At 36.7% G+C, this 121,896-nt stretch overlaps 1 protein-coding gene and 1 long non-coding RNA gene across 3 annotated transcripts; both read left to right on the top strand.

The window, feature by feature from the left end:
- The first annotated feature begins 457 nt into the window (after positions 1 to 457).
- Positions 458 to 60,752, top strand: CAAP1 (caspase activity and apoptosis inhibitor 1). Of its 2 annotated transcripts, none has more exons than XM_076008779.1 (6): positions 458 to 830; positions 5,974 to 6,075; positions 7,339 to 7,423; positions 8,665 to 8,740; positions 36,383 to 36,456; positions 60,349 to 60,752. In XM_076008779.1, the coding sequence occupies exons 1-6, from the start codon at positions 555 to 557 to the stop codon at positions 60,693 to 60,695; spliced, it is 960 nt and encodes a 319-aa protein (XP_075864894.1). In that variant the 5' UTR covers positions 458 to 554; the 3' UTR covers positions 60,696 to 60,752. The 2 variants fall into 2 exon arrangements, with proteins under 2 accessions (XP_075864894.1, XP_012619832.1); XM_012764378.2 differs by having other exon boundaries at positions 5,974 to 6,174.
- Positions 60,753 to 67,457: 6,705 nt separating this feature from the next.
- LOC105871166 (uncharacterized) lies at positions 67,458 to 76,118 on the top strand. The gene is made up of 3 exons (XR_012922105.1): positions 67,458 to 68,124; positions 73,758 to 73,984; positions 75,233 to 76,118. It is a non-coding gene; the product is annotated as an uncharacterized LOC105871166 (long non-coding RNA).
- The last annotated feature ends 45,778 nt before the right edge of the window (positions 76,119 to 121,896 follow it).

Raw genomic sequence — 121,896 nt, 5'->3', positions numbered from 1 at the left:
TCATAACGGTATGACCCATAGTCAATTTTCAAACACTGAAGTCCTTTTCTTGTCCATCTTGGACTTTATGCAGGAAATACATAACTTCCCCAGGTGGTGACGATAATGAGATGAAACTACTTTCCCCTAAGTCTTCTTTATTGTTACAACGTTGTTAATATCATAAATAAAATTTGGAGGCAAAAGAAAATGGAGAAATCAGAAACCACACTTTTACCTTATTCAGTATTTTTTAAACTGACAAACACGCAAAAGCAGCATCAGTAAGTCAAAGAGCTGTGGTCCAGCTCCACCTTCCCCCATCTGCAGAGGTATAAAAACAGAACCAACATCCGCCTAGAACTGATGCCCAAACTCAAGTCTACCTCCGCGACTGGAGAGGCAGCGCGATTGGCGCTGGCACATTCTCTAGAAACGCCTCACCACGTTCTGCGACGAGGCCGGAAGTGACGCAAAATCTGCGACGCCAGTGCTTGCCTTGGCTGCAGCCTGAGCCCGGCTTCAGTCGCTCCAGGCACAGCGGACTTTCCTCGGATGGTTGCAGCAGAGGGATCATGACGGGGAAGAAATCTTCCCGGGAGAAACGTCGCAAACGTAGCAGTCAGGAGGCAGCCGCGGCGCTCGCGGCCTCAGACCTCGTGCCCGCCCTTGCCAGCGGCGGCAGTGGAAGCACCAGCGGCTGCGGGAGCGTCAGCTGCTGTGGGAACGCCAGCTTCAGTGGAAGTGTCACCGGTGGTGGGAGCGGGGGCAGCTGCTGGGGCGGGAGCAGTGAGCGTCGGAAGCGGAGGAGCACCGACTCATCCTCCAGCGTCTCGGGCTCTCTGCAGCAGGTGCGTGCGCGGCACCCCCTCTGGCCGCTTGTCCCCGAGCTGCTATTTCGGAAGAAGGCTGGGTACTGGCGGGATAGAGTGCCGGCTGGAGCCAACTAATAACTGCGGCAGTCCCGAGTGTTCACTGGTGCTTGAGGTTGATAGTCCTAAATTCTGGCGAACCTTTCACTCTCATGTCTTGAACTTCTAGTTTCTGGATTTACTGATCAGCTAACTTTTTTTTTTTTTTTAATCTTTTGGCCCCTTCCAATTCTGTGATCTCAGTCTCCTTGAAAAGTATAGGTTGGAAGCTAGTTTTCATTGCCCTGGGGAACCAGACACTTTACTTCTGTCTTGGCCTTCACCTTTTGGTAGATTATGGTTAACTCCACATTGCAGATGAGAAAATTGAGGCCCAAAGAGGTTAAGGAACTTTACCCAAGGTCACAGTTTGTTAATAGCTCCTAGACTTGAATTCGATATCTGGCTCTACAAAAGCCATGCCATTATGCGCCATCAAACTGCCAAGATACCGCTCTCCTAAAGAATAGTTTATAATTTATTATAAAACAAATGAATGAATTATATACTTTAAATTCATTAAATACAGAAATCAAGGGAAAAGCGTGAAGTCCCCCTTCGTGTTTCTGCATTAATGGTTTGTTATGCAGTCTCTTTTTGTTAGCCTTTGATCTGTATATTTAAGTTCCTACACCTAAACTTAAGTGTCATATTCCCCCTATCGAATACCACTGCATTGTTATGATAGGTTTCTTTTTATATGTGGTATATTTTTTAGTGACTGCCTGGTATTCCATTATGTCTTTATTAGTGAATATTTAGGTTTCCAGTTTTTGTTATTACCGTATGAAAACAAACACTTTTGTACATATATCTTGTGTAAGAGTTATGTTAGGATAGAGTTTTAGAAGTGAAATTGCTGGGTCAAAGTTTATGCGCTTAAAAAAAAACTTGGTAGGTGTCACCAGATACTTTCCAAAATTCAAATACTTTTCTGATTTGTAGTCCAAACAGTATCTATATAAGAGAATGCCCATTTTTGCAAATCTTCACTAACATTTGATAATACATTTTTTTAAAAGGTTGCCAGACTAATAGGTCAAATTAATATTGTTTTAATTTATATTTGTATGATTAATAGTGAGATTGATCATTGTTATATTTTTATATGCCATTTAATTTCTTCTTATATAATTTTCTGTACATATCCTCTGCCCATTTTTCTCTTTGGTGATTTTCAGCTTTTCATTGATAGGGTTCTAATATCTTTTCATAAAATCTTGATTCTAATTCTTTGTGTGGAGTATATTGCAAATGTTATGACTTGTTCAGCATATACTGAATTGAAGCCTTTGATTTCTTTCTAGTCAAAGTTAATATTTTTCTTTGCCATCTAGATTTTGTGTGTTGTTTAGAAAGGTCTTTCGTATTCCAGGATCATACAGGATTATAAAAGTATTTTGTGTCTTCTAATGCTTTTTTTTTTTTTTTTTTTGAGACAGGGTCTTGCTTTATTGCTGGGGCTAGAGTCATGTGGCAGCATCATAGCTCACTGCAACTTCAACCTCCTGGGCTTAAGCAGTCTTCCCAACTCACCCTCCCTAGTAGCTGAGACCACAGGCACCACGATGCCCAGCTAATTTTTAAATTTTTTGTAAAGACAGGGTCTCACTATGTAGCTCAGGCTGTTCCTAAACTCCTGATATCAAGCAATCCTCCTGCCCCAACCTCCCAAAGTGCTGGGATTACAGATGTGAGCCACTATGTCTGGCCTCTTTTAATGCTTTTTAACATTGCATTTTAAAATTAGTAGTTGTGGAAGCTTAGACGTCCATTTATTTTTATATATTTTCTTGTTCCTAGCTATACTATTTATTATTAGTTTGAAATTGATTTTCAAAAAAATTTTTGTTAATAATGAGTTCTGTCTCGTTTTTTGGAACTACTATTTTTTTTGTTTGTTTTTTGCATTACCCAGGACTTCTAGTGTAGTATTGAACAGTAGCAGTGATAATAGGCATTCTTTTCAATCTTTTTTAGTGGGAACGTTTCTAATGTTCCAGCAATAAGTATATTTGTCATAGGTTTTGAAAAATGCTTTTGATCAGGTAGGGAAATTTTCTTCAATTTCTAGTTTACTGGAGGTCGTAAAGTTTTATCAGATGGTTTTCTGGCAGTCTGTTGAGATGATCACATAGTTTTTGTCCTTTAATTAGATAATGTAGTTTTATTGATAAATGACTGATAAATTAGTTGATGTTGAATTGTCCTTGCAGTCTTGGGATAAATTCTATTTGGTTTGTTGGGTTGGTTTGTTGTACTTGGCTGGAATTTAATATTCTTACTTTGGTGTAAATGTTTCTAAGTTAGATCATCTTACGGTTGTTTGTTTGTTTGTTTGTTTGAGACAGAGTCTCACTCTGTTGCCTGAGCTACTGTACTGTGGCGTCAGCCTAGCTCACAGCAACCTCAAACTCCTGGGCTCAAGCAATCCTTCTGCCTCAGCCTCCCAAGTAGCTGGGACTACAGACAATGTGCCACCATGCCCGGCTAACATCTTACAGTTTTTATTTTTGTTATGGATTGAGTTGGGAGGCTTTGTATTTTTTGGTGTGTTCCAGAAGATTATATATCTTCTTTTCAAATATTTGTCAGAACTTGGCCATTGGGTCATTCAGCTGTCTGGATGTGGTGGGTTTTTTTTTTTTTTTTTTTTTTTTTTTTTTTTTTTTAGACAGAGTCTCACTTTGTTGCCCAGGCTAGAGTGAGTGCCGTGGCGTCAGCCTGGCTCACAGCAACCTCAATCTCCTGGGCTCAGCGATCCTACTGCCTCAGCCTCCCAAGTAGCTGGGACCACAGGCATGCGCCACCATGCCCGGCTAATTTTTTGTATATATATTTTTAGTTGATCAATTAATTTCTTTCTATTTTTGGTAGAGACGGGGTCTCGCTCAGGCTGGTTTCGAACTCCTGACCTTGAGCGATCCGCCCGCCTCGGCCTCCCAAAGTGCTAGGATTACAGGCGTGAGCCACCGCGCCCGGCCTATGTGGTGGGGGTTTTTTAGGGGTGTTTTTTTTTTTTTTCTTTTTTGTTAAACTCTGTTTAAAAAAAAATCCTGTAATAGTTGTAGATCTATTCGCTTATTCCACTCGTTCTAGATTCAGTTTTGGATATCACTATTCTTATCTTAAATGGTTTCTGTATATCTCTATCATCTATCATGATGGGGACACAAATGACATTAAGTATTGAAAACATTTGCTTACAGAACTAAACCTAACTTCTTCTAATGAAAAATAAGTGTATTTATGAGGAAGAAAAAGTTGTTGCATATTAGGGATGTCAGTAAACATCTCAAACTTTTGAGAGTGCCATGATTCACCCATTTCACCTTTACAGTTAGGTGGTTTGGGGTTGTACAGCCATCTCTACAGTCAATTTTAAAATATTTTCATCACTCCAAAAAGAAACCTTAGGTGTACCTTTTAGCTATCATCCTTAACACTCACTCCCACCCCCAGGTAATCACTGATTTATTTCTTTTCTCTACAGATTTATAGGTTTCCCTGTTCTGGACATTTTATATGAATGGAATCATATAATGTATGGTATTTTGTGTCTGGCTTGTTTCACTTAGCATGTTTTCAAGATTCATCCATATTTTAGCACATAGGTTCATTCTTTTGTAGCACAAAAGTTCATGCCTTTTTATGGCCGTGTAATATTTCATTGTGTGGCTATACCACATTTCGTTTCCATTTATCACTTAATAGACATTTGGGTTGTGTTTACTTTTTGGCTATTATAACTAGCACTTCTATGAATATTTGCATGTAAGTTTTTTTGTGGACATATGGTTACATTTCTCTTGGGTATATATCTAGGAATGGAGTTGTTGGGTCATCTGATAACTTTTTGAGGAACTGACAAGCTGTTTTATTTACAAAGTAGATGTAGCATTTTATGTTCCCACTAGCAATGTATAAGGGTTCCAGTTTCTCTACATTATTACTTTGGAAGCCATTAGAACAAGACTTGACCTTTACTTTTTCAGTCTAAATATCATAGTATTCGTTAAAACTAGCCCATTTTTAAACTGATTTTTAAACAATTCCATTAAAAGATATAACAAACCTACCTGACCTGTATGGTCAAGGATGATTTTCCTGGGGAAATGACTTTTGAATTGCTATTGGAAGTATCTGAATCTGTTGTTAATCTTGTGAGTATAGTGTGGTAGAGGAAGTGGGGAGGAAAGACTGCCTCAGGCAGAACATTATGCAAAAGCTTTGACTGTAGGAGCTGGAGGGAGGAGAACAGGTTATATTTGAGTAATTCAAAGACGATTGTTCTGTCCTGAACACAAAGAATGAGCATGAAGGGCCAGGTAGGCCATATTACCAAAAGAACAATAGGAAGTCATTGAAGGGTTTTAAACAAGAATGAATGAGTAAATATACATTTTATAAAATGCATTCTGCTAATACTATACAAAACAGAGACCTCAGATGAGATGCAGAGATTACAGTTAAATGGCTGTTAATGTAATCCAGGCAAAGATCATGGTAGTTTGGACCAGGATTATGACAGTAGATTGAGAAGGACAGGATAGATCTGGAAAAGCAAAGTTACAATTGACAAAAATGTCCTAAATTACTGATATTATATTACTTGGTAACTTCGAACATGATTAAATAATGCAAAGTTTTTTTTTTAATGGTAATAGCTCCTGGAAAGCATAATAACTTTACTGCATAATATTTGTAACATTTTTACTGCCATTCCATTTCTTTCTATTAATTTAAGTAGAATGACATTGCATATGCAAAGCTTTTGGGTAAATGGCTACCTGAAGGAATATCCTAATTCTTCAGAAGTCTAAAATTGTAGGAAATTCTTCGATATTAGATATATTTTCATTTGTATGTTCTGAAATATTATCTCTTTCCTTGATAGCTACCCCTTGAGTTAATTGCAGTGTGGAGAGTAAATACTGAAAAAATCGAATATTCTTTCTCTTGTTTTAGATAAGTAACTGCAAACAAAGAATTTGGGAATTTTAAATGAAGAATTTATTAAATGAATATATTCTATATATTTTAAGTAGTATTATTTAATGGTTCTTTATTCTTTTAACTTTAGGAAACCAAGTATCTTTTGCCAACTTTGGAAAAAGAATTATTCTTGGCAGAACACAGTGACCTTGAAGAAGGTGGACTGGACCTGACTGTGTCATTGAAACCAGTTAGTTTCTATATATCAGACAAAAAAGAAATGCTTCAACAGTGCTTCTGTATTATAGGAGAGAAGAAGTTACAGAAGATGCTTCCTGATGTGTTAAAGGTGCTTCATTACATGTATTATCAGATATATAGGCATATATTGAAATACAACCTTCTGTAGTAATCCTTTTACTCACAGCAGTCTATAATTGGATATTTTCACCTAAAACAAGCTTCTTGAAAAGATATAAAAAAGGGATTTTGGAGAACCATGAACAGATTTGTATATTTAAAAATTTGCTAAGAAAAATGCTTAGGCAAGAAATTTCTTGACGCTAGGGAAATAATTCTGTTAAATACAGGCAATGGTAGTAACTAAATTGAAGGTGTAATGAAGCTTTCTGGTGCTTTAAGAAATAATATGATATTCTGCTGTGTAACAAAACACAACAATGGTTGGCAATAGCTTATATTTCTTTAAATTTACAAGTGTTTTTATATATTTATTTTTAAAAATTATTTAGGGGCCGGGCGCTGTGGCTCACGCCTGTAATCCTAGCTCTTGGGAGGCCGAGGCGGGCGGATTGCTCAAGGTCAGGAGTTCAAAACCAGCCTGAGCAAGAGCGAGACCCCGTCTCTACTATAAATAGAAAGAAACTAATTGGCCAACTGATATATATATATATAAAAAAAAAGTAGCCGGGCATGGTGGCGCATGCCTGTAGTCCCAGCTACTCGGGAGGCTGAGGCAGGAGGATCGCTTGAGCCCAGGAGATTGAGGTTGCTGTGAGCTAGGCTGACGCCACGGCACTCACTCTAGCCTGGACAACAAAGTGAGACTCTGTCTCAAAAAAAAAAAAAAATTATTTAGGGAAATATATGTTATTCTGATTTGATAATTGTGGAAATAGGCTTTGGAAAAGTTAAACCCAAGATCATATATCTAATGTTTATAGAGCCAGGACTTGAATATTTAAACCTTTAGGATAATTATCTAACGTAAATATACTACTATTAAGAATGCCTGGGAAAATGACTTACTCTTTAATTTGTTCTTTCATAATAAGCATGACTTTATTTCCACTAAATCCCTAAAATGTTCACATACTAACTGACAGTTTTTCAGATTTCATCCCATGAAAAGATTTATGTGAATCTACTTTAGGCTTTAATTTGTTTTATTAAGATTTTGCTAACTGGAAATTTTTGTGATTGCAATTTTCCAGTTTACATTGGAGCTGTATTACATAAATGCCTTTTCTTTTTTTAATGTCATTTGCTTTAGAACTGTTCAATAGAAGAAATTAAAAAACTGTGCCAGGAACAGTTAGAGCTTCTGTCTGAAAAAAAAATCTTGAAGATTCTTGAGGGTAAGATGCATATTTGTACATTCTGAGAATTTATTAGTTAATACTATTAATATATTCAGCATAAATCCTGTGGTATTCTTTCTCTTACTTGGATATTACTTTAATTTCATTATTGGATATTCATTGAAGAGTAGTTTTACTTCTATTTGTACTGAGAAATATAGTTTATATATCAGAATGGCATTTCAAGAGTAGACTTGATGTATAGTTTTTCCAAAACAACTGTATAGGTAAGAGCATAAGTAATAAAATGAAATAACAAAATTTACCAAAAATTAACTATTGAGAAGGCAAAGATTTTCCTTAAAATAATTTTTTAGGGCTGGGTGCTGTGGCTCACACCTGCAATCCTTGCATTTAGGGAGGCCAAGGCAGGAGGGTTGCTTGAGCTCAGGAGTTCAGGACCAGCCTGAGCAACATAGTGAGACCCATCTATACAAAATAATAGAAAAATTATTGGAGCATAGTTGTGTGTGCCTGTAGTCCCAGCTACATGGGAGGCTAAGGTGGGAGGATTGCTCGAGCTTAGGAGTTTGAGGTTGCAGTAGGCCGTGAGCTATGAGCTAAAAAAAATTTTTTTTTAAATTTTCTGCTTTATAATTTTTATATAATAGCTTTTAGTTACCAGTTACACACTGTTTCTGCTCTAAAAAGACCCACATGCAGAGATTGAATAATTCCTTGCAATTTGCCAACATTTATATGTCTGCCTGAAGCATGATTACTCTTTGTGATACTGATACCTTTAGAATTTTGGATTTTCAGCCATTTTTTTCTTTTGGAACTTTGCAAGGATTTTAGCATTAGCATCACAGAAGAAGAAACAAAAAATGGAGGCTTTCACTTTCCAGAGATAACTTCATTTTTAAATATAAAATGGATTTATGGAATTTTGTAACTCTGGAACAGATGTATACGTATGTGTATAGTGTGTAAGTATATATATGCACATTATTGGTGTGTATGTGTGTATATATATATATAGATAGATAGATAGATAGATAGATAAAGATAGATATTCTTGTGTATTTATATAGATAATGGGAAGGCAATGAGAAATACCTAATAAGGCATTGAAAAAACTCATTTTTTAAATAAAAGCAATTAAAAAGGTAATCTTTTAACAACTATAAAGTTCCTTAATGTGCATCACTTTTAAAGATGAGTTTTTTTTATGCAATGATTAAATCATTTTTAATTTTTTTTTCTGTAAGCATGCTTTTAATAATTTCATTTATTAGGTGACAATGGACTGGACTCTGATGTGGAAGAGGAGGCAGATGATGGCTCTAAGATGGGATCTGATTTAGTCAGTCAGTGAGTTAAAAAAATCTTCATTTTTATTTCAGAATTTCTTTGTTACTCCTTTGGTGATTTCTTATGTCAAGGATGTGATTGTTTTTCTGTGTATTATTTATAAAATAATGTGGTATAAAAGGATTGATTTGTTTACTTATTATGATTGGTCCTTTTGGTATATATGAGGATGGACTTAAATGCTTTTAGGATTAAGATGATTTTCTTGGCCAGGTGGTGGCTCATGCCTGTAATCCCAGTACTTTGGGAGAATTGCTTGCTCAGGAGTTCAAGACCAGCCTGAACAAGAACATGACCCTGTTTCCAAAAAAGAAAAATTAGCCATGCATAGTGGTGCGTTCCTGTAGTCCCAGCTACTTGGGAGGCTGAGGCAGGAGAATCGCTTGAGCCTCCAGCAATTGAATCACAGGAGTTTGAGGTTGCAGTGAGCTGTGATGACACCATTGCACTCTAGCCTGGGCAACAGAGTGAGACACTGTCTCAAAAATAAAAAAAAAAAACAAAAACATTTTCTTAAACTACTATACATAGATATAGAACAATAGCAATGTCATCCTGAAGCAGAATTATAGCTCTTGTTTGGATTTTAAATATACTATTCATAATACCCACTATTTATTTTTATTTTGTTTTGTTTTGTTTTAATTTATATTATGTCAGTGTCTTACTCTGTTGCCCAAGTTGCAATGTGGTGGCACCATGACAGCTCACTGTAGCCTTGATCTCCTGGGCTCAAACAATCCTCCTGCCTTAGCCTCCCAAGTAGCTAGGATTATAGGTATGCGCCACCATGCCAGGCTAATTTTTAAAATTTTATAGAGATGGAGTCTTTAGGTATTTTGCCCAGGCTGGTCTTGAATTCCTGGCCTCTAGCCATTTTCCCACCATGGCCTCCCAAAGTGCTGGGATTATAGGTGTGAACCACTGCACCCATCCCTACTGTTTTCTATTTATTTTATTTTATTTTTATTTTATTTTATTTTATTTTATTTTATTTTTATTTTTATTTTTTTTACTCTGTTGCCTGGGCTAGGGCATCAGGGTAGCTCACAGCAACCTCAAACTACTCCTGGGCTAAAGCTATCCTTCTGTCTCAGCCTCCCGAGTAGCTGGGACTACAGGCATGTGCCACCATGCCAGGCTAATTTTTTCTATATATTTTAAGTTGGCCAGTTAATTTTTTTCTATTTTTTTTTTTTTTTAGTAGAGACAGGGTCTCTTGCTCAGGCTGGTCTTGGTCTTGAACACCCAAGCTCAAACAGTCTGCCCACCTTGGCCTCCCAGAGTGCTAGGATTACAGGCATGAGCCACCGCGTCCGGCTGAATTCTTCTACATATATATTAATGTTAGGTGATAATAACCTCATTTTACAGATGAGATAGCAAGGTTCATTTTATACAGGTATACATATTATACCTATAAGTGTATATAATTTGATTATTGTGATAAAAATGCCTGTGGTTTTGGGATACTGACTAATCAAGAAGCAACATGTCAATTATTATTTTTCTGCTCTATCAGTGCATATCAAACTTTAATCCACTAATTTTAGCATTTGTTGGTGATTTTTGCCTAAAATAATTGTTTTGGTAGTTTCCAGTCTTTCTTTGCAAAGCTTGGCACTTTTCCTGAAGAATAAAAAAAGATTTGTGCTACAAGTAGTAGTAGCACAAATAAGAAGAGATTACCAGAGGCAGTAGTATAAATAAATAGTACATATTTTAGCTGAAATCTAGAATTCTTTCATTTCTAATAGAATACTTGTGGATAGGCTGAGTGCAGTGACTCAAACCTGTAATCCTAGCACTTTGGGAGGCTAAAGTGGGAGGATCATTGAGGCCTGTAGATCAAGACCAGCCTAAGCAACTTAGTGAGACCCCTGTCTGTACAAAAAATTAAAAAATTAGCTGGGTGTGGTGGCATAGGCCTATAGTCCCAGCTACCTGGGAGGCTGAGGCAGGAGGATCACTTGAGCTCAGGAGTTTGAGGTTGCAGTGAGCTATGATAATGCCATTGTACACTATGCCTTGGCAGTTTTTTGAGACCTTGTCTCAAAAAAAAACAAGAATGCTATTGGGTATCACTAAAAAAGGACAATTTTTTTTTTTTTTTTTTTAATAGAGTTAGGCTCTCCCTTTGTTACCGAGGCTGGAATGTAGTGGCATGATCATAGTTCACTGCAGCCTGGAACTCTTGGGCCCAAATAATTCTTCCGCCTCAGCCTCTAGAGTAGTTGGGACTACAGGTATGTACTACCCAGCTAATTTTTTTATTTTTTGTAGAGACAGAGGTCTCACTATGTTACCCAGGCTGATCTTGAACTACTGGCCTCAAGTGATCCTTCCACCTTAGCCTCCCAAAGTGCTGGGATTACAGGCATGAGCCACTGTGACCAGCCATACAAGAACAATTTTATGTTACAATTGTAGAGAGCTTCAAATTATCTACCTCTACTGAAGCATTGAAAAGCTAGCACTATATTGCTTGGCTGCCTCATCATAATCAGATTTTGGTCATTACATACACCTTACTTAGGAATGCCATAGGGTGATTTATATCTTTAAAACAATAGAAAATGTGTACATTTTTAATGTCTTACTATTTGCTTTCCTTCAAAATACTTAGCTTGAGGGGCAGGGCATGGTAGCTCCTGCTTGTAATCCTAGCACTCTGGGAGGCCGAGGCAGGAGGATCGTTTGAGCTCAGGAGTTTGAGACCAGCCAGAGCAAGAGCGAGACCCCGTCCCTACTAAAAATAGAAAGAAATTAGCTGGACAACTAAAACTGTATAGAAAAAATTAGCCAGGTATGGTGGTGCATGCCTGTAGTCCCAGCTACTTGGGAAGCTGAGGCAGTAGGATTGCTTGAGCCCAGGAGTTTGAGGTTGCTGTGAGCTAGGTTGACTCCATGGCACTCTAGCCCAGGCAACAGAGTGAGATTCGATCTCAAAAAACCCCCAAATAAATAAATAAAATAGAAAGGAAAAAATGAAACTGTCCCTATTCACCGCAGACATGACCATCTATGTAGAAAATTTCAAGGAATCTACAAAAAAAACCAACAAAACCTAGAATGCATGTGATAGAATATGACGTCTCCTAGAGATATCCAAGTCCTAATTCCCAATATTTGTGAATTTATATGTTAATTTATTAATTTATATGTTAATTTGCTTAAGTATGTACATGTAAAAACCAGAAGGGACTCTACTGGTATGTTAAGGATTTTAAGATTGAAAAATTATCCTAGATTATCAAGGTGGGACCAGTATAATAAGGATCCTTATATGAGGTAGTAAAAAGATCAAACAGAAAGAGATGGATGATTGAAACAGAGAGAGGAATGACATACTTTGAAAGTGGAGGAAGGAGTCGCAAGCTAAGGAATGTAGGTAGCCTTTTAAAAGGTGGAAAAGACAAGGAATAGATTTTCAAGGAATACAATACGACCTACACCTTGATTCTGGTTCCCTAAGACTCTTTTTGGACTTAAAACCTTCAGAACTGTATGAAAATAAATGTTGTTTTAAGGCACCAAATTGTGGTAATTCGTTAGAGTTTATCCTTGCTATCAACTGAGACATACACCTTTATTTTTTTAATGAAAAAACAATTTCAGATGTGTCTAGATAAAGCAATCTGTTATTAAAAATATATGAAAAATTGGATGTTTTCTTTTAATGGGCAACCTATGCTCTTTTATCGTATATGTGTATGGTAGGTATTTAATATGCCATATATATGTTAATTGCCTTATAACCCATTAAAGATTTTAAGGTACAATATATTCAAATTGTATTTCTCCTCTAAGATTAGCTTTCAAATATGTTTTTCTTTCCAAACTTCTCTGATGTCTATTGCTGTTTAAAATATTGTATGTTTACTCTGATCTAACATTAAAATAGCTCTTTTGTACTACTAAAAATAACAAGAAAATAGTAGTTAAAAGAAATTTGTGACAGCATGCTACTTTGAAACTTAATGAGTGTTAACTTATGATAGTTTTAATGGGCATAAGATTTAGGAACTTTGAAGATTCAACATCCATAGTGTCTAAATATCTTCATTTTTTAAAAAGGTGAGAAAAGTGATCTCATGGAGGTAGTAAATAGAATGGTGGTTACCAGGAAGGGAGGGGTAATACGGAGGGTTAAGGAGGGGTTGGTTAATGGGTACAACGATATATGGAAGGAATAAGTTCCAGTGTTCGATAGCACAATAGGGTGACTCTAGTTAACAATAATATATATTTTATTCAAAATAGCATAGAAGATTTGGGAAGTTCTCAGCACAAAGAAGTGATTAATGTTTAAGGTGATGGATATCCCAGTTACCCAGATTTGATCATTACACATTGTATGCTTGTATCAAAGTATCACATGTACTCCATAAATATGTACAACTATTAATATATATCCATAAAAATTTTAAAAATAAAAGTGAAGACTGGGATTGTCACCTTAGGAAAGCAAATGAGCAAATTTGTATTGCAGGTAGTCTAAAAACTTTATCATGTATAATTTTTGTAGTGTTTTAAAACTATTAAGAATTGTGATAAGATTTGTAAAAGTTACAGATTAAGATAAATTGCTTAACAGCAACAACAACAATTTTAAGTAAAGTAATATGGAGGCCTGAAATTACAAGTGCTGTTTCCATTTGGGCTGAATAGAAAGATTTTATTGTAGTTAAAATAGCACTAAAACTGAGAACGGGTATTAGTTTGGCCTATATATGTTAGATGATTATGCTCTAAAGAATGTGTTTATAATGAAATTTAAGTCTTGAATAGTGCAATAAAATAGTCAGGGTTGAGATTTTATCTGTAAAGAATAAAGGAATAAATACTTCAGGGAAATCTTAGCAGTGCTTTAGAATTGCTCTCTATATTATCTTTTTATGAATTTTAAATGAATATGCTTTTACTGAGTGATATTGAGGGAGATTTAAGTGTTAATGAAGCTGGATTTTCCTAAAGATGATAAGTGGTGTTGAGATGATATCACAGTTCTAGAAGAATCTAGGTTCTCAAAACAAGTTATACTACAAAGTAGGTTCTGTATGAATGTTCTGAAGCTATTGTTCCTAGCCACTGCTACTTTCTTAAGCATAGGATGGGTGTGTTCTAAATTAGTTATCAAATTCTAATTTTGAATGATTAACTTAAAAAAAATAAGATACTCATAAATAGGCCTTAGATTTAGGCAGTATGTATAAATTGAACCATTTTGTTTTTACTAAAATATGTAAATATCTAATAAAATCTACAGGGAATTGTTTTGTAAAGTAAATAGCCCTTGGATAGGAATTATTTTTAAATCTGTGTTATCTGTTTTGAAAATCTGAAATGTGAATGTTTTTGTTTAAAATAGAATAAGTGTGTATTCTTAAATTATAAAATGGTTAAAAAGAGCTAGTTGTTGTCATCTAGTTAGTTACTACTTGAAGTGTACTGGTTACTAATTACTGGTTTTTAGTACACTGTACTAGGTTTGTTTCTTAAATAGCCCCACAAGTTATTCCATTCTTCATAGGGTTTCTTGTATACTACTGTTTATAGTCAGGTTAGGCACTTTAGAGAATATTAAATTTCAAGAACATAGTGCATAAATGTAGGGGGCTTAATGACTGCTTTGTAGTTAGATGTTTTATTCTTGAAAACATTGGGCTATTCTTCTGGCTTGATCAGTTTTATTATTGAGAGCAGCAACTAGGGTTGTATGACCACTCTTTTTTTTTTTTTTTTTTTTTTGAGACAGAGTCTCACTTTGTTGCCCAGGCTAGAGTGAGTGCCGTGGCGTCAGCCTAGCTCACAGCAACCTCAAACTCCTGGGCTCAAGCGATCCTTCTGCCTCAGCCTCCCGAGTAGCTGGGACTACAGGCATGCGCCACCATGCCCGGCTAATTTTTTATATATATATCAGTTGGCCAATTAATTTCTTTCTATTTATAGTAGAGACGGGGTCTCGCTCTTGCTCAGGCTGGTTTTGAACTCCTGACCTTGAGCAGTCCGCCCGCCTCGGCCTCCCAAGAGCTAGGATTACAGGCATGAGCCACCGCGCCCGGCCATGTATGACCACTCTTGCTGAACCCTAGTAGTGGTATGTGGTAAAACTCTTGCTGTTTATTAGTTTAATAAACTTTCATATGTATATAGAGTTACACAGCCCATCCAATTATATAGCCCAATTGAAAACCAGAGATTAGCAGCTGCTGTTAGTTTTTCTATTGAGCTATAACGCAGCTACTCACCACCTTTTGTTTTTAATAAGGGGAAAACGTCCATGTACTTTTTGATGAGTTGAAGCTGTCCAGTGGGTTCAGCTCATCTGTCATTAGAATGCTAAGAATTTGATTTGTTTCAATTCAACTAGCATATATTCCTTGAATATGTATGCATAAATAACTTTCAGAGGGGCAATGGTATTCAGCCAAATGCTAAACTCTCTCAATAAGCGGAAACAAACTGAACTTTTTGGGAATAAAAGAGTTCTTCATAAACTGCTATTATTAAATTTGAATGCAAAGTTTTTGAATAAAATTTACAGTGCTCTAGAGAACTGGATTAGTGGTCAGCATAAATCTAAGAAGTATTTTTCTCATTGGATGAAAAAAAAGGCCTCAGGTAGACCTGAGATTTTAAGCTTATTGGGAATTATACACTTAGGAAATTGACCTGTGATGTAGTCAACTCATATAGCCAGTCTGGAATGTATGGGGTTGTTATATACCTAAGTTACTTATTGGTTTAACTCTATTATGGAAAAATTTTAATATACAAAAAATAGTAGTACAATGAACCCTTGCATACTTAGCACCCATTATGTCCTCTTCCATATTATTTTATTTTATTTTATTTTATTTTTTTCTTTTAAACAAATTCAGGTGTACTCTTCCATATTATTTAAAATCCCCTCCTCCCAACTTTTCCAAATCTGATTACTTTGAAGCAACTCTTGACCTAGTTACTTTTAAATCAGAAGCAGGTAGATGCCTTTTCAGAATCTCCATAACATTGTTTAGAATGGGAGAGAGCTGCTTAGAGGCCACAGATGGGTTCTTCATTTTAGTCAAGCAGTATGATCTGCAGCTGTTTCCCTTTGGAGAACTTTGGGGGACATGGGAAACATTGTTTTCTGGTTTTGTAGCTGTCTCTACACAAAACAATTTTTGTATTCTTTGTATTACAGAAACTTAATTTTTTAATTGTCATTTAATTGTCATTTTTCCATCAGTCAATTTACTGCCTTATCCTGCTGCTCAAGCATTGGGTTAGATGATTAGCAGGTATTTTTCCATTTTTCTATTCATTCTCCATTCCTTTTTTAAAAAAATTGAAGTTTCCCTTAATCATTTAACTGATTTGTCGTATTAATTGTCCTTTCCATTTCATTTGAAAATAAATTCACTGATGTGAATTGCTTGTTAAGGACTGTTCACTAATATACCTGTGCACTTCTCCCACTATTTGAACTGTTTGTTTACCAAGAGTCACTCATGTGGTTTCCAGTGCAATTATCATAATTGTGTAATTTAGTTAAATACATAAACAGGTGAAACATTAATATGAAAAGAGTAGTTGATTAAGTTGAACGCTTTGGGCAAACTTGAGTGGCTAAGAGCTATGGTCCATTAGCTGTAGGGAAACAATAAAAGGTTTAGGGGACATTGTAGAAATATAAATGATATTTTTGTACTCCGATTTTTTTTCATTTTAACTAAGGCAAAACTAGAAATGTGGACAATGGCTTGTGTGATTATGATATGGAACTCTAGTCCATGAATTTGTATTAGAGGTAAGGCCATGGCCACATACTCAAAGATTGGTGAATTAAAGATGCATTTCTATGTTTTAGTTTAAACTAAAATGCTTAAAATTATATATGTAACTTTTCAATGTATTTCCCTGTGTTAATTAAAAAAAAATTTTAGGAAAGTAATAGTTCCTGACTCAGATAAAAGGGATTTCACTGTATGAAGACTTTTGTTTGTTTGTTTTACTTTATTGTGAAAAATATCAAGCATATAGAAAAGTAGAAAGAATAGTATAATATAATGAATTACCATATACTTATCATCTAGATCTAACAATTATTATAATTTTCCATATTTGCTTCATCTATTTTCTTGAAGGATTATCAGTAAATTGTAGATACATTAATTCTAAATATTTTTTTGAATTTCTGGAAAATAAGGACATTTTCCTACATAGTCATAATATATTTATAACACTTAACTAGCAACTAACTTTCCTGTTGTTTTGTTTGTTTTTATTAATAATTTAACTTCTTAAAGAAACCAGGTAAGCTGTCCTATGGAATATCTGACCTTACGGCTTTCTCTGATTGCTTCTTTATGGTGTTGTGACTTGTTCTTATAACCTGTGAATTTTCATGTAAGCTGGAAAGTATTTAATTTTTTGTTATATTAGTTTCCTATTGCTGCTATAACAAAACACCACATGCTTAGTGGCTTAAAACAATACAAATTTGTTCTCTTATAATTCTGGAGGTCAGTAGTTAAAATCAGTATTACTGGGCTAAAGTTAAGGTGTCAGCAGGGCTGGTTACTTCAGGAAGCTTTGAGGAAGAATTCCTTGCCCTTTTCAGCTTCTAGGTGCTTCCTTTATTCTTTGGCTTGTGGGCCCCCACCTTTTTTTTTTTTAATCTTCAAAGCATATCACTTTAGTGTCTGCTTCTGGTAACATTGCCTTTTCCTCTAGCTCTGACTCCTCTTATATCCTTATAATGACTGTGCTTACATTGGGCTCACAAGGATAATGCAAGATCATCTCCCCACCTCAAGGTCCTTAACTTAATCCTACCCACAAAGTCCCTTTTGCCACCCATATAAGCTAACATTCACAGGTTCTGGGAAGTGGAATTTGGGGGACTATTATTCAGCCTAGCACAATAAAGAAAAATATGAAGCTGAAGATAACCCTATTGACTTAAAAAAAAAAAAAGCAAAGGGCTGTGTGTATTTTTATTTATGTATGTTGTTATATATATATAAATTCAAACAGTATACTGTTGCAGCAAGTGACCAGCGATTGACCAGAACCGAGGGGCACACACAGGGTCAGAGAATCAACTTTTATTTTGCCGGAGGGCTCAGAGGGCTCACCGGTGGGCTCAGAGGGGCATACCACCAAACTCTGAGCACCACTTCCTTATTTCTCTCCAGTTTTATACACTTCTAGGGGTTACACACAATAGTAGCATCAGCCATAAACTTCACATGTATCCAGTCAGCAGTAGATTTTGCCTCATGGCCCCCGAGTGGAGGCTTTCCCTATCAATACAAAGGTTTAAAATGAAAATAGAAACTTTTCTACTTTACCTACTCATCTCACGCCATCCTCCTTCTACACTTATTTTTTCACCAAAGCAATCTGTATTTCTAAACCTTTTTTGTCCCAAGGACCCTTTTTTGGAAGTCCAGTAAAAGCCTATGGATCCTTTTTCACAATAATGCCTCTTTTTTTTATTTTTAGATAGGATCTTGCCACTATGTTGCCCAGGCATCACCTGGGCAACATAGTGGCAAGATGTGATGCCAAGATGTGATGCCATCACAGTGGCATCACCATAGCTCACTACATCCTTGAACTAGGCTCAAGTGATCCTCCTGCCTCAGCCTCTCTGATAGCTGGGACTATAGGTGTACACCACCATATTTGGCTGATTTTTTTTTTTTTCTTTTTTGAGACAGAGTCTTGCTCTGTCACTACAGATAGAGTGCAATGGTGTGATCATATAGCTCAGTACAATCTCAAACTCCTGGGCTCAAGTGATCCTCCTGCCTTAGCCTCCTGAGTAGCTGAGCCTGCAGGAACATGCCACCACACACTGCTAATATTTTCTTTTTCTTTTTTTCCATTTTTTTTTAATTTCAGCATATTATGGGGGTATAAATGTTAAGGTTATGTATATTGCCGATGCCCCCCCTCCCCCTTCGAGTCAGCGCTTCAAGTGTGACCATCCCCCAGACGTTGCATATCTCTCATTATGTTTGTATACACACATCCCTTCCTCCCCCCTCCCACCCGCCAGACACCCGAAAAATGTTATTACAATATGTCCACTTAGGTGTTGATCTGTTAATACCAATTTGCTGGTGAGTACATGTGGTGCTTGTTTTTCCATTCTTGAGATACTTCACTTAGTAGAATGGGTTCCAGCTCTATCTAGGAAAGTACAAGAGGTGTTATATCACCATTGTTTCTTAAAGCTGAGTAGTACTCCATGGTATACATATAGCACATTTTATTAATCCACTGATGTATTGATGGGCACCTGGGTTGTTTCCACACCTTTGCAATTGTGAACTGTGCTGCTATAAACATTTGAGTGCAGGTGTCCCATTTGTAGAGTGTCATTTGATCTTTTGTGTAGATGCCCAGCAGTGGAATTGCTGGATCAAATGGTAGATCTACTTGTATTGCTTTAAGGTATCTCCATATTGCTTTCCACATAGGCTGAACCAGTTTGCAGTCCCACCAGTAGTGTAGGAGTGTTCCTATCTCTCCGTATCCAAGCCAACATTTCTTGTTTGGGGACTTTTTGATTAAGGCCATTCTTACTGGAGATAAGTGGTATCTCATTGCAGTTTTTTTGTTTTGTTTTTGAGACAGAGCCTCACTTTGTTGCCCAGGCTAGAGTGAGTGCTGTGGCGTCAGCCTAGCTCACAGCAACCTCAGACTCCTGGGTTCAAGCAATCCTCCTGCCTCAGCCTCCCAAGTAGCTGGGACTACAGGCATGTGCCACCATGCCCGGCTAATTTTTTTCTGTATATATTAGTTGGCCAATTAATATCTTTCTATTTATAGTAGAGACAGGGTCTCACTCTTGCTCAGGCTGGTTTCGATCTCCTGACCTCAAGCAATCCACCACCTCGGCCTCCCAGAATGCTAGGATTACAGGACTGAGCCACGGCGCCCGGCCTTCATTGCAGTTTTGATTTGCATTTCCCTGATGATTAGAGATGTTGAGCATTTTTTCATATGTTTCTTGGCCTTTATTCTGTCTTCTTTTGAAAAATTTCTGTTCATGTCCTTTGCTTACTTTTTGATAGGGTTGTTTGATTTTTCCTTGCTGATTTTCCTGAGTTCTAAATAAATTCTAGTTATCAGCCCTTTATTGGATGTGTAGCTTGCGAAAATTTTCTCCCATTCTGTGGGTGACTGTTTGCTCTCTTGACAGTTTCTATGGCTGTGCAGAAGCTTTTAAATTTGATCAGGTCCCATTTGTTTATTTTTGTTGCTGCTGTGATTGCCTTTGGGGTCTTCTTCATAAATTCTTTGCCTAGGCTAATGTCTAGAAGAGTATTTCCAACATTTTCCTCTAGAATTCTAATAGTTTCACACCTAAGGTTCAAGTCTGTTACCCAGCATGAGTTGATTTTTGTGAGAGGTGAAAGATGTGGGTCCTGTTTCAGTCTTCTACATGTGGCTATCCAGTTTTCCCAGCACCATTTATTGAATAAGGATTCTTTTCCCCAGTGTATGTTTTTGTCTGCTTTGTCGAAGATTAGTTGGCTATATGAGGATGGTTTTATATTTGGGTTCTCTGTTCTGTTCCACTGGTCAATGCTCCTATTCTTGTGCCAATCCAAAGCTGGTTTTTTTTTTTTGTTTTTTTTTTGAGACAGAGTCTCACTCTGTTGCCCAGGCTAGAGTGAGTGCCGTGGCATCAGCCTTGCTCACAGCAACCTCAAACTCCTGGGCTCAGGCGATCCTCCTGCCTCAGCCTGCTGGGTAGCTGGGACTACAGGCATGTGCCACCATGCCCGGCTAATTTTTTCTATATGTATTACTTGGCCAATTAATTTCTTTTTTTATTGATAGTAGAGATGGGGTCTCGCTCTTGCTCAGGCTGGTTTCGAACTCCTGACCTTGAGCAATCCGCCCGCCTCGGCCTCCCAGAGTGCTAGGATTACAGGCGTGAGCCACCATGCCTGGCCTCAAAGCTGTTTTAATGACTGTAGCCTTGTAGTATAGTTTGAGATCTGGTAAATTGATACCTCCTATTTTGTTTTTATTGCCTAGGTTTGATTTTGCTATATGGGGTCTTCTCTGCTTCCATACGAAGCGTAAAATTATTTTTTCTATATCTGTAAAAAATGATGATGGTATTTTAATAGGGATTGCATTGACTCTGTAGGTCACTTTGGGTAGTATAGACATTTTAAGGATGTTGATTCTGCCGACCCATGAACATGGTATATTCTTCTACCTGTTTACATCCTCTGCTATTTCTTTCTTCAGTGTTTCATAGTTCTCCCTGTAGAGGTCTTTTACCTCCTTAGTTAAATGTATTCCAAGGTACTTTATTTTCTTTGTTGCTATTTTGAAGAGAATTGAGTCTTTCATTTGGTTCTCACTTGTACTATTATTGGCATATATGAATGCCTCGGATTTCTGGGTATTGATTTTGTATCCTGAGACTTTACTAAATTCATTTATCAGTTCAAGGAGTCTCTTGGTTGAATCCTTGGGGTTTTCTAGGTATAATATCATGTGATCAGCAAAGAGTGAGAGTTTGTTCTCTTCTGCTCCCATTTGGATGCCCTTAATTCCGCTCTCTTATCTGATTGCGGTAGCAAGGACTTCCAGCACTATGTTGAATAGATGTGGAGATAGAGTGTAACCTTTTCTAGTTCCAGTTCTACGTGGGAATACTTTCAACTTTTCCCCATTTAGTATGATATTGGCTGTGGGTTTGTCATATATGGCTTGTATCATGTTTAGGTAAGCCCCGTCTATGCCTATTTTGTTGAGCAATCTTATCATAAAAGGGTGTTGAATTTTGTCAGATGCTTTTTCTGCGTCTGTTGAGAGGATCATATGGTCTTTGTTTTATTTTATTTTATTTTTTTATTTATTTTTTTTTTGGAGAGACAGAGTCTCACTTTGTTGTCCAGGCTAGAGTGAGTGCCGTGGTGTCAGCCTAGCTCACAGCAACCTCAAACTCCTGGGCTCAAGCGATCCTTCTGCCTCAGCCTCCCGAGTAGCTGGGACTATAGGCATGTGCCACCATGCCCGGCTAATTTTTTTTTTTGTATATATATGTTAGTTGGCCAATTAATTTCTTTCTATTTATATTAGAGACGGGGTCTCGCTCTTGCTCAGGTTGGTTTCGAACTCCTGAACTCAAACTATCCGCCCGCCTCGGCCTCCCAGAGAGCTAGGATTACAGGCGTGAGCCACCGCGCCCGGCCTGGTCTTTGTTTTAGCTTCTGTTTATATGGTGAATTACATTTATAGATTTGTGTATGTTGAACCATCCCTGCATCCCTGGGATGAAGCCCACTTGGTTGTGATGGATTATATTCTTGACAAGCACCTGGATTTGATTGGCTAGGATTTTGTTGAGAATTTTTACATTTATATTCATAAGGGATATTGGTCTGTAGTTTTCTTTTTTTGTTGCATCTTTTCCTGGTTTGGGTATCAGGGTTATGTTTGCTTCATAAAATGTGTTGGAGAGGCTTCCATTCTTCTCAGTGTTGTGTAATAATTTCTTCTGGATAGGCACCAGTTCTTCTTTGTGGGTGTGGTAAAATTCCAGTGTGAAACCATCTGTTCCAGGACTTTCTTTTTAGGAAGGTTTTTTATTGCTGTTTGAATTTCAGTACTTGATATTGGTCTGCTCAGGAATTCTATTTCTTTCTAGTTGAGCCTAGGGAGACTGTGTGTTTCTAAGAAGTTGTCCATTTCCTCCACATTTTCCAGTTTGTGTGCATAGAGGTTTTTGTAGTATTCATATATTATATCTTGTATCCCTGGGGCATCCGTTGTAATTTCTCCTTTATTGTTCCTGATGGAGCTTATTAGAGATTTTTCTTTTCTGCTTTTCATTAGTTTAGCCAATGGTGTGTCAATTTTTTTTATTTTTTCAAAGAACCAACTTTTTGTTTTATTAATCTTCCGTATAGTTTCCCTGTTGTCAATTTTGTTTAGTTCTGATTTGATCTTAATGATTTCACTTCTTCTGATGGGTTTGGGGTTGGTCTGTTCTTCTTTGTCCAGCTCTTTGAGACGATTCATTAGTTTGTCTATTTGTGATCTTTTCGGCTTTTGGATATAGGCATTTATGGAAATAAACTTTCCTCTCAGGACTGCTTTAGCTGTGTCCCACAGGTTTTGATAACTTGTGTCTCCTTTGTCATTTAGTTCAAATAATCTTTTGATTTCCATCTTTTTTTTTTTTTGACAGAGTCTCACTTTGTTGCCCTGGCTAGAGTGAGTGCCGTGGCGTCAGCCTTGCTCGCAGCAACTTCAATCTCCTGGGCTCAAGCAATCCTTCTGTCTCAGCTTCCCGAGTAGCTGGTACTACAGGCATACACCACCATGCTCAGCTAATTTTTTCTATATATATTGGTTGGCCAATTAATTTCTTTCTATTTATAGTAGAGACGGGGTCTCGTTCTTGCTCAGGCTTGTTTCAAACTCCTGACCTCAAGTAATCCTCCCATCTTGGCCTCCCAGAATGCTAGGATTACAGGCGTCAGCCACCGAGCCCGGCCTTGATTTCCTTGTTTATGAAATTATCATTCAGCAGAAGATTGTTTAGTTTCCATGACTTTGTGTAGAAATGAGAACTCCTGTTAGAATTTAGTGCTGCTTTTATTCCATTGTGGTCTGAAAAGATACATGGTATAATTTCTGTTTTTTAAAATTGTTTGAGACATGCTTTATGTCCTAGGATATGATCAGTCTTAGAGAATGACCCATGAGCTGATGAGAAGAACGTATATTAAGTGGTTTTGGGGTAGAATGTCCTGTATATGTCAGTCAGGCTCATTTGTTCTAGAGTTCTGTTTAACTCCATTATTTCTTTGTTGATTTTCTGTTGGGAGGATCTGTCCTGTGTTGTCAGTGGGTGTTAAAGTCTCCGACTATTATGGTGTTGTTGTTTATCCATTTGTTTAGATCAAGTAGAGTTTGCTTTATGAATCTGGGTGCACCAAGGTTGTGTGCATATATATTTAGAATTGTTATGTCTTCTTGTTGAACTGTACCCTTCACTATTATATAGTGACCTTCTTTTCTTTTATTACTTTTGTTGATTTAAAAACTAAGTTATCTGTATCAGCACTGCCATGCCAGTTTTCTTTTGGCTTCCATTTGCTTGAAATATTGTTCTCTATCCCTTTACCTTTAGTCTAGCAGCATCCTTGCAGGTTAGATGTGTTTCCTGAAGGCAGCAGATACTTGGATTGTGTTTTTGTAGCCATTCGGCCAGCCTATGTCTCTTGGGAGTTCAAGCCATTCACATTTATTGGGATAACTGATAGGTGGTGCAGATTTCTGTTCATTATGTTGGATTCAGCTTTGTTGCTTTGTTTTCTCTCTTGAGCCATTGTGGTATCTGGGCTTTGATCTTCAGCTTTGAGTACATTTACATTTGTGAGTGTTTATTGTGGGTAACACTGTTTTGAGTACTTCTTGAAGGGCTGGTCTTGTCTTGGTGAATTCCCTCAGTCTTTGCTTATCTGAGAATGTCTTGATTTCTCCTTCATATACAAAACTTAGTTTTGCAGGGAGGAAGATCTAGGCTGGGCATTATTCTGTTTTAGAAGAGTGAGAATGGGGCCTCAGTCTCTCATTGCTTGTAAAGTTTCAGTAGAGAAGTCTGGCGTCATTTGGATTGGGCTTCCTTTGTATGTTACTTGCTTTTTTCATCTTATAGCTCGTAGAAGGGCCTCTTTAGTTGATATTTTGGTCAGTCTGATGACTGCATGTCGTGATGTCTTCCTGTTTGCATTGAATCTCCCAGGGGTCCTTTGAGCTTCTTGAACTTGTATCTGGAGATTTTTAGCAAGGCCTGTGAAATTTTCCTCTATTATATATTGAAATAGCTTGTCCAACCCTTGAGTGTTTTCTTCTTCCCCTCCTGTTAACCCTATGACCCTCACATTAGGTTTCTTCACATAATCCCACATCTCTTGTAGTCTTTGCTCTTTTCTCTTGTTTCTCTGCCCTGTCTCTGTGACTGATTTATTTAATTGCAAGGTGTTATCTTCAATCTCTGAGATTCTTTCTTCTGTTTGATCTACCCTGTTCTTGAGGCTTTCCCGTGTTTTGTAGTTACCTGAATTGATTCTTCATTTCCAGGAGTTTGGTTAGACTTTTCTTCATAGCTTCTATTTCTTTAGTGAATTTTGGTTCCAGGTCCTGGAATCTTTTTGTGTTTTTCTTTGTGTTGGTTTTCCAGTGGTTCTTGCAGGTCCTTGAATTTTTTTATGATCCACATTTGAAATTCCTCTTCTGTCATTTTCATCGTCTGATTTGGGTTGGTGTCCATTTCTAAGGGGCTGGTGCTCCTCTTTGTGGGTGTGCTTTCCATTTCCTTCTTCATGTTTCCAGAGTTCCTTCGCTTATTTCTTCCCATCTGGATCAGTTGGTGCTTCTTGCCTTTAGGTTTTTGTTTGGGTATTGACACGACCTATTTAGTTTCTGAGCCGGTAGGTGGTGTTTGTGGGTGAGATTTGAGCACACCCTGTATGATGAGTCAGTAGGTGCCGTCAAAAGGGTATGCAGAATGTCCTCCCTATCAGTAGGTGGCGGTTGCTTGGAGGAACAAGCTATACTGTTGTTTTGTGTCCTGAAACCAGCTCTGGTTCCTCTGGAGAAGCACTTAGTTCCTGGGGTGGTGAGTGATAGGTGAGGCCCTGGGACTTCCAAGTGTATCCTTATTCTCCACCTCCTTGAGGGCTAGTCTGGGAGTGAGTCTGGGCGGAGCTGGGTTGGGTAAGCCTGCCCTCAGGCACCACAAATGCTGTTAGCAGGGGACAAAGATCTGTTCTCTGCTTGGGGGGGGGGGCGGAAAGCTGTCAGGGAGGGGCTGGAATGGCCCTGCTCAGTCAGAAAGTCTGCTTGTGGGGGTGGGGCCATTTGAGACCCGCAGTCTGGAGCAGGTCTCATTCCTTTCCACCCTCCCAACTCCGCGGCTACTCCTGGGCCTCTCCCAGCAGGCCAGACCACAAGCCAAGGGGCCTCCCCTGGCTGTGATGCCGGCTGGGAGGTTCCCTGCATAGGATGGCCGCCTGGGCTGGGCACACGGCCCCCCTTTGGGAAGAGGGTTGCCCTCAAGGACATTGATCTGCCCCTAAAGGCACACACACCTCATGAGGCTGTTCACGTATATTCTGTGCCCTGGGCAATGCGAGACCTAGGTACATGGGATCTCGCCTGCATGTCTGACCTTTGACCTCCGATGTTCAATGCCTAACCCCACCAGGGAGAGGAGTGCCAGGCCTAATTCACCCATGGGGAGCCCAAGCTGAGTTGATGTCTCTCAGCCTCAGGGTCTGCCCCGTTCTCCTGGAATCACCGGGCTGGCAGCACCTGGGAGGGCTTACGGGTAGGGCACTCACCGTCTGAGTTCCCCTCAGTCAGCTGTAGGGCCCTCAAAGGGAAGGTCCCGTTCCCTGGAGGTGCCTCTGGTTGGTGGCTATGTTGTCTCTCTTGGCAGCCGCCCATAGGGCCGGGGAAAGGGAGAATGAGGCAGTATGGCACCTGCCGCGCAGCTCAGGTCTGTACACACGGAAGTGCCCTGAGTGGGTTGGGAGCCTGGCGGTTCGTCTGCTATAGGCTTATCGCTCACTGGTGGTGGCCGTCTCTGGTCTGGTGTTCTCAGGTCTCTCCAACCATTGGTGAGCCCACCAGCAGTCGGAGATGTAAGGAAGGGGAAAGTTAGTCACGTCTACCCTTGCCTCTGGTCTCCAGGCTACTTGGGAGGTCTCTGCTTCCAGTTCTCCTCCGCAACCTCCTTCCATGGAGTCTCCCGAGGTCTCAGGTACCCCGCCTTCCGACCCTCGTCCGATGTATGTGCGTCTGCTTGCTTCTTCTAATTTCTCCTAGAAACTGTCTTTTCTGCAGAGACAGTCTCTCTGGCGGTGTTTCTCCCCTGCTAATTTTTTCTATCTTTGGTATAGACAGGATCTCACTCCTGTTTAGATTGGTCTCCAACTTCTCACCTTAAGTGATCCTCCCGCCCTCAGCCTCCCAAAAAGTGCTGGGATTACAGGCATGAGCCACTGTACTTGGCCAAAATAATACGTTTTAAAAAAATTTACGGATTAAATAGAATCACAAAGGAAATCAATCATATTGAAATGGTTAATAATACTTAAAAATTTGCTATATAATATTACATATACTTCTTATGAACATGGTAATAAGTTCTAGCACTGGTTCTAGTAACGTCCATAATTTTAAAATAGAGATAAGTCTTACATAAATAATAGTTTGGATGTCTGCAACAACTAAATTTGAAAATATCTGTGATTTTTATTGGTGACCAACTCACAGATATTGTTAATACCTAAAGAAATGCTTAATTTCTGCTGTGCACTGTGTATTCCTAGGAATAAAAGAGAAATGCTTAATTGTAGTAAAAATACAGATGTAATTTTTCCCAATCTTTGGTAGGCTAAATAAAGTCCCCAAAAGATATCCACATCCGAATCCCTTAAATCTGTGAATGTTAGTTTATATGGCAAAAGGGACTCTGCAGTTGTAAGTAGGATGTTGAGATGGGAGATTTGCCTGGATTATCTGAGTGGCCCTAAATGCTATCACTTGCATGTATTCTTCCTTATATGAGGGAGGTGGAAGGAGATTTGGCATAGTCTTTGAGAAGACTATATGATAATAGTGTAGAGAAGCAGAGTCAAAGAAACGTATTGACTTTGGAAATGGAGGAAGTGACCATGAGCCTGGGAAGTGTAGTCTTCCCTAGACCATCTGGAGGGAGCGTGACCCCACTGATACATTGATTTTGGCTTAGTGCTGCTGATTTCAGACTTCTGGCCTCCAGAATTGAGAGAGAATAAATTTTTGTTTTAACCCATCATGTTTGTGGGTAATTTGTAACAGCAGCCATAGGAAATACATAAAGGAAGTTCACAGACCACCTGAATTCGGTCTACAGCCCTAGTAGTGATGGGTTGGGAGTGGGGATGGAGATGGTCCATGGACCCAAGTCAGGGTCCCCTGCTTCAAAGGTAACCACTGTTAACATTTTACTGTGTGTCTTTTATTCAGAAATGTTATACCTATACCAGAGTGAGTGAGTGTCTTCATGTAGTTAGTGTCTGTTATTTTGTAGCTTATTTATTTGAATGGTGAATACCTACATATAGTACAAAAAGTTTTAAAAGGATGTAATGAGAACAAGTCTCTCCTTTTACTATTCCCTGTTCATTCTTCCTATAGACAACCACAGTAAACCAGTTCTTGTGCATCTTCCTAGAGATATGCCATACATTTACAAATGTATAAATGTATATATTTTCTTTTCATACAAATGGTAGCATAATGTGAAAACCATTTCATACCTTTCTCCATTTATTTTTTCCTTATAATAATGTCTTTTTCTTGGACTTTGTCCTATCCAATACATATAAGGCTTCCATTGTTTGATGTAGCAGAACATAAGTAGTCTATCAATGGATACTTCATTTATTTACCCTTTTTTGTTACTACAAATGATACGTATATATTTATATATAAATAATCTTATTCTTCTGTGAGATAAATGTAGGATAGATACCTAGAAGTTAATTGTTGGATCAGCAATTTCAGCATTTGTAATTTTAATGGATATTGTCATAATTTGACTTATACATAATTTAAACCAATTTGCACTCCCCCCAGCCATGTGGACTGTTTTCATATATTTTAGCCAGTATGGTGCTATCTAACATTTTGATATTTGTTCATCTGTTAGGTAAAAATGGTATCTTATTGGAGCATATATTTTTAGTTTTGGTGAAATTCATCTTACCAGTAATTTTTACTTATAGTTCATGGTTCTTTGTTTAATCAGGATCACAAAATTTTTTTTCTTGTGTCTTCTGAAAGTTTTATAAGTTTACATATTTAGATCTCTGATCCATTTTAAGTTAATATTTGTATATAGTACAAGGTATGAATTGAAAAACCTTATCAATTTAGATATTTAATTGTATTGACACCATTTTTTAAAAAATTATTTTTTCACTATTAAATTGCCTTTATACCTTTGTTGAAATTGAATTGATCGTATATGTGTGCGTCTATTTCTGAATTCTTAATTTGTTCCTTTAATATATTTATTTTTTCCCCAATACTATGGTGTCTTGATTATTGAAATAATTATTGTAGTCTGGTAATACAGATTATCCAACTTTGTTCTTTTTCAAAGTTGTTTTGGTTATTCTGTTTTTGTTTCTTTTTTTTTTTTTTTTTCCCTGACTCTTGTAATAGTAGAATGGCACAAGAAGATAGGCTGGATTCATACAGCTTCTGTTTTTACTCCCAAGAGTATGGATAATCCAGGGTTATAACTTTTGTTCTGCCTGATTCTCTGTCAACTGACTTTTGCCAAAATGAAAAGAATCAGACTGGTTTGGTCTTGTGTATCCTTCTGTTAAGATACCTTCCCAGTGTATTTCATTTAAACAATAAATTACCTTTCCCCTCTCCATTTAGAAATATATTTTAAGCTTTTGGGAATTCACATGTGTGGTTATTAAGTTCCACAGATTTCTCCCAGTATATTACTCTAATTAAAAAAAAAAAATCACTGAGTTGTAAGAAAGGATTGAGAATAGATAACTTTTGGGAGTAAATGAAGGTTGGACTGATGCTGGTTTGAGAACTTAAACCCTAGTGATAGATATAGGACTCTTATGATTCAAGGCCAAGCTCATAAATTAAGCTGCTTTAGAGAAGGAGCATTGCAGATAGAAGGGAATTAGAAAAATAAAAACAGCCTTTTTCTTTAAATGGAAAAGGACACAAAGATCATTGCAAAATTCTTAATCCAAACTGGCTTTTGCAGTATGTTCCCTCCCTTTTCTCACTCCTCTCTAAAATTAAAAAATTCTTACATAGTTTTAAAGTATTTGATAGAAATACTTAAATATTATTTAAATATTAATTGGAGTTGCTTTAGTAAATTTTGGCACCTAGTATGTCTTATCATCTGAGAGTAGACAAAGTATTTTATTTTCATAAAACTAAAAATAAAAAGACATATGTACACATTGCAGTTTTCTTACAATGTAAGACATTTTCTTTTTTGTAAATATCTTGCCTTTCATGCTGTTTAATGGAGATCTTGAAGTTGTATTAGAGAACTCCAAATCTATATGATAATTTTAGTTGTAAAGTAGACCTTGGAAAAATTAGTTAATAATAGATTTAAAAATTTCAAACTATTGAAAACTTTTCTGAGGTTTTTTTTTTTTTTTTTTTTTTTTTTTTTTGTGAAACTTCAGATAATAACTGATGTAAAAGCATCTAGCTTTTCACTTTTCTGCCACAGGGTGGTGTACTATACCTACTGTCTGAAGTTTTGTTTGGCGACTTCAACAGCCTGATTGATCAAACCCAACTTAATATAAAATAGAATGTTATAAAAGTTTACTTTGGGCACTAAAATAAATTACTTATAATAACAGATAGTCTTTCTAGAGCGATCTGGTTTTACTTAAAGGGGCTTTCACAGGGAAGGCAGTTTTTGTTGCATTATTAATTTAAAAATTTATTTGGAAATACTTTCAGACTTATAATGTTGTAAAAATAAGACTAGTACAAAAAACATCCATATATTCTTTATTTAAATTTACCTGTTATTAACATTATATCCCATTTGCATACCTTCTTTTTAGACATGTGGGTATATATTTTGTATGAAACATTTGAGGCTGAGTTACATATATCATAAGACATTTCCCCTAAATGCTACATTGTGTTTTTCCAATTGATAGTGATGTTCTATTATGTAACAGTAACACAGTATCAACATCAATAAATTTAACATTGATACAATACTTTTATCTGATACCCCATCAGTATTTCAGTTTGTCTTCTGACTCAATAATGCCCTTGGTAACGTTTTCCCTGCCAGTTCAACAGTCTCAGGTCAGTTATAACATTTAATTGTCTTGGCTCTTTAGCCTCCTTTAACCTGGAATATTTCCATGGCCTTTGTCTTTTATAACATTGACATTGAACCCTCTTTAACAGAACATTACTCATTTCTGTTTTGGGTTTGTCTGGTGATTCCTCATAATACAGGTTATGTATTCTCAACTAGAACATTATATGTGAAGTTATGTCTTCCTGAGAGTATTATATATGTCCATCTTCCTTGTATTGCTGATGTTATATTTTGTTGAAGTCATTTTTTTTTTTGTAAACTTAGATATATGTGTTTAGAAGAAGAATTAAATGCCATTCAAGGATGTATAAAAGCAAACATTTTCTCTAAAGGAAGATACTTAGAATAGACCAGTACTCCCAGTAGGAAAAAATCTAATTTGACTGGAAGGCTTGAGGTAGCACATTTTAACTTTATTCCTTACATGGCTTTTAATGTGGTATATTGGCATTTAATCTGTCCCTGGATTGCCAAGGAGAATTGTTGATATCCTCCTTGGGATCTGCCAGTCATTCTGGTGAAAGAATAAAATCTGAGTAAGTGACATTGGAAGTATAAAACGTTGTCATCTATTTTAATTTTAACCTCTCAAATGTCATGATTTACACCAAAGTTAAACAATTTTGTAGTCTCTGAGTTTGTGCTTGTATTAGTGAAGTTTTAATACAAAACAAACATATAACTGCCAAATATGCTGACTGGAAAGAATATTGTAAACTTCTCAAAGAAATGATCACATCATTTTTTAAATCCTTTCATTATGTGAGAGATATGTTACTGTTCACTGGCTAGACATCATCTTGTGAGCATGAAAATTTCCTAAATATTTCTAGTGTATTAGCCTTAGGATGTGTGTAAACATTTTCAGAAACCCAGGCGTGGTGGCTCACACCTGCCATTCCAGCACTTTGGGAGGCTGAGGTAGGAAGATCCCTTGAGGCCAAGAGTTCGAGACCAGCCTGGGCATCATAGTGAGACCTCATCTCTAAAAAATATGTTTTAAAAATTAGCTGGCTGTACCTGTAGTTCTGGTTACTTGGGAGGCTGAGGCAGGAGGATTGCTTGAGCCCAGGATTTGGAGGTTGCAGTGAGCTATGATTGCTCCACTGCACTCCAGCCTGAGCAGTAGAGCGAGACCTTGTCTCCCCCCATCCCACCTCCCAAAATTCTCAGAGGTAATAGATAACCTATTTTGAAGAAAATGGTCACATATCTCATTTGAATATTTATAATTAATTTGTTTTTTGTGTGTTTCTTTGTTTTCTTTATTTTTATGTCTCTTTTTTCCTACTAGTTACAGAGTAATTAATTAGCAATCATCCCTATTCCACAAAAGAATTAAAACACAAAATAAAAATGAAACCCTGACCTGGATACATTCTAGATTTTTTAGCCTGAATCAGGGTTACCTGTTCTGACAACATCAATGTAATTTAAGTTATTAAATGATTAACAATAATTTTAATTTATCAATCACAATTAAAATAGTACTTTTATTTACAGCTGATTTGATTTTCTTTACTAAAGCTTTATCCTTTATTTTTCAAGACACTTTGACAATTCAGATAAACACCCACCGATGTGCCTTAAAATAAACCAATCATGGAACCTGAAAAATAACATGTGTTTTCTTTGTTTTCTGTAATGTATTTTCATAGGAAGTTTTCTTCCAAGGAAACCTTGAGTTTATTAAGCTGGAGCTTTTCTTTCTGATGTTGGTAGCAGTAGGAGATAGTGGGCTTGACTAATAATAGGGGGTGAGAAGCATTATTTAATTTAATTAGCTAATTAATTTTATTTCAAAGTATTATGGAGGTACAGGTGTTTTGGGTTATAAGGATTTCTTTTGTAATGCTTGAGTCAGGGTTATAAGTGTGCTCAGATAGTGTTCATTGTACCTGTTAGATATAGGTTTTTGCCCATTCTCACCATCCCTCTACCACCTGATTGATTTCAGTTGAGTTATACTTCCCTCTACGTACATGTGTGCTTAACAGTTACTTCCAATTTAATAGCGAGTACATGTAGTGTTTGTTTTTCCATTCTTTAGATACTTCTCTTAGGAGAATGATCTCCAGTTCCAACCAGATTGTTGCAAAAGGCATTAAGTCATCCTTCTTCATGGCTAAGTAGTACTCCATGGTATAAACAAACACATTTTGTTAATCCATTCATGAATTAAAGAGCACTTAGGTTGATTCCACATCTTTGCAGTTATGAATTGCGTTGTAATAAACATTTGAGTGCCTGTGTCTTTTTAATAAAATGACTTCTTTTCCTTTGGGTAAATACCTACTAATGAGGTTGTTGGATCGAATGGTAGGTCTTTTAGTTCTTTGAGGAATCTCCATACTGTTTTCTATAGAGGTTGTATTAATTTGCAGTCTCACCAACCGTGTATGAGTGGTCCTTTCTCTCTGCGTCCATGCTAGCATCTGTTGTTTTTGAACTTTTTAACAAAAGCCATTCTAACCAGGGTAAGGTGATCTCATTGTGGTTTTAATTTACATTTCTCTGATAATTAGTAATGTTGAGCATTTTCTCATCTGTTTATTGGCCATTTGTCTATCTTCTTTTGAAAAGCTTCTGTTCATATCTTTTGCACACTTTTTATTGGAGTTGTTTGATTTTTTTCTTGCTAATTTGCTTGAGTACTTTGTAGATTTTTGTTATTAGTCCTTTATTGGATGTATAGCTTGTGAATATTTTCTTCCATTCTGTAGGTTGTCTATTTGTTCTGTTGATTATTTCCTTGGCTGTGCAGAAAACTAATTTTAATTTAATCAAGTCCTATGTATTTGTTTTTGTTGTTGCTGTGATTGCCATTAGGATCTTCTTCATAAATTCTTTGCCTAGGCTGATATCTAGAAGAGTTTTCCCAGCATTTTCTTCTAGAGTTCTTATGGTTTCATGCCTTACATTTAAGTCTTTTTTTTTTGATTCTTCAGCTGAAACAGCAGGTGATTTATTGTATACTTGTTACACTCCGCCACAACTGAGAACAGAACTAGTCCAGTATGTCGGGTCCAGGGCAAAGGACCAGTAGAGACTGTTTTGGTATGAGCAAGATGGTTCTCTCAGAGGTGGCCTTGGCAGTCAGATGGTGGTGAAGTTCTAGATCCACTGAGAGGCAAGTTCTAGACAGTAGCATGCAGTCCAACAACTTGTACCAGCGTCTCCGGATGCTGGCATTCCATGTTTTTGATCTTGTAGCCTTCACATGTGCACAAGCAAGCGGTTTACTTGGACCTTTGCCTCATCTTTCTTCTTTTGCGCGTTGGCCTGAAAAGCAGACACGAGAATACACCCCCACCTGTGCATTCGCTTCTTCCTCTACTTGGCTCTCATGGCACGGAGGTTTCTACAAAGATGGCGCTAAGGCCAAGGGCTACATTTAAGTCTTTTATCCATCTTGAATTAATTTTTGTGAGTGGTGAGAGAGATGGATCCTATTTCATTCCTCTGCATGTGGCTATCCAGTTGTCCCAGCACCATTTATTGAATAGGGATTCTTTTCCCTAGTGTGTGTTGTTGTCTGCTTTGTCAAAGATCAGTTGGCTGAATGTGGGTAGTTTTGTGTCTGGGTTTTCTGTTCTTTTCCATTGGTCTATGTCTTTATTTTTTTTTTTTTTTTTTGAGACAGAGTCTCGCTTTGTTGCCCAGGCTAGAGTGAGTGCCGTGGCGTCAGCCTAGCTCACAGCAACCTCAAACTCCTGGGCTCGAGTGATCCTTCTGCCTCAGCCTCCCGGGTAGCTGGGACTACAGGCATGCGCCACCATGCCCGGCTAATTTTTATATATATATATCAGTTGGCCAATTAATTTCTTTCTATTTATAGTAGAGACGGGGTCTCGCTCTTGCTCAGGCTGGTTTCGAACTCCTGACCTTGAGCAATCCGCCCGCCTCGGCCTCCCAAGAGCTAGGATTACAGGCGTGAGCCACAGCGCCCGGCCTATGTCTTTATTTTTGTGCCATTATCATGTTATTTTGGTTACGATGGCCTTGTAATATAGTTTGAAGTTTGGTAATTTGATACTGCCAGATTTGTTTCTTTTGCTTAAGATTGCTTTGGCTACTTGGGCTCTTTGCTGGTTCCAAATGAAGCATAGATTTATTTTTTTTACATCTGTGAAATACAACATTGGTGTTTTGATGGGGGGATTGCATTGAATCTGTAAATCACTTTGGGAAGTATGGCCATTTTAATAATGTTGATTCTGCCAATCCATGAGTATTATATGTTTTTCCATTTGTTTGTATCATCAGCAGTTTATTTCCTTAGTGTTTTCTAGTTCTTTTTGTAGAAATCTTTCACCTCCTTGGTTAAATCTACTCCTAGGTTTTTCTTTTTTTGTAGCTATTGTGAATGGTATTGAGTCTTTGATTTGACTCTCAGCTTGACTGTTATAGGATTGTGTACAGGAATGCTACTGATTTGTGTGCGTTGATTTTGTAACCTGAGACTTTGCAGAATTTATTTATCAATTTCAGGAGTCTTTTGGTGGGATCTTTGGGATTTTCTAGATATAAGATCATATTGTCAGTAAAAATCGATAGTTTGAATTCCTCTTTCCCAATTTGTCTCACTTTTTTTTTTTTTTTTTTTTTTTGAGACATAGTCTCCCTCTGTTGCCAGGCTAGAGTGCCGTGGCATCAGCCTAGCTCACAGCAACCTCAAATTCCTGGGCTCAATCGATCCTCCTGCCTCAACCTCCCAAATAGCTGAGACTACAGACATGCGCCACCATGCCTGGCTAATTTTTTAAATATATTTTTAGTTGGCCAATTGATTTCTTTCTATTTTTAGTAGAGACGAAGTCTTGCTCTAGCTCAGGCTGGTTTCTAACTCCTGACCTTGAGCGATCCTCCCGCCTGACCTCCCGGAGTGCTAGGATTACAGCAGTGAGCCACCACACGGGCTTCTCTTTCCCAATTTGGTTACTCTTAATTTCATTCTCTTACCTGATTGCTCTGGCTAGGACTTCCAGAACTATATTGAATAAATTTCTGACAATGGACATCCTTGTCTTGTTCCAGTTCTTAGTGGGAATGCTTTCAACATTTTCCCATTCAGTATGATGCTGGCTGTGGGTAAAATTAATTGCTTTACTTTTTCCTGCTGAACAGTGTTTGTAATATCAATATTAAGATGGTATAATGTTTGCAGCTCTATTGCAGAACATAGTGAATTGAAACTTTTTTGCATGATCTTACATTTAATCGATTTACTTTGATTACATATGTATATTATATAAAAATATGTATTTTCTATATACTGTAGGCATCAAAGCATTTGAAGTATGAAATTAAATGAATATAAAGTAATTTGAATGCCAAAATGCCCATTAAATTTAACTGTTGAACTTGAAAAAGTATTGGATACTGCTGTGAGTTATGATTTCTCACATCAGCTACCCTACTGAGTATTGGAAAGGAGAAAAAATTATTTCCATGTTCCTTTCAGATTTGCCCCTTCATTTTACAAAGAAGTGTACTGCTTAAATTCATAGTCGTTTGTATCTGCTGCTTCTGCTACTTGTATACATGTTTCTGAGTTTCCAGAGTAGGTGCAAATGGTACCTTGGGGCGTAGAAGAATTTAGTGTCTCTTCCCATATGCCTAACTTAATTCTAGGGACCTGGGCAGTAAATATTATATGATTGAATATAGTTTTAAAAATTGATTTTATTTATTTTCTTCTTCAGGCAAGATATTTGTGTAGATTCTACTTCAACCTTGAGAGAGAACAAGCAACCTGAAGGTTTGGAATTAAAACAAGGTATGAATCAAGTACTTAATTTTTGTGTCAAATTTACCTGAAGAATAGAATCATTTTACCAATAATAAATTTTCACAGTGTTCCAACTCACCTCATGTTATAGATAGGGGAACAGAGTGATTTATTTTGTCCAAGATCAAAAGAGCGAAGAAGACTTTATTTCATGACTCCTTTATTAGAGTGGTTTTATATACCATGTGATGTATAGTTAGTTACCCTAGCACTCTGGGAGGCTGAGGCGGGCGGATTGCTTGAGGTCAGGAGTTTGAAACCAGCCTGAGCAAGAGCGAGACCCCCATCTCTACTATAAATAGAAAGAAATTAATTGGCCAACTAATATATATAGAAAAAAATTAGCCGGGCATGGTGGCGCATGCCTGTAGCCCAGCTACTTGGGCGGCTGAGGCAGGAGGATTGCTTGAGCCCAGGAGTTCGAGGTTGCTGTGAGTTAGGCTGACGCCATGGCACTCACTCTAGCCTGGGCAACAAAATGAGACTTTGTCTCAAAAAAAAAAAAAAAAAAAAGAATGAGTATAGCTGAAGTCTGAACCAGATAGTAAGGAGCTTGCTTGGAGTTACTGAAGAAGAAGCTGAGGTATATCAAGAAATAGAAATCCTGGTAGGCTCAATAAAGGTTTTTCCCTTTTTTTCTAAATGAACTAGTAGTGTCTCTCTGAAACATGCATAACTTTCAAATCTAATACCTCTAACTTATCTTGCATAGCTAGCTCTTCTTGCTCATAGTGAGCTCAATAAAAGCAGAATATAATGCTCCTTGTGAATGCATTGTCATTTTTATGGCATGGCCATCTAAGAAAATTTGTTGAAGCTTATTTAGTACTAAAGTAACCCTTTGTTCAGTAGACCAAAATATAAAGCAGCACTGAATTTTCTTTTTGCTGTTTCAGTATAAAATAAATCTTATCCTGTGACCTATTGTTGGTATATGATACAAGTTATTTAAATCAGATTTTCAGTTTTTTTCAGCTTCTAAAATACTCAAGTATTACGTGAATAATACTCAAGTATTAACTGAATTAAATTGAAATTGGCATTTCATTGTCTAGTACTAGCATTCACCCTGTTGACAAGAAATATCATTTATGGTCTACGGCCATACCACCCTGAACAAGCCCGATCTCGTCTGATCTCGGAAGCCAAGCAGGGTCGGGTCTGGTTAGTATTTGGATGGGAGAAATATCATTTATGAAATGGGGAGTGCTAAGATAATACCAGATTGTACACTGACTTCCACCATACTTTAATAATGGACTAATAAAAGATACTGTCTTTGCTGTGAAAATGTTATTTATATGTAAATATAGTCAATCAGTTGAATGATTGGTACTATAGTAAAATAGAAACTCTTCAGTTAGATATAGTTTCTTTAGTCATTCATTTCAGTCAGAGGGCAGTTGTATAAGAAACATCATTTATACTTTTACCCTTTAGAACAGCAGTGTGTATTTACACATGTGCATGTGCATATATCAATGCAGGCTCACATATTCAAGCTTGAGATCTTAGGTGAATTTCCTGGAAGATTTCAGAGATTGCTGCTTTTCAAATAATAATGGTTTATATACATTTTCTAAGTTGGCCATTTGTGCTATAATTTAAAAAATGAAAATTATTTGTTGAAGTTATTTAATACATAGAAAATATTTTAAAAATATCAAACAAATCCCTATTGTTAATGAGTTATCTCCCTACAGATTTATTTATAAATAAGTTTGCTCAAGACACTATATTTAAATTGTTGCTTTAAAGTTTACAACTTGGAATATGTATAGTTTTGCAAATTATTTTCTTTGTAACTTCAAGAATTAGGTTCTTACGCTTGCATTTCTTCTTGGAAGTTGTCATGAGAAAAAAATTTAAAACTGCACATGAGAAACAGCTGAGTTAAGTTAGGTTGAAAAGTTGAGGTTTATAGTAGTTATTTTAAAATATTTGGAAGACTGTCAAATGGGAGAATGACTAAGTTTGTTTTATATGGCCTCCAAGAAAAAAAATAGGGCCAGTAAAGTTATTACTAGACAAAATCTTATTTATTTTAAATAATTAGAAGTGTCAGAAAATGCAGTAGACTGTCTTCTAAGATATGTGCCTATTGCTGAAGGTGTTCAAATACAGGCTGCATAAACTGCCACTTGGTGGTGCTATTGTAGAGCAGATTTAAGCAATGATTGGGTGTTTGGCTTTGATCTTGAAGTTCCTTTCTAGCTGTTAGGTTTTTCTAGTTGTCAGGTTTTGCATAAGACTGTTGCCTAGTGCATTGTTTGTACTTGGGAAGTGTGCTTAATAACTGTTTTCTTAAATTGTTTAATGGAAGCAGAGTGAAATATATACATTTTTTTTTGTTATCTCTGCATTTTTTATTCTATTGGAAGAAAAGAAAGATGCTTGGTTTAGTATTTAGGTTCTTTAATGGTTGCTTAAAATATGTTCATTTGAATACAGTCATTAAAATAAATAATGTAACCACATAGTAATAAAATGATCAATCAGTAGGACATTGACTAAATCTTTGATTCTTATACATGAGCTTTTTCATGTGAAAATTATTCTTCCTTTTCATTAAAGACATGCAAACACACAAAATACACACACAGACTTTTGCTTTGGCTCAAATCTTAACCATCCTCGCTTAAAAAAAATTGCTTCTTGAGACTGTATTTTGGCCTTCTAGTTCATGAGTTAATGAATATTAGGCAGCTTTAAGAATTATTTTGTTAAAAAGAGCTTCAAGAAGTTGAAAGGCAGACTCTAAATAGGGGGAAGATGTTTAATTGTCTTAGTTGAACTATGGGATAAAAGCTTAGAATGGATATTTTTTATGGGCTTCTTTTAGATGACCAGTGGTCATCAAAGTGTAATTATCACACTCTTCCTAGGTGATGGAAGAAAACACCAGAATTTCTAATGTATACAAACATATATTTGTCTCTTCCTCTTAAAATTTGTGATTATATATATTGTATTATAATAGTACATATTAATTTATAAGTAAATTAAAATGACTAGAGCAAGTTCTTAAAAATGTTTTCACCGTTAGGTTTACGTAGATGATGAAGACTATCATAAAGAATTGCAAGGGGTAGAGAATGTGACATGTTGGACAAAGGTGACAAAGGTTCAGTTAGACAGTTTCAGTTAGTCTTAGAATAAGTTCTGTAGATCTATTGTATAGCATGATAACTTTATAATAATAATGTATTGTATGCTTGAAAATTGCTAAGAGTGTAGATCTTAAGTGTTCTCACTTGAAAAAACAAGTATGTGAGGTGCTGGACATGTTAATTAGCTTGATTTAATCATCTTTTCATACACATATCAAATATCGTGTATATCACAAATATATACAGTTTTGTCAATTATAGCTCAATAAAGCTAGTGAAAATATAAAGAATTGATGGCCATAGGATTTCTTATTTCTAAAAACTTCAATATCACGTAAGAGATTTTGCCATTCTTTAGCAAAGGTATTAAATATAAAACCATGAGACCATTTGAGTGTGGAATAAATGGAAAAACCCAACTAAGTTTTGTTCTTGTTGCTATTGTTGCTATTATTATTGTTCTAACATAATACTACACTGGGAAAAGCAAATATTAGTAAATAGATACTAGAATCAAAAAAATAAAGACATGAATTTGCAGTTAAAAAGGAGTTGAGTTTTGCTGAACAGAATTCACAACTGTAGCTGAAGAAATAAATACAGTTATGAAAAATTACAAGGATATTGAGAAAAATGCTATCAGAGTCTTATTGCTTTATGAAGGAAGAGGATGATCTTCAGCTAATTAAGCAGCGTTTGTAGGCCAATAATTTTAAATGTCTACCACATATGTATTGCTATAGAAATCTCTGGATTGGCAAATGAATTCTGTTGCCTCTTCCTTTGAAGATCTAAATTGCAGGTGTGAATGTTAGAGAGCTGTGGGGAGCCTGAAAAGAAAAGTGTTACAGGGCTGTCTGGAATTGGAAGCAGAGAAGCATAGGTACCACTGATTTGTTTTAAAAGTTTATGTCTAATTCCTTTCTTCCTAACCCTTGATTATCTCCTTGACTGGCTTTAACAAATAAGTATTCACAGAATGCAGCTGCTGAACACAAGCTTAACTTCTTTAAAGGATTTTAGAAAACTTGTTCTGGGTAAATGATGTCCAGTTCAACAATTGGGGAAGAGAGATTGTGGTGTAGCCGTTAGTGAGATTTAAGAATTTACATTTCTTTTTTCATTCCTTTGAGCATTTTCACAAGTTATTACCAGCAATGACACCAAACAGGATCCTCCTCACTTTTTAATTTGTCTCTTTCTATGGGTGGTAGTTGAATGAAAGGGTGAAAATTAAACTTTGTATGGCAAATTAGCCCATACTGTTTTCTGTACCTTTTGAAGGCCCTTCTGTTACTTTTAAATGTAAGATTTTTCTGGATTTAAAAAAAAAAAAGTAAATTGGCAAGATTTTTTTGATGCATAGTGCTCTGTCTTTTTGATTGAGAATGAAATTATGGAACATTTGATTCATTATTTTGAGAGATATATTTATTTCTATGTTCCTTTAAATACCCATTTTAAACATTGTATCCTGTAATGTATTTCATAGGCTTCTAGACATACTCTTACGGCAGCTACTTTGGAGATCACATAGTCTAAACCTTCAACAGATGTTTGAATCTCCTTTGGGACACTGGGTGCTTTTCAGTCCTTACATTGTTGTCCAGTTCATTAGGGAAAAGACCTCTCTACCAAAGTGCTCCTACCAAAGGAAAGACAGTAAATACCAGAGTAATAGTAGACTTAAATTCAGATTTTGCTATCAATTTCTGAACTTCTACTACACACCACATCATAGTATATGATTTAATTAGCAGTTTTCTGCTACGTCATATAGTGGACACATATTGAGCTTACAGATATCTAAAACTTTTATTATTGTTTTTAATGGAAACCATTTGTGGGGAGCAGCTTGAGATTTATAGAAAAATTGAGCAAGAAGTACACAGAGTTCTCATACACTTGCTCACCACCTCTCTTCTAGTGAATCAATTAATATATTATTTTTAACTAAACTCTATGGTTTACATTAGGTGTTACCTTTGTGTTATGCATCCTGTGGGTTTTGATAATTGTATAGTGATATATATCAAGTATTATGATATCATAAAGATATCCTACAGATATAGTTTTACTAACTTAAAAAATACTCTGTATCCCACCTGTTCTTCTGTCTCCTGATGTCCCCAAAATGTTTACTAAACACTAATCTTTTTACTGTCTCTAGTTTTGCCTTTCCTGGATCTCATATACCTGGAATCATACAGTATGTAGCCTTTTCAGATTATTTTCTCTCACTTGCATTGGAAGTTCCTCCATGTCTTTTTGTGGCTTGATAGCTCATTTCTTTTTATTGCTGAATATTGTATGGGTATATAGCAGTTTGTTTATTATTCATTTACCTATCGAAGGACATCTTGGTTGCTTCCGCATTTGGGCAATTATGAAAATAAACTTAGTGGGCAAGTTTTTGTGTGGATGTAAATTTACAACTCTTTTGGGTAAATACTAAGTTTAGTTTTGTAAGAAATTGCCAAACTCTATTCCAAAGAATCTGTACCATTTTGTGTTCCCACCATCAATGAATGAGACTTCCTTTTGCTTCACATCCTTACCAGCATTTGGTGGTGTCAGTATTTTGGATTTTAGTCACTCTAATTGGTGTGTAATTGGTCTCTTTTTGGCTTCATTTGCAATTCCCTAATGACATATAATGTTGAACATCTTTTCATATACTTATTTGCCATTTGTATGTCTTTGGTGAGTTATCTTTTCAGATCTTTTGTCCATCTTTTTGTCTATTTTTATTGTTTTAAGAATTTTTTAATGTATTTTGGATACGAGTCCTTTATCAGATGTGTTTTGCAAATATTTTCTCCCAATTTGTGGCTTGTCTTTTTATTCTCTTTATTCACTCATATTTAACATACACTTCTAGGACTATGCTTCCTACATATTACATTTATTCAGGTGAGACCTGCAAGGTCTCAATAAATTATTTAAGCGACCTACAAGAAGAAGATACATTCAGCCTGAACCAGTATCCTAGTCTGTGAAACTTCTGTGGTCATTCTGGATCTTTCAAGTTCTGGGAAATTGTATAGAATGTGTAAGCGTATAGGTTTTAGAAATGTACTTGGGTTTGAATTCTGGTTTTGTCTCTTTAGCTGTGTGAACTAGGGCAAGTGACTTTCTATTCCTCAGCTTCCTCACTTATAAAATGGGGATAATAAATATGAATGCCTGTTTCATTATATTGGTATAAGGATTGAATGAGACAATACATACAAATTGCTTTAAAGAAGCATAATAAATATTAGCTCTTGTTATAATTATTTCTATTATTGTCATTATTATTGTCATTATTATTTTCTGCCTTATCAGCTCAATATCATCCTGGCGTTTCTTTTTTTTTTAGACAGAGTCTCACTCTGTTGCCTGGGCGTCAGCCTAGCTCACAGCAACCTCAAACTCTTGGGCTCAAGCAATTCTTCTGCCTCAGCCTCCCAAGTAGGTGGGACTACAGGCATGCGCCACCATGCCAGGCTAATTTTTTATATATAATTTTAGTTGGCCAATTAATTTCTTTCTATTTTTAGTAGAGACGAGGTCTCACTCTTGCTCAGGCTGGTTTCGAACTCCTGACCTTGAGCGATCCACCCGCCTTGGCCTCCCAGAGTGCTAGGATTATAGGCGTGAGCCCCCACGCCCCGTCCATCCTGGTTGTTTCTACTTTGTAAAAAGGTCTCTGTGTATTGAATTATATTCTGCCTTTATGTAACTTGTACTCATTGGTCCTTCTGTGCCCTTTGGATTATAGAAAATGAGTTAAATACTTCTTCCAAATGGTATCTCTTCAAATTTTGAAGTTGATCTCTTCATCCAACAAACTTATTGTTTTGTACTAGGCACTAGGGATAGGAAGATAAAGAACTTACATAATAAAGGAAAATAGATGTATAAATAAATTTTTCATATCCACTTGTATCTGAACCTATGTATTCCCCTTATCCCTGTTAAAATGGATGAACTCTCCATGCTGCCAAGACGAGTCCCTCTGTATACTGATCTTTTGGTACCTGCACCTGTTTCATCTCTACCTAATCAAGGTTCTTCTGCCAGCCGCATTTTACAGCATTGATTATTCCCCCTTTCTTGATGTCTTCCCTCGCTCTTCCTGACTTCTAAAGGGCGAATGCCCCAGGACTTATTCTTTGGACTTTTTTCTACACTACGTAGGTGGTCATCCTATGTCATTCCAAGATTGGCAACTATTAATTTATTTCTACAATTCAGACTTCTTTCCAACACTTGTATATCCAGTTTACTTAATAGATGTCCAGTAAGCGTCTTAAAGCTAACATGTCTTAGAATAAATTCTAGATCCTTTTCTGACTCCCTTTCAAAAAGAAGCAATAAATAACAACAACAACAAAAAACCAAAACCTTGCTTCTACAGTCTTCCCCATCTTAATAAATAGTAGTTACATTCTTCTGAGTGTCCAGGGCAAGAACCTTGGAATCATTTTTGAGTCTATTTCTTCATCTCCATCATGAAAAATGGAGCAAATTGTATTAGCTCTGCTTTCAAAATATTTTTTTTTTTTTTGAGACAGAGTCTCGCTTTGTTGCCCATGCTAGAGTGAGTGCCCTGGCGTCAGCCTTGCTCACAGCAACCTCAAACTCCTGGGTTCAAGCGATCCTTCTGCCTCAGCCTCCCAAGTAGCTGGGACTATAGGCATGCGCCACCATGCCCGGCTAATTTTTTCTATATATATTAGTTGGCCAATTAATTTATTTCTATTTATAGTAGAGACGGGGTCTCACTCTTGCTCAGGCTGGTTTTGAACTCCTGACCTTGAGCAATCCGCCCACCTCGGCCTCCCAGAGTGCTAGGATTACAGGCGTGAGCCACCGCGCCCAGCCTGCTTTCAAAATATTTAGAGTCCAATTAATTCACACCTCTTTTTAGCCATATCATTTCCACATAGCAGTCTGGATGATTATTTTAAGTTGTAAGAATGGTCATGTCTTTTTTTTTTTTTTTTTAATCAAAGCCTTCTAAGAGCTTCTCATCTCCAAACAAAATCTGGAAGTCCTTCCTTCCTATATATCCTTAATCTGATAATCTATATATCCTTATATTAATCTGATGTGACCTGTTACTCTCCTTGCTCACTCTGTTCTTGCCTCCTTGCTTTCCTTTCTTTGAATCCAAGGAAGCACTCAAAAAGCTTTGCTTTTTGCTGTTTCTTCTGCCTGCCTGTTCCTTCCCCAGGTAACCAGATGGGTCTTCCACACATCATTTAGATACCTGATCATATATTACCTGATTTGTCTAAACTAGTTGGCACTACTTTGTTTTTTTTCCCCAGAGCTCATAAACCTCCTAATAAACCTAGAATTTTATTGGGAATTGGTGTCAAGTTTACTGTACTGTAGTCTTGTAAAAGTCACCTTTTGAAAACTAGAACTATGTCACTCTATCGTGTGTCTAGTTCACAGCCTATCTCAGAATATAAATGGAAGTTTGTCAGTTGTAGCTGAAAGTTTTAATACGTGTGATCCAATATGTTCAAATCTGAGATTTAAACTCATTTATACCAGTAGTGTACTCTTATTTAGGTCAAATTGCTTGTTTTTCTTTTGAGACCAAACATCTCTAAATCTATGAAGCCTGCCCTAACCTACTTCTGCTCACCTCTCTTCTTCTCTCAGAACTCTTTGCATGGAGTTGATTATCACCTACTACATACCACTATTGCTTGTTCATTTACTTCTGTTTATCAATAATTGTTTTCAATTCAGCAAACATTCAGGAGTGCCTAAATATTAGTTTGATGTGGCCTCTACCCTCGTGTGTCTTCCCATTCTGTGATATTTCTGTTTGTTTACATGTAGGGGCTTCTTTAAATGGAGAGCTTCTTTAGTGCAATGGATTATGTCTTAGGTTCCTTTAAGTCTTCAGTGCTAGTCCATAGTAGGTACTAAGTAAATTATTTTGAATGAGTGAAGGAGATGGATGAATGAATTAAAGAATTCTTTTTTTTTTTCTTCAGTGCTTTTTTTTTTTTTTTTTGAGACAGAGTCTCGCTTTGTTGCCCAGGCTAGAGTGAATGCCGTGACGTCAGCCTAGCTCACAGCAACTTACAACTCCTGGGCTTAAGCAATCCTTCTGCCTCAGCCTCCTGAGTGGCTGGGACTACAGGTATACACCACCATGCCCAGCTAATTTTTTCTATATATATTAGTTGGCCAATTACTTTTTTTCTATTTATAGTAGAGACGGGGTCTTGCTCTTGCTCAGGCTGGTTTCGAACTCCTGACCTCAAGCAATCCGCCCGCCTCGGCCTCCCAGAGTGCTAGGATTACAGGCGTGAGCCACCGCGCACGGCCTTGAATGAAAGAATTCTTTCCTCCTGTTTACCCTGTCCAGTATTTACATTATTCTTAATAGAGAAAATGGAAGCAAAGGAGAGTATTAATTTCTTTCACTTATTATTAATATTATTCTAATGCCTACCCCAAAAAACAGATTGCTCCCAAGCTTATTTTTCTTTCTAGTGATGTAATCTTAATAAAACTCAGTCATTTCATTTGTGTTTTGTTTCCTTAGTCTTTAGCTTTGTTTTTATTACTGTGTAGATTCATACAAAGATTTTATATTAATGATTATTTGCTCTTTTTAAATAACGATTCTTCTTTGGCTTACATTTCTTTAGTTATTTCCTCATTTGGTTAATTAATGTTTGCATAGAGTTTTATATTGAGCTTCTTTCCATACTCTGGAATTATCCTTCCCTATGAAATATTACACCTTTTCTCTGATCATTCTGAAAACATACAGAATACTTTTTGCTGTGATTTCCACCTTTACTATCATAAACTGAAAGTTGACGTAGTTATTTTGTCCTGAAGGTCCCACTGCTTCCTTTTCGCATATTTTCTCTTATGGAAAGAATTAGGGTGAAACTGAAAGTTTTCATTATTTTTTTCTACTTCTTCAATCAAAGTATTTCTAGTTTTAGGGTAGGATTTCTATATATTTAATGAAATACACTGCCACTTTTTTGCATACTGATGACTGGCTGTTTACTATGAGTATATAAAAGTTACATTTACATTATCTAAAATTAGAGTAAAGTTTTTAGTATCTCTTTCTAAGCTTATATTTATTTATTTTATTTTATTTATTTATTTTAGCATATTATGGGGTACAAGTGTTAAGGTTACATATATTGCCCATGCCCCCCTCCCCCTTCGAGTAAGAGCTTCAAGCATGTCCATCCCCCAAACGTTGCACATCTTACTCGTTTGGTTGTATATGCCCATCCCCTTCTCCCCCCTTCTAAGCTTATGTTTAAATAAGCAAAAGAAATGCCACAGGAAACATGATAGTTTGTGAAGTGGATAATGAGTTTGAGTACAACTTCTCTGAATGGGTGGATTGTGGAGCACTGAGATGTTATTAGTAGAAGCTTTAAGTGTATTGTTGTTTTGAATTAGTGAGTTCCAGAAGATCTTTGAATTCTCAACTCCAATGCTTGGAAATAGAAGTACTGAGACAGCTATTCTGCTTTCATTCCCTCTCCTTTGGGTGTCTTCATATTTCTTCCTAGACTTTGCTAAAAAACTTTCTATTAGAAGTCTGTTTAATCAATTGGTAGGAAAAATGATAAATGACATTTTAAAAGATTTTCTGGTTACTTTCAGTTACTAGAGGAAAGATTATAGTTAGAAATCTCGGATATCAAGCTGTTCTTGTGTACCCTAGATGAGGCTAAAAATACTCATTTATCTGATCCCTTGGTAAAAGAGTGGCAGGGAGTACAGTCATAGCTCGCTGCAGCCTTCAACTGGCCTCAGTGGTCCTCTTGGTTCAGCCTCCCAAAGGGATTACAGGTTATAGCCATGAGCCACTGCTCCTGGCTCCTATTGTGCTTTTTATCCTAGAATGATGATATCTTTAGAGACAATAATTTTGGATACTGCTCTTTTATGTATTCTCATTTTTGTATTTTATTGTTAGGCTCACATATTTGTGTACTGAGCTTAGGTCTGGCACTTTACCTTTGTCCATTCTGTCCCTCACACTTAAAGTTTCCTCCTCTGTTAATATAACCTATTAGATTTTACTCATTCTTAAAGACCAATCTCATATCACATGTCTGTGAAGATCTCTTTGACTTTTCCCTGTTGCCTTGTACACTCTGAAATTCTGTTAATACTTTTATATTGCATGATTTGTCACTTTAAAGTATTATGTCCATACTTCAAGAATACCATAAGACCATGAAGGCAAAACCTGTGTCTTAATCGTGGCACAAATATTTCTTCACCCTGCGTATGCCATTTTGTAACCTGTGGCCTTTGTATAAGTACCGCTGTGGCATATGTAATAGATACTGAGTGAATATTTATTGATTCTTGGAGTAATGTCTGAATAATAAATTAGTGGTTTTTTAAAAGTTAAGATTACAAGCTTGTAGTTATGTTATTTGGAAGTTTTTGGTGGTGGTTCAGTAGAATACTAGACAGATTTTCTCTACTGAATCATTTGCATTTCCTTCTTTACCAGTGGCAATCAGTTTTGCCATGATTAAAATTTGAAAATGGTCAACCTGAAGCACTTAAATCTAAATCCATTGCTTAATATGCTACGTGGGGGGAAAAAAGCCAAGTTCTGTTAGTTTTCCTAAGAGGAAGATTGAAGGCCACTGCAGAAAGATTATTTTTATACCTTAATTGTTTCCTTTTCAGAAAATAAAATATTGGTTTCTTGGAAAAGTGGGAACTCACTAAAACCATTAAAAGTTACCAAGCCAACTTTCTGCAGATAGAATACATTAGAAGTATACTCTTGGCCGGATGCTGGGGCTCATGCCTGTAATCCTAGCACTCTGGGAGGCCGAGGTGAGAGGATCGTTCAAAGTCAGGAGTTTAAGACCAGCCTGATCAAGAGCGAGACCCTGTCTCTACTAAAAGTAGAAAGAAATTAGCTGGACAACTAAAAATATAGAAAAAATTAGCCAGGGATGGTGGCGCATGCCTGTAGTCCCAGCTACTCTGGAGGCTGAGGCAGGATTGCTTGAGCCCAGGAGTTTGAGGTTGCTGTGAGCTAAGCTGAAATCAAGGCACTCTAGCCTGGGCAACAGAGTGAGAGAGACACTGTCTTAAAAAAAAAATAAGTATATTCTACTTTATGTTATGTTATGTTATGTTATTTTACTTTATTGAGACAGAGTCTCACTTTGTTGCCCAGGCTAGAGTGAGTGCCGTGGCGTCAGCCTAGCTCATAGCAATCTCAAACTCCTGGGCTCAAGCGATCCTCCTGCATCAGCCTCCGGAGTAGCTGCGACTACAGGCATTGGCCACCATGCCCGGCTAATATTTTTTTTTCTCTATATATTAGTTGGCCAATTAATTTCTTTCTATTCTTGGTAGAGACGGGGTCTCACTCTTGCTCAGGCTGGTTTTGAACTCCTGACCTTGAGCAATCCGCCCGCCTCGGCCTTCCAGAGTGCTAGGATTATAGGCATGAGCCACTGCGCCCGGCCCAAAGTATATTCTTTATAACTTAAAATTTAGTAAAACCAAAATTATCTGGTGTCTACAAAAAGAAATCTGTGGAGGCATAGAGCATTGTTGTTCAGTATATCATGGACTTTGTTACTAATGAGAGGTTCTAGCAGATCAGTAACACTGGGGAGGCCTTGGAGAGTTTAGACTCGGAATTGAGATGGAAGGGTGGTGAAATATGTCATTCTAGATGGCATAACCACTGATTGTGTATACCTTAAAATCAGGTAGAAAAAACTAGTTTAAAATAAGTAAAATAGTTTAACCCTTTTAATAACCAGCTTTATGATTGCCTGATAGGAATGTTTGATTTTGGTTTTTGCCTGTTTTGCAGGATGTGTGTGTATATAGAAAGAAAGTAGGAACATTACCTCTCATGTAGTCATTTCCATTTTCAACAATTATCTACCTATGGCTAATCTTTTTTCATCTATACCTCAGCCTTCTGTACACCACTAAATTAAAATAATTCCTAAACATCTTCATTTGTAAATATTTCGGTAGTATGTATCTGTTATATATAAGGGATCTCTTTCTATTTTTTTGGTCTTGTTTTAGAGATAAGATCTCTGCCCAGGCTACAGTGCAGTGGCATCATCATAGCTCACTGCAAACTCAAATACTCCCAGGCTCGAGTGATTCTCCTGCTTCTGCTTCCTGAGTAGCTGGGACTCCAGATTCATATTACCACACCCAACCAATATTTAAATTTTTTGTAGTGATGGGGTCTCACTTGTTGCTCAGATTGGTCTTGAATTCCTGGCCGAAAGCTATCCTCCCATTGTAGCCTCCCAAAGTTCGGGGGTTACTGGTGTGTACCACCTCACCCTGCCAAGAGATCTTTTTAAAAAATATAATATCTTTAAAAATAACAATAGTTTCTAAATATGAGATACTTAGAAAGTGTTCAGATTTAACCTAGTTGTAGTCAGAGGTGGTATTTTGATATTAAGATTATCTGGTTCAGGTGTTGTCAGCCTTATACCTAATGGTTTTGGTAGCTATTGATTGTTGTCTAGATCCGTTATTTCATTAGGGGTTTCAGGATAGTGTTATCTTTTTTTTAATCCTCAGATAACTAATGTTCAGTTTTTCCTGATTGTCTTATAGATTATTTTATACATTGTCTTATATTTTTTAAGCTGTTTGTATGAATCAGGATCCAGATAAGTTCTCTGCATTGCAATTGGTTTGTTCTAATTAGCTTTTTAATCTATATGTTCTTCCTCCTACTCCTTCCCTCCTTCTCTTTGCAGTTTATTTTATTTTATTTTATTTTAGTTTATTTTTTGAGACACAGTCTCACTTTGTTGCCCAGGCTAGAGTGCTGTGGTGTCAGCCTAGCTCACAACAACCTCAAACTCCTGGGCTCAGGCAATCCTTCTGCCTCAGCCTCCAGAATAGCTAGGACTGTAGGCATGCGCCACCATGCCCGGCTAATTTTTTCTATATATTTTTAGCTGTCCAAGTAATTTCTTTCTATTTTTAGTAGAAACAGGGTCTCACTCTTACTCAGGCTGGTCTCGAACTCCTGAGCTCAAAGGATCCAATCAACCGTCTTGGCCTCCCGGAGTGCTAGGATTATAGGTGTGAGCCACCACGCCCAGCCTGCAGTTTATTTCTTGAAGAGACTACTAGGTTGGTTATTCTGTAAAGGTTTCCAGTTTGGATTTTGCTGATTGCATCCCAGTGTTTCATTTAACATTTTTTTGTCTCCTATATTTTCCATGGTAGTAGTATTTTCCATTGGTAGTATATTTTCCATTGGTAGTAGATTTAGAGTCTTGATCAGATTTGGGTTCAAGTTTTTGGCAAGAATCTTTAGAAGCAATGTTATGTACTTCCATGAGGAAGTACATAATGTATCATTGCTTCTCTTTTTTGTGATCAAGTTAGTAGCCATTGAGATTGTATATTGTACACAGTGACTGATGAGAATACTCTGGATTCCCTGAAACTAGTTATTGTAACGCCTTTGCTGGTGGTAATCTAATTCTTTTCTGTGGAGACTTTTAGAATTTTTTTTTTTTACCCTTGAATTCTGTTTCACAGGATGTGTGTCTCAGGTGTGATGCTCTTGCACTTGGCAAGCTCTTTCAGGCTGAAGACCTTCTTCACCTCATATCAGTTTTCATCTAGATCAATTTTCTTATATCTTTATTTTCCTTCTCCTCTGCCTCTCTTCTTGCTTTCTAGTTTATTCTATCACTTTATTCATAAAGTCCCTGCTCAAATGTTACCTTGTCAGATCACAGTGATAACTCTCAGTGAAAGCATATTCCTACTACTATTTTCTTATCCTGCTTTATTTTTCTTCATTGCATTTGACATTTTTATGTATTTTTAGTCTCTCTTCTGTGACTTAAGTGTAAGGCAGGGAGTTTTTTGTTCCCTTTTGTTTTCCTCAGTGCTTAAAACAGTGTCTTGTACATAGTAGGTGCACAGTAATATTTGTTGAATTAATTATATTAGGTTGATGTTGGATTTTATAAGTTGTTCATCGTATCTTTTTTACTGCATATTTTTAAAAATGTTTCTTCATTTTGAGAGATTTCTGTAACATTTTCTCTCAGCAACCATTGCATGTGTGCTTTTGATAACTGCATTTTTAAATTCTAACAGTTCTTGTTCTGTGGCTTTTTGTCATTGCACCCTATACTTGTTTTATGGCTGCAATGTCCACTTCAGTCTCTCTAATAAAGATATTAAGTAGACTCTCTTCCTCCCCTTCCCCCAATGGATTATCTTCTGATTCTTGAATTTTCTTTATTTCTTCCTTAGTTTATCTTAGTCCTTCATTTATTTTAGCTGGGTTTTTCTTGTAGCTGGTTTGAGTTTTTTTCAGCAGCTGTTCAGATATGTTTCTCTAACAGATCTCTTTCTTTCATGTAAAATGGATGATGGAGTAGGCTTCTTCATAGAGTGCAGAGTGCTTGGACATGAGGCAGGGGAAAGGGAGGGAAAGAAGGAGTTCATTTGGCTCAACTATTCCAAATGAATTTAATTTTAATTATCATATTGTTTGTTCCACAGCCAACTCTTCTTTGCTTCGAAGACCCTCTAAGAAAGAATTACACTTATCTGGTGTCTTTGGCTGTGGGTTGGCTTTGCTTTTATTTTTCTGTCAATTTGAACCTGTCTACTTTCGTTTTGTAAAAATTCTGCATAATTATCTTTAGCTATCTTGTTATGTAATACTTTGAATTCACCTTTTTAAATTTTTGCGAGGTTATATTCTTGAAAAAAGTTGAAATACATACGTTCATAGAGCAAAATTGGAAAATTTATTTTTCTCTTTTCCCCTCTCTACTTTTACTTCCCTCCCCAGAAGTAATCACTATTAATAATTTAGTGTAATGGTTATTTTTAGCAAAAATTATCACTCTTTTTTTGCTTGTTTGTTTTTGAGACAGAGTCTCACTCTGTTGCCCAGGCTAGAGTGCCGTGACATCAGCCTAGCTCACAGCAACATCAAACTCCTGGGCTCAAGCAATCCTTCTGCCTCAGCCTCCTGAGTAGCTGGGACTACAGGCATGCACCACCATGCTCAGCTAATTTTTTTCTATATATATTTTTAGTTGACCAATTAATTTCTTTTTATTTTTTAGTGGAGATGGGGATCTCACTCTTATTCAGGCTGGTTTCGAACTCCTGCCTTAAACGATCCTCCCACATAGGCCTCCCAGAGTGCTAGGATTATAGGCGTGAGCCACTGCACAACGGCCAAGTTATCACTCTTTAGTTTACTTTTTTGACTTAGCAATATATCTTGGTCTTTTTTCCTTTTGCCAGTGTACTAGCTTTATTCCCACAGAAAAAAATCCTGGTTTTTACTAATGAGTAAAAAATAATTTCTTATTGTTTTAATTTGCATTTTCCTAATTAGAAATTAGGTCGAGTTTTTTTTTTTCCATGTATTTATTGGCCCTTTGTGTTTACTGTTCTGTGAAATGTTTGACTTGTTTCTACTGTTTATCTATGTTTTTGGTTGTTTCTTAATGATACCTAGACAATTTATATATTGCTATAGTAGTCCCTTTTTAAAAAGTATTTTACTAATATTCCTTGTAGTCTGCCCTTGTCTTATAATTTTATTTATGGTATATTTTCTTTATCAGAAGTCTGATCATTTTTATATAGCTAAATCTGTTGAATTTTATTTCCTTTGTGGATTCTCTATTTTGTGCCTTACTTAGGAAGGAGTGATGTTTATTAATTTTTTCATCAGTTAATTTACAATTTTTATGTTATTTTTAAGTATCACTTTTCTGTCACTTCAGTTGGTTCTTCATAGGGGAGGGAAATAGGTATATATGCTCAATTTGCCATCTTTAGCAGGAATTCAGACAGGTATTTAAATATTCCATGTTCTAGGGTTTGTCTCTTGGCTTAATTTAATAATTCACTATCAAGAGGTTTCCAAAGTATGCAGTCACTCATAACATTAGCTATGCTTTCATTTTATGCATAAGAACTGTTTCTGATAAGTTGAATTATCAACTAGCATGTTTATAAGCTCTATGAAGGTTTAAAGATGCTAGCATGTCTTAAAAGTCCATTTTATTTTTAAAATTCAAAATGTGATATGATTAATAATTCTTATATGTTTACTTTCATTGGATATTCTATTTAAAACATTTATTTTAAAAAAAAGCAAATCTGTGCCATAGAATATTTTTCCTTTACGTTATAGCTTAGGGATTTCCTGCAGCTCACAAGCATTGAGATTGTTATAGATGATAATAAAAATGCAGGTATTGCATTTTAGTTTTTCCTGTTTTGTAGTACACTCCATTTTATTTATACTGGAAGTATATTACTTTTGAAATGAAGGGTCTTATGTAGTTTATTTTTTCTCCTTGCCAATAAAATGTTCAAAGAGTGTTGGGTGTTTTAGTTAGTTGGCAAATGTTTTGTCTTCATGGTTTTATCCCATGTTCATAACTATGGCTCATTGAAGCATATAAACAAATATTCCTCTGATAAATTATTCCATTTATTCATCTATGTCAGTGTTAAATATGAGTAGTGATTGATTCATTTTGCTGTCTAGATACTGAGTCTAGATGGATTAGTTTGTTATTTAAAAAATATTTAGTACTTGGGTACAGAGTTTGACTGGGATATGAATCAAATTGGGAAGACAGAAGGTAGCAGGAAAATGAAAGAAGAGAAATAGTGAAAGTATATAGACCAGAGGACAATGTAATAGAATGAATGAACATTGGTGAGTAGTTGACCAGAGGATCAAACATAAGAAATGAATGCTTACTAAATCCGTGAACCCTTTATTACTTTTTCCTTGAAAAATCTTTTAACTCTTACATTGTCGTCTTATAATTGTTGCCTAGCTAAGCCCTTACACTCCTTTAATCCTTTTCTGTAAGTTATTTGCTCCATTTCTTTGTTTGCATTGCTTTTCTCTGAAGTACCCTAAATGGTATATAGTATTTTAGGAGGATACCCATCTTACTTGAGGAGCAGAATTAATGTAAGGAATATATCATATCCTCTTTTTTTTTGTGTATTGCTTAAAGGTACTTGAGTTCTTTTGCTTCTCTATATCAGTAACTTGGGTCTAAGATTTTCCTTGCTGTCTTCTCCGTGCCACTTTTGATTTATTATGTCTTTTATAGTTAATAGTCTGAATTTTTATTACTTTTAGTTGCATTTTGAACATTTCATCCCAACCCAACTGTCTTTTATTTTTTTTGTTGGATTTCAATGACCTTAGTTTAACATGATGCATACATCAAAACTGTTTTTTATATCTTTTCTTTTGGATCTTTAAAAAAGTTTAAAAATTTAAGTGGGCTTAAGTGTAGTGCCTTTGTAAGGCCCAAACACATTTAGTTCATAAACTGGTTTTTGAGAATTTTTTTTACCGTTAATCATAGTATGTGATTACTCCTAATTGTTACTTAAACAGTTTTTGAACATAACTTTGTGAAAAGTGATTCTGAACTTTATTAAAATAGATTCCTATTACTTGTTATATCTCTTACTACTGATTAGATTTTATTTAAAGGAGTAGAAATGATTTACATTTTATATTTATATTTTTTTCTTAAGAAAACAAGGTCCTTAAGCTTGTGTGAGAACTTGAAGATGCTTCCTTGTTTGTGGAATGCTTATATAACACTCACTTCTCCCTGAAAACACACACACAGGGTGCACAGTGGGACTTTGGAGGGACAAAACATGGCCACACTGAAATTATTTTTTCCTCTTTTTTTTTTTTCCTGGCAGTGGACTGATGGACACACTGAAATTTTAAGGGCTTCGAATGAGGCATTTGGATATGAAAATACTTTTTTAGAAAGAATGTATAAATTTATCTCTTCTACATTGATGATCATATTTGATAGGAAAAAACCTACATTTTTTAATACCAACAAGGAGAGTAAATTATCTTTGGAAATGTATTCTTATGTTTGCAAATGATGCTTTGAAAAACAAATTATGGACTCTGATTTCATTGGAATGATGAAAGTTTAGGAATAGTGAAAAGATTTGAAGTGTGATTCTAAGATCTTCCGATAATTTGTTGTATCCTATTGTCCAAGTCATTTAACTTGTTTTTGCATTTGTGAGATAAAGTGCTTATGCTAAATTATTTCAGATATATAAAAAGCTTTGGCATCTATGGTGTGGTTATAATGGACAGATGGAACCAATGAATACATTCAGCAGTACTGTGTTATTGAGCACTCAATCATTTGGATTTTGGGTAATTTTCAATGTAAACAGAGAATACCAATTTAGAGAGCACTGTTTCTTCAGTGATAGAATATGTATACTGTTTCTGATATAAAAATGAAGAAATAAAGCAAAACCCACCTTCTGCCAGCTAAAGTTGGAAACACAAAAATGTAAGTGAAAAAATGTCCAGATTTTTCCCCCTTTGAAATATTGGGACTGTGTATATAAATATTTTGATCCCGAATCTCTAGTGCTGATAACTTTATATGATAGAGATATTATTATGTTAACTCAGGGTAGAATGGCTGTTTAACTATGGTTACTTCTCTTATTTTTATTTATTTTTTATTTTTTCTCCTTTCTTTGAGGCTGTGGATGGTTACTTTTTTTTTTATACTTTATTTATTTTTTTTATTTCGGCATATTATGGGGGTACAGATTTTAAGGTTTCAATAAATGCCCATTTCTCCCCCTCCCCCCAAAAGTCTGAGTCTTCATCATGATCATCCCCCAGATGGTGCACATCTCACTCATTATGTATGTATATACCCACCCCCTCCCACCTGCCCAATACCCTATTGCTGTAGTACCTATGTGTCCACTTAGGTGCTACTCAGTTAATACCAGTTTGCTGGAGAATATATCTGGTGCTTGTTTATAAGCTTATATAGATAGGCTTTAAAAATGATCTGAATTAATTGAAAAAATATAGCTTGGTGTTTTTTAGACATTTGAAGTGTTTGAAAATTGTAGATCCTCTCCATCCCCTCAGAAAAAAATAAAATAAACACAACATACATTCTTATTTTTAAAAATATCTATACACATTCATATATATCCCTAAAGTCTTTTGGTGGGAAATACAGGCTGGTGGTGCATGACAGTGACATTCAGCTAGAAGATTTGTCACGTGTGTCTATAGGATCTACTAGTGTAGATTTCTCACTTAATGAAAATACCTCTGAGTTTTGTTATCATTTTAAAATTTACTTGCATATAAATCCAAAGCAAATCAATTTCATAGAAGTGTGCTGCTTTGAATTTTGTGATTTAGCTTATAAGGGGGATTATATAGTTGTGTCATTAGACACTGATCCCTGGACCCAGGGTAATAAATGAACTTCAGTTATAATGTATGGATGTTGTAAATATAATTCTTTTTCTAAAAAATTCCATTGCCAAAAATATTAGTGAAAAAAATTTAGTAGAGCATGATTTATTCACTGTGATTTATCTTTCATTGGTCACTACTGCCAATAGGAAATGCTTTTGAAATTATTATCCAGGTGATGAATATATTAAGTGAAAGATGAGTGGTAAAAAGATGAGTGGTAATCTTATCTTGGGGAGGTAGAAGAGAATAGCTTAAAGTATTGCCACTTTATATATTTTTTTTATATAGACTTCGCTTATTTTAGTGTTAGACCTTGAACTTTAGAGATTTTCTAGGACAATTTCCCTTCATTTTTATAGGAGAGAAATTCAGGGGTAAGGGATTTTCCCCAAATCACATATTTCACTGCAGAGTTAAGGATTAGGACTCAGGCATCCTGACTTTCGGACTCTCCCTCTGCCCCCACCCACTTCTGCTCTTCCATCATTATCTGGCAATAGCCTCTAGTCTAAAAAACAAATCACATTTTTCAAAAATTTACTTTCTAAGTCTTTTAAATAGCTATAGATTTAATGCCTAAAACATGAAAATTAACTTTTAGGCCAGACAGGGCGATCATTCACTCCTGTGATCCCAGCACTTTGGGAGGCCGAAGCAGGAGGATTGCTTGAGGCTGGGAGTTCAAGACCAGCCTGGGCAACATAGTTAGACTCTGTCTCTACAAAAAAATTTAAAAATTAGCCAGACATGGTGGTATATGCTTACAGTCTGCGCTATTTGGAAGGCTGGGGCAGGAGTATTGCTTGAGCCCAGGAGTTTGAGGTCACAGTAATCACGATTATGCCACTGCACAGCAGCGTGGCAACAAAGTGAGCTGCTGTCTCTTTAAAAAAAGGAAAAAAGACATTAACTTTTTGAGGCTATGAACAACTTAGAACTTCTTTTCTTTTTTTTTTTTTTTTATTTTATTTTTTTATTTATTTTTTTTTTAATTATTTTTTTTATTTTGGTATATTATGGGGGTACAGATTTTAAGGTTTCAATAAATGCCCATTTCCACCCCTCCCCCCAAAAGTCTGAGTCTCCATCATGACCATCCCCCAGATGGTGCACATCTCACTCACTATGTATGTATATACCCGCCCCCCTCCCCCCTCCCACCTGCCCAATACCCTATTACTGTAGCACCTATGTGTCCACTTAGGTGCTACTCAGTTAATACCAGTTTGCTGGAGAATATATCTGGTGCTTGTTTTTCCATTCTTGGGATACTTCACTTAGTAGTATGGGTTAGAACTTCTTTTCTTAAATTTGTCTTTGTTTCAAATTAGAATACAGCCAGTCCCTGGGTTATAGATAGATAACCCATCTATGGCATTCCATACTTATGAATAGGCTCCCAAAGCTCCCCATAAGGATAATTTTTAATTAATAATACAGGAACTAGTTTCTTCCATGAGTGTAAACAAACCAACATGGCATAAGTGCTTCCTTGGTGGGCATCTTTCTGCTAGTGGCTAGTCTCATTATTTATACAATAACTTACGCACAACATCACTTTCATCCTAACTTTTTAATTTAATTTTGAGAGTCTGTGTTTACCCTTATGACCGTGCTCCAAAATGAAAGTCCGCTGCAAGTCCAGCTGAACTGGTAGCAAAGACAAAGGTGATAGTAATAATAGAAACAAAAGTAGAAATAATTAAGTGTTTGGAGAAAGGCCAGATGCCATATTCGTTGGGAAACCATCAGGCTTCAGTCACTTGACTGTTGGAACAATTATAAAGTGAGAAAAATGAAATGTGTGAAAGGCAGTGCTCCAATGAAAGCATCAGTTATTACTAAGCAGTGTGGTTATTCTTTTTAAAGTTTTCTCCTATCTAAACTTTTGTAGTTTGTTTTTATGTTCTGTTTGTTTGAATTACAGAGCACAGTAGTTTCTGTAACTTACTACAGTACAGGGGTATTATCATTACAGTATTATACTGTATTATTATCACATATGAGTTATTATAGTATTGTTATTATTATTACCTATATGTGCTTTTTTATTTTTTTGTCTTTTTTATTTTATTTCCCCTCCCTGCCCCCATATTCCTTAATCAACAAATCTGACCTAAGGACGTTCTCAGGAATGTATCTTGTCTATAACCCAGGGACCACCTTTATTTACATAAAACATTATTTCTTAAGGCTATATTCATTTTTTCTGTAATTTTTCTTTTACTGTTTGAAAATACTAGTTGCTTTAAGGCAATATAGAAAATGTTCTTTATGGTATCAAATCATTAAAACTACAACGATTTTTTTTTTTTTTACAAATTCTTTTTGTAGACACAAAAATAATTTACTGTTTCATTTTCTACTTTAGTTTTAGAATAGGCAGTGGTTTTTGAATTGAAAGAATGTAGGAGGATAGGTCAAGGTCAGTAAATCATCTATTATAAAACTAACAAGTAGAATTGTTTGTCCTTCCAGTACATGCTATTATCAGAATTTTCCATTTGTCAATCTATAAATAAGTTTTCTCTATATTAAGAAAGCTATCAAAGCTAACATTTTGAGGATCATTACTTTATTTTTCCCTAATGTAGGGACTTAAAAGATAAATCAACTGGAGTTATAACTAAGTACTCAAAGTTGTAAATGATGCCTGGAGTTGAGTAATATTCAATGCCAAGACCAAAGTGGTTGAGAGCCATAACCTGCATTTATATTCAAATTCTTAACAGTTATAGAAGTTTTATAACAAATACAGTTTTAAAAATTATGGTGTACTTTGGGCTTGACTAGATGGGAAAAATATTTTTAAGAAATTATGGTGTACTAACTTTATTAATTAAAATCCTCTTTATGAAACCATATTTTATCCTAGAAAATGGCCTTACGCACTCTCCTTGAATTTATTGATTTAGAACAAAGTCTTTCAAAAGCATATGAAAAGATTTGGGAAAATTGCAATGCTCATGGTCTCCAGCTTGCTGATGGTATTTTTTTCTTTTTTGTAGTTTATAAAGCATTTTAAACACCTTCTAGAATGCAATTTTACTTCTTCAGTAATAAGTAGTATTCTGTCCACAGGGTTTCCAAAGTTAGCTTTCATTTTGTAATGCAAAAGCTTCCCTGTTGATATAAAATGTTAGGACATTTTAATTAGGAAAATAGATCATGGAAACTTTATATAATGGAATAAATTTTTTTAATGCTTCCGTGTTCTAAACTGGAATGGAATATAAAGATTTTCATTAAATTAGGTCTGTTTTGAAAGTTGAGGAGTCAAGAGAAAAGGGTTTGGGATGATGATTATGAAATGTACTTGGGACTCCATGTGGGAGGTGGGGTCAAAACAACCCTTTAATCATAAATAGTAAGGAAATTTTTACCCAGGGCATTTAGGTTACATGGTTCTTTTCCCTTTTTTGTTTGTTACAGGCAAAGGGGAAGATAGTGATGTACTCAGTATAAATGCAGATGCTTATGACAGCGACATAGAAGGCCCATGCAACGAAGAAGCTGCTGCTCCTGAGGTCCCAGAAAATACAGTGCAAAGCGAAGCTGGTCAGATAGATGACCTGGAGAAAGACATTGAGAAAAGTGTGAATGAGATTCTGGGACTGGCAGAGTCTAGCCCAAAGGAACCCAAAGCAGCCACCCTGACTGTTCCTCCACCAGAAGATGTTCAACCTTCTGCACAGCAGCTGGAGCTGCTAGAACTTGAGATGAGGGCAAGAGCAATTAAGGCCCTAATGAAAGCTGGTGATATAAAAAAGCCAGCCTAGTTGTTTAACTTGAGTTTGAATTTTAGATGTGTTTGAATGAAGCCATGTCATATACTTTTGTATCTGAAGTTTATTTTGGGTCTTACGTGTTACTTCTCATATAACCCTTATTTGGTAGACTCATTTTGACCTAAAATATGGTTGTTGTTATTGTTTTTTATTTTATATTAGAAATGTGTGTTATTGTCTTATGAATTCATGACAAATATAGTTGGATAGACTGGATACTTTGTTAAATGATTATTTAGCTATGTCTACAAATTATCTTAAAAGCCATTAGCAAAGAGTCATGGTTTATTTTTTTATTTTTATTTTTCTTTATTTTTAAAAGTTTGGGCACCAAACCTAAAAACTTAAGAAAGATCGACCAAGCATGTTTCTCTTAAGGCTACCTATATTTTGCAATAGACTATTAAATTATTGCTCCTAGATTTGTTAACAATTTAAGAAATTTAGTTTTGCTTATATACACTTTTAAAATATGTACTATTTTGAAGATTTCTTATATGGGTGTGGATTTCTTAATTAAAACTGAATAATTTTTGTTATCAGGCTTAGAGATTTGAAATGGCTTAGAAAAACTTTTTTTATAAAAGAAAGGATTTAAGGCAATTTTTAACTATGTAGAGTTAATTGCCCATGTTTAATTACAGCAGATGAGCCATTCTAACAGGTATTTGATACTATTGGACACTTCATTTAAATTTTTTTCCTCACTAAAAAAGGAACAAGTTTTCATTTACATTCCAAGCTATCAGGAAAAGGAGAATATTTTATTATACATGATTTCATCTGGTGTTATTGCTTGAAGATTTGATATGCTATAATTCCATGAATCAAAAATAATAAAAGTCTATCATTCTGGACCTGAAGACTTTTGATATTTTTCCAAAAGCAAAATTAATTTCAGGAACCTTTGCTAAGTTGCTATAATTAATCTAATTTTGTATCGTTTTTTAAATTAACATTCTGCCACAATTAACAGATGTGTTTTTCCTCCATCACTAATTGCAGTTGTTTGATATCAAAATAAATTTTAAGTAGAAACTCTTAAACTAATTTTTTTCCTAAAACATAAATCCGGAACCGTTGTTTTTATATTTGATAACAAATATAATGTATTTATAAGCCATGCTCTACTCATCTTGTATGAGGATTTTGCTTATACACAAAACTTTCAGGGATTGTGTTTTATTAGTGGGCTTAATTATATGTTAGAGAGTTTTTAAATGGAAATAGAGGACATTTATGAAACGTTGGAGCTGCAGTTACAGATTCGTTTTTCTGTTGTTCCTGAATATGCCATTTTTTCCCCTTCCCTGAGTCTTTCTAATGAAGCCCATAAGCCTGTATCATTTGAAATGCGTCTCTTAGGCTGGTAACTGTGAATATGATTTAAGTTGTGAGTTTTCATTATCATAGTTTCAAGATGAAGAAGCATTGATTTTGGTAAAATGCTTTTTCTATTTCAGCTTAAACTTAACATTAAAATATAAACCAGTAAAGAATAAACTGTATTACTGCTTACTAATTATAAAATACAGTAGATAGCATTTGTGTTATTAAACATATAAGAGTAGGAAAAGGTCTTAGTGCTTTGTAGCTGATTAAAGTAACTACTTTCATGAAGCATCATGTGTCAGTTCTATTCAGTGTGCAGAATGGTTTGGAGGACATTTTACTGAAGTGGATATGTGTGAGGTAGAATGAACTGAACAAATTAGAGGCTACTTAGATTCCTACTTTGGAAAATTTGCTTTTTCTCTTATTTATTCTTTTTTTAATGTTGAAAGACTTGAGAGCTTTTAGAAAATATGTGGCTTTAAAGAATAGAAATAAGTTTGTGTTAGAAATGTCTAAGTAATGGAAAATACTGTGTATTGATCTGATGCTGCCATTTAAATCATCAGCTCAGAGGTATTTGTTGAATGCATTCAAGGTTGCACCGTCTTGTTCAAATCTTAAACCTACAGATGTTACAGTATAGATTTTTAGCATGGAATAGGCTGATTAATAAAGACATGGAATGCTGCTTATTTTGATGCCTAATTCCTTCCTTTGGTTAAGGTAAGGAAAATTTTTAGGTAATATTTAATTAGTAATTAAATTAAAACAGTGAAAAAATTGGCAGCTGAATTTTCCATTCAATGTCAAACAATCAGCTGGGCGCGGTGGCTCACGCCTATAATCCTAGCACTTTGGGAGGCTGAGGCAGGAGAATTGCTTGAGCTCAGGAGTTCAAGACCAGCCTGAGCAAGAGTGAGACCTCATTTCTACTATAAATAGAAAGAAATTAGACAAAGAGAAAAAATTAGTCAGGCGAGGTGGTGCATGCCTGTAGCTACTCGGGAGGCTGAGGCAGGAGAATCACCTGAGCCAGGAGTCTGAGGTTGCTGTGAGCTAGGCTGACTCCATGGCACTCTAGCCCAGGCAACAGAGTGAGACTCTTTGTCTCAAAAAAAAAAAATGTCAGGCAATCCACATATTTGGCTAGGGACTTGATTAAAATCTTGAATGTTGGTTAGCAACTGGTAATAGGTCCTTTGTAATATGCCATTGCCCCAAGCACTAAGCTTTGGTTTACTTTTAGATGTTTGTACTAATCCATACACTCAGATATATCCTAAAAATCTATCACCAGGTTAGCAGTTTATAACATACCAATGATGAAAAATCACCCCAAATCCCCAAATCTTTCTGTTGAACACCATCTATTCCTTAAGTCTATCAGCCATTATGTCCTTCCTTGTAAATCTTTTTGTCAAAACCTATTTTCAGCAAAATGTTAGATCCTAGGGCATGATCTGAGTAAATGTTTTGAATCATTTGAACAGTAATATAAATTGCAATAAAATATGTATTTTCCAATGCCATTTTCAAGGTAGATAAAGCTGGGGTGAACCTGAGATTTGGGCACTCTAAAAGTTTTAAAAATTCTCAGTTCTGGTCCATCATAAAAAAATAGGAAAAGAGAGTTCAGTTATAGACATTTTTTCTTGATTGCGTTTGTTTAATTCTTAAAAAAGTAAAACCAGTACATCTTAACTTAAAACTTCATCTTTATGTTTACATTTTCTTTATAGTTAAGTAGACTTCCTTTTTCAAAGAAGGGCTAATGAGGACATCAATAGGAAGTCAAATATTTTTTTGATATTTAATAATTATTTTAAAATGATTATGATGCAGTGAAAAGATTGTGAGAGTTAAGAGTAGAGAGTTCTGATTCTGCTCTGACAAGCTGTGTAACCTTGCAGAAGTAACTGTAAAATAAAGGAATTAGTTATCCAATACATAATATTTCCTTCAGTGTTAATAGTTTGTTATTCCAATGTAAAATACCACAAAATTTATGAAACTTAAAGAACTCTCTTGAATTCAAGCATTAATCTCCTTCCTTCCCCTCCCAACTCAATTCAAAATGAATAAATCTAGTTTCTATTTGTTGCACACTGTTACTGGATATGAACAACAATCTAGTTAAAAAAATTTTTTTTTTTTTACCTGTTATAGTATTCAGTGTCAGGATTGCTTGGTAAGTAAACTGCCTGGAATTACTGACTTTGGTCCATCAACTTATGTTATCTTTAATTTATTGTTTTACTCATTTCACAATAATATTTAAATAATTTTAAGTTAAAAAAGATTTTTTCCCAAAGCTTATAGTGAAAAATAGCACCTTCATTTTTATACCCAGCTGTTGCTACTGAGGTAACCATTTTTGTAGTATTTCTCTCTATTTTGAAATAACATGATTAATATGCCATTTCTTGATATATGAGTTTTAGATTTTATTGATCTGTTTGGAATACAACCCTCTACCTCTCTTCTAAATACATACCTTCCTCCCTCATCCCAAAACTGAGGTTATATCACACTTCCTGGTTAAGTTACCATTCATTGTACTATATTGACTCTAAATACTGTTCACAATGTGTGGTAATTATATTACTATTATTATATTACTGTTATATTACTGTCTAATTATATTTCATTTTTTGGTCCAATTTTTAAGCTTTTTGAATTAATACAATTGCCTTGTTGTTTCAATTACTCAGTGTTCTATGTATCAGACATTAATTTATACTCAAGCTTTCATCTAGAAATGTGACTCTCCTCTTGATAGGTTCAAACACAATCTTTTTTTTTTTTTTTAAGACATTCCTCCTGGAGCGCTCTCTTTTTATGCTAATCTGAATCTCATGTTGGATCCCCATATCTTGAATTCTCTTCCTCTTCTTTTGGTTTATTCTTTTATTTTGGTGGCATACCTCTTCCAACAGCTTCCTGTGAAATGCTACATGAACAATAAATTGTTTTGATTCACTGGTATGACTCACCATGGCTCAGTTCTACCATATAGCAATTGAAACCCATACAGCAATTGAGACTTCATGTGAGTCTTGATGTTTAGGCTGGAAATCATTGTTCTGAATTTTACAGTATTGTACCAGTGCCTTCTAACTTCCATTAAAGCTGTTGATAATTTATTTGTCATTCTGATTCTTGATACTTAACATGTGTTCTGTTTCTTTCTCTTTGGAAGCTGTCAAGATCTTATCTTTATCCTTAGTATTGTGAAATTTCTTGATGTGTCAGGGTATGGGTCTTTCTTCATCTATTGAGTTAATCACTGGTGGCCTCTTTCAGTGGAAAACTTAATGTCATTCAATTCTGCGGTGTTTCAAAATACTACTTCTTGGATAAATTCCTTCCCTCTTTTCTAATCTCTATTTCTATAATTCATTTTATTAAGGTACTGATCTCTAGGCTTGATTTTTTTTTTTTTGTTATTGTTTCCAATTTCCATCTTTTCTACCCTCTGTATATTTTGTCAGTTTTCTAGTTCTTCCAATGATTTTTTAAATTTTATTTATTTTTTTTGAGACAGAGTCTCACTCTGTTGCCCTGGCTAGAGTGCCATGGCATCAGTCTAGCTCACAGCAACCTCAAACTCTTGGGCTCAAACAATCCTTCTGCTTCAGCCTCCCGAGTAACTGGGACTACAGGCATCTGCCACCATGCCCGGCTAATTTTTTCTATATATTTTTGGTTGGCCAATTAATTTCTTTCTATTTTTGGTAGAGACAGGGTCTCGCTCTTGCTCAGGCTGATTTTGAACTCCTGACCTTGAGTGATCCGCCCGCCTCGACCTCCCAGAGTGCTAGGATTAAATAGTTCTTCCAATGATTTTTGAAAGAACTTCAATCATATTTTTAATACCCAAAAGATCTTTTTGTTATTTTTTATTCTCTAAATATTCCCTTTTTAAAATAGCACTACAATCTTGTATCTGTAGGGCAATGGGTATCTGTAGGGCAATGGCTCTGGCATGGTATCCTGGTGACCTTGCACACATACTCTGGTAGGTCATGTAGGCAGAGCTCAAACATCACACTGACCTTGTGAATCTCTCTGGAGCATAGCAAGACAGTTTTGTGAGGAGCCATTACATAATCATTTTCTTAATTTGCTTTTTTTTTTTTTTCTTCAGGGAGGTTCCTATCTTGTAGAAGGTTATCTTTGAGGCAGTTCTCTCATTGCCTTTGAGAGGGGGAACTTTCTACCTTTCCCCACTTGGGGCACAGCTGTGGGCTATAAAATTGTTTAGCTGCAGTACAGAGTTAGAGCCACAGCAACAGGGTGTCCCATCACTCCTGTTGTACTGTCACCTTATCACTTTTGTGTTGGTATCACCCTGCACAAGGACCATGGGGACTTGGTAACTTTGACTACTGTTTTTTTACTGTCTATGTAAGTAATAAGCTACCTGAATCTAAAAAGAGCTTACTGTTTCTTTTCTGGCTCTGTCAGGACTTGCTTGCCCCTTACCTTGGCTTTATGCTTAACAGTTTCATGAATATGATGTTTACTTTTCTGAGGATGTTAATTTTAACGGTTGTTTTCAAATTTTCTGCTGTTTCCTTCAGGTTATTGTTTTCTTATTTATTTTGCTCTCCATCTGATGTTTTCTCAAATTTCCTTAAGTCTTTGGTGATGTTTGGCTGCTTTTATGAGAGTAAGACACTAAAAAGCTGATTGGAAGCTCTTTGTTTATGGATGAGGCTCATTAATTGGTGGAATTGTCTTTTCTCTTGGGCTGGCTGAACATACCCACAGTTCACTGCAAAGAATTTTACTTTATCCCACTCTTTTCAGTAGGCTAGCCCTTAATTCTGGTTGGTACACCTGACTTTAGAATCTCAAGCTTCAGCTTCACCAAAGTCTTCTGTGGAGTTGGTGAATGAAATGAATGGTTGTTAACTGTGAAGGAGCTCTGGAGCTTTCACCCCAAAATATGACTCCTTGCTATAAAGACTATTTTGAATTAAAGACTCTTAGAGATTAACAGGGCCTTGGAAGAGGCTTCCCATATATCTGCATAAACTGGACCAACCTGATCAAAAGATCAAAGGGGGCAATTGACTTCCCTTCCTCTGCCTATAATTTCAATATCTTGCAGGAAAGAAGATCAAGAATGCAGCCAGACTGGGCCCAAGTCATTTAAAACATAATTCTTGTCTCTCAGGTTAATTTACAAGTCAATCTGTTTTCCCACCCAGTCATCTTCCCTAACATCCCCTTATCCACCTATACTCCTCATTCCCCCCCCTCCTCTAAAAGGCTGTATAAAAATGTCTGAACTTCATTGGGATACTAGGTAATCACTATGTGATTCTCCTCACGCACGTGGTAAACGAACCTTTCTCTTACTAATCCGCCTTAATTGTGAGTTGATCTTTCAGCGAACCTTTGGGGAAAGGGTAGCTTTCCTCTCATCCCTACAATTTGGCATAGCTGGTGTTAGGTCCATCTCCATATTCTTTGGTCCTCAGTTCCCAGTGTCAAGACTGAGTACTGCTACCGAGGTTGGCCAATGACGGAGTGATCACAAATACAAAGCAATTCCACACAGTTTATTACAGAAAAGAAACTATACAAAGTGAAAGTAAACAAAAGAAAAAAGGAAGCTACCCAAAGTGCAAATACATTCTAGAGAGGAACAGGTCAGTCTCCACGAGTGGAGAAAGATGGCGAAGACTCCCAGGTGGTTTTCTCTTATTGGCCAGGTCAGGGGGCGGGCTTACAGGAGGTGTGGGCTTTTACCAAATGATTATCGGGTGTTCTGCATGTTCCCGCAGTCCCTCCCCGCGATTGGTTCCCGGCTGCCCCACCCCTAGGAACCACCCTCCTGGCCTACACCGACCGCGGGCAGATCGGATCCCTGCCTGACAACAGCGGCGCTCGAAGCCACTCTGCTCTCCTGAAAGCCTCAGTGAGAAAACGTGGAACCCTGACCAGCCGGCAAATTGGAAAGATATCTTACTTGCCAGTAAGAGTCCCAGTTTTTCTCTCCGTGGGCTCCGGTTGAACAGACAGTAGAAGATTATTGTACTTTCCAAGTGTAAGATTAACGAGATAAAAAGTTTTGGTGAGTGACTAGTCTTGTGAGCCACTCTGGTATTGGTACATTTTTTTTGGCACTTTGTGGTGTGAATATTCATATTGTTTGATTCCCTCTCCTCTCAGAAATAGTCTTTTTCTTTTCTTTTCTTTTCTTTTTTTTTGGTTGTTCTTTCTTTTGTCGTTGTCTTTCTGTGTTGTTTTTGTCATAAAGAGGGTTGCCACAGGTCAGAATACAGGCGTAGCACCTCTGTCAGCCCGACACGTTGGAGCGGCCCTGCAGACTAGCCAGTTGCACGGTTCGGATTAGACCAGCGTCTGTTAAGGCAAACTTTGCTGCGGGTCCCCGAAAACAAAAACCCTATGAGGCTTCCCTCTTGTGCTGTTTTATGCCCCTGAACTTGTCTTGTGACTGGGAATTCTCTCCTCAGTCCCCGCCATGTCGGGGTAGGGGCGTGTTTTCCCCGGAACACGTCAGGCGGCTGGTCTGAAAAAGATTGCGAGTCCGAGACAAGTAAGATTCTGAGCAGCACACTCTTTGTGCCACATGTGTCAAGCTGTAGGGGTGTGAGTCTTTGTCTAAAAAAGATTTTGTATTTCGGAGAGTGAATTTTTGGGAATCTTGGAATTGCCTTCTCTGGGCCCTTACCAGGCTAAATCTGGAAAATTACCACCTGGGTTTTCTATGAGGAGGCATTGGAATAAATATACCATTGAGATTAATGGCCAAAAGATGAATCCTTTAAATTAAAAGACTTCTAAATTTTTAAAATAAATTTTAGAGATCTCTTATTCAAAACAATTACTTATTTGTATTAATAGAACAAATTATATTAAAGACACATAATGTTACAGCTAGACTTAAAAATTCTCTTGACAAAATTGAAGAGCAAATAAAAATCCTTTGAATAAAACCCCTGTGGGAAGAATGACATAGGCCAATTTGCTATGTTGCCTGATGGTTAAAGTTCTGTGCTTTTACCTCAGCAGCCTAGGTTTGATTCCTGGACAGGGAATGAACCTGTTCCAGTTTGACATTTGTGTAACTTTCTCCATTAATTGATTTTCTTTTCTTCTGTGCACAGCTTTTTTTTTTTTTTTTAGCATTTTATAGTTTTCAGCATACACATTTTATCCATGTTTTAGTAGATTTACACCTAAGCATTTAGTTTTGGGGATATAATTATGAATTATAATATATTTCAAAAATTGTGTCCATATGTATAATTGATTTTTGTGATTTTATCTTATATTCTATGACCTTATTGAACTCACTTATTCGTTTAAGGAACACTTTTTTCTTTCTTTTTTTTATTTGTGTAAAGTATTTTATTTTTTTATTGTATTATGGGGGTACAAGTGTTAAGGTTACATATATTGCCCATGCTCCCCTTCCCCCTCGAGTAAGAGCTTCAAGTGTGTCCATCCCCCAAATGTTGTACATCTCACTCGTTGTGTTTGTATATACCCCCCCTCCTCCCCCCACCACCTGCCCGACACCCGGTAAATATTATTCCTATATGTCTACTGAGGTGTTGATCCGTTAATACCAACTTGCTGGTGAGTACATGTGGTGCTTGTTTTTCCATTCTTGAGATACTTCACTTAGTAGAATGGGTACTGTAGCCAGGAATACTGGATCCAGGGTACTGTATCCAGCTGTATCCAGGAATATACAAGAGGTGCTATATCACCATTGATTCTTAAAGCTGAGTAGTATTCCATGATAGACATATACCACATTTTATTAATCTACTCATGAATTGATGGGCACTTGGGTTGTTCCCACAGCTTTGCAATTGTGAATTGTGCTGCTATAAACATTCAAGTGCAGGTGTCTTTTTCATAAAGTGACTTTTGATCTTTTGGGTAGATGCCCAGTAGTGGAATTGCTGGATCAAATGGTAGATCTACTTGTATTGCTTTAAGGTATCTCCATATTGCTTTCCACAGAGGTTGAACTAGTTTGCAGTCCCACCAGCAGTGTAGAAGTGTTCCTCTCTCTCCGTATCCACGCCAGCATTTGTTGTTCGCGGACTTTTTGAAAAAGGCCATTCTCTCTGGGATTAAGTGATATCTCATTGTGGTTTTGATTTGCATTTCCCTGATGATTAGAGATGTTGAGCATTTTTTCATATGTTTGTTGGCCATTATTCTGTCTTCTTTTGAGAAGTTTCTGTTCATGTCCTTTGCCCATTTTTGATAGGGTTTTTTGATTTTTTCTTGCTGATTTTCCTGAGTTCTAAATAGATTCTAGTTATCAGCCCTTTATCAGATGTGTAGTTTGCAAAAATTTTCTCCCATTCTGTGGGTTGTCTGTCTGCTCTCTTGACAGTTTGTTTGGCTGTTGTGCACAGCTTTTGCTTTCCTGTAGTCTCTAAAGGAATATGGGGCTTTTAAATATTTGTGAATGGTCAGCTGAAAAGCTGAGACCCTAGAAAATTATGTCTGGACAAAAAAATGTGGGTTACATCTTGTTTATGACTAACAAGACTTTTCTTTGAGTTGTTTTTGTGGCTTTTGTACAAAATGGTGTCCATCTCTTTAAAAATACTTCTTGCTTTTTTTGATTACGTTTTAACCTTGGTTAAGGCTTATTGGTTTCACTTAAAAGGATACTTTAAAAGCAAAAATATCAGCTGTTTGTCTGAGCTAAAATTTGCTCCATTCATCTTCACTTATTTCTATTCCTTCCTCTCTGCCAATTTGTGGAGTTTTGGTCAATCAAAGGTAGCCACTGTTCAAACTATATTTAAGTAAGAAAAATGCTGAGCTGTAACTAATCCAGATATTTCTATACCTAACTTCCATTTTCTGTACATCACTTTCTCTTTTCTGTCCGTGAATCTTCTTCAACCACACTACAGCATTAGTCTCTCTGAACCTGTTTTAGTTCAGCTGCCCAATGTGTGAATTGCTCTTTGTTCAATTAAACTCTATACAATTTAATTTTCATCAAAAGTGAGTTTTGATATAGAGTTCCCAGAGACCCCCCAGGAGCCCTGAGAGTCCAAGCATGGTACTCGCTGGACCTGTTGTCCTCTGCTCTCTCATTACAACTGAGGCTTATGGGTAAGTTCTGTCTCAGATTCCAAAGTGCCTCAGATTTGTGTTTTTAGCTTTCTGAGTTTGTTTGAGCAAATTTTAATCCTGAGTTCAGAAGTTGAGACAGAATCTAAACTAAGTCTGGGATCAGATGGGATCTCAATTAATTAGCTTAGATTCTAGTTAGAGGCCTCAAATGTCTGACTGGGCCAGGCAAAAACTAACAGTAAATGGTGATACGACAGTGGGTGCAAACTCCAGCTTTCAGGAATTCGTGGATATTTCTGTATTCTATTCCTTTGTTCCTTTTTCTTGTGCTCTAGGATAAGGAAAAATCATTGCCTAAGGTGATCATGGAGATCTGAGAGCCAAAGCCAAGACTCAAGGTGAAAATAGAATCCTTAATTTCTGAAGAACTGAGTACTCTACTTTCTGGCTATGCTTACCTATATGTCTATAACTATTAGGCCCTGAAAGCGGCAAACACAGAAATGGCAACATCTTACTAAAAGAAAATTGTTGCATAGCTAATAATTGCTTAAAACAACAAAATAGGTAATTATAAGATTGATAGTCTGAATAAAAAATAATATTTAAGAGCCAGCAAATAAATTCTTAAGAGCTATTAGAACTGGCTTCTGTATATACGTCTATGTGTCTATATATGTCATTTGTGATATTTTACTACCAAATTATGTAAAAAGAGCTCTAATTAATTAGCTTCAGATAATAAGTGCCTAAGTCAGATATTTTATCAAGAAGATAAAAATTAACTCAAATGTTTTTAATTCATGTGATTTTAAGAATACAGTAATTGACTTCTGCTCAACTTTCTTTTTGATTCTCTCTCTTACACTGTGATTCACAATTTCTCTTTACATTGATGTTTGGGGGAGATAATTAACAGTGGACCTGAATACCTCAGAGATATTGTGAGTCTCCTTTAATATTGTCTCAAATTCTTCTGTATCTTTTACCAAATTATTTCCCAGTGCACTGTTTGTAAATCTCACCAAATCTCTGGAGGAAACTGGCCCCCAAAGGCCTGGACTATCTCTTTTTGTCACTCCAAATTGTTTTTATAAATTTACCTTCAACTTTAAGCTTTTTTCACTGTTTGGTTATTGTTTATGTGATTAACGGATAGATTGAATGCTATCCAAATAGGCGTGCTGATGCTACAACAGTGGTAAAGAAATTAGTAACTGAGATTATTCCTTGTTTTGGTATTTCTTTATGGATTGAGTCAGATAAAGGGATTCAGTTTAAACCACTTGCTTGTGAAGGCTCTGTGATACTTATTAAAATTTCTTACCCCGTATCATCCCAATCCTCAGAGCAAGTGGAACATAAAAATCTTGAAATAAAAAGGACTTTGAGAAAAGTCTATCAAGACATTGGACTTAAATGGACAGATATATTACCATTGGCCCTTATAAAAATCCAGAATGCTTCAATTAGGAGACATAGTTTAACCTCTTTTGAAATAGTGTTCTCTCACCCCCTGCCTACTGACACGTATAAATCTTATATTCTGGGACTGACTGTACACTATGGGGATTTAAGTGAACAATTTGATAGGAAAACTGGGTACATACAGGCACTAAGTACCGTGTTTCCCCAAAAATAAGACAGGGTCTTATATATATTTTTTCCTTACGAAGATACCCTAGGGCTTATTTTCAGGGGATGTGTTATTTTTTTTTAAGTACAACAATCTACATTTATTCGAATATAGTTAAGTCGTCATCTTCTGGAACATCATCATAACTCTCCAAACCCCAAATTCCATCCTGAATTTCTTGTGACTCTATTTCCTTTAGAACCGTTGGCCCCAATCTCTCATGTCGAACAATAGAGCTCTCATGGGGCAGATGAGAAGGGCTGCTTGTCCTCTTTACCGCTCTGTGACAAAATGCATGGGTTGTGCAGATATGCTGAGTAGCCACACCCATCACTAGGTCTTATTTTCAGGGTAGGGCTTATATTGTGCAAATGCTTAGAAATCCTGCTAGGGCTTATTTTATGGGTAGGTCTTATTTTCAGGGAAACATGGTATGCTTGGAGCATAGCATCAACAGGTGAAAGGAGCATGGTCTCTGCCAACTGACAGACCTAGTCATCCTTTTAGACCAAGAGATCCTGTGTCCATCAAAGTTTTTATAAGACACATGCTATCACCTTCCTGGGAATTATGAAGTCAACTACCTACACTGCCATAAAAATAAAGGAAAAAATCCTCCTGGATTCACATCAGACATACCCAATTACACTGAGAAAATTGGAGTATGACCTCTACAGGTGACCTGAAACTAAGGATTTCCAGAGCCAGTTCCCAGGCCGTTGAAGCAGATGTCTTCATGAAATAGACAGCTTTTTCCCAAGATCACAGCTCAAGAAACTCTATTTTTCATCTATAAATTCCTTTTTGTCTTTTAATCCTCCCAAATGTTCCTTTTTAAACACTTCTTCTTTAAGCTTCCGCCTTCGAGGATTGCACATTGGAAACTGAGTAGAGTTTGCCTCAACCTATCTCATTTTTCCCTTTATCTTCCACTATGCCTCTTCTTTCAAATTATGCCTTGCTCTTACTAACCCTTGTTGTTTTTCCAGCAGGTTAGGCACAGACCTGGCATCCTTATACAACAGTCTTTCAAACCCTGGCTACACTGACTAGTCAGTCTAATGCTGGTTATGCCAACATCTAGACTGTACAAAGGACGCTGAACTCATTTTTGTTTCTGCCAATGTGAGTGCCTAGTGGAACCAGTCCAGAAGGTGGATGTATGACAAGATGTGGCATCCATAACCAGAGAAGAAACATCATGCTGCTTCTCCTGTTGGTGAGTCAACTGAACAGAGAAAAATCTCTGTGGAAGCTCAAAAAAACTGTCTTTTGCTCAGGTAAAGTCTCTGGAAAGAAAATTGTCCTCTGCATTGAAAACAGGGATGTTGCTGGATCTTTTCTGGGTGACATACTAGGGCAATATTGTGATCAGACTCTACAGTTTGATTCTACAGATGGCGCAGACAGCATTCTTGCACCTCTTAGATGGCGCTGACACTTACTCACATGATGTCAACGATTGTCAAATCACCAGATGTTATGAATGCCCCACAAGCTAGAGCTGTGCAACTTGGGGTAGTTCACTCATTCCGTTTGTTTAGATACCAGACACTGTATGTGGACAGAGCAAAAGTCTGGACTGACTTTGTTAGTACTGACAAAACCAAACCCTATAACTGCCAGAACTAAACCAAAAGCTTTTAATATCAAATATTTTATAACCTGTTCTGTTCCCATGGACTGGCAGGAACACATGGATACTGGAGATATGAAAGTGCCAGTGAGGAAGAAGAAGCACAGCAAACTCCAGACTGGGAGGTCACAGGTTCCAACCTGACTCTATCTGTACATTACGATGGTCTTTTTATTGTGTGTGGCAATAAAGTATACAAGTGGTTCCCACCTAGATGGTCAGAATGCTATGGACTTGATTATCTGACACCCTCTGTTACCAGGTACTCCACTTTAAAATGCCAGTTAAATTACAAACGTGGGCTCTTTAATAAAGTGGTACCAAGCAAATGTACTAGATGTGATATTATAAAAAACCCAGTTGTATATCTTGTATATCATAATTCTAAGTTCTTTTTTGTGCTCATGCCTCTTTGCCCAACATTTGGAACTCATCAGATTGAAAAGACAGTTTTGAATCTCTCCACAGTAGTAGAACAAGAGTTCAGTACCACCATGCAAACATTGGGAACACTTCAGTTAGAAGTCAATAGCCTAACCTCTGTTATATTTGAAAACTGCTGCCTCCTGGATACCTTCACAGCCCAACAGGGAGGAGCTTGCATGATTATGGGTGGAAAAAAAAATACTCTTTCTGCATAAAACCACATGGGGCAAGTAGAGACTGTGATCTGTACTTCCTAAAAGACAAGATAAATATTCTTCAAATTAATGAAGATCAGTTCCCAAGAATGGGAGACTGGTTTAGTGGGGCATCAGAAAATGTGGTTAGATCTATTCTTTTCTACTTATTTATTCCCATTTTAATTTATGTTCTTGTCTCTCTTTTCAGATCTCTTGTTACTAGACTAATAATCAAATCTCTCTTGCCACAGCTACTGACTGGCTTTTAATGTGTGAAACTTCTAGGGAAGTTCCAGATGGGAATGAAGGACCTGTGGAAATTTCACCTCAAAATATGACTCCTTGCTATAAAGACCATTTTGAATTAAAGGCTCTTAGAGATTAACAGGCCCTTGGAAGAGGCTTTCCCTCTATCTGCATAAACTGGACCAACCTGATCAAAAGATCAAAGGGGGCAATTGACTTCTCTTCCTCTCCCTGTGATATCAATATCTTGCAGGAAAGAAGACCAAGGATGCAACCAGACTGGGACCCAAATCATTTAAAACATAAGTCCTGTCTCTCAGGTTAATTTACAAGTCAATCTGTTTTCCCACCCAGTCATCCTCCCTAGCAACACCTTATCCACCTATACTCCTCATTTCCCCCCTTTCCTGTAAAAGACATGTATAAAAAAACTAAACCTCACTGGGATATTGGGTAATCATTATGTGATTCTCTCTATGTATGTGGTAAATAAACCTTTCTCTTATTAATCTGCCTTAATTGTAAGTTGATCATTTAGCAACTTTCATGGAAAGGGCAAGTTTCCCCTTCTACAACCATTTGTGAGGAGACTGTCATGTTTGACTCCTTGCACTGTATTTAGAAGAACCTGGAATTCTCATTATTGAACCTTATTTGGGTTTGTGTTTAGTGTCTCTTTCTTAGCTTCATCTCTCTACAGGCCCTGATTGCAACATTCCTTATCTGCTAAGTCACTTCCACTGCTCTCTAGCTACCAAAATTTTCTTGACTGTCAAGATGTTGAGTCAAGTAGTAAATAGGATAGTTATTTTACTCTCTTGTCCTTTTAGTGGACTTTTATGAGAGATTTGTGGCAACTGTGCTGTTTAGCATACTATGTTTAAGCAGCTATTATTTGATTTTTTAATCTATTTTTTTTTTCAGTCTTTTTTTTTTTTTTTTGCTAAATCCAAGTTTAGTGAGATTAATGTAGACACTTAATTGATAGCAAGTGGAAAAGGTTGTGGGGAAGAGAGTAGATGATGACAGCAATTAAAATCAGTAATACCTGAGGCAGGCAATGACACTTGATTATAGGTGGCCACATGTTTTTTCTCTCTTCTTTCACTCCAGTAAGTTTTACTAGACTATGTCTTGGTGGTAGTTGTTCAGAATTTTTTTTTTTTTTTTTTTTTTGAGACAGAGTCTCACTTTGTTGCCCAGGCTAGAGTGAGTGCCGTGGCGTCAGCCTAGCTCACAGCAACCTCAAACTCCTGGGCTTGAGTGATCCTTCTGCCTCAGCCTCCTGAGTAGCTGGGATTACAGGCATGCGCCACCATGCCCGGCTAATTTTTTATATATATATCAGTTGGCCAATTAATTTCTTTGTATTTATAGTAGAGACGGGGTCTCGCTCTTGCTCAGGCTGGTTTTGAACTCCTGACCTTGAGCAATCCGCCCGCCTCGGCCTCCCAAGAGCTAGGATTACAGGCGTGAGCCACCGCGCCCGGCCTGTTCAGAATTTTTGATTGGAAGAGATATTAAAGATCTAGTTCCAAATGCCAGCAATTGAATGTTTGTTTATTGCATATGGTTTTCAAAAAATATTCATTTTAAATTAGTGTTTTTCTATTATAGGAGAAGATTAAAGTTTTTGGTCATGCCACTTCCTTCCCTCATTCCCAAGAATCATTTCAGTGCATATAGTCACTCAGATATTCTTTTCCTCATACCTTTCTTGTTCAGTATTTAAAATCATTCTGTTCCTCAAATTAGTAGTATGCAAACTTCTTTCACTAATCAAAGTATACGTGTGTGTGTACATATATATGTATACATATACAATGTTGGCAAGAGTATAAGAAGTAAAATTAAAAGATAGAAGGCAAATAATCTGAAGAGAAAGCATTTGCACAAATATGAAAACCACTAAGTTTATATCCTTAAGATATCAAGATCTCATACATACAATCAAGAAATTATAAAGTCTCAGCCTAAATTGTATGTTAATTATGGCTGCTGTTTCTTTAAGCTCAGAGAATGTTGGACGTATGGGAGAGGGTGCTGGGAGATATGCAGCAGAATCACATTCAACAGGGAGAAATGACATTGGGCACTGAAAGCAGTGGCATAAGTGGTGCTTATGTGGTTCTTGGAGATGATTTAGTGCAGGGAAAAATAGTAACACACAGTTTTTGTTTGCTCTAAGTGTCACGCAACAATATGATAATTGATGTTTCTGATGATGAACCAGTCTGGAAGAAAGGGCGTTCATGTGCAGTTGTGTGCAAATAAATGTTGTAAAAAACATAAAAAAGATATTTTGGTGTAAGACGATTATGTGGAAGATTATACTTTTCTTGATTCACTGGATTAATGAGGCATTATCTTTAGGCAACTATTTGAAAACACACTGTAATATCCACTTACATTTGCTTTGAGTTCTGATTTCAGTCAAACTCTAAATTTGGTGGTAGTGTTCAACATGATGTAATTTCTGTTGACTGAAACAATAGAATAAAAAAAATGGACTTGTCTACTCTGTGGAACATAGCCACTTAATGTCATTCGAAGCATAAGATATGTTTATTACTGAAAGCTGAAATTAGCCCAAGAACTAGTGGGCTGTATTTGATACTTTAAGGGCATAAACTCAATGAGAAACATAATTAGTGATAACAGGCTTTTATGTTTGGCAGAGGTAGGCATCACATTTTGTTAACATACATTGCTTAATATTACTCTCTTGGCAGATTCTCCAAATGCTACTTTTTTCCACAGCAATATGTACCACTATACGTAACTTAATTATGAACAAGATTTTTTTGTTGTTGTTGATTGATTGCAGTTGAATGATGAAAATTCTGTGGTATTATCAAAGTGAAATATCATACTTTGTGCATAACAAGTATGAGTATTGTAACTTATCTGAGAGAGTTCAATTACACTACAGTTAAGAAATCGAGTTAGCCATGAGTTTGCTGTCTCAGGCTTCCTCACAATTCAGTGCAATATTGCAATGAACACTTTCTCTGAATGCCTTCTTTTAAATTTTTAAATTTTGTGTTATCCTGAAAAGAGAAGTCCTGAATTGTATTTTTACAATGATCCCTATAGACATTTAAATTTAACTAGTCAAAGCAATAAATCTTTCTTTTATTGCAGAATGTTTAATAGACAACACCTCAGTAAAATAATAGAAACATAGTAAACCTAAAATGTTCTTTTAATGTTTTAAATTTGAGTCATTCCTCTCTTTTTTAAAGGATGGGATTGGGGAGAAAAGAGTATTTCAGATTTTTATATTTAATTGAACTAACGGCGTGTGCTGACAAGTAATAAATAACAGCGATTCAGAGTGACTAAATAAATTGGTTTCCACAGCAATGATTCATCTTCTTTCATTGCCATCAAGCTAAGAGACAGCTTCTTTTTGTCAGCTTATAGGAAAAATATTTGATAGTGTAACAATCCTATTGCTAGTCCTGCAATAGAAGTTCTATTACCTTCTATAGTAGTTGCATTTTAAATTATTTAAATATAATAATTACATCTATGGTTGTTCATATACTTAAATCTTTGTGAAGTTATAAATGCAGTCTTTGTGGTGTTTTATAATATTCTGCTAGCGTCATTTTCCTCTTAATTTTTTCTTTGACTCATGGGTTACTTAGAAGTGTGTTACATCATTTCCTAATAGTTGGGGATTTTCTAAAGATCTTTCAGTTACTAATTTTTAATTTAATTCTATTGTCATAGTAAATATTTTATTTGACTTGAATCTTTTTAAATTTGAGATTTGTATTATGGCATAAATAATGGTCTATATTGGTAAGTGTTCCATGCACACTTAAAAAGAATGTATCCTACTGTTCTCAAGTGGAGTGTTATATAAATGTCAATTACGTCAAGTTGGTTGATGGTGGTGTTAAAATCTTTTCTATTCTTATTTTTTGTATATATCTTCTGTAATTATTGAAAGAGGGTATTATATTGCTGTATAACAAGCGACCACAAATTGGCCTTAAAACAGCACACATTTATTATGTCATCATAGTTTCCATAAGTCAGGAATCTGAGGATGGCATAGCTGGGTCCTCTGCTCAGGGTCTCAGAAAACTGCTATCAAGGTGTCAGCTTAGGCTTTAGTCTCATCTGAGGCTTGGAGGCCTCTTCTAAGCTCATGTGGCTGTTGGCAAAATTTACTTGTATCTATAGAACTCATGGTAGCTGGCTTTTTTCAAGGCCAGGTAGAACAGAGAGACTTGACTTCCATGCCTGACTTATAGACCAAACTTCAAAAGGGTCTACCTAATTAGGTCAGACCCACTCAGGATAATCTCTTTTAATTAAATCAAAGTCAATTGACAGGTGACCTTAATTCACTTTTTCCATATAATGTAACAATCATGAGAGTAAAATCCCATGATATTCACAAGTCCCAGTCAGGGATTACAGGACAGGTATAATGGGGGTGGTAATTTGGGGGACACTCAGGATTCTACCCATCACAAGGGGGTATTAAAATCTCCAACAATAATTGTGGATTTGGTTATTTCTCCCTGCAGTTCGATCAATTTTTGATTCAAGTATTTTGAAACTCTGTTATTAGGTATATAAATGTTTCAGATTATTATAACTTCTGGAAAAATTTATCCATTTATCATTATAAAATAACATTCTTATCCCTAGTAATGTACTTGGCTCTGAAATCTATTTTTTTCGGGTACTAATGTAGCCATTTCTGCTTTCTTTTGATTAGTGTTAGTAGGGTGCATCTTTTCAAACCTTTTATTTTAACTCTATTTGTGTATTTATATAGAAAGTTCCTAACTTACAGTGATTCGACTTATGTTATTTTGACTTTGCTATGGTGTGAAACCATCATAACTTTGACATAATGTACACTATGCAATAAATTACATGAGATATTCAGCTCTTCATTATAAAATAGGAATTTTTTTTTTTTGAGACAGAGTCTCGCTTTGTTGCCCAGGCTAGAGTGAGTGCCATGGCGTTAGCCTAGCTCACAGCAACCTCAAACTCTTGGGCTCAAGCAATCCTGCTGCCTCAGCCTCCCAAGTGGCTGGGACTACAGGCATGTGCCACCATGCCCAGCTAATTTTTTCTATATATGTTAGTTGGCCAATTAGTTTCTTTCTATTTATAGTAGAGACGGGGTCTTGCTCTTCCTTAGACTGGTTTCGAACTTCTGACCTTGAGCAACCCGCCTGCCTTGGCCACCCAGAGTGCTAGGATTACAGGCATGAGCCACCACGCCTGGCCCATAAAATAGGCTTTGTGTTAGATTATTATCCCAATTGTAGGCTAATATAAGTGTTCTGAGTACATTTAAGGTAGTCTAGACCAAAGTGTGACATTCAGTGGGTTAAGTGTATTAAATATATTTTTGACTTATGATATTTTTAATTTAGGATGGGTTTATCAGGACATAATACATGATAAATCAAAGAGCATCTGTATTTAAATTAAATTTCTTATAAAAATTTTTTTAAAAATTTTTCTCTGAACCCCAAGTCTGCCTCTGTCCATTCAGCATACTTTTATTCATCCTTTGGGCCTCCCTGCTTTCCTTCATCCATTATTTTGTTTTAATTTCAGTATATTATAGGGGTATAAATGTTTAGGTTATGTGTGTTGCCTTTCCTTTCCTTCTTGTAGGCAGCACATGGTTAGGTCTTCCTTTTTAATCTAATATTATACTCTCCTGCCTCTTAATTAGGTTATTTTGGCCATTTACATTTTTAAAAACTTATTTATGGTTTTTTTATACATAGTATTTGTACACAGTATAACATTTGTAACACTATTTCTCACATTTTAGATATCTTTCACAATGTATTCCTGCCATTTATTTTGACAGCTTTGTTGATACACCATTCACATACCATAAAGTTCACTCTTTAAAAGTACAGTTCAAGGCCGGGCGCGGTGGCTCACGCCTGTAATCCTAGCTCTCTGGGAGGCCGAGGCGGGCGGATTGCTCAAGGTCAGGAGTTCAAAACCAGCCTGAGCAAGATCGAGACCCCGTCTCTACTATAAATAGAAAGAAATGAATTGGCCAACTGATATATATATAAAAAATTAGCTGGGCATGGTGGCGCATGCCTGTAGTCCCAGCTACTCGGGAGGCTGAGGCAGAAGGATCGCTCGAGCCCAGGAGTTTGAGGTTGCTGTGAGCTAGGCTGACGCCACGGCACTCACTCTAGCCTGGACAACAAAGCGAGACTCTGTCTCAAAAAAAAAAAAAAAAAAGTACAGTTCAGTGGTTTTTACAGAGTTATGCATCCATCAACACTAATTCCAGAACATTTTCATACCTATTACTAGTCACTCCCCATTCCCACCTCTCCTCAGCCTCTGGCAACCACTAATATATTTTTGCCATTGAGTTTGCTTATTCCGGACATTTCATATAAATGGAATCATATGATAGGTGGCCTTTTGTGTCTGGTTTGTTTGTTTTCAAGCTTCATTCACATCGTCACATGTATCAGTACTTCATTCCTTTTTGCGGCCAAATGTTCCATTGTATAGATATTTTATATTTTGTTTATTCATTCATCAGTTGGTTGACTGTTGTGTTGTTTTCAGTTTTTGGCTATTATCCATAATGCTGAGGCTTGGGGGCCTCTTCTAAGCTCATGTGGCTGTTGGCAAAATTTACTTGTATCTACAGAACTATAGAACTTTTATCTGTAGAACTTGTATCTATGAACATTCATGTACAAGTTTTTATGCAGATGCATGTTTTCACTTCTCTTGGGTGTTTACTTAGGAGTGGAATTCTATGTTTCACTTTTTGAGGAACTGGCAAACTGCTGTCCAAATGACTGCATCATTTGGCATTTCCAACAGTAATGTATCAGAGTTTCAGTTTCCTTGTCAACACTTGTTATTGTCTTTTTTTTCATGTAGTACTTTAAAGATGTTGCTCCACTGTGTTTCCATTAAGATATCTTGTGTCATCATTGTTCCTCTTTTTATAACATGACTTCTTGTAGGATTTTTCTTTATCACTAGTTTCAAGCAATTTGATTGCAATGCGGCTTAGTATAGTTTTCTTCATGTTTCTTGTGGTTGAGGTTCATTGGAATTCTTGGATTTTTGAGGTTATTATTTTTAACAAATTTGGAACATTTTTGGCCATAATTTCTCCAAATATTTTTTATTACCTGGTTCTTTTGGGGACTCCAATTACACATTTACAATGTACTTAAAATTTCTGCCATAGCTCACTGATGCTCTATTCATTTTTTAAAATTATTCTCTCTTTTAAATTTATCAGTCTTTTATTCTGCAATATGCAACCTGACATTATTCCCATCTAAGACATTTCTCATATCTCATAGTTTTCATTTTAAGAAGTTTAACATACATTTTTAAACATCTTCCATGTATTAACTTTGAGAATATAGAAAACAGTTATAATAATGGTTTTTAAAGTCCTTATCTTCTTATTCTAGCAGCTATGTCAGTTCTGGGTTGGTTTGTTGATTAGTCTTTCTTCTCATAATGGGTCATATTTTCCAGTTTCTTTACAGGTCAGGCAATTTTTTATTGAGTGCCACACAGCATGAATTTTACTTTGTTGGATGCTGGCTAGTTTTTTAAAATTTATTTTATTTTATTTTTTTATTTTAGCGTATTATGGGGGTACAAGTGTTAAGGTTACGTATATTGCCCATGCCCCCCCTCCCCCCCTTGAGTCAGAGCTTCAGGAGTGTCCATCCCCCAACCATTGCACATCTAACTTGTTGTGTTTATATACACCCATCCCTCCTCCTCCCTCCCACCTCCCTGACACCCGATAAATGTTATTCCTATATGTCCACTTAGGTGTTGATCTGTTAATACCAATTTGCTGGTGAGTACATGTGGTGCTTGTTTTTCCATTCTTGAGATACTTCACTTAGTAGAATGGGTTCCAGCTCTAGGATGCTGGATAGTTTTATTCCTGCAAATAGTCATGTGCCTTTCTACTGAGATAGTCAAGTCGCTTATAAATAGTTTGATTCTTTCCATTCTTGCTTTTAAGATTTGTTAGGCAGGACTGCTACATGCTCATTCTAGAGCTAATTATTCACCACTAATGATAAAACACTTTTATGTGTATTTAACCCAAGAAACTGTCTCACAAGGCTTTCCAGTCTGTATGTTGTGAACAGGTATTACTCCCAGCCTTGTATGGGTGCTGGACACTATTGCCTCATCTCCTTTCTTTCCCTAATCTCATGTAGCTCCTGCACATGCATATGTTATTTAATACTCTGCTGAATAATTGAGAGGGTGCTCTGTAAATCTCCAGAGTTCTCTCTCTGTGTTGCTATCTCATCTCTGCTGCACTGGCCTGAGAACTCCAGCTGCTGTAACCTTTCTGGACTCAAATCTTCATTTCCTCAACTTAGAGAGTGACATATGCTCTTCCTGGGTTCCCCTTCCCTATTCTATGGCCTAGAACTCTCTCAAAACAGCAATTATAGGACTTATTTTATTGTTGACTGCCTAACAGGGATCACTGTCTTTTGTTGTGCAATATCCAGTATCATTGAAACTGTTGTTTCACATATTGTGTCTGTTCTTTGGTTGTTTCATGTGAGATAGTAAATGTAGTCCCTGTTGTTCCATCTTGACCAGAAGTGGAAGCTACCTTCATTCTTGGTGGGGTTTTAAGTAGTTTCGCCTTGATGTACCTAGCCATGATTTTGTTTGTATTTTTTCTGTTTGGGGTTTGCCAAGCCTCTTGAATCTGTAAACTTTCTTTCATTAAATTTGGTAGTTTTCAGCCCATCTTTTTTCATATATATGTGTGTGAATGTATTCCATTCTCTCCTTCCTCCTCTTCTGGGACCCTGGTTACTCTATAAATCATTTTTTCTCTTTTGTTCAGATTAGATAATTTCCATTGTACTATCATTAAGTTCACCAATTAATTTCTGTTTTATCTCAATTCTGCTATTAAGACCCTACAGTGATTTTTATTATTTATGATATTGTGTTTTTCAATTCTAAAATCTCTATTTGGTTCTTTTTTTTCTCTATGTTGTGCTGAGATACCTATCTCTTCATTCAGCCATTATTTTTCTTTACTTCATTGAGGGAAGTCATAATTGCTGCTTTAATGTCTTTTTCTGATAATTCCAATATCTGAGTTATCTCAGTTTGCCCTTTGTCGATTATCTTTTCTCTTGAGAATGAGTCAAATTTCATATTTTCTTGGCTTTTCATTTGTTCAGTGCTTTTGGACTGTTTTGACTGGAAAGTGCAATTATGTTGTGGAAACTTTGAGTTATATTATATTCCTTTATGTAATAGAATATGATCTATTCTATTCCTCTGAAGAGTTTTGGTGTTTTTGTTTCAACAGGCAGCTAGCTTCGTTAGACTCAAATTTCAAATTAGTGGGTGGCATTTTAAATCTCAATTTAGTTCCTCTAATCTCAATTTAGTTCCTCTTACAAACAAGTAACTTTGATTCTGCGCTACGTGGTGTATGTAGGTCAGTCAGAGACTTGGAAAGAGTTTACATATAGAATATGTGAGCTCCTTTCCTACTACTATTTATTTAAGAATTACCCCTCTCAGTTTCCAGAGTCTGTGGTTTCCCTGGGTTTGTCCTCTTTTCATTACCCAGAAAGTTGTCATGCTTTCTGTGGGAACTCCGCTGCCCTGCACCATATCACAACCACAGACCATTTCTAAGATTAAAGCCACAAAAAAAATGAGGAACTCACACTGTGCTACTTCCCTTGTCTAAGTTTTTAACTTTGCTCCCAAATCTGCCTGCCTTTGCTTACTCTCCAGAGCCTTCAGAGCCTTCAGATACTTGTTTCTTGTATTTTATCTAGAGTTTATATATATATGTTTTATCCAGGAGAGGATCAGTCTGTTAGGTTACTCCAACATATCAGAGGTGGAACTCCCTATTTTTTTTTTTTTCTGTTGTCGTTGTTTTTTTAACCAGTCAAATTTAGCAGTGTGTGTGGGGGGGTGGAGTTGTGTACCAATTTTAGTGACACTAATGTCAGTAAGTTGTGATAACTCACTACCAGCAGACCAGCCAAATTTTTAAAAATGTTTTCTTTAATTAAAAAAATCTTTGCAGGCCAGGCATGGTGGCTCATGCCTGTAATCCTAGCACTCTGGGAGGCTGAGGTGGGCGGATCATTTGAGCTCAGGAGTTCGAGACCATCCTGAGCAAGAGTGAGACCCCATCTACTAAAAATAGAAAGAAATTAATCGGCGAACTAAAAATATACAAAAAATTAGCCAGGCATGGTGGCACATGCCTGTAGTCCTAGCTACTCGGGTGGCTGAGGCAGGAGGATTGCTTGAGCCCAGGAGTCTGAAGTTGCTATGTGCTAGGCTAATGCCACAGCACTCTAGCTTGGGCAACAGAGTGAGACTCTGTCTCAAAAAAAAAAAAAATTTTTTTTTTGCAGGACTATTCAATTGCCAAGACATAGAATCAATCTAAGTGTTCATTAATGGATGAATGGAGAAATAAAAGGTGGTACATATACACAGTGGAATATTAGTCACAAAAAGAATGAAATTCTGTCATTTGCAACAACATGGATGGAACTGGAGGAAATTATGTTAAATGAAATAAGCCAGGTACAAAAAGACAAATATCTCACATTTTCATTAATATGTGGGAGCTAAAAATATTGATCTCAGGGAGATAGTAGAATGATGGTTACCAGAGGCTAAGAAGGGTAGTGGTAAGAAGGAATAAAAATGGGTTGATTCATGGGTACAAAAATACAGTTAGTTAGAAGGAATAAGATCTAGTGTTCAATAACACAATAGGGCGACTATAGTTAACAATAATTTATTGTATATTTCAAAATAATTAGAAGAGTGGAATTGTAATGTTCCTAAGACAAAGAAGTGACATATGTTTAAGGTGATGAATATTCCAGTTACCCTGCTTTTATCTTTACACATTGCATGCTTGTATCAAAATGGTATATATATCCTGTGAATATGTGCAACTATTATATATCCATGAAAAAATTTAAAAATTTTTTAAAAAAATCTAAAAAAAACTAACACACAATTATAATAGTACATAAAACTACAAACAGATTAAAAAAGTGATGTAAATTGAACAGATATATAAACTGCCATCTCAATTAAGAAAAAGAATACTGTAAGCACTCTAGAAACTGGGAGTTGTTTCTTTGGTTTGTTTATATTGCTTATTTGGTTTGTTTTCCAAGAATAGGAGAACTTCGGTTATGTTTTTGGGATAATGGAGATAACTGATAAATCATTCTTGAAAGAAGGAAGAAATACTAAGGTGTTTAACCTTATTAGTTGTCTATTAGGCTTTTTTTTTTTTTTTTTTTTTTTTTGAGACAGAGTCTCACTTTGTTGTCCAGGCTAGAGTGAGTGCCGTGGCGTCAGCCTAGCTCACAGCAACCTCAAACTCCTGGGCTCGAGTGATCCTTCTGCCTCAGCCTCCCGAGTAGCTGGGACTACAGGCATGTGCCACTATGCCCGGCTAATTTTTATATATATATATATATATATATATATATATATATATATCAGTTGGCCAATTAATTTCTTTCTGTTTATAGTAGAGACGGGGTCTCGCTCTTGCTCAGGCTGGTTTTGAACTCCTGACCTTGAGCAATCCGCCCGCCTCGGCCTCCCAAGAGCTAGGATTACAGGCGTGAGCCACAGCGCCCGGCTGTCTATTAGGCTTTTGTAAATTAAAACCACAATGAAGTGCTACTAAACTGTCATCAGAATGGTGAAAATTTAAAACATGAACAACTCAAGCTCTCATATACTGCTGGTGGAAGTAGAATGAGTACAACTATTTTGGAAAACTGTTTAGTAGTATCTTCTAAAACTAAAACAAATGGCCCATGCCCTAACAATTTCATTCCTATAATGTACCTGTTAGAAATGTGTTTATATTACACAAGAAGAGACGTAAAAATGTTTATAGTAAAAGTATTTTTAAAGCCAAAATTTGGAAACATCCCAAATGTCCATCAGTAGTAGAATGAACAATTAATTTGTGTTGTTATTTATGTGATGAAATTGTATATAGGAATGAGTATGAACAAACTACTGCTACATACAATATAGAAGACTCTCACAAATGTAATGTTGAGTGAAAGAAGCCATATCTGGAAGGAGGCATGAGGAGGACTTCTGGGTGCTGATAATGTTCTATTTATTTGTCTGAATGATGGTTACACTGCTATATTCTCTTTGTAAAAATCTATTGGATATTATGACTTATAGATTTATCTGTATTATACTTTAGTGAATAGTTAACTTATTGCTGGAAAAAAGAAAAGCCCTCCCTACTGGTGTTTGTCTTACTCCTTTAGCAACATCTAGCCATTTAGCTACATTCTCAGCCTATCAAAGTACATTTATTTTCCCTACATCTCTACATTTAGGGAGATATCAGATTTCTTATGATTGGAATCTTTGTATGCTACATTTAGTTTCCATGGGTATATTCTATAACTATCCTAGAGACACTGTATATCTCTGCTGAATTCAATTTCCACATCAGAATTATTTTAAGGTATTATTTGTATATTGCTAAAGAGTATTTCAGAACTTTTATATATAGAATAGTTTCAAGTTTTTGCAGAAGAAGGTTGAGAATTATCATGGTATTAATATTATATTTTTAAAAGGAGTAATGCTTTTTAAAGCCAGTGGAGAATTTGGAAGTGGAATCACTATATAAGATTTGGGGGGACATTTGAACCTCATCATAGAAAAAAATTTTGATTCAATGACTTCAAGAAATGGGCTGTATTAATTATCTCTCTCTGTGTATCTAATTATCCCAAAATAAAACAACAAACATTTCTTAATTCACAATTTCTGTGAATCAGGAATTTGGGTATAGCTTAACTGGATTCTCTGACTCAGGATTCTCACAAAGATGCAATTGAGATGTCAGTTGGGGCTGCTGTCTCATCTGATGGCTAGACTGGAGGGAGGATCCACTTCCAAGCTCATTCACCTAATTTTTATCAGGATTCAGTTTCTTATGGGCTGTTAGGCAGAAGACCTCAATTCCTTACTGGCTGAAAGCCTTCCTCAGTCCTCGCATATAGGCCTCTTCAGTTTACAACATGGCGCTTTCCATTAGCACAGTTTACAACATGACACTTTCCATTAGAGCAAGCGAGAGCAAGAAAGGATTAGCAAGATGGGAGCCAGAGTATTTTTGTGACATGTGTCATTTTTGTTGTATTCTGTATGTTAGAAGTGAGTTACCAGGTCCAGCCAATACTCAAAGGAGGAGATTACATGAGGACAAGAATACTGAGAAGTGGAATCATTGGGGGCCATCTTAGAAGCTCCTATCACACTGATCTTTCCTATAAGTAGCCAAGATGATGATATGTACAACTTTAGTTTAGAGTACACATCAGAATTTGTCTTCAATGATGACTTTCCTTTCACTGGTTTATTCTGAATTCTGTTATTTAGGGTGCTTCTCTAATTTTAATAAATTCATATGAAAACATACTCTCTTCAGGAGATCTTAAGCCTTGTCTCTCTACCTGTTTACTCTATTTTTTCCTCTGTTCTCTATCCTACATAGCAAAAAACTGTCTATCCATTTATTTTATATGGCATATTGTCTGATTCCAGAAGTATATTCATTTCTGTGTTTCAAAGAAGTAGAGAAGTAAAATATTACTTCATTTATCCATATTCTGTTCTTATGCAAGAGGGTACTTGCCTATGCAAGAGCATTAGTTAGTAGAGCTGTCAACTGGTAGTTGTTTGTACCAGCCTCATTTCTTTTAACAGTGTGAGTTACGATTTAGGTTGTCACTTTTTCTTCTTAACTATTTCCTCAAAAGGAGATAATTGATGTTTCTAGTAAACTAAAAAAAAACAAAAAAAAAACTTCTTTAAAGCCTTCTTCATTTACAATGAAATACTGTACTGTTTTTCTTAGAATTGTAGGTAGTGAATTTTAAAAAGAATAGAAATGATGGTAGCTTTAGGCCCTTATTAAGCAGCAAAGAATTATTGGGGAATAAATATACAATTCTATGAATAAATGTTTCTGGTTGTAAAATAATGTTTATTTGTATAATGTTTTTTAAATAATACAAACGCAGATGGTTAATGACTCCTGTTTGCAACCATAAAATTAAGTTTACTTAAAATTTTTTTTTAAATCAAATGGACATGTAAGCAATTAATCTCTTGCTATCTTTTCATTGGGAACAAATTTAAAATAGTATAAAAATATTTAGAAACAATTTCTAAGCCATAGTTTCTTGTTTTGCTTCTCATTGGTACCTCTCTGTTCTTGTTGGAAATGCTGAAGTATTGAAATACTTCTTTTCTATAGAGGGTGGGCCTCCCTTTACCCAGGAATAAATTTTGTGGCAAATCACTGAGTCAGCAGTTATTTTGACTCTAACTGAAAGAGATAAAGTTCCTAAGAATTTATTATATACGTTTCTTGCCACCAAGTGAACAAGAAAAATACCCATCAGCACTGACTGGTTGGTAATTTCTGAAACATGATGCCACAGCTCCTCATAAATAACAGAGTAACCGAATCACAGAGAATTTGGCAGAGATCAATCTCTAGATGGATGAGTTAGTCTATAAGCAAATAGCTACTCAACTTCTTTTGACTTTTAAGAATACTGTCTGTGTTTTCTAATCCAGACCCTAGAGATCAAGAATTTTTTACAGACTAACAAAGATTAACAGGTCAGCAACTGAGCATTGATGTACCTTGTAGTTTTAGTGGGAAATAGGGTTAGACGCCCCCCATGCCACTTTTAGAAACTCTGCTCCTTAACTTGATATCATAAAAAATTACCATGACTGTTTAGTGAGTTGAATTTAACCCTGACATGGGATAAAGGAAGGAGTGTAAGCTTTATCAGTGATCTGTGAAACCCTGCCAATAAAACATTTGTGTGGACTATTTGTTTTATTTGTGGCATATTCATGAGGCTGTTATGTGGTGTCTTTGCTATATATATTTGTCAATTAACTTGGATAAAAGCATAACTTTGGTAGGCAAAGACATTTCCAGCCCTTGCCACATTTCTCTAGTAAATGTGCCACAGGGACTACAAACATGTAGCTGTTTAATAGGTATATTGCCTCATACTCTCTGTTTCCTCTTTAGAAACTGCCAACATCCCCAACTCTACAAATGAACCAGGAGATGACCTAAAAACAAGTGCATATGACTTGAAATTTCACATGAGATATGAAACCAAACAATTCCTACCATCTCTGCAGACAAGGAATGAGGTGGCAGGAGATGCCTAGAGATGGTCTATGAGGTGCCATCAGCTTTTGGCAGGTATAGGGAGGCTGAGTGGTTACAAGTTTGAAAACAGTTAAAAAAATTATGTTACTTTTTAAATAGTCTTCATATAGCATTTGCCTCATTGTAGTACTTTTCATAGCTGTTTTATATATGTGGAAAAACTAAGGTATTTTTTTAAGAGGATTTTTGTTTCAGTATATCAGTTGTCAGGGACAATACTGTATGGGGAATGTTAACTACTTTAGGATGCATAGCCTTAGACAAAAGTGTGAAATAAGCAAAGTGCCTTTCTGGCAATTCACCACCTCCTTTGAAGTGTTCTTCCTGCGAAGGGGCTTGTGCTATCAGTATTTCCCTGGCCCCAAAGAGGAAAGAAACCTTTCATTTATACAGATATAGTAGGAACTTAATCTGTTACCCATACCAAGACCAGTGGCATTTTAAGAGAGAACCAAGGGAAATGGCAATAAAGATAATAATAATAATGATAATAAGCTACCTACTGTGTGTCAGGCACTGTGTTGAGTACTTTTAGTATATGCACTATCTTCACTCATTAAAACAGTCTTGTGAGAAGTGATTGTTATTCCCATTTCATAGATGCAAGGCCCATAATAACACAGGAAAATAGCATAGCCAACATTTATCTGTTTTTTACCAAAGTCCTTTGTGCTATGAATGGCTGATACTAGAATTGTGAGCATCACAGTAGGACATAACTTTAGGGTAGGGACTCTTAACTTCTTCAAATCGTGGAGAGGCAAAGTTCATTCTGTATCAGAGGCTCTTTCATACACTACGCAAATGTTTTCCTGGGTCTGAGGCCATGAATACATTAAAATGTATGAGAGAGCTATGAGTCAATGATAGAAGACAAAAACAAACAAAAAAACAAACAAACAAAAAGCTTGAGCTGATGGGAGAGTCCTCCGTCACTGGAATAACATCCTGAGAAAGTGCAGGAGCCATGAACCTTTGACCACTTTGTCCCTGTTTGTACCTGATGCCATTAGTGCCGCCCTTCTGTGAATGTCAGGGGACCAGCATCTCCATACTTGAGTACCTGTGAGGAGAGGTAAGTGCATGATTAATCACTGATAAAGGTACTACATTTTCCAGCTGTGCCCCAGTAGCAGACTAGACACCAGTCGTATATTTTCCGTGAGAATATTCCACGTGGATATTCTCATTTAATTGGGAAGTAAAGCAAGGAGGGCAGGGAACAGGTATATGAGGCTGTTTTTTGTCAGTTCTCTGTTTTATGTGAGGGATAGGAGGTTTCTCATGTGTTGTCTCCAGATGATGGTAAGGCCTGCTGTGAGCACTATGTTAAAAAGGATCCTGAAACCCCAGCCAGAGCACCATGGTCTATTAATGATGCCTGTCCAAGGTGCAAGAAGGGCTAAAGTTTGCCAAGTCCTGTTGGGTCTTTAAAATACTACATTCCAGAAAGATCCTCAGGTACCAAGTAGTTTTCTTAGAATATATTCAAATACCAGTTCTACTCTGGTGTTAGACTGCTTGGGTTCTAATTCTGGCTCTGCCTTCTTGGTATCATTTGACTTCAAGTTTCTCTGTGCCTCAGTTTCCTTATATATAAAATGAGGAATAATAATATTTACCTCAAAGGGTTGTTAGTTTAAATAACAGGTCAAGTTAAATACATGTCAAGTTCTCAGAATAGTGCTCTAGCATATTATGTAAGTGTTCAATAAATGTTAGTTATGATAAATAATAATAGCTTTGAGTACCTTTTATGTGTAGGCACATTCTGGGTTTTGTGTAACCACTTTGGCCTAACCTTGTGTCTGATTCAGATTAGTATTTATTGAAAGTACTTTAAAGTACATTTTTTTTTTTTTTTTAGATAGGGATCTCACTCTGTTGCCCAGGCTTGAGTACAGTAGCCCAATCATAGCTCATTGTAACCTCAATCTCCTGGGCTCAAGCAAACCTTCCAGCTCAGCTTCCTGAATAGGTAGGATTACAGGCACATATGACCAGTTTTGGCTAATTTAAAATTTTTTTTTTTTGTACAGACAGGATGTCTCTATGTTGCCCAAACTGGTCTTGAACTCCTGGCCTCAAGAGATCCTCTCACTTTGGCCTCCAAAAGTGTTGGGATTATAGGCGTGAGCCATGGTACTGGCTGTTAAAGTACTTGACTTTCACCTGGTATCACCTTTGCACCCAAGAATTGAGTTAGAACCCTTTCATAAACCATCCAGTCCTATATTGGTCTAGTCTCAGAATTTTATAACTAGAAGGGATCATAGGGATCTGGAATTTATACTCTTTTTTTTCCATTTTTTTTTATTATTTCAGCATTATGGGGGTACAAATATTAAGGTTACGTATATTGCCCATGCTCCTCTCCCCCCTTGAGTCAGAGCTTCAAGCGTGACCATCCCCCAAACATTGCACATCTCACTCATTGTGTTTGTATATACCCATCCTCCCCTCCCCTCCCACCTGCCCAACACCCAATAAATATTATTCCTATATGTCTACTGAGGTGTTGATCCGTTAATACCAATTTGCTGGTGAGTACATGTGGTGCTTGTTTTTCCATTCTTGAGATACTTCACTTAGTAGAATGGGTTCCAGCTGTATCAAGGAAAATACAAGAGGTGCTATATCACCATTGCTTCTTAAAGCTGAATAGTACTCCATGGTATACATATAGCACATTTTATTAATCCACTCATGTAATGATGGGCACCTGGGTTGTTTCCACACCTTTGCGATTGTGAACTGTGCTACTATAAACATTCGACTGCAGGTGTCCCATTTGTAAAGTGTCATTTGATCTTTCGGATATGTGTCCAATAGTGGAATTGCTGGATCAAATGGTAGATCTACTTGTATTGCTTTAAGGTATCTCCATATTGCTTTCCACATAGGCTGAACCAGTTTGCAGTCCCACCAGTAGTGTAGGAGTGTTCCTATCTCTCCGCATCCACGCCAGCATTTGTTGTTTGGGGACTTTTTGATAAAGGGCATTCTTACTGGGGATAAGTGATATCTTATTGCAGTTTTGATTTGCATTTCCCTGATGATTAGAGATGTTGAGCATTTTTTCATATGTTTGTTGCCTTTATTCTGTCTTTTGAAAAATTTCTGTTCATGTCCTTTGCCCACTTTTTGATAGGGTTGTTTGATTTTTCCTTGCTGATTTTCCTGAGTTCTAAATAAATTCTAGTTATCAGCCCTTTATTGGATGTGTAGCTTGCAAAAATTTTCTCCCATTCTGTGGGTGTCTGTTTGCTGTCTTGACAGTTTCTATGGCTATGCAGAAGCTTTTTAATTTGATCAGGTCCCATTTATTTATTTTTGTTGCTGCTGTGATTGCCTTTGGGGTCTTCTTCATAAATTCTTTGGCTAGGCTAATGTCTAGAAGAGTATTTCCAACATTTTCCTCTAGAATTCTAATAGTTTCACACCTAAGGTTCAAGTCTGTTACCCAGCATGAGTTGGTTTTTGTGAGAGGTGAAAGATGTGGGTCCTGTTTCAGTCTTCTACATGTGGTTATCCAGTTTTCCAAGCACCATTTATTGAATGAGGATTCTTTTCCCCAGTGTATGTTTTTGTCTGCTTTGTCGAAAATTAGTTGGCTATATGAAGATGGTTTTATATTTGGGTTTTCTGTTCTGTTCCACTGGTCAATGTCCCTATTCTTGTGCCAATCCAAAGCTATTTTAATAACTATAGCCTTGTAGTATAGTTTGAGATCTGGTAAATTGATACCTTCTATTTTGTTTTTATTGCCTAGGATTGATTTTGCTGTACGGGGTCTTCTCTGGTTCCATACAAAGCATAAAACAATTTTTTCTATATTTGTGAAAAATGATGATGGTATTTTAATAGGGATTGTATTCACTCTGTAGGTCACTTTGGGTAATATAGACATTTTAATGATGTTGATTCTGCTGACTCATGAGCATGGTATATTCTTCCACCTGTTTACATCCTCTGCTATTTCCTTCCTCTTTGGGGGTGTGCTTTCCGTTTGGTTCTTCATATTTCCAGGAATTCCTTCATTGATTTATTCCCATGTGGATCAGTCGTGGCTTCTTGCTTTAGGTTTTTGTTTGTATATTGGCATGCCCTGTTTAGTCTCTGAGCCAGTAGGTGGTGTTTGTGGGTGAGATTCGACCATACCCTGTATGAGTGAGTAGGTGCCATGAAAAGGGTATACTGTCCTTTCTGTCAGTAGGTGGCGCTTGCTTGGAGGAGCAGGCTACACTGTTTTTTTGGGGGGGGTCTTGTATCCAGTTCTTGTTCCTCTGGAGAGGCACTTAGTTCCTGGGGTGGTGGGTGGTAAGTGGGGCCCTGGGACTTCCAGGTATGTCCTTATTCTCCACCTCAGTGAGGGCTGGTTCTGGGAGTGAGTCTGGGTGGAGCTGTGCTGGGTAAGCCTGCCCTCAGGCACCACAAATGCTGTTAACAGGGGTCAAAGTTCTCTTCTTCCGTAAAAGCTGTCAGGGAGGGGCTGGAATGGCCCCGCTCAGTCAGAAAGTCTGTGTGTAGGGGTGGGCCATCTGAGACTCTCAGTCTGGAGCAGGCCTTAATTCTTTCCTCCTTCTCAACTCTGCGGCTACTCCTGGGCCTCTGCCAGCAGGCCAGACCTCATGCCACCGGGCCTCTGCTGGCTGTGATGCCAGCCAGGAGGTTCCCTGCGCAGGATTGCCGCCTGGGCTGGGCACACGGCCCCCCTTTGGGAGGAGGGTTGCCCTCAAGGACAGTGATCTGCCCCTGAAGGCACACACACCTCAGTAGGTTGTTCACGAATATCCCTTCTGTGCACCGGGAAATGTGATACCTGGGTGTAGGGGTTCTGGTCTGCAGGTCTGACCTTTGGCCCTGGAGTTCAATCCCTAATCCTACCAGGGAGAGGAGTGCCTGCCCCAATTCACCTATGAGGAGCCCAAGCTGAGTTGATGTCTCTCAGCCTCAGGGTCTGCCCTGTTCTCCTGGAATCACCAGGCCAGCAGCACCTGGGAGGGATGGCGGGTAGGGAGCTCACCGTCTGAGTACCCCTTAGTCAGCTGTAGGGCCCCAAAAGGGAAGGTCCCGTTTCCTGGAGGTGCCTCCAGCTGGTGGCTATATTGTCTCTCTTGGCAGCCGGGGATAGGGACAGGGGAGGGGAGAATGAAGCGATATGGCATCTGCGGCACGGCTCAGGTCTGTGCACAGGGAGGCCCTGAAGGAGTTAGGAGCCTGGTGCCACATCAACTACTGGCTTACTGCTCGTTGGCGGTCGTCGTCTCTGGGCTGGTGTCTGCAGGTCTCTCCAACCGCTGGGTAGCCCACCAGCAGTTCAAGATGCAAGGGAGGGGCAAGTTAACTGCTCCACCTACCCTTGCTGCTGGTCTCTAGGCTACTCGGGAGGTCTCTGCTTCCAGTTCTCTTCCACAACCTCCTCCTGTGGAGTCTCCCGTGGTCTCAGGTACCCCTCCTTCTTACCCTCGTCTGATGTTTGCTTGTCTGCTTGCTTATTTCTTCTAATTTCTCCTAGAATCTGTCTTTTCTGCAGAGACACTCTGTTTGACGGTGTTTCTTGTCTGCCATTTTGCTCCTGTATCTCTATATTTTTATTTTAAACAGTTGTGGAATCTGAAGCTTAGGATGGTTGAAGAAACATTCCTTTTTATTACTTGAGCATTTCTCATATTTGCTAATGAAAAACCCATACAGGCTGTTATAGCAGATTAGGGCTTATGCTTCTTTAATGTGTCATATTAAGTCATTATACACATAGTGGTGCCTCTTAAAGCAGAGATATATAGAATAGAAAGGAAAATTGGACACTAAAAGGAGATTAGGTATAGGAAGACCTGATCTTTTTGGTAGTAAACAGAATGTGCATGGCTAAGAGACACGAACCTCTTCTGAAAGGGATATTTGACAGGATGTCTTGAGTACTCTGCAAAAAGGGGAGCATTTAAAATACAAAATACTCGAAGTGTTCCAAGTCTATCGTGTGAAATCACATAATGAAAGATAGGGATTATTTGTTCTGAACACTTGGTTTCTAATATCAAATATTGCTAATAGATGACCCTATGTTCAACAATATGGAACATAGAAATCTTAACCAAAAAATCTGGCGTGTGTGTCAAGCTGTATTGTTTACAAAAATGAGCATAGTCTTCAAATCTAAAAACAGCATGAGAGAACTAAAGCCCATAGAGTCACTTTAGCAACGCAGGAAGGAGGTAGCAATTTACTATTGATCTTGACCAAGAATTCTTTATTCTAGCAACTAGGCAAATGACAGTTTGCCTAAGACGTGTTTTAACAGTCAAGTACTATAGACTATTATTTTTTATGAGAAGGAAAAGCAATATTCATTTTGGGACATTGACTTGGAGAACTCTGAGGAACTGAAGTAGAGCAATCCAGGTGCAGAAAGTATTGGGGAGCAAAGAATAGAAGTTGGTCTCTTTTCCTTTTCTCTTGCTTTTTCTTGTGCACTCTGAAACTTTTCCTGAAGCTATGTGTAAAATGTCAGATCAACTACAGTTTTCCATTGATACTGAAATAAGACAAAGGCTGAGATTATACCAGCAGCCATTTAAGTAAGACATTAAGAACTTTTTGCATGATATCAAAGTTACTTCTGTCTGTAATGCCAGATGAGAAACTTTACCAGCAACTTTTCCCCTTTTTTTTGAAGAGGGTTTGTGTGTGTTAGATTTGTAGACCCATCTGGCTTTCAGTCTTGATTCCTCCACTGCTAGCTAAATTAATTTAGAGAAAATTACTTAGAATAACCTAGTGTCAATTTCCCAAACTGTAAAGTAAGATTAATAATACTCACCTGTAAAGATGATTGTGTGATCTAAATGGGATAACATGAACAGTACCTGGTATGTAGATGCTAAATAAGTTACTTCCCTTGTCATCTTTTTGGAAGATATGTTGGAAGCAGTTGAAAGGAAATGAATAAGATCATCCATTGCCAAACCTAGTTATGCACTGAAATTATGTGAGGACCTTTGAAAGATTATGAAATTGCTCAGTCAGAATCTCCAAAGTAGCCGGGCGCGGTGGCTCACACCTGTAATCCTAGCACTCTGGGAGGCCGAGGCGGGCGGATTGCTCGAGGTTGGGAGTTCTAAACCATCCTGAGCGAGACCCTGTCTCTACTAAAAATAGAAAGAAATTAATTGACCAACTAAAAATATATATAGAAAAAATTAGCCGGGCATGGTGGTGCATGCCTGTAGTCCCAGCTACTTGGGAGGCTGAGGCAGGAGGATCGCTTGAGCCCAGGAGTTTGAGGTTGCTGTGAGCTAGGCTGACGCCACGGCACTCACTCTAGCCGGGGCAACAAAAGTGAGACTCTCTCAAAAAAAAAAAAAAAAAAAAAAGAATCTCCAAAGTATTGCGTAGAAACCTGTATTTTAAAAATACCTCTCAAGGTAATTCTGATGCCCAAGTAAGTTTTAGATCAATAAGCTACATGGATCCTTGGAATTCTATTGTTCTTATCTGCCATCATCATTTTAAAATCAATTTACTTAGATAATAATCAATGTTAGAATCATTTTAAAATCAATTTAGATAATATTAATGTTAGAATCATCTTTACTTTAGGAACATTTTTTGGTAATGGGCTGGGTTGTAGAAGTTATTTGCATTGCTTTGATCACATCTCATTTTCCAAAAACACTGAAATAGCCTGATTAAGAATTGTATGTAGCTGGGTGTTGTGGTGTGCACCTGTAGTCTAGGCTACTCAGATGACTGAGGTGGGAGGATCTCTTGAGCCTAGGAGTTTGAGTCCAGCCTGAGCAACATAGCAAGACTCCCATCTCTTAAAAAATAAAAAAGAACTACCGGTGATAAAGTTCCTTCCACAAATATTTATTTATTAATAGCACTCATTATATGCCAGATACAGTACTAGGTGCTTTTAACCAGTTAAAACTGATAAAAATCCCCACTTTTGTGGAACTTAATAAATTTAAGCTTGGAATGTTTGGAATGTTTCTAAGAATGTTTGGAATGTTTCTAAGAATGGAGCAAGTCAGTGCTGCAATTATAATTTGAAACTTAATGACTGATCAAACAGGACTTTTACTACCACATATATTATACTTAATATTTATTTTTTCTAATACTTTATTATGAAATTTTTCAATCATATAGCAAAGTTGTAAGTTTTACAGTCAGTACCCATATTCTGGCACCTAAATTCTATGATTAACATTTTACTATACTTTATATTATACATAGTGTCCCAAAAGTTGTCATACATAGGGGAAATTGGAATTATCACTAAATGTACCTTTATTTACAAAATATTCATTGCAAACTTTTATAAAATTTTTCCTTTGTATGGAGACTTTTGGGACACCCTATATGTCTATCCATTCATTATTCTATCTTATTATCTATGATATATATGTCCAAATAAATTGAAGATACTAGCACTCTTCTAAATACTTCAGATACATATAATAATAAATACATATTATTAACTAGAGTTTAATATTTGTTTATATTTTTCTATTGATGTAAAATTTACATTGGAATGCACCATCTTGAATATATTTACTGTGTTTTGATGAACGACTACACATGTATAAACTTTCAAGATATAGAATATTTTGGATATCAAAGAATTCCTCCCACAACCCCAGAGACAACCCTTGTTCTGAATTTTTTTCACTCTAGATTAATGTTGCGTGAGTCTTTGACTCATGTAAGTGAACTCATAATATACAGGTTTATGCTTTTGTGTAAGCCTCTTTCACTCTGTATAATGTTTGTGAGATCTATCCATGTTGTCTTATATATCAGTAACTTGTTCTTTGGTGTTGTTCATTTTTTCATTGCTTATCACAATTTATCTGTTCTCTTATTGATGGACAGGTAGTGTTTCTAGTTTTTGGCTACATGATAGAAGCAGCTGTGAACATTCATTTTTTTAAAAAATTTTATATATGTTTTTTATTGCCTCTGGGTGGGGAGAGAAGTAGATGAAGGAAGGGAGTGACTATAAACATTTTTGCATAAGTCCTTTTGTAAATGTATTTTTCCATTATATAGGGTAAATAGCTACATGTGGAATTGCTGGTTGTGGGGCAGATATGTTTCCTTTTAGAAGAAACTGCCAGACCTATTCTCAGTGTGGTTGTGTCATTTTACCTTTCCACCAACAGTGTTGCTTCAGGTGCCCCATTTCCCCCACCCATCCCTGTGCCAACCCCCCCCCATGCAGTGGTGTCAGTCTCTTTATAGCCATGGTGGGGGTTGCCACGTGTTATGTTTGTTGTCTCTTGATAGTTTCAATTTGCATTTTCTTGATGATACATCATGATGTTAAGCACTTTTTCATGTGCTTATTGGCCATTTGTATATACATATTCTTTAAATCTTTGACTCATGTTTGATTTTATCATTTGTGTTTCTGTTGTTATCACAGTTCTTTGTATATCCTAGGTACCAGTCCTCTGTAAGATGTATGTTTGACAATGTTTCCTCCAAGTCTATGGCTTGCCTCTTCATTTTTCTTAATGGTGTCTTTTACTGATTAGAAGTTTTTAACTTTTTTTTTTTTTTTTTTGAGACAAAATCTCTGTCACCTTGGGTAGAGTACAGTAGCGTCGTCATAGCTTACTGCAACCTCAAACTCCTGAGCTCAAGCAATCCTTCTGCCTTAGCCTCCCAAGTAGCTGGGACTATAGGCCCATACCAAGACACCTGGCTAATTTGTCTATTTTTAGTAGAGACGGTTCTTGCTCTTGCTCAGTCTGATCTCGAACTTCTGAGCTCAATCAGTCCTCCGCCCTGGCCTCCTAGAGTGCTAAGATTACAGGTGTGAGCCACCACACACAGCTAGAAGTTTTTAATTTTGATGAAGTATAATTTTTTTTTTTCTCCCTTTGGGTTACTGCTTTTTGTGACCTAGGAAATGTTGGCTACCTATAACTCATGAACATAGTCTCCTATTCTCTCCTCTAAAAGCCCTATCATTTTAGCTTTTATGTTTAAAATATTTATTTTCCTTTTTCACTAATTTTTATAATTGTTTGAGAGTAGATCTAAGTGATGTAAAACAGTACCCAGTTAAAATTCCTTGTATATATATAAAATGAAGTTTAATCAGGTTATGAGAATTTTGTTATGTCTTTCTTGAGAAAATATGTTCAAATATGAAATTATTGAAAAGATCACACCATCTTCCATACTCATGTTTTGTTTTCAGGCTTATAGTTTAAGAATAATAAAGGATTCTCTGATTAAAGAACGACCTTGACTTAAAGAGGTGTTTTAAATATACATTCATTCAAGTGAAACAAAATGGACTGTTCTTTGCATTTATATGTAACAGTGAGTGGTGGGGAGAGATGGGAATCACCTAGTCCTGTGCTTTGGTCTCCTTGCACAGAGAATTTGGAAGGAAAGTGAGAGCAAAAACCTCATTCTCCTTGGTTTCTTTACTGCTCATGTTCCCAGCTGCCCTCATACTTGTTCTCTTTGGTCTCACATCTTCAGATCTGAGAGTCAGAAGATAACTCTGGCCACAGTCCTCAGGCAAAGATTGTAACTTGTGTTCCTTTACACGCCTGGTACATTGGAGATGAATCTGACCCACTGATAAATCCACAGACCACCTGATATTCTATCCAACAGAGGGCAGTGGCTCATTTAAACTCTCACATAATACTTTCTCTGAAATGAATTTTCTGAAATTTCCACTTAAATAACTGTGGATTAATTTTTAGTGAGCCCAACATAGCGGAAGCTAAGCAGAGCGTGTAACCCCAGACTATTGGGCAGCCGCACATCGTCACGGTTCTGCCTTAATTTGCTGCATATTACTTCCCTTGAAATTTGTAACCAGATTCTAAATTATTCACCTTTTAATGTCTGGAAAATGCATAAAGCATTTGGCCATTTGTGTACCTTATTTCAGCAGTACACCCAGGGAGGGTAAGGGTGTTGTTACCAAAGCAAGATATATTGCTCTAAAAGATTAGACTACTGCATTCGAAATGTCCTCCTAACTTAGACAAGCCATAGAATATTAGTGATAGTGTTTTTATGCAATCCTATTCCATGTTGTGATGCCTCCTTCAAAAGATTTTTTTATCAATTTAAAAAAGTTCCTAATATAAGGTTATATTATCAACAAATGCTAGTTTAAAAGAACCAAATAGAATTTTGAAGATTACCCTTCTTTAACAATGCCTTAAATTTTTATCTCCTTATCCATTCCTCATTGCTTTCTTTCTCAAGACATTATGGTTTATTGTGTCTCCACTAGGTACCTTGCATGTGATTTACACAGTGAATGGCCCTGGTTTCAGAGCAAGTTAATGATATAATATCCCCATTTATATTCAGAACAGTCAACACTTTCTAGCTCTCAGAATAATAAAAGCACCTGCATTTAATATACATGGAAGAATGGAAAGGCAAATAGCAGATAAGGCACAATCAGGTAAGTGTAATCAGATAAAATATCACAATATTATAGTAGATCAGCATCTGGTAATGACTTGAATTTTGAAAGACTGACAACAGCATGGCCTAAAGCAGCCAGGCATCCCTCATTCAGAGCAACTCTTCCCAGAGCTGATTGCTTTTCTCATGTGTTTTCTGGCAGATTAAGCAGGTAGGGTTTCTTATTTTAACTCTTCTAGAACTGCATTGTGCCACTGGAAAAACACTGTCGATGTTCCTTTTGAGCCCAGATGGGAAGCAAAAACAAATGACATATCTAAAGCAAAACCTTGCATCTCCTAGCAGTTATCTCAAATTGATCCCAATCAATTTTATTAAAAAACAAATAACTCTTTCAGTAATAGGCAGAGCTGCCATTTCCATCTCTGTACTTGCTTGCATGGTGTTGACATTATTACATTTATATATATATGGAAAATTGTTAGGTTATTAGAAACTGATTTCTCTCTAAGACCTTCTTCACTTCTGACCATTGGCAGCTGGTAAACCTAGCTGGGTATCTTAGCCTTGCATGGGCCCTAATGTAACAGAATCATATGGAGCCAAACAGAAAGCTTCATATTTGTAAAAGTCAGAACTGAACAAACCTGGTTTGTAGAGTGGAATTTAGCAGATTTCTTTTTAAGTTACTCTTTGTTGGAGGCCAGTGATCTCTTCATTACCTCACTTCAGCTTACCAGATGCTGCAGAGGCACAGGCAGTGCAAGGTACAAGGCCTGAGGAGGGCCCAGGTGTAGAAGGGCTGTAGCAGACAAATGTCTAGCCTACAGTTTGCCCCAGTGTTGGCCTCTTCAGCAACAGGGCTCCAGCTCCTTCATGAAGGGATCAGGAAGTGTCTTTGCTCTTATCCACTGCAATTGGAGTACAATGTCATGTGCAGAAAATTGAATTGACAGCTCCATCTTCTTTTTTTTTTTTGACTCGTTTACATTTTTTCTTCATTTTTTAAAGATTTCAGAATATTACAGGGGTACAAATGTTTAGGTTATGGTGACATGTATTGCCTTTGCACCACTTGAGTCAGAACTACAAGTGTGCCCATCTCCCAGAAAGTATGCACTGTACCCATTAAGTGTGACTATACCTTTAGCACCATAGTTTTAGTCTAAGAAAAAAAAAAAGTGTGAATATACCCATCCCCTTTCCCCCTCCCTCCACCTGCCCAACACTTAATGAATGTTACTTCCCTATGTGCACTAAGTGTTGATCGATTAGTACCAATTTGATGGTGGACAGCTCCATCTTCTGAGAAGGGCTGTGTTCACTCTCTTGTTCCTCAAATCGTATGCTTTTGTTTGCTGTTCTAAGAGTGACAGCACTGGTCATGCAGTGTTAAATGAAACTTTCATACATATAAGTATGAATGAGCTGAAATAACTGTCCATTGTATTTAGAACAACTCTGTTTTTGTGGAAATGACTCTTCTCAAAATCTCTCTCTTTCCACCTGTCTTAGCTTGTGTTGTCAAAACAAAATACTAGAGACTAGGTAGCTTAAACAACAGAAATTTATTTTCTCATAGTTCTAGAGGCTGGTAGTTTTGAGGTCGGGGTGCCAGCATGGTTGCATGCTGGTGAGAGCTCTCTTCCTGGTTGTATCATCTGTGCAGGGGCAGAGAGAGCAAGCAAGCAAACTCTTTTTATAATGACACTTATCCTGCCATGAGGGCCCCACCCTCATGACCTCATCTAAATCTTGTCACCTCCCAAAGGCCTCATCTCTAAATACCATCACACTGAGAGATGGGACTTCAACATATGTATTTTGGGGGTGACACAATTGAGTCCATAGAACCACCCAATTGTATTATCATGGCAAAGTTAGTAAGGCTGAGACAAAGGGAGCCACTGTCTATTCAAAAAGGTTGACATGAAGACTATTAGTAGTTCAGTCCATAGTAGAGCAAATGTCAATTGCCTGGAAGTCTTGATAGCTATAACCTTCATTCCTTCTCCTCAAACGTATCCACACCTGCACTCATCCATCCCTGCCACACCTACTTTTGGCTTTTAGAGAAAGAGGTCAATTACAAGAGGAAGTGCTTGTGTGAGGAATTAAGTGGAAAAACAACTACTTTCAAGATATTTAAGGAGTCAACAGTTTCTTGTACTTTCTATTATGCTTTCTATCCTTGCAGTAACCTGGAGTGATCACTGATTACAGAATGCTGAATTAACCTACAAGAGAGCTTCAGTCACACAAGAAATTTTCAGTTACATTCTAAATACCAAGGTTGGGAAAAGAACCAATTTTCAGAAAGTTTCTAGCAGGAGTAGAAAGCAAGAAGGAATTTGTGGAGAATCATTAGTTAATTATAACCCCCCATTTCTGGAACATTCTGTGTTATATAATGTTTTCTTTCACATAAGTCATCATTGAATGCTTTTGGGAGGGTGTAGGCTGATATGCTGAGATTTACATTTTACAGTTGAAAAACTGTGAACTTCTACAGGGTTTTGAGATGAGATGTGAATTATCAATTTAGACATGAATTGTACAATATTGAAAATTGAAAATTCCTCCCTAAACAGCTTTTTCTTTCATTGCATTTCATTTTGTTTTGTTTTTGTATTTTAGTTGTAGCCTAATAGGAACAATCAAACAAGCCCGTTGTTATTATTTTAGCTTGTCATTTTGTGAGTCTGAGCCATAAGGAGAAATGTTGGCCATGTTAAAAGAGAGATATATCACTATCTGACTTGTGGTAGGCACCTTAGATAAAGCACAGTTGAGGCTACTTCAACTTCCAAATTGAAAACATTTCTGCTCTAGCTTGAAGCCATGTTAAGAGGTATTTCATAAATACTGTTGGTGAAAATGCAGTCAGCCAAAGTATTTTCTGGTTCCACCTGCATTCCTCACCCTTCATCAAAGCTCACTTCTTGGAGAGCAAGGCTACTACAGCAAGTACTGCTTACTATACTTACAGCCATTTGAAGTAGAATCTGAGCATCGATTCATCCATAATATTTAGATATAGATTGTGCTACGTGTAATTGGTTGTGAAGCATAAGCCTTTCTAACTTAAGACTGTAGCGTATACATTTTGCCACCACCATCCTCTTTTAGGCAGATAAAGTACTGATCTCTTAGGAAATGATAATGGGAAGTAGACTGAGGAGAATAAAAAGACTGGGAAGGTGTGTGGCTGTGATGGCACTTACTGTTAAAGAGAAAGTTTATGATTATTTTTTAAGGACTCTATGTATTGTTCTGTTCCTCCATGTGTAATTTGTTGAAGATTTCAGGTGACAAAAAAAGAAGATACTGCTTGTTACCTTTTCAGTTGTATTTGAATCCTATACTCTGATTAAGGGAAATACCTGAGTTTCCCTTTGTTAAATGCATACCTCCAAATCTAAACTTGGTACATTTTAAGCTTCTGGAATTAAAAAAGATTAGATCTTCATGTGTGTCAGTTCTTACTGCCTCTTCTTAAGAAGTCATTTAGCTTTTTGTTGTAGTTTTCTCATTTTAGAAGCAGGACCATCCCATGTCAGAGTATGTTTCTTGATTTTTGCTTTGAAAAATAGTCAGTTTAGTTCTGCCTGATCTCTCCATAATATCCAAATCAGGGTTTCTAATCATCATTGACACCAGAACATTGTTCTATTCCTGACTTGCATCAGGCATGCCAAAGCCTTGGAATGAGGCTGCTGGCACCAATAGCCCACACATGGGGCTAGGAGGGAAACCCTTCTGAAGTTTGTAGCCATAAAATCTAATGAAATCCTGTCATTTGTGGCAACCTGGATGATCATGGAGGACATTATGTTAAGTGAAATAAGCCAGGCACAGAAATACTGCATGTTCTCATACATGGAATGTAAAAAATGTTGAGCTCATAACAGTAGAGAGTAGAATTGTAGTTATTAGAGGCTGGGAAGGATGGTGGGGGTGTGGTTAGAGAGATGTTGGGTAACAAAATTTCAGCAAGATAGGAGGAATAAGTTCTAGTGCTCTGTAGCACTGTAGGGTGACTATCATTAACAATAATTTATTTTTATTATATATTTTTAAAAGCCTAGAAGAGGCCAGGCGCGGTGGCTCATGCCTGTAACCCTAGCACTCTGGGACACCGAGGCGGGTGGATTGCTCAAGGTCAGGAGTTTGAAACCAGCCTGAGCAAGAGCGAGACCCCGTCTCTACTAAAAACACCAGATGTGAGAATCCTGATATAAAACCATCCTCATATAGCTATCTCATCTTTGACAAAGCAGACAAAAACATATGCTGGGGAAAAGAATCCCTCTTCAATAAATGGTGCTGGGAAAACTGGATAGCCACCTGTAGAAGGCTAAAACAGGACCCACACCTTTCACCTCTCACAAAAACCAACTCACGCTGGATAACAGACTTAAACCTAAGATATGAAACTATTAGAACTCTAGAGGAAAAAGTTGGAAACACTCTCTTAGACATCGGCCTGGGCAAAGAGTTTATGAAGAAGTCCCCAAAGGCAATCACAGCAGCAACAAAAATAAATAAATGGGACATGATCAAACTACAAAGCTTCTGCACAGCCAAAGAAATAGTCATGAAAGTAAACAGACAACCTACAGAATGGGAGAAAATTTTCGCATCCTATGCATCCGATAAGGGACTGATAACTAGAATATACTTAGAACTCACGAAAATTAGGAAGAAAAAATCAAATAACCCCATTAAAAAGTGGGCAAAGGACTTGAACAGAAACTTTTCTAAAGAAGACAGAAGAATGGCCAACAAACATATGAAGAAATGCTCAACATCTCTAATCATCAGGGAAATGCAAATCAAAACCACAATGAGATATCACTTAACCCCAGTGAGAATGGCCTTTATCAAAAAATCTCCAAACAATAAATGCTGGCGTGGTTGCGGAGAGAGAGGAACACTCCTACACTGCTGGTGGGACTGCAAACTAGTTCAACCTCTGTGGAAAGCAATATGGAGATACCTTAAAGCGATACAAGTGAACCTACCATTTGATCCAGCAATCCTATTGCTGGGCATCTACCCAAATGATCCAGTGACACTCTACAAAAAAGACACCTGCACTCGAATGTTTATAGCAGCACAATTCATAATTGCAAGGCTGTGGAAACAGCCCAAGTGCCCATCAATCCAAGAATGGATTAATAAAATGTGGTATATGTATACCATGGAGTACTATTCAGCTCTAAGAAACAATGGTGATATAGCACACCTTATATTTTCCTGGTTAGAGCTGGAACCCATACTACTAAGTGAAGCATCCCAAGAATGGAAAAACAAGCACCAGATATATTCTCCAGCAAACTGGTATTAACTGAGTAGCACCTAAGTGGACACATAGGTGCTACAGTAATAGGGTATTGGGGAGGTGGGAGGGGGGAGGGGGGCGGGTATATACATACATAATGAGTGAGATGTGCACCATCTGGGGGATGGTCATGATGGAGACTCAGACTTTTGGGGGGAGGGGGGGAAATGGGCATTTATTGAAACCTTAAAATCTGTACCCCCATAATATGCCAAAATAAAAAAAAATTAAAAAAAAAACACACAATGAAATTAATTGATCAACTAAAAATATATAGAAAAAATTAGCTGGGCATGGTGGTGCATGCCTGTAGTCCCAGCTACTCGGGAGGCTGAGCCAGGAGGATGACTTGAGCCCAAGAGTTTGAGGTTGCTGTGAGCTAGGCTGATGCCATGACACTCTAGCCCAGGCAACAGAGTGAGACTCTGTCTCAAAAAAAAAAAAAAAAAAAAAAAAAAAGCCTAGAAGAAGCCCACTTGGTTGTGATGAATTATTTTCTTCACAAGCACCTGGATTCAATTGGCTAGGATTTTGTTGAGAATTTTTGCATCTATATTCATAAGGGATATTGGTCTGTAGTTTTCTTTGTTTGTCGCATCCTTTCGTGGTTTTGGTATCAGGGTTATGTTGGCTTCATAAAATGTGTTGGGGAGGATTCCATCCTTCTCGATGTTGTGTAATAATTTCTGCAGGATAGGCACCAGTTCTTTGTAGGTGTGGTAAAATTCGGGTATGAAACCATCTGGTCCAGGACTTTTCTTTTTAGGGAGGTTTTCAATTCCTGTTTCAATTTCAGTCCTTGATATTGGTCTGTTCAGGAATTCTATTTCTTCCTGGTTGAGCCTAGGGAGGCTGTGTATTTCTAAGAAATTGTCCATTTCCTCCATATTTTCCAGTTTGTGTGCATAGAGGTTTTTGTGGTATTCATATATTATATCTTGTATCTCTGTGGCATCAGTTGTAATTTCTCCTTTATTGTTCCTGATGGAGCTTATTAGAAATTTTTCTTTTCTGCTTTTCGTTAGTTTTTCTGTTTTTTGGTAGAGACAAGGTCTTGCTATGTTGCCCATTCTGGTGTCAAACTCCTGGCCTCAAGCAAGCCTCTCACTTCAGCCTCTCAAAGTGCTAGAATCACAGTTGTAAGCTACCATGCTCAGCCCTTGAAGCCATTCTTGTTGGGAAAATATAAACAAACTACCAATATTGAAGTCAAGAAGACTAATAAGTCTTAAAGGCTAATAAGTCTTAAAGAAAGTAAAAGGATACTTAAAGACTTCTTTGACCCCCCCAAAAAAGACCTGAAGGTCATTTCAACCAAACTAAAAGTGTGTGTGTGTGTGTATTACCCATTGTTCATAAAATAGAAAAATATAAATAAAATAGAAAAAGAGTGAAAATTCCCAACTGATTCCAAAATCAGATAAGGATAATTACAAGAAAAGAAAATTTAGGCCCCTTGCAGTTATAAATAGATTTTTTAAAAACCCTAAATAAAATATTAGCTAACTGAATCCAATATTGTGCTTTCTTTAAAAATATTTCATGATAAGGTGGATTTCATTCCAACAATGTAGAATCAGAAAATCTACCAACTTTACTTCATTCATAGACTATAAGAGATAATTCCTATGAATATATCAATTGATAAACAATTTCATTGCTAAAGATTACTACCTGTTTTATGACTAAAGAATAAGCAACTTTAAAAAAACTTAAAAAATAAAAGAATGCTGCTTAGAAATGACAGGTATCACCAACCCAGAGGCTAGTGTGACCTGAGAAGCTGGCCGTGGGTCTTGCTGGCTTTATCATGGGACACGCACACATACACAAAATAAGATCAATTTTAAATAATTTAAAAAGTAAAAACAGGAATATGTTTATACCAGCTTTAACAATCTACTCATTTCTTAGCTAAACTCTCTAAATATTTATCAGAAAACTTTGCCTTTATATGATGGGGCACAACAATTGTTCAATAAATTATTTCTATAAAAACATCATAAAAGTACATAAGTAGAAGCAGATTTCTAAGGAACAAGTGTGTTTAGTTGGAGATGAAAAATAGTTAAATATCAAAAATGATGAGTAGAGAAAAACCATCTGAAAAAATAGTAACTTGGCTGAATAATGAGTGCTACGATAATCATATTCTACAAATCTATCAATACTATGTCTCAGCATGTCCTTGTTCCTTGCCAAAATTAATAATGACAGATACCAAGACCCTATTAATATTTTAATAGTCTAATAGGCACAAGCAAGCATGCAGCAGAGAAGAACGTAAATCATGGTCAGGGCTGCGGGGCCCTGTTAGGACAGTTTGCCAGCTGGAAGAGCTAAGTCCTCCTAATGCTTTCTTAACTTCTTCCTGGGTTCGTTCTCACCCCAGCACCCAGTTACAGCAAGTGTACTAATTTGGAACAAAAGGGCATATTAGTACAAGTCAAAACTCACAGGGTATTTAGGATTCTTTATGCCTACTATGTATTTTAAGAAATACTAATGTTCATATTAGTGTGTCTCTTTAAATGTTCTGCTGTCTGGAAAATAGGAAATTTTACAAAGAATATGTATCTAGGAGTTTGAAGGAATAGATTTTCTGTGATTCTAGCATTAGTAGTCTCCTTGCTCCAATCATCTACCTCCAAATTCATCCTCAATAGAAATGATATAATGTATGTAGACTATTATGAGATATTTGAAAGAATAAAACTGAGTGAAGTGAGAGAAGGAAAGGAAAACTTTCACTACACATGTGAATTACTGAGGATGGTGCCCAGCACAAAGAAGGTCCTCAACAGTTAGTTTCCTGCTCTTTTTTGCTTCTGAGAGGCCCATTTCCTCAGGGAACTTGGCCTGACCTTCCTGTGTGGCAGGCAAGGTATTTTGCTGCTGTCATAAAATTTTCCTCAGAGTAAATGTTGGAGTTGAAGGCATATTGATAGTTCTATCTTGTAGTAATATGTCCATATAATTGATATCAGTAGAGGTTGTTCTTTAGAGGAGGATCTGCTTCTTGGGGGCTAATAATCTGTGCCTCATCATTGGGTGGTTTTGAAGGATCATTTGTTGGAGGCCACACAGGCCCAGAGAGATCACACTGCAGAGACCAAATATTTTTCAGTTGGAATTTTGAATCTAAATACTATAACTGATCTCTAGAACAATAGGACAGGGAAAGCCAGTGGAAAAGAAACATGATTCCAGGAAAGAAGGGAAAATGGGAAGTTTTTGCCAAGAAGCCAGAATCTGTGTGCTTACCCCAGGACTAACAAACACCCTTACATATAGGTTGTGTAGCAGTTGCCAGAATTTACACAAGACCAGAATTTGCTTTGGTCTTCGAGGCTTCTTATACTTCAGCCAGTGATGACTCAATTTTAATCATTTGATCATAGATAGAGGTCACAGACAAGAAATAAATTGCTTCTCTATTTACAAATATTTCCTTACAACTTAAAAGAGATTGGTTATTACTTTATTTTTCACTCTTCTGACAGCTTACCTGTCTAGAATTTTTGGCTCCCACAAACCCCACCCAACTCCCACCCTAATTTGCTTGCTATATTTTCTGTCAAAATTCAAGTTTTGGTCCTCACTAGTGTTCACTAAGCTGTTGTACCATGCTCATATTATTGGGACTGCTCACATTCTTGTCCCTGCCTGTTGGTCCACTATTCTTCCTCGGGGTCTGTTCCAACATCCCCTATCCATGAAGTTTTCCCTTCCCTCCCTTTTCAAGTCCAATGAGCTCAATTCTCATTAATTCCATGGCACATGGAACATTACAGTGTGTATTTGCAGGATTACACTTATTTGTAGGCATACTTGCCTTATTTATTGTGTTGTAGGCTCCTTGATGACAGGATCTGTGCCTTTTCTTTTATTTGCCTGACACACAGCAGGCACCAATGGAACGTTTGCTGAACAAATGTTCAATGCATTCATTCTCTTTCGTCACATGCAATAAAATAATTTGAAATCAGTAAGGAGCTTTTGACATGAGCTGTATTAGTGAAATATAAGAATAAGTACTTATATTTTATTGTATGTTTTAAGACATGGAAAGCCACTTATGTTTAATAAATGTGGGTAAAAATAATTGACTTGTGATACTTGGTAATGGGACACTCTTCTCTGAAGTGGCCCAATGAGGTGCAAGAACATTGGTCTCAGGGTAAGCCAGAATTCTAGGCATTGCTTTGCCGTAGAACTTCGCCATGCTACCTAGGGCCTTCCCCTTTCTGGACTTAATTTTCTCATCTTTTAGCATGGCGAAATAGGATGAGATAATCTTACATGAATTTCAAGTAATTCAGGCTCTGAAGCTCTATCATCTACCATAACAATCCTACTTATGGATTGTCTCTCACTGCCAAAATGCCGCATCACTTTAACACCATATAGAGGTACTTGAACATTCATTGTACCCTATACAGAGTTAGAGTCCTCTATGTGTTTTCCTTAGTTTCCTCCTTTCATGCTCTTCTCCCATTTCCTCTAGTCCTGTAGGTTTTGCCTTGAAGCTGCAGAGTAATTTGAACACAGCATGGTATTATATGGTTCTCCAGTTCTTCCTATGGAGTGGCCTTATTTATCTCCCCACTGCCTGCCTTTGTTCATTGCACACCCCTCATTCAAGTTTCAGATGTTCTCTCTCCAACCCGTACCTCCAACCTTGATAAGATTTTTTTTTTTTTTTTTTTTTTGAAGAGACAAATTCTTGCTGTGTCACTCAGGTTGGAGTACCATGGTGCATTCATAGCTCACTGCAGACTCGAACTCCTGGGCACAAACCACCATATAAGATTTGAAAGCCTCATTGCATTTTGCACTATCTTCATTTTTGTGTGTGAGAGCTATATTGGCATAAAAGTCTGTGGCCATTTCACCACCAACTCACCTTCCTTTTTTCTATTTTCTCAGAACTCTACCACCTTTAATATGATAATAGTAATAAGTACTACTACTAATAGTACTAATAGTAATTAGTACTAATTATTAATATTACTAATAGTAATAAGTACTATTATTGAATGTTTACTAAGTGCCAAGTGTTGTGATGCCAAGATGAGTGTCCCATCACCAAATAAATTACATCTCTAATCACTTAACACTTGTAATACTTGCATCATTCTTTTGGAGGGTAGATATATTAATTTTAGAGATGAAGAAACTGATTCTCAGATTGTTTAAATGACTTGCCCAGAGTGTCTGACTCCAAAACCAATGCTATCTCCACTGTCTCATACTACATTTTAGCATGTGTAGATCCAGTTCAGTTCTTCATTGTCATTTTGTCTATGTTAGCTTTTTGTTTCAGAAATAATACCATATCACCAATAAGAAAAACAGTCTACCACACTTTAAGACATATCAACTTATTATTTTTTCTTATAGTCTTTTGCTCTTTGTTTATATTCATACATATTTTAAAGAGCATGATCCTAATGTGGATTTCGGTCTTGCTCTAAAATGTTAATTCTGTAAGCATTTTCTTTGTTCTACTCTTTATTGTCATTTTAATGGCTGCATAATTTTCAACAGGTTGATTTGTCATAGTAGAAAGAAAATTTTGCTTTTATAGAACATTTAGATTATTTTCATTTTGTGCTGAGGTAAATTGTTATAATAATGATATTTATGTACTTTTAAAAAACTAATGGTAATGCACTGGCTTTTAAAAACCTTTTTAATTGTGGAAACATTGAAATAGTCGCAAGACTCTAAAAGTAATCCACATGTACCTATCACTCAGTTTCAACAATAATCAACATTTTGCCCACCTTGTTTCATCAAATTCCCCCACTTTTTTCTTGAGAACATTAGAGAAAATTTCATGTATCTTGCCATTTCACTTGAAAATACTTCTGGATAGACTTGTAATGGATAAGGACAGTTGCCTGAGCTCATCTTATACTCTATGACCTCTCTGTAAAGTCTATGTTCAAATTTCTCTGATTATCACAAGAGTGATTTTTCACATTTGGTTTGTGCAAATTAGCATCCAAATATGTTCTACACATTGCAGTTGACTATAATGTCATTAAAACTTCATTCATTCTAAAGAGTACACACATAATTTTAATGCCATCAGTTATGATCTGGAGAAACCAGATCATAAGTCCTATAGAAATGTCCTACATCTTGAGGTTGAGTGTTTCCTAAAAGTATTGTTTAAACTTGTTTCTCTGTCTAATGTATTTGTTTTAATTGGTAGCTAGATGTTGTTTTAGTCCATTCTGTGTTGCTTTAAAGGAATACCTGAGGCTGGGTAATTTATAACAAAAATTATTTATTCAGCTCATATATTTGCTGGCTGGGAGGTTCAAGACTGGGCATCTGGTGAGGGCGTAAGGCTGCTGCTTCCACTGGTGGCAGAAGGTGAAGAATAGGTCTGGGTAGTGATCACATGGTGAGGGAGGAAGAAAGAGAGCAAGAGGGAGGAGGTGCCAGCTTCTTTTTAATGAGGAGCTCTTGTGAGAACTGATAGAGTGATAACTTACTTGCCACCCCACCCCAGGAAGGGTATTAATCTGTTCCTGAGAGATCCATCCCCTGACCCAAACACCTCCCATTAAACCCCTCCTCCAACACTAGGGATCAAATTTCAATGTAAGATTTTGTGGGGACAAACAAACTCATATCCAAACTATAGCAGATGTAAAAGGCTTAATAGGATTGTGACTCAATTTTTAAGAAAGAACACTTTGTAAGTAGGGTACTTTTCATTTGGGGATCAAATTTAGAATTCTTCTAAGAACATTTTACCAGATCATAAGCCTCCTTTCTTTCTTGTTTCATTAGAAAGCCTCATATAGGCAATTTCTTCAAGCTAAAAACCAATTTATGTTAGATGCATGTAACTGGATCCCTGCTGATGTAAGCTTCTTCTGCTCTTGGGTACTGGATTCACTGTTAAAATTAACCGATTTCCTTCTAGCCCCTTTAACCTTAAGGGAAAACTAGGAATTGCCTGAAATAGTTTTGAAAGCTGTTGGGGGTCCAAGAAAAACCCAGATTTGAAAAAGGAATAATTGGGAATTGAAGAAGGATACCTCAACCTCAGACACTGAATATTCATAGGTTAAGTTCAAGTGGATCAGATATGATCATGTATTGCTGCCTTTATAGGTCAGGGAAGGGCTGAAACATGTATTTTAATACTTGTCTTCTGCCTCTTTACTCTTTGATCTCAGGGTAGTTTAAGTGAGGCATCTCTTCTTGGAAGGTTAATGTGGAAAGCCAACTTAAAACAGTAAGCATTAGAGTTCGGTTCATCATAATGATTTTCTGGGCACAATGAGGGGCCCTTGGCTGGAGCAAGAGAGTAGGGGACTTTCCTATCTCCCTATAATACATTCCTCCTTGTATTTTAGATGTGGTGTTTGAGGCATCTCTTCAGGGCCACATAATGCCAAGAGTCCCACCAAATAGAGCAAAGAAATGTATATGATGTGAGACTCTCAGAATTGTCCAGGAATTAGGAGAGGCAGAGCAATTTATCTCTTTACTCTCTGGTCCTGGGAAAGCGAAAAAACACGTGTGGCTTTCCCTTTAGGTCTTTGAGCAAAGTTAGATCTTCTACATTCTTGTTTGACCATTCCAACCCACTGCATCTTCACACCTACTGGTAAGAAGACACAGGTCCCACTGCAACCTTCTCTATCATCCCTGAAACTAGAAGTACCAGGTGAAGGTGCTATTCCATTTTTCAAATGTATGCCAGGGGCAGTTATGGTATTGTGTTAATAGGAACACAGATGGAGATGGCTCATAACAATAGCTTCAGAGAGAAGACAGATGTGAAGTGCTTTATTTAACAGGGTGGCCTTTCTTTTGAGACTAAATTCATGTATCTGAATTTTTCCCTTTTATGGGACAGGATATGGAATGAAGACTTTGAATTTTGACTTTGAGCCATAGGAATACAGAAACTTTCCTCATTCTTTTAACTTCTGGTTGCTTGTTTTATTCATTACTATTGTATGGTATAGGCAACACCACTGGAAGGTCAGCCACAGAAGCTGAGAATCTGAACATGGAAAAAACGGACTCACCATTAGGTCATCTAATCCTATAAATTCTTGTTTAAAATTATTTTTGGCAACTTGATCTTTGCCAAGTTTAAGCTTAACTATTAACTATTTTTATTCTTTATTTCTCTTATGAAATGGGTCTGCCTTTTATTAACTATTACTGAGAGTTCTTGATACTCTTCTGTATTTTCCTAATTGTCCTTGGTATGCCTCTTTGGACATAGTAAGCAAGTCTTTCTCTTTTCTATTAAACCCTTAAAATACTTACAGATTTTTCGATTGACACTCTGGTAAACTATTCTATTTGCAGCATTTGTTTTTGGCCATATGATTCTTGTTATTTTTTTGATAATTCTCTAGTGTGTGTGCAGTGAGTATAGGTATGTGTGTGGAAAGAGTAATGTGAGTACAATGGGTGCCGTGAATGCAATAGAGCATTGGTGTTCACTATCACAAATGAGGGGAAAGAACACATACTGTTTCTCTTGGTTTTGAATAAGTCATATAAGGGAGAAAACAGTGAAATTTAAGGGAGAATGTTGTTTTAGGCTTGAGTTTATACAAAGGACTAGTTGTAAAGATCCCTCTAAAAGTTCTTGTTCAGAACTTAGGGGTAGCAAGACTTAGGCTAGAAAGTGTACTGTTTTATTAGATTAGCTAGTAATTTGTCAGGTAAGCATATTTAAAAGGCTGAAACTAATATAAGAATCTATGCACGATGGAAGGCAACAATATTTTGGTTCTTAGAGTCAATGATAGTAATTTAGGGATAAAAGAGACCTAAGAAATCATACTATTTAATACTCTTACCTTGTACATGACTAAACTGAAGCTTCTGAGTTTTTCTAGATCAAATGGCTGTTTGGATGCGAAGACTAGTAAAGTTTTTTCCTCAATCTGTATACTTTGTTATATTTAGTCAACATTGAGTAGGAATGATAAACATTTACGTGAACTATTAATAAACTAATTTTCTTTTACACTTTTAAAATCTTTATATCATAGATTATTTCTCATTATGTAATAAGTTTTAGTTTGATCTTCAACATTGTCAATGTGATTATTGGGTAAATACTAAAAAATTGACATATTAGGGCCCTACAGTACAATCCCAGACTATGAATCTTTTTGCTGCCTATTCTGAAATATGCAGCAAGAGGTGACTAACTCTCCATTATGTTGTTTTACCTGAGTTTTCATAAGTATCTCATATATATATATGTGCTGTGTGTACATGTGTATGTGCATGTGTGTATATGTTCACCAATGCAGAGAAGACAAAAATGATTCAAATAGTAAATGAAGAATGTTGGTAATTATTTCTAAGATCAACCATAAACATTTTGCCCCCCAGAATATAAATAAGTTGGCCCCTAAAATTGAGAATCAGTTTTTGACTTGAGAGCTAGCATGGACATAGCTTTTTGCTAGAAGAGGAAAGTATCCCTTGTACTCTTCTTTTGTGTGCTTATCTGGATTTTGTCTTTTTCTTTCAGTGTCTTCCATTTATTGAACTCTTACCTTGTCCTGGTACTCTACCTTTGGAAAGAAACTTGTAGAGCCCATGGACACCATTTTCTTTTTGTCTTGTCATGTTAATTTACTGTATCCTTTCCCTGTGAATGTATACAGTTGGTGAACTGAGTCACTGGTGGGTACTACCTGGCAGTGCTTAATCCATATTTACTTTCTTCTATGGCATCAGCTGCTCTGGCTTTTGAGCAAACAAGGGAGTAAGTTTCTGTATATATGTATGAAGTTGAAATAAAAAAAGCTTGACTATCAGACATGAATCAAATGTGCTGTACAGACTAATCCATTATTTGAATGTATCTGGGACTGCATGAATTAATCATGTTTATTCTTTTAAAAAATATCAACAGTTAAAAATTGCATATCTTATTATTAAAAATGGTTTTGGGGCTGAGATGTAATCTCCTAAATGAAGGAATAAAAATAAGAGCAGGATGAGCCAGCTAACCATTTTTCTTCCTGAAAACTTGAAATAAATGGAGATCAAGAATCTTAGACACCGTTAAATAAATCAGAGGTCTTATGACATTTCTAATATTTTATTAACATAATTTTGATTTGATTTATCTATTTAAAATAACTCACAAGGTATTCTCTAAGTGCTGAAACATAAATTACAAACACGAAACCTTGATTTATGTTAATGGTGGAAAATATGTGGGACATGGCAAGTGATCACAGATTTCACAATATTCCCTGAGCAGGGGTATAGAATCATAGAAAATTACTGAAGAAAGTGCTGCCTTAGGCTTCATTTGTTGATATATAGGTGTTGGCTGTCTTCTAAGAAATGATATAATCTTGATGCTGTGAACTTTCACTTCTATTCCAGACACTTAGATCTTAGTGAAGTCTGCTCTATAGTTCTGAGTGTCTCCATGATGGATCAGAAACATTCAGAGCTCTACAAGGATAGCATAGGAATAAGAAGAAAGTGTCTGCCTAGGTAAGTATTGGGTTTCTCTGATCTCTTGCAGTCATGTTTACGTTTTCATATTTCACAAAACACCTTCATCTTCTCAACCTCTTAGACTCTGAATGATACCTGCTGCCAATTCCCAATTCTACATCAACCTAAGATATGCCTCTCCTCTGCTTTACCTGGGTTGCTAAGCGTTACCAGAAAGAAATCACATAGTTATGCAAATTGGCACCACTCCACATTTTTGCTTTCCAGCCTTAGGAACTTCTGTCTGGTTTGCCTTATGTACCCATAGCCCTGTTGTTTGCTGGTGGTCCCCTTCTCATCCTTTTGGGCTCATCTTCAATGTAACTGTCCCAGAGAATCCTTCTCTGATCACCATATGTAAGTTGGTTCCCCCTGTTAATTTATTTTATGACAGTTTGCACTCTTTATAAGCCATTATTCCATGTTTGCCTGACTTACTACTATTTGTCTCCAGAACGAATTTCTTGTGCATGGGAACAGCTTCTGCTTTATTAATCACTGTAGTACTGCATTTTCTGTAGTACTGTAGTACTGCACACAGTAAGCACTCAGGAAAATATTTTTTATATAAAGGAATAAATTGTAAGATTGCATTTGAAAAAAAGCATTCCCTCATTTTTAAAAAGTGTTAAAAAAGCACTGCCTCAAATTAATGTGGCTATAAGGCCAAGAGATATCCTTACTGATTGTATTGCCTTTCACATAAACACCTTCTTCTTCCTTTTTCTTCCTCCTCCCTTCTCCTCTTCCTTCTTCTTCTTCTTTTTTTTTTTAGAGACGGGGTCTTGCTCTGTTGCTCAGGCTGGAGTGCCATGCCCTGATCATAGCTCACTGCAGCCTGCAGCTCCTGGGCTTAAGCAATCTTCCCACCTCACCTTCTCAAGTAACTGGGACAATAGGCACATGACACTGAACTAATTTTTTTTTTATTTCTTATATAAATGGGGTTGCCATCTGCTGTGTTGCTCAGGCTGGTCTTGAACTCCTGGCTTTAAACAATCCTCCCAATGTGCTGGGATTACAGGTGCCAGCCACCACGCCCAGCCCAAATAAACTTCTTATGTGGTTAAGGAGTTCAACAGACTCTTGTGTTCTGAATTGGTAACTCATAGCAGTTGCTGATACTTCATAAAAGTGGTTCTCAACCTCCCTTTGTCTACAGGTGCACAGAGACTGGTGCTTTGTTGAGTTGTGCCACCTGAACATACCCAGGGATGGGTGTGGCTGTTCTTATACCTCTTTCTTCTCCACTCAAGATATCATATGGTGATGCAAGGGAATGAGTGAGTGGGTATGTGTAAGGCTATTAGATGGATTACTGTGAATCTATTCTAATTTATATTAAAAAACAAAGATAAACTCATGATAAATTTTAGGGTTTTTTTTCATTAGTAATGAATTACTTGCTATACACCTTACAACTCATCAAAATACATCTGTGTGTCATGATATGTGATTTTTGAATTGATGTTTTAGAAATTAGTCCCAAACCTCTGAGGAGAATTTTATTGTTTATATAACTTTGGGGAAGAAGAAAATACATGTAGTTCAGAGTACAAAATGGCAACCCTATAGGAGAGGAACTTATGGAAACAATAATTGCAATAACACCTATGTGTCACTTGTAAGGTACTGCCTCTGAAGCCTCCCTCATTGATCAACATGAAATGCAGAGCTATGTGAATGTAAATATTAGACATCTTTGGCCTAAAATTTCAATTTCATATGGTTCAAACAAATTAGTTAATATTTTCTATCATTCATCTAAAATATACTTGGAAATGAGTTATAAACTTTTGCAAAAATGAGAAAAGCAACATAGCAATGAATTGTTTGGTGTCTCTTCTAGTGTCGTCTTTCTCTAGACAAGTCAGCCAATCAATGAACCTGTCAGTCTTGGTTGCACCTTAGCCTGTGTTTGAACTTTGAGCAGTTTCATATTTCTCTGGATCAATCATAAGGAAGAATATATATGTGAAGATCTGTGGCTTTCCTCCCTTTATTGTATTTTTTAATTCAAGAGCAACACATTTAAACAGTACTAAAATTTCTGAAATTGAAAGTGATCTCCCCTGCTCTGGTAGGTTTACTTCCCTGAGGAAAAGAAGGTCTTATGAGGTATCTGGCATTAACCTGTGCCTGTGCAACTGAAATTATTAGGGATGTTTCCAGCAATATTGTGTAAAAATGCAGCTTCAACCCTGAGGTATTCGTTAAGTGTTCAAAGTTCCAGTGAGTTCTCAGGAAGAACATTAGAACCCCATTATCTTTTCATTTGTGGCCAGGGTTTAGTATTGGGTGGGCATTTGGTGTGGTTGTGGTTGATCATTTTTATTTTCAGGATTTTGATGATCCTTCTTCACTTAGGAGTCAGTTTCATTACTAGGTAACAGACATTAACACTAGGGAAAAAGGATCCCTGATTGTCCCTGTCTTCCAGAATAGACAATTCATCTGTTCTCAGGACACAGTCCTGTAAGGCCAAGCCCTTTGTTAACTAACTATGAGGCAGCATCAGGGAAACATCTTGGGACTCCAGCTCCCAAAGCCACAAGTCACAGTGGCTGTGCGTTGGGAACTCACTGTTGCTGTAAGGGCTTGCTTACTACTACCAGTGAACAGAGTGTAGATAGTAGTGTCTCTGGAGTCATACAGGCCTGGGCTAAAATCCTGGGTTTAATACCTACTGGGAACTTGACTTTAAGCAAGTACCTGAGCCCCCTGAGCCTGAGCTTTCTCAACTGTAGACATGAGATTGTTGTGCAGGCTATTGTGTAATTTGAATGAGATGTGAAAATGTGTGGTATGGTACCTGGCACATAGTGCACCACTGGAGAAAAATTTGTTAAATGAAGGGGTGGATAAATGACCCAACTAGCTATTTAAATTGGGTGTAGCCATTTGTGATAGAAAGCATAATACATATCAACAAAATGAATTAAATGCCAACTTTATTTCTTCCCCAGAGTTGCAGAAAAACCATCTCTGGCTAGCTAACATAAAATAAATTTACTGATAGGACACTCAGATCCTGAAATCTTAGAGTTAAAACAACCAGATGACCAAGCTAGGGCAACTCCAGGGACCTCAGAAGCAGAACACTACAGACCTTTTCTCTAGAACACTGACATCTTTGTTTCTCATCTTTAGTGATCTGCTGTCAGATGGATCAGCTCCAGCCAGGAAGGCAGGGCCATGCAGTACAAACATGGCTATTGGAGGCCTCTCCTCTCTAGCAGGGGCAATTCACAGGGCAGAGGGATGCTAGGAGCTAATAAAATTATAAAGCTTTATTTAGGTGTAATTGACATACAATAAACTACACACATTGAAAGTGTACAATGACTACATTTCAGCAAAAAGAAATACACACACACACATAGGAAACGATCACCATGATGAGGATAATGAATAGAGCCATCATCCCTAAAAGTTTCCGTGTGACCCTTTGTATTTCCTCCCTGTCAACCCCCTTCCCTCCATGCCCCTCTGTCTGCTCTTGGGCATCCACTGATTTGCTTTTGCCACTATAGGTTGGTTTTCATTTTATAGATTTTTATATAAATGTGATCATATAATAGGCATTCTTTCTTGTCTAAATTTTTTCACTCAGTATAATTATTTTGAGATTAATTCATATTATAGAATGTATCAGCACTCCATTCCTTTTTATGGATGAATAATATTCCATTGTATGCATATACCACAGTTTGTTTATCCATTCACTTGTTGATGGACATTTGGGTTGTGTCTAGTTTGGGGCTATTACTGATGAGGCTGCTATGACAGTCATGCATAAGTGTGTCTTTTGTCTGTTTTTGTTTTTTAGGTTTTTTTTGGCATATATTTTCATTTCTCTTGGGTAAAAACCCTAAAACCAGAATAACTAGGTCATATTGTAGGTGTATGTTTAACTTTTTCACAAACTGCAAAACAGTTTTCCAAATTGGTTGTACCATTTGTACCATTTTGTATTCCCACCAGCAATGTATGTGTTCCAAGTTTTCCATAGCCTCACCCACACTTGATA

Source organism: Microcebus murinus, chromosome 12 (assembly GCF_040939455.1).
Source record: "Microcebus murinus isolate Inina chromosome 12, M.murinus_Inina_mat1.0, whole genome shotgun sequence".
Lineage (NCBI taxonomy): Eukaryota > Metazoa > Chordata > Mammalia > Primates > Cheirogaleidae > Microcebus > Microcebus murinus.
The sequence above is the reverse complement of the archived record's forward strand: the minus strand, read 5'-3'. Positions and strand labels throughout refer to the sequence as shown.

Bases quoted from the DNA above. Each gene is read 5' to 3' on its own strand.
- CAAP1 (XM_012764378.2), top strand. From the start codon at position 555: ATGACGGGGAAGAAATCTTCCCGGGAGAAACGTCGCAAACGTAGCAGT. The intron at 831-5,973 runs GTGCGTGCGCGG...TTTTAACTTTAG, and splicing joins TCTCGGGCTCTCTGCAGCAG to GAAACCAAGTATCTTTTGCC. The intron at 8,741-36,382 runs GTGAGTTAAAAA...TTTCTTCTTCAG, and splicing joins GGATCTGATTTAGTCAGTCA to GCAAGATATTTGTGTAGATT.